Genomic DNA, 137884 nt, shown 5'->3' with positions numbered 1-137884 from the left:
CAGATAAGGCCTTTCCATGACATCGAGAGTGACACTGCGCCCCAAAACAACTCCGCCAAAGCTGTATTATTTGTAGTATTCGAAATCAGGATCTTAAAAACATCTTTGGAATTGTGACATCTTTCTAAAACCAAACCTTTCGACAGCTGAAACATGAAACACGAATGCGACAAATGCATCAATTTAATTTGTTCCCTTTGACCTTTATGGATCGCTCTTTCACTGGAACAGACGCTACATCTCTGGCTGACCTGGGTTACGACCCAGTGACCGTCACATGCATCTGACTGTGTGAATGCATCTTAAGTAAGAACAGGTTTAGCATGTTCAAACCTGTCAGTCACTCTCTACACAACCTTGGCATTAAGCAATTGAACACAGCACTGTGCCAGATCTTAAATGGACCAGATGCTATAAGGTACCACAACCACACAGTGAATATTCTTTATCAGAGCTGCACACATATCAATAATGAATAGAAGTCATGCTTTTCTAAATGAGGTGAGTGGCACCTGATTTAACCCATCACTTCATCTCATTAGGCCAGGTAGACAGACACAAAGAACAGACATTAAACCAATCTTAAAATATTTTTATCTCATCTTTATGTGTGGTGTGCCTCATTTTAGCATCACAGCTACAAGTTTTAGATGTATTTAGGGATATTTGATCTAATTCTGTTCTATATTTTCCTGCTTCAGAGTCCAGAGCTTCATTGAAAAATAAGTCAAAATTAGATAGAATAAGCCAAAAAATGCAACCAAGCTAGTGTTAGAGGAACCATACATTACTGCTCATCTGAGAGGAGGAATGGGTTCATGGGGTGTGTATGTCAGGTCTCTGTGACACAGCACTGAAGCTGATATATATCATTTCAGCTCACTGATTATTTTGAAGAGCCTTTTTGCCTCAGACCAGAATGTTTAACTGGCTAGACCTGAAAGCTCTTCTCGATCCCTTATCTTGTCTCTCTTCAGAGTTTATCTCCAGCTTATCTAATGGGATATTTATGGTGGTGTTGTAAAAAAAAAAAAAAAAAAAAACTCAGCATCACTTGCATGACTTTGGGCCATAAAGATGCTCAGCATACTTTCCAGCATATCTCATTTAATGTGGCATGTGATGTTTTCCCTTCTGATTTTAATAACATAGAACTTGATTCTGATTGCTGTGTATCAAATGTAATCCTAGTGAATTGCTGAGCATCAGGGCATCAGTTGGTCAACAAACCAATATTATTTTTTCCATTTGCAGCTGTTTTGTATTTGTTATGCTGTGTGACAGAGCAGTGGTGAATGTGTTGGTTAAGTCATCAATCCCTTTAACAAGATGAGGCGCTTAAGACACTGCAACAGGAGCTCACCAGCAAATCTGCTTTAATTAGAGAAGATGCCATTTTCTACTTTATAAATCCTGTCCACTGTTTGCACACAGACCCATGTAAGGGGGCAATAACTCTTTTGTCTCTCTTTGCACTCCTCTGCCTGTATCTTGAAGAACATTTGTCCTTCAGTGGAAGCTCTCTTCTATTAATTATTGAAAGAAAATTCCCAGTGTGAACTATGTGTTTTCAGCTGCGCAAAACCAATAACATTTCTCAAAGTGAGGCCACTGACCTGGAGACTTTTGGAGTTTTATAAGCTTGTGGGAATTCTGCACTCAGCTTCAGCACATCCCGTCTGCATCAATATTTTATACTTGCGAAGTGTGAGAGTTTTACCGCCAGTGTTATTTGGCATGAAATTATAGTAATTAGGCTGTCTAGAAGATACACGTCTCTATTTAACACCTCAAGCCACAAACAGTAATGTAGTTATAACTTTGGTTGCCAGGTTGGGTGAGGATATTTGCTGGAGTGTTAGCATGGTCTTAATCAAGTGGCTTGCTCTGCGTTTCATGTTTGCTCTGCTTTTAAATGAGTGGCTCCATGTTTGCTTGGACACAGGCTGAGTGAACATGAAGCTGCAGCGGTTGTGTAAACTAATTTTGCTGAGATGGTGAGATTTTTTTTATTATGCGAGTTACAACTTCCTGTAACCTACTGGGGTATTTGCATATTGAAATATATGAGATACAGTGATACAAATGGAAACAGTGTCTGCCCCAGAAACATATTCCATGCGCAAAGTTTCCTCTAATTCCATTTGAGATACAGTATCTGGTAATTGCTTGTTGTTGGTACATTACTCTCACAAAGAGAGAAAATAAATCCACATTGAGGTGCATTCAAACAATTTGGGAGGGGATTCTTTTTCTAAAAGGTATCTTGTTTCTCTGAGTTTACACAGGAAATCTCTAGTCCAAACAAAGGCAGGAAAACAAACAAACAAGTGACTGGGGCAGAGGCTGATGGCTGAGGGCAAAGGCGGGACCAGTCAACATAGCAGCTGGACCCCTTGACCAGTCACCTGGTGGCTGTCCAAACTCAAACACTGCTGACCAATTAGGAACCACTGGTCACCCTAGAGCCCCAAAAGGCCCAACTTTACTTAGTCTGTTGACTCGATTTGTTGTTGGACAGCCTGTCACAGATTGACAAATGGGATCACATTACTTAAACAAGCAAGTTAATGCATGAGCTGGTGATACAGTGAGTGAGTCAGATCCTGATTAGTTTCTGTAGAATCCATGCAGTAAAAGACTTCAGGGTCTACGTGAACTGCCGCAGTAACAACAGGCTATTGGCACTCTGTTTGGCTTGACAATCAAGCATTTTGCAAATACCAGACAATTATAATTGATATGCTACACTTTATCCTTTGTAGTCTCTAATTGGCTCTTGCTTAAGCTCTCCTGAAATAACTACAAACAACCACTGAAACAAGAGAAGGCTTGTTTGCTTACAGCATGCTAATTATAGAATTGTTACACAGTGGAAGTAGTAACCAAATACTCAAAGTAGTGTCATGATATCTGCTGGCCTCCGTCCCTGTATCTCTATTGGGGTTTGCTATCATTGTTTGCCAATGGGCCACAGGCTAAGCAGGAGGGAGTACAAGGAAATCCTTCAACAATTTGGTGAATGCTTTCCTTTTTACCACATTTGCATGGCCAGAGCACATGCATTCTTTGTTAAGAGTGTCCCTCAGATAGAAACCAAAACCCTTAATGGTAGAAATGTTGGGGAAACAGTGAGCTTGGCCAAGAAATAGTTTGGCACATAACCTTCCCTAAAACCAGTTTGCAGTTTTTACACTTGTGTTTTTGTACAGATTGAACAAACAAGATAAAAGACACTAATTGGTGAGCTTTAGAGGTGCTGGTAGTTGGGTTTTGTTACCTTCATACAGAGCTAGCCTTGCAGTTTCCCTTGTCTCCAGCCATCATGCTAAGCTTAGCTAACCATCTCCTGGCTTCATCTTCCTTTCAGCCATGCTCTGCCTATCCAGGTTACACAGGAACACACATGAAATTTTAGTTCACATTGGGTTGGAGAGGCTCCTCTTAGCAGTTATTCAAAATTAATGTCTTTCCCTGCTATAGTATCTGCCATCTGCAATCATACTTCTACTTTACTTCTACTTCTCCCCAACAGTCATTTATGAAAGAGCTGCATTCTTGAAAATTTTTCAAGTGGAGGTTCCACTCTTTGATTTTGGTGTATCCCAAAGGAAGTTTACGTAGGCAATAATCCTGCTCCCTGAAGCATATACTCTTTAACGAGTAACATTTCAACCTTAAAATGAGACATGTAATGACCAAATAATGATGAAATAACTGTTACAAGTATGTGGCCAAAAGGGTTAAGTTCTAACACTAGTTTTGCAAATGAAAGTACAGTAGTCAGCTTTACAGATGATTACCTGTCACACAACCATCCAAATTCCATTAAAGCTGGTGAGAGGTGGTGCCTCTGCATCTGCATAATGTGACTTTGATCTCTGGCCAATTTGTGGGGTTTTAAGTTGGGAAATTTTAGCAGGGAATGTGCACGTGCGGGGAGAATGTCTGAGAGACTACTCTAGCTGATGGTACACAATACTCTCCCAGTCCTAGGTTTGCTAACTGAATAAGGTTTGTAGGCTTCCAGGCAGGAAAACCAGGGAACTGGGGGGAAAGACAAATAACACTGAGAGGGTTCAGTTCAGACATGCCATCAAACAAATTTGAATTCAACCCATTATCTTCCCGTCCCTAACACAGTTTGGCTGATGAGCTCTGCATCTTTGTTCATGTGGGCGAGTTTCCCTGCTGAATTTTTCACGCCCCTCTAAATGTTATGCCTCAAACATAAATTGTCAGAGGATCAGACCCTGATGTTAGCTGGTTTCCATTGCTTTTTTCCATCTCTGTGTCTTCCTCCAGCCTTTCATTTTTATCCCAGACATTGCAGTGCTTCTGCTATTAATTCCCCAGCAGTGGACTGAAGCTCCTTTAGGCATGCCACATTCCCCAGCCCGGTCCTCTGTCGCCTGTGAGATAGCACAGAGCACACAACCTGCATTACTATTAAGATTCCTTATGTTACCCAGATAAGCTTTCTCTCTGCCTCGACTTTCTTTTTGTCTTTAATGTCTCCCTTCCTTCCTCTTCCCCTCTGTCTTCACTAAAGATGCCTTATGCCCCTGTGCTGGATTTGCTGCACCTCTCTCCCTCTCTGAGTTTTCAGACTTTGTCCAATCAGAACTAACACACTGGCTCTGGTGTTTGGTTTCTGTATCACTGTTGGTGGCTCTTTGACACTTTGCTTTTTTGGCACCCCAGACTGCAACCAATACCTCCTGGGGGAGCTCTCCCCCATCACTTATCCTCTTGTTAAAAGACCTCGCAAAGACTGACATTGTACTGTAGGCCATTATACTGTAGGCAATGTATACATATATGCAGTGTGTGATTGCATAATTGCAACTCTAGGGGAGAAACTGATTAAGAATTCCACCTTTATACACTCAATATAAACTTGTGAATTGCTGTGGTTGAGAGATGTCGCCTGGAAGCTATTTGTATAAATTCTTGCCTGTATATAATCCCTTTTCAGCATTATCCTCTCTTAACTTGGCAATGGGAGTCATTTGCAAAAGGGCCGACCCAGTGGATAGTGTCTGTTTCCCTCATAACAGGGGCTGTACATCTTCAACTGCAATCCTGTGCTGCTTTCAGCGGGACTAGGCTGTAATTTAATGTGTGCCTGTGGAATTCAGTGCCGGGTCATATTGCTTCACTAAAATACCATCAACAGCTTTGTTCCGCAACAAAAAAATACATTAACAAAATGAGGTCAGCCGCACTTCTGGGCAACACTTCACGTTTAACACATTACTTTTTACAGACTTGTTAGGAGCTGAGAAAGGCCAGATAACCAGATTTACAGCCTTGCTTGTACTATCGGCACTTGCAGGCACAGGTTTCTGCATTTTCCTCCAACTTGTGGCACCACAGTTGTGGTATTTGCTCTGATGAAAGGTGCCTTTCCATGCAAGGCTTTTTCATGCTGTTATAGATCAGTATCCTGAGGATCATCAACCTGGGGCTGCGCCAGTACAACTCTGTCTGCACCTCTGCAAGACAGGCTGATGGGGGAATGTTTTTTTGGGGGGTGGGGGGATGGTTTTAGAAAGGTAGTCTGAAGGTAGCAGTCCCACAGAGGAATCTGCCCCATTCCCTAAATTCCTGCTTCATAGGAACGTGTTTCAATCGGAGATGCTAGTTTGTCACTGCCCGGCAGGAGTTTTTCTGCAACTGTGGGGAAACTCTGGGCCCCTGCTCTGCACCACAATTGCTTTAACTCTGCTTTCTCCCTCCCTCCTTCCAACCCTCTGTCCCGTGGAAATGCGCCACTGACAGATCTTTATCAGCAGACCCATCCCTGCACGGGCTCGCTGTTTGCCTTTGTTTTATTTCACCGACCAAGCGCTGAGCCAGGATGAGGGATTTGTGTGTGCTTCCCTCTGCAGCTCTGCAGCCCTAATGTGAAACTGGTGTAGTTGTGGTCCTGACAATCCTTTTCCACTCTACAAATGTTGCCCTGGATGATAATAACATGGGTTCCCGCCTGGGGGACATCACTGTGTGGTCAGGGTCAGCCACAGATGGTTGTGTCTGTGGAGGATATAAACAGCGGAAATGTCAAAACAACCCTCGGACAAGTAAAGAGAGAGGGGCCGAAATAGTGAGAAAGTGAGACCTGGGGGGGGGGGTACAAAAATATGTCAATGAGCGAGAGTTAAAGACAGATGGAAACAGGCATTACAAAGAAGATGACTCTGCTAAATATAGACAACATGTAGAAGACATGAAGAACTGCCACTTGTCCTTGATGGTGTGATTGTATGGTGATGGTGAATGGAAAGTATGTTGAGCATTATATAAAACACAAGGCTATGGGCAGGAAGTGTCACCTTTCATCCCCCTGGGCTGGGGACAAACAGGCTGCATGAGTCTCTAGAGAGGACCAATCCCACCCATCCAACTCAGGCCTCATTATCAGACTCCAAAACTACACCACACTACCCAGAAAGCACAGCCACTCAGGCTTCTAAAGTTTGGACAGAACAAAAAGAGCTAATCCATCTCAGCGCTCTCCACTGGCAGCAAATACATGATGCCATATGTGAAGCCAACTGCTGGTGATTTAATTTTTTCTGTCCTGTTTCCATCATTTCCTGTTAATATCGTTTCACTCATTCACACACAGTTTTCCCCATGAATAACATTATCTGAAGAAGAAGAACAGGCCAAAATAAGCCACTTAAAAGACAGTTATGTTTTTTTATAACTTACAACACTGTATGATCGAAATCACTTAATTAGGGAGGTCAAACTCGAAGTGAGCACAACCAAAACTGGACAAATGCGGTATAAAACTGAACCAGGAGGTCAGTCTATAAACTGTGACAAACATGACTGCTTGTGTTTCTGGCTCTGACTTGTGTTACCATGTTCCCAGATCTCTGCAATTAACTTGGTGAATGCAATGTTATTATTACTGATGGAAATAATGTCCAAAACTACAAACACAAAACCAATTTGTTTTTTTTTTCTTTAAGAGGCTCATCACAGTACATGAATTGTTTTATCTTGGTGGTGATTTTTAAGGAAATCTTATTATTTGCTTGACTGCAGCAGGTTGCTTGTAAGGAAAATATCATTTTAGGCGTTTGAACAAATAATGCTGTTGTTTTTCTGGTGAGGACAGTGTCCTCTGTTTGACCTCATGTCACAACCATGAAAAATAAAAAAAACGTGCTTCTGTGCTGTCTGGTTCTTTCATAATGCTTGAATGCCTTTCTCATAGTTGATGGGGGTGAATGCAATGTCCTAGATGTGCTTTTGCCAACCAAACACTGACGACCACATGCGCTATTTGAAAGAAAGATCCCAGAATAGAGACGGGTGACACATCCCATTGCGCCATCCCTTGTCTGTTTGGCTCACTTGCTGTTACATATGCATTCACACACACACACACACACACACACACACACACACACGGTGGCATCAACTGCATGACTGGGAATGTCTCCTCATGAAAACCGTTTCCTTGTCAATCAACGCCTTCCTAATTAGACACACTGTATCTGTGAATGTTGTCTGGTTTCATTTGGGCATCTTTGCTTTGAAAGCAACCTGCGTCTCTCAGTTAGAATTTAATTAACTAGGGACAATGAATGAAAGCTGGACCATGTGCATGGCTTCTGCGCTACTCTTAATGATCAAGCTATTACTATTGTCACAGCACATCATTACCATTTCCACTGTGTGATTTCTTTTGTACACTGCTCTCATTAAAAAGTGTCACCAGAGAGAATTCACTTCTTAAGCCTGAAATAAGCAAACTTGTGGCCTTTGAGGTTTGGATCTATCTAATTAGCCAAAAAGAGGACTTTCCCTTGAGATTAACTTCACTTGACCTTTTGAAATTCAAAAAATAATCCAACACCTGTGCCAGACAGAGAATTACTTGAATTTGATTTCCAATCTTTACCTTTAATCTTGTGCGTATTCTTCTGTGTCAAGGTCCCTGTAAGTATGGTCCATTTTACAGTGTAAATGGGAGGTCTTGTTGTATTCCAGGTGGGTAGGCGTGTGAGCACACACGCACACTCAAGGGTCACACTGGCCCATTAACAGCCAGTCTTCTTTGACATTCAGAGACAAACACTATTATAATATTTATGAGTCATTTTCAATAGCTGCCATGTATAGGAAAATTGGATAAATGTTTTCTGGGGAAATGACATGTGACTCAGGAGACACTGATTGATCGTGACCATCTGATGAAATGCATCAATCAAACGCTGGGTGTAGTTTTTCCACACCGAATATCACCCGTGAACTGTACCCTTGAACAGAATGAAAACTGTGCTCGAGAAGTTGCTGCTAATTCACTTTAAATTCTTTTTGTGCAAGAATAGAATTGTATTATTTCTGAATTGAGTAAATTCATGGACAGTATGTTTCACACTTAAGATGATCCAGCCGTGTCATCATTTACATGTTAATCTGAACTGCAGTCTATTTGCATTGTTCAAACCTGCTAAATTAGATCAGTATCCTAATGTCAATATAAAATTAATATTGCAACTTTTTAAGTACACAAGTGAACACATTAGTTGGGATACGAAAACACAATGGTCTAATTCACAGAACAAGAGCATGCAACATGCTAAGAAAACTGGAGAGAGGTTTGTTAGTAATTTGAGAATAAAGTCGTTTTTAAGAAACTTTACATATTGCAGGACAAATGACTATTTCTCAACATATAATTTCATAATTTATCTTATCAAATTAAATGCTTAAAGATCTTGTTGTCAGTTGAGTTTCCAACCACATGGCCAACACTATAGAGAAGAACAAAAGACAGCACCTCCAAAATCCTCACTGTAAGCCAGCTCAGTAGCTCAAATAAGCGTATCACAGCCAGTTTAAGAACCTCATTGTATGCAGTCTATACTGGCCCTCATCTGCACAGCAGGGTGTATAGAGGTCAGACTACTGCATGTTTTTATGGATGTGAGATATAACCATGTATTTCTTCTCACATATTCATACACTGATTTTATAAAACTGACTGATTTGACTGCTTTCTTGCTACACACCAAAATCATAGATGCTTGCCACGTTTGCTATGCATTACCACATAACTGTAGGATCAGCCATCAGCAAACACCAATCTTGAGGTTTTTTTAAGCTCATCATACAATAGAGGCAGCAGCCACTTGGAGATCAGTTATAGCAAACTCTGAGGAGCTGTCAGGGGAACAAAAGGCGTTGCCACTCAGGTGGTGTAGCATAACGTCTATGTATACATCCCTGTCAGCCTCTCTTTCTCTTGTTCAAGTGCTTATCCATCAATTTAACCCAACACTCCTTCACTGTCTCCTGCACAATCATTGTGGTGTGGAGTGATCCGAGCACTGGGGCCACCAACAGCCGGGAGCAACAGAGAGTGTCATCGCCCTCCTTTTTCCTACTTCAGGCATGAGGCATTTTAGACACTTGGCTATGGATCATGTGCACAGTCACACAGACACAGAGCATGGTACACACGAAACTACACTTTCAGGTCAGCAAGGTGATGGTTGGAGTGTTGGAGCTGTGTCCATCATTGCGGATATAGTCTGTCACCATCATAATGGGGTGGGATTTAAAAATATGCCTGCAAGAGAGAGAGACTAAGAGCTCTCTACAGCTCAGATGGAGGGAGCTTGTTTAAGTGTTCACATTTTCTGCAGGCACTTTTTGATGAAGACAAATCATCCTCTTTCAGCCGGCACTGAAACACCAACTGAGTTGGACAATGGGACCGATCAAGCAGTATGAAGATATAAATACAGAGTAAAATAGGAGCATAATTCATTGTCAGGGCATACATATTGTTCTGGGTTATAATAGGCAATGGCTTGTTCCAGAGAGTAAGCACAGGCCAGGAGAGGATCATGCAGCAAAAATATCTCAGAAAGGCTCTTATTCTCTTAAGAAAAAGCATGTCTTAAAGATTAGCACTCAATTTTTCAATTGCTTTAGAGGAAACGCTATTCTTAGACTCAGTCCTGAGCATATAAAACAAAGCAGCATTTCAACTAATCTCCTTCAAACTGTATCTACCAAGTTGGAAGCTTATATGGCAATGATCACCCCAGTAGCTAGCTATGAAGTCGTCGAGGTCTGGACCTTAGTGATTTTTTTCCCCTCTCAGGCTGACGTTTCACATTGTATGTATGTATAAATCCCCTACCGACGCATCTATTAGGCATAATAGATCATACCCTCGGTTAACAAATCTGAGCTTGCTTGATAAGTGATAACACACATCTGACAGTCGGATGGATAAGAACGAGAGCCTACCAAGAGTAACATTTTAGTATCTACTAATACGTGTCACCTTTTTTAAAAAACAAAACAAAATAAAATATGGTCATGCATGGTACACATTAACATGTCATATTTACCGCGTTGACGTATTTATTGAACCGGTCCGTTCACAACCCGTGGAACAGCAGCGCTTACGAATGACATTTTGTATCAGTTAAACGTTATCAAGCTAGCTAGTTAATTAGTGTTAGCTAATGTAATGTAATGTTAGCTACCTGGTTAACTTGGTTTGCTAGCAGTGGTCCCGGAACACAGACAGTGTGTTGTTCCGGTGGGTCAGGGGTAGCTAGCTAGCTAACAGTACTAAAGGTGTCAACAGGTTGCTCACAGCGTCTGTGGTAAATGAATTCTTTTTGTTTCTGATGTTGCCCCGTGGACTCACTAACAAGGAACTTGTTACGTTTACAGAAGCAACCAATACTTTGTTTTCCTTTAGATTAATGTGTGATGAAAAAAAATATTGATATAGACATAATTGTAGGCAGTCTGATGATGTTGCAGTTACTTATTTTACTTACTAAATAAGTAAGTAACCTTTTTACTTATTTACTTTCTAAATAAGTAAGTAAAATAATACTCAACAACTTAGAAAATTGTTAAGATAAACTTTTTTCTCTGGAACATTTTTAACTATTTGTTCCAAAAAGTCGATTTGCTGTTTGTAGGTTACACTGTGATTCACATGCATTTAAAAGTAGCTAGAAAATAAATCTGCTCTACTTATGCTTCTGGACCTCAGTTAAAATCTTGCCCTAGTTTCAGCCCCGGCAGTAATCAATATTTTCATTTGAACAATGGGTCATATGATTATGTGTAATGTGAGAGGAGTCGTTTGTAGTGATGAACCCATAGAGATGTGTCACTCATCCCCTCAGTTTTAGTCTTTTGGCATCATTCAGCTCATTGTTTTGGTACAGTCTCCTTACTCTCATCAGCCTTCTGTTCTAGCTGAAGCAGACAACTGTTTTCTGTAAAGTCCTGATAAAGCCACTGTGCACTACCTGCCCAGAAACAAACAAATTTAGCAACTACCTGGTGAACACCAGTGAAGTATCTATTGGCTAAAGAGACCGTTTCCTCAGGGGTTGGTGAAGACCAAAACAGAGCTAAAGGGTGAGAAAATATTGGACTTGCATTCAGTGAGACATCAGAAACACAAATGAATGCTAATGTTACTCCATGACTGTTAGATATGTAAAATGGTAACTGGATTGCTCTCCTCAAAAACAGATTAATGCTATTTTAAGGTGTTGCAGGCTTTCTAACTTTTAGCAGATGAACAGAGAGTTTCACACTATACAGGCGTGAGCAGAGATAGTTATGAGGAGACACAAGACACTTTGCATATAAAGGTGATTGTTAACTTTGAGCTGATGTGAATGGTTATACATGACTTCCCCTCAGGGCAGTTAAACTCTGGTGAACACTACAATAAAGCATCAGAGGAAAATGAGGCTTGTTCCAATCTGTCATTATGGTGATACCACAACACAATGCCAGACAGATGTCACTGTGTGTGAGACATGCAGTAATGAGTGGATTGAAGTCATGCTATTAGTGACATAGTTAAAGAGACATTAGTCACTCTGCAGACTGATTCCTCTCTCATCCCCTCCCTCTCTCATCTGACCATCTGACTGGCTTCATAGCCCAAGTAGGAGATATCAGCAAAATAGTTATGGGCTGGCAGAGAAGAGGAGTCTGTGTATGTATGCGTATATCTGTCTGTGTGTAGAGAACAAAAGAAAGGCAAGCAACATTGTAAAAATACAATAGAGGTGATTGTGTGTGAAATTAATGCATCACTCTCATTCGTCATTTGTAAGATTGTTCTAATGACTAGACTACAGACTGTTAAATGAACAGCTGCAAATGAGTCAACCAGTGCCATACTGTGAAGGAAAAAAATAAAAAATTAACACTATATAGTCTAAGCAATCATCCAAATCACTAAAAATGCAGCAGATGTATATTAACTTTTGGAAATGAGTCATAGAGTATTACAATAAATTAATAAGGTGTCGTTTTATTAGTCTATGATTAATCTAAAATTACCCCTGCTGTGTCAGTCCCTCTAAGATATCTCTGGTTGTCCATAAAACACAAAACACATATCAAGTGTACAGTGTCATAAAGCCAAATTGGAAACACAACAAGGTCTGACAGTCTGTACAGATTTATGTTGGGTTCATGCTCTAAGGATTTACACCCTTTTGCCTGAGCACAAACCACAGCTGCAATAACCCAAAATGTTCCAAACCCTCAAGCAGTCAGTACCATTTCAACTGGTACAAGAAAGTAGCAGGAATTATATGGAACATTCTCCTCTTATGTGCTCTAACGGAATGGAGAAGAAGAAAAGAGTGCCAAGATGGTGTCATCCTTTGCAGGAAATCATAATAATCAAGCAGGATAACACATTACTTTGCTATCAAGACACAATCATAGGAGGGTTTCTTTGTTTTGTTTTGTGGAGGGAGGGATCCAGCGGCTGGACCAGTGATGTCTGATTCAATCTGATCTTTGTCAGAGCCTGTGGCCTGTCCACCAGCTGTGTCCAAACAACCCACACCTTCTGCCTCTTTCTGGGAGCTTTGGCTGGAGTGGGTGATGGTGGGAGGGGGGTGGTTGAGGGTGTGGGTCAGCTGAGGGTGCACTGAGAGGTCCCTGCTCTCCACGCTACAGTAACTTCTGCTTCTGACATGTGGAGGCCCTGGCCCATCCATCCTTCATCCCCCCTGACAGCTGAGCTGCTTGCGCGGGCAGGGGAAGGTAGATAGATCTGGTGTAGGTTTGCTGCTTTAAAATCATAATCTGTGACACTGCATTTATAGAAATGCCTGTTTTCTCTCTCTGCCAGTTCATATAACAGTAATCCAGTAGTGATTCCCATACCTGCTTACATACTGTGTTTGCTGTTGTAAACACCTCATAGCCCCCTGGTGCACTGGTGCATTGGAACTGTACTGTTTTACCCTTTCAAATCCAGCAAAAGGTATGTGTTTGGAATAAATAAGGAAGAAAATTACAGCTAGCTCAAGTTGTGAAGATTCAGAAATTCCTCACCACAGTAACTGTCACTCAAAACTATTAGAGTAATTACAACTAATCAACAGGAAACACTATTTATGGGTAGAACTAAACTCAGAGCTCATGGTTTGGTCACTCTTTTGCTGTCTTTACAGAGTTAAATAAGCCATGTTCACTGAGCAAAAAGAGCAGTAATATAAAATATCCTCAGTGGGCAGGCTGGTTCGTCAAACTTTTATTCCCTGTCACAGAAATCCTCCCTCAAAAAGAGCCAGGGGAAAGACCGTAAGAAAAACCGGGATGAAATGAGAGATGTTGCAGTGCAGATGGTCTATCTTAATAGATGTGAGATCAGCGAGCTGTGATAAGGGACCATGTCTACATTGAGTGAGGAGGACAGGCAATCCCTGCTCAGGGGGCTGTGCAGCATCTGCAGCCAGACATGAATAGATTACTACGAGTGTTTGGTTGACAAATTGAATGCCACCGATGAATAATGGCAAAAGACTTGTAAAAGAGAGATTGTCACAGGAAACTACGGACTCAATTGTTCCTAAAAGCACTGGTCCATGTGCACAATAATAGAGAAGTTATGTACCTAAAATACTGAATATTAAATTCCTTCTACTTTGCAGTTCACTTTCTTGAAAAGAGGGTGATATTTTTGAACTGCAGGCTTACATCCGTCAGTAAGCAACAAATATGAGCAGACACTAAACTGCTCTACATCCACTACCTCAACCAGACAGATGAAAGACTGTATTAGTACCCTCTCCTAACTTCAAATTTATCGAACAGGCATGAGAATTCTATCACTGTTCCATCAAATACTGCAAGAAACTGAATAAACAAAATTCCCAAAATGTTGAAATATTATTTTGATAATCCCACCACTAGCCTTCTGGTTACTGGTTACGCACATGCCTTCAGACAATGGGCAGATATTTTAAAGCTGCACAGGACCATGTAGTGCAGACTCCCTCTGGCCACGCAATAACTGAACTTACATGGTGGCTTTTCCCCTCTATAGCGTTTGACAGTAATCTTTCAACGTCTTTGTAAACTATGTAAACACCACAACCCGTGGCTGTGAATGGGCAAAATGTAGTCTGAATCCAATCTCTCCTCACACTGGAGTCTGGGGATACTGTATTAATAACTGCTAGGAAGCAAAAGGGACTGTGCTCAGTTTGCCTAAAATGTGTGAAGACCATAATAAACTTTCAGTCAGCTGCATTCTGAGAATAGCTCTCTCTTCCCCAACACCTTTCCCCCTGACTGGCGATGGTACAGCTAAAAACATAGAGGGGGATTGAGTCATATGGTTTCACTTTGAGGAATATACTTTCCTGCATGTACTCTGTAAAGCTCATGTTTCCATTTTTGTAGGTGTGGTCTTCTATTTAGGTCACAACAGAACTCAGAGGAGAGGAATTCCCTGTGTATCCATGTGAGGGAGGGTTTTTAATGAACTGCTCAGTGATTGAAATGGGGCAAGTCAGTTACTTTTACATGAAGGCACAACCGTTACTGCTTCATTTTGGATACAAGAGCGAGTGCAGTATGCTAAAGAGAAACAGAGGGAGCTGCTCTAACATGTCTGATCAAGAAACTGATGGTATTTAAAAAGTATGAACCATACATCCTCAGCTCTTCATCAGGTTATCATAAGCTACATACCAAATAGCTTTTCAGCTGTGCAAAAAACACACTAGTGGAAGTTGAGGGAGGAGGATCCATGAGTTAAGACCAGCTAGTGTGCTTCAGTCCAGCCAGAGCTCCCACTCATACCCCGGGACAGCTTTCTCTGATGAATAAAGAGAATGCTTTATGGCCTCTGGTCCTGCTGGGTCTTGGCTAGTCATGCACTGCAGCACTGTAGCTTATCCCAGACAGCCAGATTGCCATTATCAGAGAGAAACAATTTGAAAGGCCTGCAGAGAGCAAGCAGTCTCATTAAGTGAAAAGTTGATTTGTGAGTGAGTGAGTTGCATACCACATGACAATTTACTTTGAGTCTGGGGCATTTAACAGTAGCCTGTAGCAGATACACACTTGTCTGGTTCTCTGAGGGTGTAAAATGTGGGAGAAAAAAGGAAAGGGAGTAATGTCATGACTTCATCCTGCAGAAACGAAGGATATTCCTGTTCCTCATGTGTCATCATCCAAGCATCACCTTGCTGGGATGCTTTCCAAACCACTAAACTCTCAGCAGATGTTAAACAGGTTGGAAAAATATTTAAACTCATCTTATAGTTTTTCACTAAACATCTAAAATACTTGAACTCTAAATGTTGGTGGAAATGCTTAGTTGTGGAAGAAGAACTGATATCTGTTTTTTAAGTATCATTACTACAAGGAAAATCTACTTCATAAGTAAAGGTCCTACATACAAAATCATTTGTACAACAGCAAAATGTACTTTAAGTATCAAAAGATACTCATCACATTCACACTGCTATATTTACTATATAATATTATGAGAATTACTTTTTAGCTTATTACATCCTGTGCCTGCATCTGTCAGGCTCCTACGGGCTGTCTTCAAGGGTAGGCACTTGTATGGTTGTTTAGATTGGAGGAGTTGTTGTACAACTTTATACTGATGGGTACCTCCATATATTACAATGTATACTGAACTGAGGATGTTTTACATAAAGATATATATACATAATATAGTGGAATAAAATGTACAGTACTTCCCTCTCAAATAATATGGACTATAAGTATCAAGTAGCTCAAAGTTGTACTTGCTTGAGTAAATTGTTACATCCCACTACAGGATACAGTTAACTGCCTACTTGGATAATTTGCAAATGAGCTTTAAAACCTGGTGTCACAGGTCACCATGTCACATTTCACTCGTTTTGAGTAACATCAGTAGTTTTCTCTGGTGTTTGTGCATGAGCAGGCACTTTTTTTGCATGTATGCATGTGCTTGTGTTCGTTTGAGGTAGGAGTGTGGATTAGGTCTGGTCTCTGGCTCTCGTCAGCACATGCCGGACACGGCGCTCTGAGGCCCTGCATTCATTCCATGTTGTTTTCATTCCCCCACCTTCGCTAGGTGCACAAAAAAAATGTTTTCTCAAGTCTCTGCATTCCAGCAAAAAAAGTGCTAGCATTTACTTTTACACACACCTGGATTGTGGCTGTTCATTTGATACCCAGCATTTTTCAATTATGTAGCACAGCCCCAAAAATATGCACCATTTCTTCTTTCGCACTAAATCGTTCTGGCAGACAGGACAAGCAAACAAACTGTAGGTGAAACTTTATTAAACACATATTTCCTACTCCTGTATTTATCAGAGAAATCTACATTTATCTTGGCCATTAGTACTGAAAATAACTGTATGAACATTATTTTGTCACAGAGGGGCCCTATCACTCTGTTAGCACTGTGAACTGGAACAGGAAATATCAAGACCTGTAATTACAGTCAGATACAGAAGGTAAGGAAGTGAACTAACATTCCTGATCAGAGTGCAGCCTGGATAGAAGACACTTGAGACTTCCTCCATTCATTTATTAACTTTTCATTAGGCAACTTGCCCTAAGTTTGATCCTTCTCCAAATAAAGCTACACAGATTTTCCAAGAAGCAGTTTTAGGTATTTGCTTCCTTAGTAGACAACCTGGGGTCAGGATTAAAACTTCTTCTTCCAGTGTATAGCTAACAAGAACTCTGACCACCATTCCATAACCAACCGCTCTCTAAACATACACATCATGGTTTCATCAAGTCTGGCATAACATTGTTATTCCATGCTGATGCTTATGTCTCTTTGATGGCATTTTCTTTTGATCCAAATGACATTCTCTGACATTCTGGGACTGGGCAGCAGACAGGAAGCAGTTGGCATGCTTCCGCACATCCTGAGTCTGGCCAGCAGTTGTGCAGATGATTTGAGCTGAACGTGTTGTGTCATCTCACAGCCCTCTTACCGGAATCAGACTTGGCTGAACACCTCCTGCCCTCAGCAAACTGCACCACCATTTATTAATGGTCTACAATTACACTTGTCATTCTGCTGTGATTTTTGAAATCTGGTTCTAAATTTGGATTTAATCAGGACACATTGCTCATGTTCTCTTGTCAGTGTTACGTCTAATCACACATGTTCCTGGATTGCATCCAGACAGAATTCAGATCATGAGCCATATTTATTCTATTTGGCTTTTAACAATTTGAGTAACATCATGGGTTTAGTTTGGGGTGAGTCAGTTGATGTGTCCAAAACTGACTGGATGCTAACAACTGCAAGGTTAATCATCCATACCCTTTGTCATGGTGAGTTCATTGTGGCCCTCGGCTTTACTCCCTTTGTCAGATTTGGTACCACAAATCTGCCCATCCAACCTGACCTTGTTGTAAACTATGCCAGTGGTGTGGCTCCAGGTACTGTAAAGTCCACCACTGAAATAGTTCAACAGCTATTGGATTAATTGCAGTGATGTTTGGTACGGACATTCATGGTAGCTGCAGATTTAAGCTTACTGATTATGGTGATCGACTGACTTCTCGTAGCGCTACCATGAGGTTGACCTCTGTGATTTTTAGTGAAATTTCTCAACAGTTATTAGATAGACTACCATGAAATTTGGTACAGACATTCATCCCTTTAGGATAACTTGCAATAATACTGGTGATCCCCTGACTTACCACGTTGGCCCACCATCAGGTCAAACATTATAAATTTAAAACATCAGCATACTAGCATTAACATTACACAGACATTAGTGTTTAGCTCAAAGTATTGCTATAACCCAGTACAGCCTCACAGAGCAACTAGCATGGCTGCAGACTGTTATATTGTACATCCCTGGATACATATACTCCTGATGTGTTCTTGACAGAATTTCTAAACACTTGTTGATATGCTGATATTTTTTCTTAATGCTGGTTGCATCAGCTGTAATTCACAATTGAATTTTAACGCATCACTACTGGAAATCTTTGGGTTACTTAAAGACCTTAAATTACTTAAGAATCTGTCAACAGTTAATTATGCTCAGGTATAATTGGTTTTATTTATTTCACTTGGATTGAGAGAATTTTTTTTTTTTTAATCAAATCCTTTAGAGATAGAGTAGTTTACTCTTTTTTCCCTCACCACATATGAAAGTGGTGAGTAGTGAAAGTCCTGAACTTGTCAGGACTGTGTTGTCCTGTGTTTGTGCATATTTAGTAAATGATTTAAGCGATTGATGGTTGGATAAAAAGGTAAATGCCTGTGCATATCTCATTGCCAGGAGCATGCACGACTGTCTGTCTCGCAGTAGGGTAGTTGCCCCTATGGCACCCCAGATCACACAGACGACCTCATACCAGAGAGATGCGCTGTACTGACGAGGAGCTGAGATTCTAGCACCACACAGACAGCCCTGAACAGGGCAGGCTTTCAAAACAACTCTGCCTGTTCCGTTTCCTCTTGCTGATGGTGTGATTTGTGGATGAGCTGAACAAGTCTTCACTGTCCCTGTAGCAGGTTACCAGAGGCCATGACTCTGACAGACCTTAAAATTAAACTGCATATATCTTCCTCCACTGGTCTTGTCTGTACTTTTCATTTTTTTCCCTAAGCCTGAGTGTGGTCAGTCTTCTACAGAACATTGAGAAGCTCAGTTTGGAGAACTAAAATTAATTCCCTTCATAGGATCTTGATATGATTCACAGCTCATTTTCCATCGGATATGTGCCGGCATAGTTCATTGGCCTTTAAGCAGGAGGCCCCGGTGTGCTTTGTTGTGGTGGGAAGCAGCCCTGCTATCCCAACAGAGATCTGTGTCACATGGATTTTGGACAGCAGGAAAGCCAACAAGAGGGGCTTTCACATAAAATCCTGAATCCCTGAACTGCTTGCTACTGTACCATCACACTTCCCCTATACCTTACCCAGTGGAAACAGATCCTATCTTTCCTTATTGTGGGGGTAACCTAACCCCTATTTATTTAATTCAGTCATTTGACTGTTTGCAGTGGCAACAGTGACTCATGTCATTACATCACATGAGCAGATAGAAAGATACATAGTAGATCATATAAATGTATAAGAGAGGATGAAACTTTCCCACGCAGCAGGATATGCCTCGTGCATAGTTACGCATCCAAAAACTATGTTATATTTTGGGCCCAAAGAAAAGAAACATCACCAGTGAGCAGTGGAAGACAAGCTACTTCTCCATCTAACAAGAATAGATTTCAAACACTCACTTGGCTCCATAATTTGGACAAACTGTTGAAAACAAGCTGAAGGCAAAAGCGCCAGCTCAGAATGAAGGGGAAAATGATTACAACCACACAGACTTTGGCTTGGACATGATGGGTTGTTTACTGCCAAGAACAGCAAGTCAGCCGAGGAAACAAAATCATTCTGACACTCTCCAAATGTGTCCCCGGTTCTTGTGGAACAAGCTATTTACTGACCAAGTTTAATTAAGAATAAATTGATTTCAAGTTTTATATGGTTGTAACTTGGATGAACACAGCACATAAGTCACTGGAAGTCACTTTCTTGGAGCTGTGTTCAGCTCCCACAGGACATTCTCACATAAAATATGAGCCTTCTACAGCTTTGTCAATAAGTATCTGCTCTTGACAGGATAATATCTAAAGCGCAGGCATGAGGGCTTGTATTAAGGCTCTGATAAAAAGAAAATCATAAATCCAGAGCTGGCTTGATTTAAGTCTCGATTAATGTCAGTGTTGAACATGTGAGGGGCTTGAGGTCAATATTGCCTTGAGGTCTGTATGGTCCTGAGTCATATGGGCACAATAGCTAATGTCTCCCCTTGGCCCTTAAGGCGTCTGCCTAGTTCCCAACCAGTCATGGAGGGTCTACCCCCAAAGCCACAAGTTTCACCACTCAGTGAACTCAGTGCCTTTGGGTCAAGGGTCAGGAGCCCAGGGCCAGGCCACAGCCTCAGCAGCTGACAGTTATGCTTAAAGATCATACTCAGCAAGCTGATTTGTGAGGTTTACATAGAGCATGGGCGGGATTGTCAAACAAAGCTGTTTATGGCCTGAGTGTTTACCTGTGTCCTGCCTCTGGAACATAATTTACAGCCTATTATGCTAAAACCACAACACACAGGATATTTAACAGCAAAGACAGGAAGCTTCGAGTAACTAAGTTACAGCAAAGTGAGAAAATATTCCTCACTGCATAACAACGAACAGCTTCTTGAACACACAGCTGTATTAATCTCCACCCATAAAAGGTGTGCATACAGTATAGGACAGCTTTTAAACAGAGCTATGGTGAAAAGCCAAGTATCTTTTAAAGAGGGACAGCAACAACAAAGTGGCCCATTGCAAATCTTGTCAAGGCTTTTTGAAGAGCGCTCTCATAACGCCTGCTGACCCCGGGGTAGAGTAAACATTTCATTTGGCCTTCATGACTCGCCAGTAATTACCCAGACTGCCCCAGGGCCTTGCTCACTGCCTGGCTGGCTAACTGGCTGGCTGGCTCAATTTACTGGCTAACAGATATACAAAGAAACATGCATGCATTTCCTAACAGGTTTACCCCACATTAACGAATTGAAGTGCATTCACAAGGGGCTTGTAAACTCGCCTTCATGAAAGTCAGACTCAAAGCAGAGGGATTCGTTGTAATGGAAAGCAGCTTGTAGGTGTTTTAATGGATGTGTTCAGCTTTTTCCATCCTTTTCAACTATCCACAAATATTTTTGCTTAAGAAATGCAGCCTACCCAGGTGTATGAACTCAGCATTGCAGCATTGGTTCATGAAGTTTCTGTGCTTCTTTGCAAGCATTCATTAAGGTGTGTTAACCGCTGAAGGCTGCTGTCGGTTGCTAGTCGTTACCATCTGCCAGCCTTGACGCTGGTTTGACGCACTGACGATGGTTTCTGCCTCTGTGCTCATGCGCTGTCATGCACCCACACAAACACACAGGTCTGATTGTCCCCTGTCCGGCTCCACTCCCTCATTATCTGTGTAACTGCATGTCTGAGACCTTTGGCTCAGCAGCCAAGCCAAGTCTCCACAGTGCAGACAAACATCCTAGCCACAATAATTCACCTTTGGGACATACGTTTATCTGGCTTCACTGATTTGGTTAAGATGTTGATCCTGTTCCGATGTTCATTAAATTTGGTGGAAAGCTTACAATAAGCACTCTCATATGGGATACTGAGTCTCTGTCATTTCAATTTAGCTTCATTGGAAAGACCAAAATGACATTAAGTATTGCCATAGCATGTTGAGTACGGCTTATACTATAACTATGATCTTTTTTTTTTTTTTTTTGGAATCCTACTCTTTCTCCCCACTTCTCTCTCTCTCTCTCTCTCTCACACACACACACCTTTTCCTTGCCTCTAGCTACATGTATGGCAATGCCTCTACATGTCTGTGTGAGTAAGATTGTGACTCCCCAGGAGCAGGTGATTCATGATGGGGATTGAAACAAAGGCTGAATGAACCTGGAGAGACAATGCTGGGAGAGTCTGGGTGACCAAATTAAAATGCACTGAGGAACTGCAAAAATAAATAAATGAATAAAATAAAACTAACCAGCTTAATTCACAAATCTACTGTCAGTGAAACAATACGCACAAAATATTGGGTGGATGAAAGGGTAAATGAAAACCTGAAAAGAAAACATGAAGGAAATAAGGTGGCAAGTTAAGAGCCTTTCAATTAAATGCAACAACAACATGCCTCTCACAGATTTATGTTGTCTCAGCACAGCGGCTGAATCAGCCAATCAGAGGGACCCAATCTTCAGCCTAAATGGTAAATGGACATATTGTTAGCTTGATGGATGTGCGTTTCCTGAGAGCCAGCACTCGTCTCAACATAAAACCATACATCATTTTTAATTGGCTGGGTCTAGACTGGAACTTGTGATAATTAAAATGTAAAGTCCTGGCAAATGAGCTGCTACTGCAGCAAAGCCCCACAATCCTGATACCTTAAGTTCCATTAGTGGTTTGCTAATAAACTAAGCATGTGTGAGCCCTTAAGCATGTTAAACTATCTGGAGAGGATTTTGAAAAATGTCTGGCAAAAAAGAAAAAAAAAAAAAAAAAAAAGACAAAGACAAAGAGAAATCAATAGCAGCTGAGAGAGAAAACAAAGGAGTTCAAATTGAATTCCCTGTATGTTTTGCATTAAAAAAATAAGTTTGTTATAAACTAAAAAATAAGCTTAAACAGTATTTGGAATAAATTAGACACTACAAAGCCACATTATCACGTGTTGTAGCAAGTGGTTTAAAGGGGCTGGGGGAGACTGTAGGGCTGAATGCAGGTACTGTTCACACGAGGCCCTCCCTGAATACATGTTTACTCAACCAGTCACAGTGTCCAAATCTATGCAGAGAAAAAAAAAAAGCCATATTACCGTTTTCCAGACAGATTAACCCTAAGATTCAGGTTAACAGCCCTCCAGTGCAGGAAATTCCTGTTTCACATGCTATGAGGACAGTGTCGTTTCTGCATTAGCCATAATATGAATTTTGATCTATCCTGTAACAACCTCTGTGAATGTAATCTATAAGTTTAAGGGATATGAAATGAAATCAGTCATTTAAGTCTTATAGATGGAAGACTTTCTGTGGTGTTTGGCACATATCAGGCATTTACCATTTTATATGTGCTTGAAATACTGAACCACACACATACATTTACAGCCTTTTTAGTGGAATGGCAATGAAAACATTTCAACTTCATACAGCCTGTTTAATGGTGAAACATAACTTTGTGTAAATCAAATCCACCCTCTGGTACAAAACTGCAAGGACATACAAAGAATAAAATAAGACCGCCGTGATTGGTTGTGCCACATTAGGAGTATTTGACAATAAAATTTATTCCTGGAGCTCATGAAGAAAGTCTGATAGGGTGGATTTTCCATGCTTGTGTGCACCCTGTCTGTGTAAATAAAGGGAAAGGGCTGGTAGGGCTCTCTCAAGGCTTTGCTCTCTCTGCTCAGACCTTATAAGGAGGCTCGCTGATCAACAGAGCAGTCTCCAGGACATTTGATCCACAGAGACAAATGGAGAGCACTTGCACTGGAAACAGTGGGCAGGCAGGCTTGTCTGGGGGAGGGGGAGCTATCATGGTTAACCATCCTGAAGATATTACTGACATCTCTTGAGGCGTTTCCTAGTAAGTTTAAATGAAATGTGTGGAGGGGGTGTCTGCATCTGGAAGAAAGCATTTTCTTTATCATGTGAAGTCATCATTGAAGTTTTTTGAAGAATTTTAACGGTTAATGTGAAAAGAAAGTTTAATGAAAATCTCTACTCTTACTCAGATGACTTTGTAACACGCAGGATCAGCTTACTTTGCCCCATGGGCAGCAGTTGCTGATTCACTGAAGCCTGCTGGGATGAAAAGGTGCTGCCAGTCTCACAGAGACTTCAAGATGAAAGGGATGAACATCTTCATTCCCAAGAGCTGTTGACAGCAGAACTGACTTCCAGGTCAGGGTGGGTAAGGATCATCCACAGGGTCCAGCCCTTTGCGGTAACCATCAGGGAAACAGCTGGTCCTGGGCTCTCCCTCCACCCATCCTCCCCTCCTGTCACTCATCCCGCTTAGCAAGAGCTGAGTCAGCTACTTGAAATGGACACTCCCCTTTACTGTCAACCACAATCCCAGACAATTTACTGTTATCCCAAGCTTACACCATCAATGGGAGCTTTGGCAGCCTTGGATGATTGTAGGGTGACTGTGAGAGCCTACGTGAGGGATTTCTTAGGACATCTGTGAGAAATCCTCAGGTCTCTGTGTTGGTGGTATTTTCTTGTCCGTACGTTGAACCTGAGACAGTGACAATGAGAAGTCTGATCATGCAGGCTCATGCGGGGGTCTCAGGTGGCACAATGGATGTGGAACAGCAAGAAAAGACCAAGCAAGACATGTAGGAGGTATGGGAAGGGAAGACCACCAATTGCAAAGCAGTCAAGTGAAACATTACACATTAGCTCCACTGGTTCACTGATTGGCCTTAAGTTGAAGCAGCCTAGTGGAGTGATTCAGCTTGGTGACCCAGCACCCTTATCAGCAAGTGTGTTTTGATCAGTGATCACTCAGTGAAGCCCCGGCAGGTTCCACATCGTATGAGCCCAAGGGGGTGAATACCTGTGATGCAGAAATGCTGTAAAGACATGGTGTTAAGTGAGTGACAGTGCTGTGGTGCAGCTGTGTGGCTGGTAGGCCTGGGATGTAGAGGCAGGTGTGAGGACTAGACCACCAACAGTTTGAGCTGCGAAGACACACTGTTGAAAACTCCCCTCCCAGTCCCACATAAACAGTGCAGGTGTACCCACACATAGTAGTCAGCCTCAGAGTCACGTGAATTTGTCCAATCTGCCTCTGTCTCTCATGTCATTTTTTTATATTTACATATCTAACCCAACTGTCAGTACTTGACTCGATGCCAGAGTGTAAATTATTAAAGTGGCCCAAAGATTATTTACAGTTATAGTCTATGGATATAGAGCAGTGTTTCCCAACCTTTTTTGGCCTGTGATCCCTTACACTGTGTTCATGTCATATTATTCAGACTGTAATTACTAGCAGCCAACTGGCTATCTCTGACCTGCAATTTCTTGTCAGAGATGGAGAATTTCAGAGTGATAGTTGTAATATTTTTTACTTGGCAGCAAGAATTCAAAAGTGTCAGAAAATGGCTGCAAATCTTCCATTACTGTCAGATACACCTAAATAAAAATTAATTAATAGTATTAATACATCTGTTTAAGCCAATAAAAAAAAGACCACTAATAGCACCAATTTGTTACGTAGATATAAACTATGTTACTCATGCTTTAGTTCATACAAGGGGATACTGTACTGCAAGAACAGAAACTCTAGGGAAACAACTATACATTGTCCTCTGACATTATGTAAATATGTTAAGTATGAACATCTTGTGACTTAGAGGATTTGTTCATTAAAAATGTTTCCTTGTTATGGTGATAAAAATGAAATTCAGGTGGGATTACGTTTCTCTCAAAACACATTTACAGTTACAGTCATGCATGGTATAGCACAGTTTCTAGGAGGCAAAGTTGGCTGGTGAGAGCTAATGGGGATTCAAATTAACATCAGTTAATTGCTCTTGTAAGTTTTAGACTCATTTATTGATTAGAAAGTAATTTTATAGTTTTCCAGCATAAAGCCCTGTTCTGCCCTTAAGTCGTGATTTACACAAGATGCTCCCTCTGCTCCCTCAGTAAACAGAGGGAGCAGACGCACAGCTCAAGGGCTCCTCATTCATCTCATCATCCCAAGGACACTGACAGCTGGCCTTCGTGACGGGACAATGAGTCAGTGAGGAGCTCCAGCAGAGAGACGCTGGCCAAGGGCCCTTTCTGCTGCAGAATGGGACTCTCTCTCTGAAGGGGTTAAAGTCTTAATCCTCTTTTATTCTCTATGGCATAAGGATTAGTCAGACAAAGTTAATACGCACACCTTCAGGTTAGGGACCAGAAGAAGATCCCTGCTCTGTGGCTGCTCGGCCTGTCCACTGTTTGCAAACACCATGCGGCCCTCACTGCTCTCATTGGCCATAGTCAATACAAGAGGCCATTTTGGCCAGAGAGCAGCCACCCCTGTTTCAAAGCCCTTTATGCAGAAAGAACGGATTGTTTGACTTGTCCCTCTGCACTTTATGAGTATGCATTTTGTCACCACTTAACCCCTGAGCTAGGTCATGATTGAGATAGAATTTGCATTCATTCACCGTGAAAATATTGTAAAAGTTATGTAAACAAGTGCATAAAGAGAGCCATTTCACAGCTCACACTGCTGACCCTCAAAAGGGGGTTTGTTTGCTGCTGCTCAGCAGTATATAAATATTCAATTGCCTGTTAGCCACGGCTGCTGCTAATCCTCAGCAGAAGTTGCTGCCAAGTTGGAACATATTTGAGGGCAGCTGGATAATAAATCATAAGAACTGAAACACAGAAATATACCAAAGAGCTTGCTGTTTACGCCTTTTGTTCTGGAGCGATGATGGTTGTGACAGCAGGCTCGTGAGACCGGGACAAAACCCACCATGAACTTCAGGCCCTGTAGAGACTGTCCGTGCTTCAAGGCAAACAAGATGAAAGAGGAGCACCATTCATGGCATGACAAATGGCAGCACTGTCTTAAAATGATCTAAATTAGCTGATGTAAATGATGCCACATGATGTTCTGCATGACTGCTTTTGCTTTTTTAATTATCATGGTTTTTTGGGAATTATTTGTCCTTGCTGCAAAACATTTTCTGAGAGATGGTGACTATTTTTCAGATTAACCCACTTTAGCTAAATTTGTATTTCAATATATGCACTATGATCCCCATCATTGTGATGTTTAAAAGAACTTGCTTATTTTCACTGTATTATATATATAGAGAGAGAGCTTTACATATGAGGGTTTTGACTCAAAAGCTCTAATCAGAGAAGCTGAAAGGAAAGTTTTTACAGTACAATAATTCACACAAACTGTTTATTGGCTGAAGCAAGTGGATACCGGTATGTTGTATAAGTGAAAACAGGTGTCCAGTGCTGCGGCTGGTATGGAGACATACACTGGCTACAGTATGTCTGTATCTATGCATATGGTGTATTTCACATATCATCTATCTATCTGTCACTCTATCTCTCAGTATATTACTGCTTTGACTGCTGTTCACATGCTTAAAAATAAAAGTCTTTGAAATTGTTTGATGGTCTCTAATCTTTACCAGGGGTACTGTAGAGCAGTCATCATGGGAGATTTACAATGGGTTTATAATAGCCAAATTTGGTTTATGGGACAAAAACAGACCACATTTTCCACAGAGGAACACTGTGGCGACACTCAGAATATTGTGGCATATTTCTGTGACACTTGGAGTCGTGTATTGGCGCCTGTGCTCACACCACCACTGTCAATCATGTTGGATCGCCACTGAGTGAGCATGTGTTTGCTGAAGCGTTGTCTGCCACAATAACATGTTTACACTGGTGAAAGGAAAATCCATTGGGCTCCTACAGAAAACAAGCTCATGTCCTGAAAGACACTGAAAGATTTGTGATTGTTGAGTATTTTTACAGAGTCCGATAAATCAAATTCAGGAAGGAAATTGTTTCAAACTGTATTTATAAATAAAAAGGCTGGAGTGAATGTGAATGTTTCTTATCAGCACTGCTGTATCCCTCATTCACACAGTTACAAACATTTACACACATCCTTCACAGTTCCACAGTTGTCAAATAAGCAGCTCTGCTGAAGCAGTTGAAGGTTATGTCACTCTGCTGAGGGCACCAAACAGTATGAAGAGAGAGAGTTATACTGTTTCAACATACTGGCACTCACTCTGCACACGTGTTACTTTGCACTTCTGTTACACACTACTATCAAACTGGTAGCCACAGCCAGGTAGAGAGAAAGAAGTCTTGAAGCAATGACTAAAGCATTCTTCGAGTAGTTTTGGATTAAATTTTAGGACTCTCGATTGGGTCTACACTTTATTGGATAACTGTTCAGTGTAATTGATCAGCTCACTGGAAAGAGATGGAAAAAATTTGTAAATGCTGAAAATGGTCAAAGCTTTTAGCTCTGTAACAAGAAAAACTCATCACCTGATCATATCCCAACAATTCCGACCCAAACTAATAACAAAAATATAGAGTTTGAAATATTTGGGGCTGTTCTGGTGGCTGGCAGTTTAAGGCGCTGCCCATGATCTGCAAAGTTTCCATTTTGAACACAGCTCATGACCTTTGTTTCATATCGGTCTTCAAGTCTCTCCCTTGAGTTTCAGCCACCTCTCAAATAAAGGCATAAACTACCCAGTAAATACTTTTTTTTTTTTGACAGAAGTCATTGTGGTTATCATTGAAGGAACTTGGTATTGTTACCATCTTACAGACTCCCCTGTCATGACTTGCCTCTTTCATGGCCTACTTTAACTAATATTAACCAAAAACCATAACCAGTGCTGTGGTTAAGCCAACATGCTGGAATACAGATCTGTGATAGTGCTGTTGCAAGCATTAAACAATGCAGTATAATGTTGGTTATGTGTGTTCAGCAGCCCAACTTTGAAAGTGGCTGCCAAGGTAGTGCGAGACAGGTTGAACCTCATTATCGAGTACAGATCATATCCTGTAGAAGCACTTCTCTGAAAGATTCCTCCTAAATTAGCAGTCACAAGGCAACATTTCTGACTCAAAACTCTTAACCCCAAACAATCAAAAAGCATTAGTGTTTGCCTGAGAAAAGAGAGATTGTTGTGGGTCAAAGCTTAGCAGTCTGTTTTTCATTGTGGACACCTCTGTATATACTGTACCTTTGTTTTATATTATCATATCATACCCCTCCAGGTATCAGTGGAATGGTTAAATGGCTTGTTGAAGTTCTTATGAGATCCCCTTGATCTATCTATAATCCTACTCAGATAAGTTGTGTTCTACTAAATCTCAGGTGAAGAATAGCTCCATTCATCTTGTCAATGAGAGGGATTCTGTGTAACGCTGAGAAGTCCCTCCACTGACCAGAGTATCCATCACTGGTCATTAGTACATGAGTGGCAAACAGACACTGCCAACATGGCTCAGATCCAGGTGGAACTTGATTGCTGATCGGGCCAAGCAAGTTAATCCTCAATTCCAGTGTTCTGTCTAGCTAAAGGCACAATGCGGGATATCAATAAAAGAAGTTGGGGCTTTGGAAGGGCTGCTTTAATCCACAGTGAAACCAAAGCGACCTCTGTCAACGAGCCTTGTTTATTACTGAAGGGATTAAGGTATTGCTAGGTTAAGAACAACTTTGATCATGACTGCTGGCTCCTGGAACGCACAAAGGCTTGAGCATAAGCCAAGGCAACAATTACCAGCCGACAGAGGGTCATTAGACAAGAGGGCTGCTGCCTACGTTCCAGACACCCCCCACCCCCAACCAACCAGGATCTTTGATAACATCAAATCAACCTCCATTCCAGGGAGCTGTACCACAATCACGCCAAGTAAGGCTGCCTAATGCTAAGTAAAACTCTGCCAGACTCTGCCGTGGTCCAGCATTCCCCACAACTGAAGAAGAGGAGTGGCCCAACAGGAAGTGTCCAGGGTGGGCCAAAGTGGGAGGCTGCAAGCTTCTGGGTGGTTAGGTCCATAGAGAGCTGCTCAGATCTATCTGCTTCAAATGTGATGCTATCTCTCTGCTGCACTTTGCTTGATTTTTCCACTCTTATTGATTTCCCCAGGGGACAGTCAGTTAACCCAAAATAGGTGCAGATTGAGCCATGCTCATTTTAGTTTTTCACAGTTCTACTGTAAATGTGACATTTATAGCCATCACTTTACCAACCCAGAATGAGTCTTTATTTGAACTCTATTTGCACTGTTTTACAGAATTTACAGCCTTATTTCGATAAATAGAAAATAACTTGTACAATGTACAACCTAATAATAGGCAAAACCTTGTATGGCATCAAAACGTAAACCTTGAAGTGATATATCGAAAGAATAACAGAAACTACAATGAAAGCATAGTTTTTGTTTTTCTTGCCCCGAGGATGATTTAAAATAACTGGTCTCTGTGGCTGAATACAAAGGTTACCAAGTGCTTGGCCTTGCCATCTATTGCAGCTTGATCTTAAGGAATGTTCCTAAATCTCTCAGAAATGTACTGTATATCTGTATGTCAGACACATCAACTACACCTAATATTTACCCTTCCTTCATTCTACATTTAACCACATTTATCTAATCTTAAACACTACTAAATGGGTGTGAAATCTGTTTTCAAAGTCTGCAAAAAATAAATAAATAAATATCATTATACTTTGTTTTACCAAACTGTCACAGTCTCATAAATGACTAGATGGAGGTACACAGACCAAAATACTTTCAAACACATGTGCAGAGGAAAGCCAACAATGCAGATAAATGAGAGCTAGCAGTGTTTTATATTAGACTCTCTTCAGTAGTATCTTGCCCCGGCACCTTTGATGACCTAATTGTTTTGTTTAGTTGTAAGCTACAGTTCCATGCGTAATGACTTTGCCAAGGGTCACAGATAATTCTTTGATATTGTATAAGCCTGAAGGAAAAATAATATTGACAATATTGCTTTAAGTTTACTTTGTCTCCAGTCCTAATGTTTGTGTGACAGTCTAAATTAGAGCATGAAGTCAACAGACTGACCTTTGACCCATCTGTTCCTTTTTGCCCTCTTGACCCCACTCCTGAGGTGAACTAGAGTTACTGACCAAATGTCTGCAAGGTCAGAGCAGGGTCAGTGTACCTGTAAACAGGGAAGTGGAAAAGATTGCGGGGGCCAAGCTTCCGTTGAGAGCCTGATAACATTTGACTTTTACTAGAGTGGTGAGGATCAGGTCACTGTTAAACTGGCTCTTAATTCACTGGGCCAGGACAGTAAAAACAGAGGAAAAACTCTGCTATCTGTTTTAATGTCTTCAGTTTCAAGATTAGTTCGTACAAAGTAGAGTGGACTGGATCTTAAACTGCCACCAGCTGTGTAGAGTTCTAGACATCCTGCCAATTTTGCTTACTAATCACCCAGCTCATAGAGCATGCTTCTTCTGGTAAATATGCTTGTGTAAGATCTGTAGTCCCTCATAAATCTTTAAGTCCCCTAACAAAGTTCCAACTCAGCAATGTTTGTCAGTGAATAAGCAGCGTTGACATAATCAACAACACTCCCTTTGGGTATGATTATGCCACAAAATTATTCAGTCTCTACAATGTTTTCCACCCACTCCGGAGTTATTGCTTTCAGCTGGCCAAGCACCATTGATCCCCATCCTGAGCGCTTATATTGTGCATATCAACAGGAAACAAATCGGCAGCGAACAGACCCACAGTGTTTTGGTTAAACTCATGACGACTGTGGGATGACTGGCAGGAAAAATGTAAATAAAAGCTCTATTTTTTACCCGGGTCTTCCACAGAAGCCACAAAAGCTGACAGTTTGACAAAATTGGAGGTAAATAAAGACAGTGTCTTATGACAGTGGTTTATCAGCAACTGCATGAGTAAATATCTTGCAATATGTGTCATGTCTGGGAAAAGATAGGGGATTTTAGGTGCAACAGACTGACTTTCATACAAAAGACTGTAGGAATCTGTTATGCTTTAAGCAAAATGTCTGTTGGATCATCAAATAGTGTGTGAAACACCCTCTGAGAGGATTTGAACTTCTTTGAAACTTTACTTTGTCACTTTTCGGGTGATAAACTGAGTACAATACCTTGAATGCCTGTCATTGAGAGACAGAAACCTCAAGTCCAACAGCATAAACTTTGATGCTGTATCTTAATAAAAGGACAAGTCTTCATTCTATTTACCAGTAGCATGTGGTTTGTAACTTTCTGTAAAGGAAAAAAATTAAATAAAGATGCTGCAATTCCACCAGGTGATCAATTACAGCATGCTATCACATTCACATCAAAAAGACCAAAAAAGATCCTTAAGGAGAATACAATCAGCATAAATATCAAGGGTATACTGCAAAGGGAAGTGAAACAGTTCTTGAAAAGACATTAAAGCAAGTTTGCCCCCCTCCCCAGGCATAAACTTTATTCATGCAGAAAATAAGAGAGATAAAGAAATAATTTAAAGAACTCCTTGGCTCTGAGTACGCAGCAGCATCTACTGGCCTCCAGTCTCCAACACAATCTCTGTACATTTGGTCAACAATGCCATCTGATTGCTGTCTGTCATTTCCTAGTACTGCGTCTCTCAAGCTCCTCCATCTGCCATAGACAGCATCACATGGAAAGACCTTGAGTCATACTGAGTGCAGAGGCATTTGCTTACAGAGCCAACAACAGTTTGCAGGCCTTTAGAAACACGCCAAATATGATTACATTTTGAGTATCCTGAGAGCTGTACTCTTTATCACTGTCCAAAGAAAAACACCAAATTACTTTCAATTGCTTCAGGCTGATGTTGGAACCAGTGGGCGATATTGTGTCAAGGCTTTTGGGAATGTTATCACAAACACAGCAAGCTGAGAGTTTGTAAAACCTCTAGTACCCCCAGATTATTCTTGAACTCTAAATTACCTGTGGTTGGTAAGCTATACTTGGCAACCATGGCTAACACTGAGATAGGTCACATGACACACATTGCTGGCCCTTCTTTCATTATTATTCCAGATTAGAGAGGGATTTCATTCATTTTCTGTAATTTATTAGTTTTGACTATAAATGGCAGGCAAAGTTCCCATCCAGATTTTCATTTGAGATTCATGGCAGTGCTTGTGTGACCTGAATCCAAAATTTACTCCAAAATAAACCAAGGATCTTTTGGGAAGTGTCTGAAGCTACAGTAAGATGATTCTGCTGCCTACAGACATTTTATTCTTAGTGTTGCTGCAGCGATGCTTCTAAATAATGCCCTCTAAATTGGAGATTTCTCTCTCTCTTTCCCTCCCTCTCAATTTCTCTCTTGGCAGATGTGCAAAGTAAAAGTGTAGCATATCATTAGATCAGCAATGGTTCCAAGGCCTCTGCCCTCATGGCATGTTCAGGCTTTACAGCGCGAGACCTCGCTCTTATCGGAGACAACGCTGCATTCCACTGCAGGGCAGATGGAGTCACATTTTTCAACTCTCCATTGACAAGATTTACTATTGCGCCCACTATCTCTGTGATTTGTAGGTACAACCCACTTTGAAATTCTCCCAGTCTCCCTCTGGCACAACACAAAGCTGAAATATGCTGAGGAATATGCTTAGAGTTCACTTTTGCTCTTCCCTGTCAGTGAAAACATATTAGTCTGTATTAATCTGTCTCTTATAGACTGCCTGGCCAAAGTTGTTGGCGTCTCTTCAGCTTTTTTTCTTTTTGCCTCAGATTCATTAACACTAGTTCTTCCACAAGATGCTAACACTGATATAGAAAATCCATAGTAGTATATAGTATATATGTGACTGTATTGGATGAATGATTTTGACTAGAGCACAAGCAAATCTGTATAATTCTGTGTATTCAAGTCCATCTACCAATGCTCCAATAATACCCTATGCTTGTGTATTAGGCCAAATGGAAGATTCTACTGTTTTTCCTCTGTTTGGCTTAGGACCAGTCAACTATCCTCTTTCAAGCCACTTAGGCAGCCAACTGGCTCTTCCTGTGTCTTTTAACTTTACCTACCACCAAAACACAGAAGTTTCAGTATGCAAGGAATGCTTGGCGAGGTTGTCAATGCAGCCTGATTACATCCCGTGAGTTTAAGGAGCACGAGGATTACAAGGAATGACAGAATGGCCTTCTTCCTGCATTAAATTAAATCCCCGTCTCTCTCTCTTTGTATCCACAGACAGCCAAGACTGTGCTGCCAGGGGCAGGGCACCATACCAGGGTGCTCTAATCTGTTTAACCTACATGAAAGTGTTGTAGCTGAATAGGAAAAAAATGACCCCTTCTTACTGGTCACCACAACCCTGACAAAAAAAAAAAGAAAAAATCGTTTGAATTTAAGTTCTGTGTTAAAAGAATCTCTGGTTCACAAAGATAAGACTTACTCCACAGGAGGCCCTTTGAAAACCCTCTCTCGTTGTGGGTTTGGTGATAAAATTCTAATGGAATATAACCATATTGAAAGCCAGATTAGCTTTTCTGAGAATATACACCATTGGAGACAAGATGCATTTTTGTGAAATGTGTGTACATTTTGGAAGGAGCACATTAAGGAAAGAAGTCTTTTGCTCCCAAGGTTAGACAAGTTCAGTCTCAGCATTTAATTATCCTGAAATCTGTGTGGGCTCCGAATTCTGGGAATACTTCACAACTTTCATGCAGTCAATTATGAGAAGTAATTTGGATTTTCTCAGGCGCATTAAATGACTGTCATTGTGGAAGCCAATGATGATGTGTTATCAAGTCAAAGGGAGTTTTCTCATTTGCTATACCCTGGAGATGAATGTCTGAGGTTGAAAGTAAAAACTTAATAATCACATCCTTTAAAAACTGCTTTCCCCGCCTTTACAGGAGATTACATGGAAAATTCTAAATATTAAATCTTGTGCTGGTCAGTTTGCCAAAAAAAAAAAAAAGAAAGGCTCGGTGTCTTTCAGCAGTAAAACTGAGAAGGTTGGACAATGTTGAATCTGATACAGGCTAATCTCTGGATCCCTGTCATCCTCACATAGAGGACATGAGCAGACACTGGCCAGACACTTCAAAGCACTGGGAGGAGAACAATCACTTTCAGAATTACTGGTTTCCGTTTGGCTTATCCTCTTTGCTGAGGAATTTCTTGTATGTAAATAACTATTTGTGTGGATTTGATCAGTTCGGACCACACCCAAGCATCGCTTGAGCCAAAACTGTCTAGTCTCACTTGCCGAAATCCCTACCACCTTATCACCAAACCAAATACATATCCTTTCTGTTGCTCTGTCAGATTCAACTGACAGACATGACCGACAGCTTTATCTCTTGGATAGGAGTAGGTTTTTGATCTCTTAAATCTCTTCTCACATCTGAACCCACATCAAAGGCTTTAAGCTATTCAAAGAAGGTGGAGAATATGGCATCCTGTCTTCATATGAGCTAATCCAAACCAGGCGGAAGCAGGAGAGAGGAATGAAGGCTGATGGATGGACCAACCTACAAACATAGCTTGTGGTATTGCCAGACATGGAGTACTGAAGCCTGTATATTCCAGCTCTGCTCTCAGAGCCTTTGTTTGTCACTGTACTATATTAGAGCCTCTTATGTTTGTCTTGTGCCCCGAGTGTGCTTTTGTTGATTTGTGCACATCTGAAGTTTCAATAAATATTTTCAATTCTGCAAATTACTTCAGTTGTCTTTACTTCACTGTATATTTGCACTTATTCATAACTTAGATTTCCAAGTTCCAAGTTCTGTCAAAGACAGGGAAATAATGGTGCCAGCATTAACTAAATCAACAGAATGGCATCAATTACAATGACCACAGAGATATCAAACTTTTCATCACTATGTGGTTGTCAGGCAACACGCTGTTCACAGTGTCTTGCCACCATTTGCCAAGAAATGCTGCATGTATAGATTAAACGATAGGGGTAGAAAGCATTCATTAGTAAGCTTTACTCCAGTAGGTGCATTTTCAAACTCTAGACAGAACCAGGCTAAGCTGAGCTAACTGCCTCCTGCTCCATCTCCATACGTTACAGGATATGAGAGTAGTGTTGATTTAAAAAAAAAAAAAAAAAAAAAAAAAAAAAAACTCTCAGGACTTAAGCATATGAGCCTATGCTGAACTTCAGCATATGCTGAACTTCCTTAAAGCAGTTTTGTTTGAATGTTAAATCAATTGAGTCAGTGTAATATAATGGGATGACTTAATGCCAGGGCCACTGAGCTTTAACACCAAACTTTACACATCGACACAGCTTGTGCCACATGTAGCTCATTGTGTGGGTTTTCTGGCATGCACCCAGTAGTACAACACAGCTTTTCCACCTTATTCCCTAACAAAATATATAGGCTAAACTCTGGCTTTTTTTTCCAAGATAGTGCGGTTAAAACCGCACTACATGACATGGATGGACCCAGTACATTGCTGGGAATCATTAAGCTGAGTTTGGGCTCTGATTTTGACTGCTGTAGTGTACAGCTTTGAGTCTAGCTAGGTTTCATACCAGGCAATACTATGTGTAACCCTGACCAAACATGTATCTCAAACAAGTTCTCCTAAACTTCTAACTCTTATGGCCTAAATCTTTCTTCAAACTTCTTTCAGGAGTGAGGCTTGTGCTATCTCTGGGCTTCCACAGAGAAGAAAAGGCACCAGCAAACTACCCTCTTTTATAAACTCCACTCCTAATTAGTGAGCAGCTGTTGAGCCACCAGCAGGTGTGACTCATATCACTAATGAAGCAGCACGTTTTGCTGAGGACTACCTGTTAAGTTCGTGAAAACTCGGTGAAAACATAAAGAGAAAGTTGGAAAGCTGTAACATAAAGAGAATCTCAAGATTCATGCTCCCAGTGACTACCTGGATTAAATAAAAAGTTTAACTGTGTGTACACTTGAGCCTGCCTGAATCACTTGGGCTTTTAATTACCCTTTCATTTTAAAGTGCACTGAGACCTGGAGCTCCACTCTTTGTAGAAATATTAACCCTCCCGTTGCCTTTCATATTCCGTATACTTTTTTCTTCTTACTGTTATTCAAAAACAAAAGATAACCGCTTCAGAATCACGAATGTCATGCACAACAACAAATCCTACTACCGTAATTTCCGGACTCTTGAGCGCACCTGAATATAAGCCCCACCCACTAAATTTAAAAAGAAAAAAAAATACATACATATATAAATATATATATATAGGCTGCACTTGTCTATAAGCTGCAGGTAAAATGAGATATTTACACATTCACGCCGTCTCCAACGTCTCACCATCTATTCACTGATGCCAAGCTTACGTGCAGCAGCTCGCTTTCCTTTTTCAACAGCCAGATCGATTGCCTTTAACATAAAAGCTGCATCATATGCATTTCTTCATGTGTTTTCCATGATGAGGGTGTGTGCAATAAACACAAAATGACTGATCTGAAGAATTTAGTGTGCGTGCGTTTGATCTAATTTGAACAGTTTCATTGGTCCACTGTGACCTGTTCGGTAATTTCATTGTTCTGATGTGACAAGGCTAAATGTTTTTGCGGCATAAAGTTTGTTGGCCTGTAAAAATCTATAAATTAGCCGCATCATTGTTTAAGCTGCAAGGTTCAAGGCGTGTGAAAAAAGTAGCGGCTTATAGTCTGGAAATTACGGTACACACACACACACACACAAAAGCACATTGTCGGCCACCGGGTCACTTTGACCCAGAGGACAACGCGAGGGTTAACAAATGATATCATGTTTCCAAACTTAAACATGGTGGTATGAACAGTATAAAGAACCACAGCTAAATTTTGGTAGGATTTCTCAGCTGGCCTGCCTGACAAATCACTAGTCACAGACTCCTGAGTTAATAGACCCTGAAAATAAATGAAACTGACAGTGTGTTCTTGTGGGCTGTCGACACGAAATGGTAAATTTTTCATTGCACTAAGTCAGGCTGCGATTTCTCACCTCCAGCTGTGCAGTGATTAACGTCTCAGTATGGTGTCTGTTTTGACCAGTCTGTCACAAACTGTATTTTAGCTTAAAGATCACTGAAGCAGACATACAAGGATTTAATCACAGGCTTCTAAACTCATGCCCCTATACCTTACCTTTCATGATATCAGTGATAGCTCTGTAACTCCAACCCTAACCCTAACTCTAACCCTAACCCTACACTAACCCATTAAAAAAGTTCCACAGCTCGGCAGCATTAAACAGTTAGGTTAATTAAAACTCCGGATGTTAATTGTGCAGTGAACATGAGACATTTAACATGTAATATAATGTGATACCTAAACAAAGCCATAAATTCAGCAGTGCTGATAGAAGATGTTGAAGGGGAGATGAAAAGAATCAAAATCACTGAGCAAAAGAATGGCCTTCGTTACAACATTCAGGTTTTGTTAGCACACAAAAAACAACAAGGAAATGCCCTGGAACAAGTTGGATGCATCATCTGTGGAGGATTAACTGTTCATTAGTCATAAAAGCAACGTGCAGACCACAGGATAACCTTCAGGCAAGTACAAATGACATAATCTGTGGTGAAATCTTCGAAAACAAGTGTTTGTTCATTCTCTCCAGCTGTCCAACAAACTTTGCCTTAACAGAATTTCTAGAGTTGGCTTTGATGAAACCTAAAAATCTTGTTTTGATAAAAAAAAAAAAACAAACAAAAAAACAGGCAAGTAATTGTTTAGGGATTACTTTAGCGATTGTTTTGGTGTAAACTTACACTTGTTGCGAATGTAGCTTTTCTGATTGAACCTAATTATACACAACAACAGTAACTTAATGGAGAGTTGTCCCTGTCAGGAGCTTATGGTCAGCCACAAAACATCTCACTTAAAAATCCTCCTCAGTTTTCATTGGCTAGCAGGGGAAGACAACAGAGAACAGATGCCCTGCAGCCATAAAAAAAGGAAAAGGGGAACAAAAACAATCCTTTTCAGTTGTTTAAACTTGAACTCCAGCAGGCTGATGGGAGGTAGGTTTTGGGGTCATCAGTGCCAGAGTGATTCCCTTCTATGCATTCCCTCCCAGCACACATCAAAGATCCTCAGCATCAGCAGATAGCTGGTCAACCTGGTGAGCAAAAACAGCTGGGCCTGAGCAAAACAAAGATGATATAAGCAGCTTCCTCCTCAGTGGCGGCACCATAGCAGTCAACAATGATAAGCCCCAGCCCATATTGTGTTTGAAGCGCAGTATCCCCCGCCTCCCCTACCACCAGCACTACCAAAACCAGACAATTTAGAGACCAATGTAATGCAAGAGGAAATATAAACTGTGATCTCTTGAACCCTGTCAGAAGGAAAGGTCTGGCTTTTGTCTCTACAACCATTTTGGGGAAGTAGTGGGAGTGACTTTAACTTGCAGGGACTGTGATCTGTGAAACCATTCAAACATGCCTTAATGTCAGCAAGGGAGAATGAGGGAAGTATAAAGGAGCTACGCAGGATATGGTGGGACATAAAAATGATGTACATGTGAAAAGATTCCTCTCTTGAGTTAAAAGTCTGACAAATTGTTTCCTCGTTCTTCTGTTGCTCATATGGAAGATATGGAGAGCTCGTTTAAAATCAACCATAATGACAAACTCCTGCAGTGCCAATGAAAAACAACAGCACTCTGCAATACGTTTATACACTTCCTGAAACAAATAAGACTGAACAAAGTTCTTCACTGCACCTATTGATGAAACATATTTAAATAGAAAAACTACATTCCTACATTTTCAAAGATTCCATCTTAAACTAGGACACATTTGACAGCAATGAGCATGTTGACAGACAACAGCCAAATAAAGATGCTTCTCAAATGACTCACACTGAGAAAAGCAGGACAGAGTGGATAGTCTGTGGCAACTGCAGACCTTACATATGGACAGACAATCTTTATTTAAAAGACAGGAAATTTTCCTGGACGGTACCCAAGTTGGAGGTAAACATTTTCGTGGGATGCACAATTTCCCATTGGATTTATCTGACAGTGCTCCAGGCCTGAACGACCCAGGGCAAGCAGGGATCCAACTTCGGAAGTTTCCAGGAACAAAAGTTCTTATATCTTCTAAGTCTTGGTAGCACACAAGAGACATTTACTTTTTCTAAACAGGAAGAAGCTAAGTTACCTTGTTCTCCTAAGTCTATACCTTCAATCATAGCAACTAGAATTTTAAGGAAATGAACTTTTTGTCTAAAGCATTTGGCTTTCATATAATCCAAAGAAAATTACAAGGTTAATAGGATAGAGCTGTGTGAGGGATTATGCAGCATTATGTAAATGAAGGGGCTAATATGATTATTATGTGCACACGCTGTGGACTGATGAGATTACTTTTGGTGTTGAATGATGATAAAAGTTAATTCTCTCGCATTATGTAAATGTACATATGTGTACCAGTTAACATGTGACCTGTGTCTGGATGTGTAGCCTCTCAAATAATAAAACCCATGTAGAGGTGTACAATCAGAGTTATTTCATATGGTTTTTAGTTTGTAAATATACTGAGAGATAGGCTTGTTTTTGTCATTCAGGCAGCTAGAGAGCACATGGTTGGCTAGCAATGTTACACCCAAAAGTGGCACAACAAAATTAATTTAATAAATGAACCACACAGTTGCACAAGGTGGATATGAGGAGCTGGAGATCAAACCATCAGCTTAGCAAATTATGGGCAAACTGCTCTACTTCCTATACCACAACTTGTGGGTGGTTTCTTGAAGTGGGTGCTGGAAACTTGGTGGCATAGCAAACATTTGTGGGGCGTATTGCTTAAGTTTTTGACTGGTAAACAGACTGGGAACGTGTAATATGTTGACAAGTTACCCAGCTGGTAACATGCTAGCACTAGCTAGCCACACTAGTCTGCCAAGCTAGTTAGTTAGCTCGGTTGCTAACTAGACAATATGATACGATAACATGTTTAAAGAGATGGACGGTGTGACACACATGATGTATGGCATCCATTTTTCGACCTTCTGGCTCTCAGATCCCCCAGATGGCAGCACTGCCAAGAAGGTTTACAAGTCGGCTGCACAAATTAGCATGTCAAAGTTCACCAATGTTGCAAAAAGACTTTATCTGGTTATCTACTAAGTTCTATAGCAATGAATTGATTTTGGTCCATTATAAATGTTGGTGTGACTGGGCCCATAGAAACCTTATGTACCTTATGTCCCTCTAGCACTTGGCTCAAAGTGACATCACTGTCCCCCAGATTACATTGACTTTAGAGAGCAGGAGGGGCCACCCAGACCCCCTTATCCCCCGAGGCCATCCAGAGCCACAGCCACGTCTGGTGAAAGTGTGAGTCAAGGATCTCACAGCCAGGCTGTTATGCCTCCATCTGGGCCCCTGAATTAAACATCAGCTAGGCAGACGGGCTCCCTGCCTCAAAGCTTGAGGGACTAGGAACTGAGGCCAATTAACCCATAGCCGGTCTATTCAGACCTTACTTTGTAGCCAATTAAGAGGGCATATTACAGAAGGAGATCAAAAGGGATGGTAAAATGGTTGGGTTTAATTTGACAACAGGCGCACAGGGTACTGTTTGCATAAAATCATACTGACTGAAAGGAACACTTTGTCCTTGGCAATGATTGTAATCATCATAAACTCAATAAACATATTAAAATGCTGCAGGTAATCATTCCCTAAGCTTTACACAATATTTGCGCCCAGTAATTTGAGAGTAACTGAGCCTTTTTTTAAAAAAATTATTTAGGAACAGCTGAACTTACAACTCTTGCCTTGAGATAAGACTAGTTTGTCTTTGCTACAGCTCAGTTCCTCTTCTCAACTCTGACATCTGTCTAGAGTGAGGAAATGGTGCAGATGAGACAAGGACAGGAAACACAGCAAATGACAAGAGCAGAAGTGAACAGAATCAGGACAGTTGTTTTCTTCTACCATTGCACCAGATGGAAATAATCACCAATGTGACCTGTTGTGGCACAGTTATATTGCACAGTAAAAAGGTACTATTGAGCAAATCATGTCAGCAGAGGAGTCTGATATATATTTTCCTGTCAAGAGAAACAGTCATGGTCATTATATCATTTGTTATTGATAATTTAAAATTGACTTTTATAGAGGATCTATGAGGTGTTAACACCAGTTTAAATATATTGTGACTCCAAACATTTGAAGGTTAACAGGATGCAGACACTGGTTGATTTAGTTTTCATGGAGCAGTGCCATGAGTGTCCCTAAATAACATGTCTAGGATTTATCTTCATAATGTGCAGGCTCTAAGTATTAGGACAGTGATATGTTTTTCATTGTTTTGGCTCTAGTCCAGTATGTTGAATTTGAAATAAAACACTTGCTACAAGGTTGAAGTGCTGACTTTTAACTTTATGGGTGTTTGTGGATGTTCATATTGATACTAGACGATCAGTGTAGGACTTTTTACCTTTGGGAGGAGGGGCATGAGGTATACTATGAAAATGTATACAGCTCCTATATGGTTCAACAGATGTGAATGTAGAGACCCTGAGGTTGAAGATGAAAGTCAGAGCTTTGACTTCATAGTCTTATGATTACATTTCAAATATAATACACTGAATCACAGGGGTGAAACAAAACTGTCCCAATACTCACAGACAGCACTATGTGTAAAACATTTAGGGGTGTATTCACTTTCTACTGCACAGTTAAAAATCTCAAGTGTCCATGTACATGTCTGTGGACATGTTTGTCTCCTGCAGAGCAATTTTCCTCATAATTGGCAGTGATTTATTAGTGAAAGATGTTGTTTTGTGAGAGTTTCACAGATGGATCATTCTACAACCTTATACACTGAAAAAAACAAAATAAAAATCTGATAAATATTTTCATTTTCCCAACACATTAATCTTTTGCTGCTGGTGACACAACTGCAGTCGGTGCTGAAACTGGGAATGTAAAAAGCTGGGTCATGAAACTCATCCGGCTGACAACATTGGTTGCATTTCTGTCTAAGGTTTTGTTGCCAGGTAGTGCAAGATGGCACTGGTATTGCAGACAGTGATCAAAAAAGTGTATAGTTGGGAATAGGCACCTTCTTTGGCTCATGTCAGCTATGATATAAAACACAAGCATACCATATGTCTGCTCCCCCCTTTTCAAACTCATATCTGTGAACCTGCTGCTTTCAACTCGGCACGCACGCACACACACACAAACGCAAGCACAGTACACACATGTTCCTATTTGTGAGCTGGCAGGGAAAATTCTTGAAGATATAATCTTTACAACATTTGTAACTAGGAATTCATTGCATTCAGCTCTCAGTACGCCCCCTCAGAAAAGCTAACATTTTACATCAATCTGTTCCCTCAGGGTAGGAAAAAGTGTAATGATGGTGAAACTAAAAGAAACAGGTGTTCTTCTTGCTATGGGTATCTTTGAAGGTGTTGAGAGTTACAGAAAGATTGTGAATCACTGCTAATTGCATGAAATTATAGTTGCAGGGTGCAAAATGAACTCATTCTAGAGTAGCTTCAGCCAACAATGTTGCAGTACTACTTTGAAGGGTTGTAGATGTCATGAATTATGGAATAACGGGGGTATTTCTAGATGTTAACTGAACAATGACTGGTTTACTGGAAATGCTGTAGGAGATTTACAGAAAGCTTACTTGATTATGATGTTTGGGGTACATTCAAAAGCAAATTGTTTATTTAACATGAAAAAAAAAAGCCAACTCAGTTTCAAATCTACCAAATTAAAAACTTAAGGAAACTGACATTAGCTAAAGCTATATGCCGCTTGGAGACTTTTCGGATTAAACCCACTGAGCCAAATGAGGTCAGAATATGAGTGTAGAGCCTGTCTTATTGTTTCTTAGAAGGTTGTTGTGCAGCTTTCTTTACAACAGCTCTTCTCTGAACACAAGATTTACTGAAGTGATTTAATTTTCATTTTAATTGATAGCATAGCCACCATCTCTAATTACAAAATGCACATACCCTACAGTTGAGCTGCTCAACTGAAGCCACCAAAACAAAAGCATTTGCAACAGATATTCACATGAGGCAGTGGCAGTTGTTTTATCAGAAAAAGCAGCCGTGACTAAACCAATTTAGAGTAGACAAATAAAAGTCATTTATATTCTTTGACAGACAAAAACCAATAACCAGGATAAATAATGGAAAAGCCAAGGGAAATATCTGACTGATAATAAATCCTGGAACTTCTTTCATATTATTTCAGTAACTTAATATACAGTGCTGTGTATATTAAGTTGCTGAAATACTGTACTGTGTATTCCTGGCTGCGTTCTGTTTGTGGAACACATATCAAGCCAGTTATAACCTGACTGGATTATTCATGTTGTGTCTTTCATACTTATATTTATTCAAAGTATGTGAAAGGTCTGAGACGCTCACCTCTGCTGTTTGATGTAAGCCAAGATTTTAAGGATGAGTCTAAGCATATGTTGTATAACACTGAAATAACATAGGCTCCATTAGATACTCATTTCACCAGACTCTTGGTTAGTTTGGATCCTTTTCAACCTGGACAGGTAGTACACATTCAGCTTGTATGAGCCTGCTTGCTTGAGGTAATTTTTGGTGGAAATACTGGTGACATTTCCATAGTACTCTGTCTTTTGATTCAGTATCAACTGTGGCACTGTGAGTATCAGTATCCAAGTATTAGTTACCATTGGAGGGCATGGGTTTCATTTGCTAGCCCTCAGTAACTGGGCTAGAAAATACAGTCAACAGATGGACATCTGCCACTGTGGCGAATAGGTCTGCCAGGAGTTAAAGGGTTTGACTGGCAGGCAGAGTTTTGAGTGACATGTGCCAGACGGCACCTTGCCTCAAACTCAGTGTGACTGCCGAGCCTATGGACAAAGCAAAGAGAGCCATCAAGACTGTCTAACATGATTTCAGAGGGAAATACTGTACTTTTAAAGCCACTAGGTTTACTCCACTTAATGCTACTGTTGTCCTATTGCTTATAGTCATTTTTTTGCTCAGGTCTGTTTTTACTTATATTTATTTGCTTTTATTTTAATTGACATGCTTTACATTGTCATTATCCTTTTAAACAATTTTCTTGATTTTAAGGTGCCCACTTCACACCTGGCCAGGGACTCTAATAATATATTATTAATTTACAAACCAGAAACTGAATATCTATAAGCTACATTGCACAATATGCTATAATATATGCTAGCATTATTTATGATACATTGCATTCAATATTTCTTAGAAATGGGAGTTAAACATGTTTCCTGTGGTTGTCAGTGGGTTGTGACCACAGTTGTTTTGCCATCAGGTCATGCTTACAGTGAATTACGTACACAAGCCACATATCTCTAAATATATTGCTGTGACTTATTCACAGGACTGGAAAAGGTTAGTTTCCACATGACTTTGACAAAGTTTTTTGTCTTCTTCTGAGAACTGAAAGTAGACTCTTGGCTAATAGTTTCCTGCCCACTGAAGATTCACTTCTGTTAAAAGGCTTGAGATTTGTAATTTATATGCCAGTTATATTCTGGGTTGCAAACATAAGGACACATCTTGGCAGGACTGGCTCTTGATTGCAACTTGAATATACTAGACTAAGGATAATTAAACCCTCAAGTGATTATTAATTTTTTGACAAAATTCAGAAAGGACATCCTGTATACCATGGCTTGTTTTTCTGCTACACTTGGTGTCATCATTCTGTCGGGATTTATCAACCTCACAGCAGCAAGCAAGGACATCTGTGACTTCTATGCTAAAGCTGGACAGAGTCTGACATTGCCCTTCTTCTATGAGGGACTGACAAACACACATGTGCTGAAATGGACTCACAATAACACAATCATTTTTTTCAGACAGCAAGGCAGAGTGTCTGTTGGAAAAACAGAGGACATTTCTGCAACTGGATCTCTTTTGTTGAAGAACCTTCAGTTCTCAAGTGCCGGGGCCTATAAAGCAAATGTGCTGCATCCAAATGGTACCTCTGCTAAAAAATGGAGTGCTCATCTCTGTATGATAGACAAAGTGTCAAAACCTCAGCTCACTTATGTCTGTGACTTCAAGTCTAGTGCTGTTAATCTAAACTGCATTGTAGCCAAACCTCAGGGTTTGGTGTTCTCATGGACACTCGATGAAAAGACATTAACAAGCGAAACAAAACAAACTTTGAGCGTATCACTGGCACAGTTGAAAGGACAGAGGAGCTTCACATGTAGCGTGGCAAACAAAGTCAGCCAGGAGAGGAGTGATGCTGTTCGTCCAACCTGTATAAGTCCATCACCATCACCACCACCTTCTCTTTGTTTTACAAGGAAAACTGTTGTGGCAGTGGTAACAGGAGGAGTAAGTCTGATTCTGCTCTTGCTCATCATAATCATCATATTATGTTGTTGCCACAGACGCAGCAAAACCCAGATGAGGCTCAGGGAGAAAGGGGAACTCAGAATGCTCTCTCTAAACAAGCAGGAGCCAGACTCCATCAGCCCAGAGTATGAGACTATGCATCCAACTGAGGACTCTCCGCCTCCGAGCCCCAAGCCCTCACCAAGAGCCTGTTACAAGAATGTTTCTGAGCCTGAAGCTCAGACTGGAAACGGGCCTCTACAGCTATCCACAGCTGCTGAGGGACGACAACCTTCACCTGTGCCAAAGCCGAGGACAAAGAATCCCCAGACATCAAACATCTGAATGTGCTTCCCCTTCTCGCCATCCCAGAAAGACATTTGTGGCTTGATAACAAACAACTGAGGCAAAATGAAGAAAACTACTTAAGTCCACAATCTTAACTGACACATTCTTTATCACTGTGATGCTTCAGTGAATACAATATATTGACAATGAATTATCTGTGTCCAGTATCAATGGGCTAAATCACAATTTGCTGTGGGCCTGGGAGGGAGAATGTGAGGCTGCAAAATCTTCTTTCTTGGCCACTTTAAATGTAATATCATGGCTTATCTATGCTGAAGTTTGTGTTTTTCATGTTTTAAAGTTAGCATTATTCTGTCTTATTGTCAGACTTACTTAACCCTGTGGTGCTCAGTCTCAGACCCATTGGTTTCAACTGAAGACATAAATCTCTAAAAACAGGTCACAAAAACAACAGGGCAGTGTAGTTTATAGCAATCATTTCTCAAACAAAAGTGAATTGTGTATTTATTGGGGACTATTTTCAGCTGCAACACTTTTGTTACTTTAGTGACTATTTTCGGCTGCAGAACTGTGAATGTGGGACTGACTTAAAATAAACTGCAGTGGCTGTGCTCATGGTAATGAAGGAACGTGTCACAGACTGCAGCAGTGTGGCTCACTTATGGCAGTTTGGTCTTTTAATGGAATTTGACAGTAAGAAACACACAGAATATCACCAGACTTATCATTTAACTTTGTTTTTGTAAATATGAATTGATATGGTATGAAAGCTTTAGTAAGCATGACATGGACACAAATAGAAGAAATGTACATTTATCTTTATCTGCTGTCTGAGCTACTTTGCCCTGTAATCTTTCAAGATTAACAGTTAGGTTTTTTGGAATATAATCATGCTGTATGTTTACGTACATGGTTTGCAATAAATATAGTTGTCAAAAATGATCATTTATATCTCCTATTTATATGGAAAACTACATAAATCAGCTTATCTGTGTCAAACACTGCCCTTTGTTCCAGCTTCTTACATGTCAGCATTCTTGCACTTATGAAAATTTGCTTGCTCGCAAGAAGTTATTAAAGGGGAAAAAATCAATAGAGGAATGGATTAGCTAAGGCAAATATCTGTTATCTCCAATGGGTAAATGGTAATCCACACATGAAAGTGTTTGCTGTCTCGCCTAATGCTGTGTGACAGCCACATAATGGTATCCCCCTGAGCGTCATCGCCTAAAACTTACAAGCCAATGTCATCTTTTGTCAGGCCCTGCTCCACTCCTGCTCTCTTTACATGGCTGAAATTTCAGTCCAGCCGGCAGGGATTTGGCAGTAAAGCTGGTATCTGCTCCTGGAACAATGCCATTTGTCTTTCTTGAGAAATGCTGAGACTTGGCTGGCAACACGCCACATCACTTCCCCTCACCAGCTAAAAATGTACATGATATACATAGACAGACAGAGCAACCCACATGCATATACGTAGGCGTACTGTTATTCCCGCACACAGTTCACACACACACACACACACACACACACACACACACACACACACAGGAGTGTATTTCATGATACAACTTAATGAAACACATCTCATATGTCTTTGCCAGATCTGCCCTGGAAATGGAAGGGAAATACTTTTGAAATGTGTTTAATCAGTGGCTCTTGGAGTCTAGAGGATATACCCTTTTGATCTTGGAGTGTGTGTGTCCAGGAAAAGGGTCAATTACCCATGGAAAGTATTTATACTCATGTCAGATCATTCTTATTACAGTTCTCTAGTTGTCACGGGCTGCCAAGTCTGGGGAAAGTACAAACCAAATCAGAAAATCAGAGGTCAGCCAGCGCAGTGGCCTTTTTCATCAGATTTGTCTGAAAATACAGAGATGTTTATGACCTATTAGCATTCTTGAGCCAACCTAGCACTCTTTGACTGGAGTCCTTTTACTGAAACTTAAAGCATACAAAGTAGTGAGCTGGTTGAAGCCACAATCTTCCAATCGCTTCCAAATTTATTGAAAAAGCAATATGGCCAATCACTTACGATATTATGACTTTAAATTCCATGTTGTTTAAAGTAATGGCCTTTTAAAAGTTATTCCATGTGGAAAATCAGTAGAAAGCTTAGGTTGTGGTCTTGCTAAGCACATCATAGGATTGTATTAAGATGGTGTTAAATCCCTTTTCAAATGTCTCATTAAGCAACAAATTCACAGAATCTGTCAATATACCAGTCCTGTTTATTTTTTATCCTCCATCTGTATACCTCACACAGTTTTTCACACACTTTTTTCTTTTCTTTTTTTTTACAGCACATGCAATTTGTGGACTGGCTTTGCACAGTCTGTGGCTGTCTGCAACACACCAAATCAATTTCGCAAATTTGCTGAGGAATCAGGCTGCGCTGATTTTTAATGGAGGCAGAATACTTTCCAGACCTCAGCAAGATTTAGCACCTCGCAGACACTGGATGTCTGGGGCCAATGCTCAGTGCACACAAGTCTTCTAACATTTGACTGACTCTAATCTGACTTGTTAAAAGATTGTCTTTGTAGGGAAACTTGAATTTTCACCTGACCACAAATTCAGCCACGCTAGAAAAGCAGAACCCCTTGACTGGGTTCCACCAGTTTGTGTGTAAAGTCCTTGCCAAGTTCTTATGAGCAACTAGCTAGTTACAAACTAGTGATTTATTGTTTAGGGCTGAAACATTAAAGCTAAGGAACATCTTAACTAGAAAAGACTTTACCAAAGTTATGTGTAAATTGGTTTACAAAGAAATATCAACTATATAGACACAACGTCACAGGAGCATCACAAGCTGAAACCAAAACATGATGTAGGTCTGACTGTGTTTTTTCAGAGAGGCTAGTATTCATTTGTGATTTTGGTAATTTGAAGTATGTTGAATAGGATGTATGGTGAATCACCCAAAAGCTTCCTAGTTTTTATTATTGTGACACAGCATTTGAATCAAGTGCCATTTCAGGTGTGTGATTGTATGTGACCACATCCCATTATATGTTTTGGTCTCCACTCCAAATGGCTAACACATTAGCTATTTAACGTTAAAAAAAGAAAAACATTGAAGACAGCTGTACCTTAGAGGGGATTTTCCACACAGTGTCTTCATCAGAGAATTGTGACAGTTTAAAGCTGGGACCTTCAGAATGGAACAACTTTGGTATGAGTCCTTAAAGGATCTGAAAAGTATAACATGTTGCTCACATAAATTTTGCACAGGCTGACATTTCAGATGAAATAAAGTGTAAACTAAAAAGCTTGTATGACAACACATCCTGTCCTAGGAAACTTTGTTATGTGTGTTTCTTTGTCATGGTTACACAAGGATAGCTTGTTCAATCTCTGTTTATAAAATGATTTTATTTATTTATTTATTTTTTTTACCGGATTTCCTTAACAGAGCAGTTCCTCAGTCTGCTCCTTGCCAAATATTCAATTGCTGTCTACTTTAACATGGTAGAAGAGATTCCTGCACAGCCTGATTCTATCAAAACCTGTGACTAACAGGTTCCCAGCACATCTATGATCTGCATCCTAACAATTTTATAATTTTCTTCATGAATAACTCAAACTTGCAGAAGCACATTTTTCAGCAGGGCGTTGGAGGAAAAATAACAGAGGATGATTGCCTTGAAAAGTTTGACAGGTTTTTGGATTTACTTTTATGTTCTGCTAACGCCTGCACTTCTGAAAAACAGTTCATTAGAACTGAGTTTATGGGCCTACTGAGGTCATGGAGCAGTAATACAAACATATAATGTATCTTGCTATAGCTCTGTATAGTGGCCTCTCCTTTTTTAGGGAAATTCACAATTATCACCTTAATACTAACTTTGGCCTAATGTGAAATTGCTGGTTGAGTCTCAAATTTGGCATTTGCAGTGGTTAGGAATGCATGCATAAATCACTTTGATACCATATCATGTGTCCAGGAAATGAGACACCGAGGTCATGCAGGAAGATGAGATGGACAGAATCAATGTTCAGACCATATCATCAGTAAGTAGAACAAATATTCGCATAATTTCATACTAATGCCTCAGCAGCTGCTCTGAGCCAAAGGGCCTGGCTTGTGAAAAGAGAAAAAGCTGGGAAAACAACAGCCCTTTGTCAGACTGATCTTTAGACAGGAGCGCTGCTGCCATTTGTAGCCAGTGAAGGAATGTGACAGCACCAAGGTCTATGGACATGATACAGAACATCACTGCTCTCAGCAAATATTTTAAAAATAGTTCAGTACATAAAGATCTGCTATAATGTGGTGTGTTCTGTATGGATCAACTGGGAATAATGAGTAATGCATTGCCATGCTTTCCTCATTGTTAACTCCACTTTTAGCATGAGGGGGTGTAGACAGCTATATGCCTCCTCTGACACTAGTGATGCCATCTTTTCACCTGCCAATAAGGAGCTTCATCAGATGCAATGCGGGGTATTTTATTCTATTTCCCCTAGACTGCACCCACCATTTTCCATGCAGGAGTGTCAACCAAACATTGTTGCTAGTGTGGCAACACAGACTTGATCCCTCACTGTCTTCCCACCTGCCTAAAAATTGCTGGAGGGCTCTCCACCACCCATGTAAAGATACTCAGGCAACTTATTCTGGCAGAAAATAATGACTTTCCTCTTTTTAAGGCAATATTTTCTTGAAAGTAAACAGGTCATTGCAGCATTTCATATTTAATTTTCCATATTTCCATATTTTTTAATATTTCCATATTTAAAAAAATCAGTTCCATTTTTTTAAATGAAAAAACATCTGTAAAAAGCATCTGCCTCAATTTATCCATTATACATATCAAGATGTCAGTATCCACAAATAGAGGTGTAGTACATAATGTTACATATTTGGTTGCAAGATAGACAAAAACACTGCCAGGGGAAAACATGAAGAAATCCCCATAGTTATTTGTGCAAACCACCAAGCTGTTCAATTAGAATGGTCTTAAGCCCATCTAAATCCTGTTTGTGTTCATTTCCCATTCATTCCTAAGTGCATAATGTTGTAATTGACATCACCTCAAACTCTACATAAAATCCTGTCTACTAGTTCTCTAATTATACTTATTTTGGTGCTTTTGAGCATGCATCAACTCCAAATTGTCTGCTGCCATTAAATAGCTGTTGTTGTATCCTTTTGTACATGTTTCAAATGGGTTTATGCAACCAGTTGGGCAGAAATAAGGCCGTTAGCAGGTTCCAACAAAGGCCTGCTTTGCAGTTTTTAAAGACCAAGTCTGTACTTTTACCACTCCAATGTCTCTGTATTGCTTCAAGTAGTGTGATTGTGTTTAGATCAAGTGAGAGATGTCTACAGTGGTTACAGGATGCCTTACAGGATAGTGTCTTGTCTGTTTGTTATCCCTCACCAGGTGTATCTCACAGCTTGTCTCCATCTTGGGCGCTGCTACGAATTCCAGGTGAAGCTGCCATGCAGGGGATGAGTCTAAACAAACATTCCAGGAGAATCAGCTGTAGACAAAAGAAAGGGGGTAAACTCCAGTCCACAGATTCTGCAAAGGAGGCCTATCATTTCCACCACCACCACAGCTCTGTAATAAAAATGCTTCCATCAGCCAAATTACCCATCTACAGTCTTGCACCTGATATAAATCAGATGGAAGAAAAATTCCACCTCCAGCTCTAATAAGCATCTTGTGTGCACAGACTCAATGTTCATACAGAGATCAAACATTTCTGTAACATTCTTGGATATATATAGTATGTGTGTGCCAACACAAAATTACAACCTGGCAAAAAACAAAAGAAGAGAAAAATCAACACCCTGCTGCTTATGATGTACATTTTGCACAATAAGGACTTTTTGCTTTGACATGTAGGGCAAAAGCATTTAAGATGATTCACCCAGATAGCTATAATTCCTTTTTAGAGCACCAAGGAGAGATAATTTGGATAGTTTGAAGCCTTTGTCTTGGTCTACGGGCCTATCTCATCTCAGAGAAAACGACCCTTTAAGCCATATTGTGTGTGTGGACTCATGCAGGGATAACAGCATGTCAGTGAAGGGCCATGTAACAATAGGTCAAGATGAGAGAGGTGTAAAGGTGCGACAGAGGACTAACAACACAAGGTTTTGCTTTGGCTATGCCGTGTCTATCTAACAAAGCATCAACACTTCATTGGCCTCTCTGTGTGGCCTCAGTTTGTTCAAACATCTTTGAAAGGTACTCTGCCTTTGCAGTGGCCTCATAGTGGAAAATTGCCTTGAAAAGTACTTTATCACCAAAATAGATAAGAGCTTTGGACAAAATGCGTGTTTGCAGGTTATTTATTGCTGCCATGGAGACAAACTGGTTGAGTGAATTGCTCAGAAAAAAAGTAAGCACTCAAATTAAAGTTGGCCAACAATAGACATTTACTACAGTACCTCTAAATAGGAAGTAAAACATTTTATTGCTGTTGCATGAGACATATGCCATTGTTAGTCTTTTTTATTCAGTCTTAAAAGCAGCATTAATATAAATAACAGTAATAAATCAGTACTAATAGGTACAAAGCCATTTACAACAAGCAAGGGCATTTTTAGCTGTCTATGAAGTCAGGAGTGGTAACAGAGACTAAAGAAATAGAGAATAGAAAATAATATAATTGAGTATTGATAGACTGCAAAACTTTATGTACTACTATTTAGTACTATTATGTACTATATCACAATTTATGATTATCAGAAAGAAACAGTAAAAATCTGAGCTACAAATCAGTATGCAAAGCTGATACTGATGCATGTCTGTCTAATTAGAATACATCTAATAATGTGTCTAACAAGTTGTCTAGGCCAATTAATCTGAGTCAAATCTTGTCCTTATGGCAAATGACAGACAGTCTGGTTAAAGTGGCCACTGATGCTGCACTCTCTGCCAGTAAATGTGTCGTAAGCAGCTGGGTAGTGTACGTTATTGGGCTGTGGTACCATATGGAGTGCTAAAGCCGAATCAGAAATCCTACTGCCAGCGTGGCATGTGAAAAAGCTCATGAATTTTTCTTACAGGACACATTATATTTCATTCAACACTGGGCACTCCATGTGAAAAATAGGAACAATGGGTTGAAGACATAAGGCTTGAATTTGAGGTTCTTTTGAAAACAATTGCAGGGATGCTTCAGTACAGAAAGGAGCTACATGCCAGCGGAAAGATTGATCAGCAGTCTTTTCACATAAAAGTCAAGAATCCATGCTGGTTACTTTGGACATATCAGAGCAGCCACCAGTTTGATTTATTCCTTACTCACAGAGCATGCAGTTTCTCAGGGAAAACTAATTCTTCTTTTCCTTAAAAGAAATATTCCATATCTCTCACAGTTAGCAGAGAACATAAGCTTTTTAAGGAATCAATGGTACATCATCTCAAAATGCAATCCTTAGATTCAAGAGGAGCCAGATGCTACGTACAACAATTGATTCTGGGCCTGGATCCATGTTCTACATTTCACTTTATTTAATCTATCACAAACCTCTACACATGTGCAGTTCAAACACACATCCAGACATGAATTTAATCAGTTGTAAAACACATCCCTAGTAGAAATTATGGGTTTGGAGGCCTTTTTTTTTTTTTCATGAGCGCTCAGACTTGTCATAGTCTAAACAGGAAAAACTTGGGTCAGTTGAAGTGCTGCTTTTCTCCACTTCTCAAACTGATTCAAATACAGAAATCAGTTATATCTATTTATCCCTTGCAGTGTCATGGAGGGGAGGGAACCTATCCTGCACATTGGTTGATTACATGGAAAACACATATTGCACACAGGCAGGTAACCATTTGCACTCACCCCTATGGCGGTCTCAGAATCAACTAACCAGCATGTCTCTGGGCTGTGTGAGGAAATCCACACAGTCAGTGAGCACATGCAAACTATATGTAAAATAAAGGTGTAAAATCCCTCCAATTATACACTTGACTTCAAAAGTCAATTTAATCCCTCGGCTTTTGGTCCTGGGCAATCTGAATCTCTACTCCCCCACTATCCCTCAAATGCATAGATCTCATCATGTTCCCCCAAATCCTCTTCTCAAAACTCAGTATTAGAGGCACTGAGTAGTTGGATATACTCAGAAATTAATATAAGTACATGTAAGTAAATGTAAGTGTATTCTAAAATATGAAGATGGTTCTTAGAGGCTGGAGAGCTCTGTTAGAGACTATGGAGTGAAAAAAGCATGTCATTGGCTATTGTAGTGCCCTGTTGAAGTGGCTTTGTCTGTGTTTGAGTAGCACTACCGCTAGACAGACTGGAATGAGTGGCCCTCTCGCCATGCTAGTGGTGTGTGTGTGTGTGTGTGTGTGTGTGTGTGTGTAGAAACGGAGAGAGTTGTGAGCAGAGTTGACTGTGTGAAGCACACACACAATCAAACTAATAGACTCATACAAAGACATGCCCAGACACACACACACACATTGTCCAGACAGGAAGACATGCTCAACACAACACAGTGGCACTTAGACTGGCTCTTAATTAGAGCAGGTAGACAGAGGGGTGGAGATGTTTTTTTTTTTTTTTTTTGGTTGGGGGGGCTTTTGAAGGATGAATAGCTGGATGATATGGGGCTTTCTTGTGGGTTAAACATGATCACACCATCATACAACGAAACAATGATTGATAATAATGACAGAAGTTATTTTCATTGAGTTCTGGTCCTGTGCAACCAAACAGGAATTTCCCATTTTTCTCTTGTCCAGAGATCATATCTTCCCTTGACAGAGGAGGGTTAGTCTAGATGTCTCTCGGGTACAAGAAACCAGAACCTATTATTTAGTCAAGCACAGAAAAAAAGTGGCTTATGAGAGCAGAGGACCTTCAGAGAAGTGATTGATGTGAGTTAACCCTGTCAAATGTGGGGTTATGGATCAGTGCAAAATGGGACATAAATCACTTCCAAATGGTTTTACCTACTACTGTTCAGATCAGACTGATACACTCTTTGCTCTCTCTGCCATCTCTGTGAATTATCGCTTTATTGAACCATTTCAGATATTTTTATACGTGCAGTAAAATTGCAGGAGTTAGTTTGGTGCACAAGTATTGAGGGCAACAGTGCCCTCATTAGCTCAATATAAGCAAAGGCACTGTGTCCAATTTTTCTCCTTCAATCACATAATGTTAATCCAAATTGGACTTGCATGTTTTATGAAGGTGACAAGATATAGAAATTACCATAAACCATTACACTAAATAAGGAAACATTTCAGATTTTAGTTTGCTAAAAAGTCACAGACAAATAAATCTACAGTATGTTGTCCTAGAAAATGATGTTAGTTCTGTTTGGTATCAACTAGACCCCAGAGAGGTTTAACTGCCTGTTAAATATCTTATAAATAAACTGTTAATACACAGCAATAAGAAATAAACCATATGAAAATCCAATGCACTTAATAGTGTTTTCTCAGCTGGAGCCTTTGATACCAGAAGTGGTGTGACACTTTCTGTAGACTACTGAAACACGTTCGAGTTTAAAGGTGATAAAACAATGTTTAATTTTATTTTTGAGCTGTTAACCACAGTCTTGCCCCCCCCCCCCAAAAAAAGACACATTATCATAAAGGTTCTTCAAGAGGTGACTTCTCTGTCTCTGAGGAAGAGCTCTTTGGCTGTGTATGCATGCCCTCTTGTTTGAAAAAAAAAAAAAAAAAATCTGGTCCTCTTCAGCAGGAAAACAATTGAGTATGGAAAAACGGACATAATCTATTCTGAGCTACCTTGACAAAAATTCCCTCATGACCGCTAACGTCTTTTTCATAAGCGAATTTTTCCACTGATTGTCGCTTCTTTTTCGCGCACAGTATGAAACCCCCAAAATGCTGAAGCCACATGAACGAAAATGTGGGACTGTTATTTTGGAGGATTTGTATGGTCTGTTGTCTATGTCATTACATGACAGGGTGTGTGTGACTCTACTGTATATACCTCACAGGCCTCTTGTTAGTGTGAAATGCAGGAGAACAAAGGCAACATTCTGTTAAGAGGTTTAATATACCCAGGTGACGTGAGCCACAACAGTGTGTAAAAATCTCCAGAAAGCTCATTTGATTGGAGTGTTAAGCTGTTAAATATAATAAGCTCACCCCCCTTCTCCTGTTATCAAGAGTCCTGCCTGCTAGTTTCACACACAAAATACCGGCCGCAGCTTGCAGCTATAGCCACGTCTGGCCTTTGCCTCATTCATTCTAACTATGCTGACATGGGGCAACATTTTCCAGGCTGCTTAACAGCCTTTAGTTTTACAATGGGAAAGTATTTTCTGCAATGAAAACACTGCCACTGGTCATAATGTGTGCATTTCCTAAGTGACTGTCAGCAGGCTTTTATGACTATTTTGCTTTGTTCACTGTGAGAACCAAAGCTGTAGCTTTGGTTGTGTAACAAATAGAGCACTTTGAGCTCAACAATGGCAACAAAATGTGACTCATCAAACAATACCTTGCTGTATTGCATGAAGTCTTAACAAAGATCCCTGAGCAGATATGAAAATCCTCTAGTGAATGTGTTCTGTTCTCTGCTCCCCTGAATGTGTGATTCACACCAGAGTCTCACGTTCACAGATCAAACAATGCAAGTCCATTTTTCACCACACAACATGTGTGTATGGGCTATTGGCACATACTTGTGGACCCCAGGGGTCCGACACCAACCCCCCCCCCCCCCACCCCCTTCATACCTCCTCCAGTTGGACCATGCCCATCTCTGACAACATACCACCCAGCCATGTGCAAGTGAATAGGTGGTCAGCTCTGGACCGAGGCTGCAGTCCCCCACACATCGCATGCAGCTGTTACAAAATGGACACTCTAGATGTGTAACACAATACCTAAAAATGACCTCATTCAGTCTCAGCCAGTTAAAGTCAAAGCTGACACTATTTCCTTCAAAAGGGTTGGCAGTCAGACTGACAGTACAGTCTATAATGCCTATGAGGCAAAGTGCCAGCAACTTCTACCCCCCAAAGTACTGATAGCCCAGTTGGCAGTGGAGATAACTGTGTAATTGTGTGTGGTTTTCATGGATTTTGAAGCAGACATGGTGCATCAAAAGATGAAACTGATACTGTTCAAGCCCAACTGTTCCACTATAGGATATGTGTGTATGAGTGAGAGGTGGGAGGGAGTTATGTGAGTATGTGTGAGGTATACAAGGATTTGAGCTTACTTAAACAACCTCCTCCTACTGCAACAACTTTCACTGTGAAAATCATTTCAAGGTCCGCTGAACTAGGAAACTGCTGAACACTGTTTGTGTTCACTGCTGTTTATACAGTAGTGCATTCCCTACACTGTAGTGAGAATACAGAAACGGCTGGAGTTCATAAAATACCTAAAAGTGGAGAGAGTGGATTAAATCCACAATATGTATTAACCAGCAAATTATCAGTCAGTCAGTCAGGTACCTGTCACACACGCACGCACACACACACACGCGCGCAACAAGGCAAAGGCAGCACATATATGACACATGATGCACAGTGTAGAATATATTTGTAGGAATTAAAAAGTGTATGTATTTGCTCCTTATCTCACAGTTAACCTTATATGAGTCTCCAGAAACAATCTTTGAAGTAAGTTGTGGTTTTTTAATGTTTTACCACCATCTGCTGGTCAGAAATGACGATGCCTCATAAGTCTTGCACCGGACTTAATCATATTTCCACATTAATTCATTTCCACTGAAAGTTAGTGTAAATGCTACAGTGTTAAATTCTAAAGAATGATTTTACAAAAATCAACAAAATTGTAAGGGTATTCATCTCTAGGCATTTCAATGAGAAATATTTGAGATTTTTATTCAAAAATTGTTGGTCTTCTTCATTCAAACCCATTTTATTATTGTTAAAACTCACCCTGTAGGCCTTTTTCTCTGAAGACTTTTGATGCGTCTCAACAGGAATAGCACAGGTGTAAATAATAACATGAGTGATGGATGAATTCCATTAGCTGTGTTGGTTTCAGGGTCCCGGTATAGTGCCTGCTGGTTCACTGTCAAACTGTCATGACTTTACTGCACATGACTAAAATAGAGCCATCGTTAGTGTTATGAGTAACACCTGTGTTTTTTCCTACACTGACAATTCTTGTCTGTCTGCTGTGAAAAAAACCCTACTCTAAGGCAGTGTAAAAACATAAACACATAGCACACTATATAAATACCCTGCAGCAAATCACAATGCAGTAAACACACAAAAAGCAAAAAGATACTATTCTCAATACAACCAATAAGGACTGCAGCAAATACAGTGGTTTAGAGAGGAAATAAATGGTAATATTTTTACTGTCTCTTTCAGGTGTTGCTGCTCAGTGTGTTCATCAGTCAGAAGTATTCTTTGCAGTAATTTACACAGAGAAAAAGATTTTAGAGGCACGTAGGAAGAATGATATGGTGAATAAGCCTGCCCCTGTTATTGTGCTGATTCTAGACATTTTCAGTGGTAAGCTGAGGTCACTATGTCTTATCACCTCCTTTAGAAGCAATTTTGTTCTGGCAGTCTTTGTGATAACACCCTAACCCTAAACCTACATAACATAACATAACATAACATAACATAACATCAATATCCAAGGCCACATTTCACTAACGTCACATATTCCTGGTGATTATGGACATATTTATTCATCAAGACTCATGTGTACTTGCTCCAGAGCCTCAGTATCTGTCAACAGCACATTAGATGTAAGGTCTTATTTGATACACTAGGGGTCACTGTTTTCTCAGTTTAAGGAAATAATGTTTCTTTGGGCCACTAGGTTGATGTTGTTTGTCATTTAGTGTAGAAATACAATTGTAATATAAGTTTGTGAGTATGTCATGAAATATTCTGTTAGTTAGTTAGTTAGCTTTTAGAAATGTATTTTAGAGACAGTTATAGCTATAGTCTTATTGCAATAGTAAATTAAATACATAGGGATAATATTGTATTGAAACCTGGCTGTCAAAAACAGTGTAAACCTCATGTGATGTGATTTAGCTCAATTCAGTTAAAAAAAAAAACTATTTCATAACATGTAAACTTGAACTTGCATCAAAGATTTCAAATGTACCATTATTTAAGTGTGTTGTTTCAATCAGTGAGAACCACAGTGGTCTCTGGATACGTGCTCTTTAGAGCAGGTTGCAGCTGCAGATTGCACAGGAATGTCTGTGCTGTTACCTCAAAGCAGACTCTGCTTCATGGTAAACATCAATCATTAGTGTCTTTTATGAGGATTCTCAGTGCATGTTTGTGTTTTTCAGCTCAGTCATTAAAGATGTCTGGTTTATGCTCACAGCAAGAAGCCAGGGAAGTTTTTTCTCCTAACTTGTCCAAAGCCTGGAGAGGCTGGAAGCACCTCAGCACAGCTTGATTTCACTGGAAAACTGCTTTTGAGGGGAGTTGTTGTCGTGCTTCAGGATCCTTCCAAATCCCGAGATTAGATTTTAGGAACCAAGGCAGGCTTCTGGCAAGGAATCAAAGCAGTTCTTGAGGGTCCACAGTATCTGTTTTCATTTAATGTACAAAGCTATCTCTGTGCAATGAGCCCTGGAAAAGTGGCTTGTATATAAACAGTTTGCCTTTTGCTGAAGTACCTGCACCTTTATTACAGTCATTTTGGTGACATAATTCCTCAAAAATGGTACTTTCCACCTAGTTTCTAAAGCTCACTTAGTGCTTACCTCATTCTTTGATTCAACATAACAACTTGATGAGTCACCGGGCACTTGACAGCTTCAGCTGTTTCCAGATCTCAAGAATACGCGTACTTCAGTGAGAAATCGACTTAAAGGTATTTGCTCTGTTTATGTGTCTCTTAAGTGGAAAGTGAACTCAAGAAAGTCATGTTATGGAAATGCAACCTGCACCACTAAGTGAATCCACATGGAGCCACAATCTGGCAAGCACAAGCACCCAGCCAGCGCTGACCTTCTGCCTTCCTTTATTAACCAATTGGCCTCTCTGTGGCAGAGAGAAACTTTGCAGTGGTGATGAGAAAGACTTAAGCTTTTTTTCTGTGTAATATTTTAAGTCCCCATCCATTCAAAAATGTGTTTGGAAGTGTGATGTGGAAACTTTAAAACTCCAGTGCACATTCACAGAGAACGGACTGTACAGTGAGGTAGTTAAACTAGTCTAGTAGTTAAACTTTTAAAATGAACAATATTTACATTTTCATATATTGTTGCTCTTTCAGTGAGAGAGAAAGATACAATCTTACAGTTTTTGGACTAGGTAATTGAACTTTTTTGTGGAGAAATCATAGCAGACAATGAGAAATTTCTGTGCAAACAAAAGAAACATCAATCAAACTGTGAGTCAGCTGAAAAGCATGTTTAATTAATACTTATTTTTTGACAGCGTTAGTATAGTAGCACGACATACAGTATTGGTACGATTAGTAACCATAGCACCAGAATCAATCATTCATTTCTTTTATACAGGCTACATACATACTGAAGGTACATATGATTCTTAAAAACATCTTTGGATAAAGCATGGCAAACAAGCACACTGTTTCTCTATTCAGTACCAATGCCCATTCAATATTTAGCACACTGTTTACAATTCAAGTATGAATATTAAAAATACACATATATCATAAGTTACACATCTTAATGGTTATTACAAAAAACAAACAGGATTACATTTCTACAAAATTTATGGCACATAGTGCATCAAGTATTCTTTAAATTTCTGATACAGACCTCATAGCACAATTGACCATCATAAAAATGAATGATAGCCAAAGGTTTTCTAGCTGCTCATTGACTGCTCATTTTCATTTATTTTCAGCCATTCTTTAAATCAAAAGAAGCTGCATTGTCTGAGAAGAAAAGAAAAATCTGCATCTATCTTCTAACTTTGGTTAAAGCTTAACATCAGAGTACCAGCATGTTAGGTTGCTTATAGTAGTGGTACTGGTCAAAGTCATTTATGATGTGTTAAGTACAACTCAAGGTCAGATTTTCTTGTGCAGCGGTTTATCTGATATATCTGGCAACCTTGCAGCTATTTTTTCAGCCACATTAATAAGAGGACCATGGTATGCATTTATGGGCAGATGTTACATCTGCTGAAGAGACTTCTAGGCCAAACCCTGTCAGTTAGTGGAGTGGAGTGAACTGAAGCTCTGCCACAGCAAGTATTATTCCCAAAGCCAGTGTTTTCGTTCTCAAGATCAGAGGTAATTCCAGTAGTTCAAAAGCACCATTCAAAAGATCCTCATTTAAGGTTAGTGGTTACACACTACAAACAGCAGGCTAATACCTTTTTTTAAGCAAAGCAGACATAGAGCAAAAACATCAGACAATGGCTTCTCTGTTGGTAGTAGTCATTGTACCTTAAAACACAGAATGTATCTACAAGTCAATACAGAATAAATATGATCAGACATAAATATATTACAACACATATCTCAGTAGAGTATGGATGCTTGTGAGAGGTAGGGGTTGCAGGTACCTACAGTAGGCCCAGTGGAGGGTATGACGTGAGACATCACACCTGATACTGTGTCACGGCGTAACAGATGAGAACTTGTCTGTGTGACGTAATAGAGGAATAACACTAATGAAATTCTAAAAATAAAACTATTCTCATGGTTTAAAAAAAGCCACGGAAAAAATCTATATTGTACATAAACACTAAGAAATATTGAAGTATTTCAGTTATTTCCTTACAGCACTGGTGTTTAGTTTGCCTCTATGACAGTGGCATGTCAGTTAGTGGACTGTCCATCAAGGTTTCAGTAGTTTTGTGAAATGACTGACAACAGATGACAGCAGACAGGCTAAAAATATACAAAAATGAATACTAAAATGATCTGTAGTTGGTCTCAGGGCTCCCAATGTTCTTCCTATATTTTGACCTCTGACCTCTGGCAGGTCTAGAGGATATCAGTAGTTAGTTGCTACATTACTCTTTCTATAAGTCTTAAGCCCTAATAGTTAGACCGTTTAGGAAATAAACTTACGACTGTTGCCAGTCTTTGTGCTAAGCTAAGCTAACTGGCTGCTGGTGGCAGCTTCATATTAGTGTACAGATATGAGAGTGGTATTGAACTTCTTATTTAATTTTTGACCAGAAAGTAAATAAATGTGTATGCCAAAATGTTGAACTACTCCTTTAAACTTGTGTAAGGCCAAGACTTTCTGTGGCATAGCATTTAGTAGTCACACACACACAAAAAAAAACAAACCTATGAGTTTATATTACATATTTTTATATGAACCTAATAGCTGTCATAATGTAAATCAATAACATAGCCATCCCTTACATACTATTCTGGTGTCTGTCTGCAGTGCTTCTTCATCACTAGAGGATTGCAATGATTAAAGTAGACATACAGTATGTTGATTTTTAGACTGTCTCACCAGTTGTAAATCAGTCAGATAAGTGGTGCTTAAACACAGTAGCTGTAAATATAAATATCTATGTCCCATGGAAGGTAACATAAAACAAGATTAGTTCCAGGTACTTCATGATGGAATTCTGGCCATTTTACCAGAAAATGTGTTTTTCACAAAATACACTTCACTTCACAAAATACTGTAAGAGAAAGTTGTTGTTTTTTTAAGATGAAAATGTGCTTCTTGCAGAGAGAGGATAAGTCTGTTAGATTAATCTACTGTTTGTGTGGTTGCTTTCCCAATTTTTGAAGTTCTATATCTGTTTGAAAAAAAATGTATAACAGAATCAGAAAAAAACATTTTAAATTTAAAAGCAGAGATGTGTTTGATAGCCACAATACTAGCTGGCTCCTCTTCAGAGTTAGCAGTTTGGATGAAGGACCTGATGATGGCCCTGTGGTACTGCACAGTACCTAATGTCTTGTATGTTTTAGCTGCCATTTGGGAACTCGGGATGTTACTATAGGATGATTACTGTTAAATGCTCCTACAGGCTCAAACAAATCACTATTATTTCATGTTCCTGGGCTACTGTCTTCAGGATAGATTTAGGGGTTTGGTCTCTGCATGGCCCTCAGTGGACTTCAAGGAGTAGGCCGTTGTGAGCCTGGGGAATGCACTTCCCACAGAAACCACCACAGCGGCCATAGATTCTTGTTCCGTCCTACAGACAGAGACAAATGAGAGAGGAAAGAGTGGGCAAAGGGCAGCTTTTTACGCAGAGAATAAGAGCTTCATAAATGTCAGTGGGGATTCCTCTTCAGTGAATCAGACAGAAACACAACATGGCAATTCAAATGTCATTTCAGAGCTATCCCAAGGCCTAACATGAAGCACAATTATCCCAGTAAATTGACAACTTTACAGTCATAGGAAAATCCATTAAGTAAGAGCCACATGGTGTCAGCCATACAAAAGACAACCAATTTATAAATCTGCTGTTAGCTTCTTACCTCAGATCTGTGGACTTTGACAGAAACATAGTTGCCCTGCGATGTCCACTTGGTGGCCTCAGCCACTTTGAGGCCAGTGCCAATCAGATTGATGCTGAACTGGCCCTGTGAACGTACATCATACTGAGTTATTTCAGAGCAGTTATTTCACCAGGAAGATCAAGTGTTCTCATATTTGCAGAAATGTTCTATGGATATAACTGCAGAGTGATGGGCTTACACACATACTACAGATACAGTGTGCTGATGAGTATATTCAACTACTCCAACAGAGTAATAAAGCAGTTGAAAGTTATTATCCACACTCCTCAAATGGACATTCCAAGGAGGTCCAAAGAATTAAAGTAGCAAATATTAGTAAAAAATCTCTCTTCTTCGACTTTCACTCTACTAACAAACACATGGCACAACAAAGTCACGTGATACATTGCTATGAGGCCATAATGTACAGTATTTCACTAACCTGTGGACACTTGGCTGCACTATAACAATCTCCTGCTGAAGCAAAGGGCACAGGTCGACCAAATAGAGTCTGGGAAAACTGGAGGTCTGTGACTGATAAACAGAAAAGATACAGATCTAGAGTCACATTGTGTAACAGCAGAGGTAAACACAGTGAAGAGTGAAGACAGCTGCTTAGAAGTAAATAACCACATAGATAGCCACAGAAGATCAGCAACTATGGTTTATGCAGTTAAACTTCATTGCAGGGGTTGATGTCACTTAACTGTCACTTTGCCAGACGTTTTTACTCTTTCAAAAAAAAAAAATGTTTCCACTAAAAGATTCTCACAGTCAAGCTGGAGTTTGAATCTGAGAACGAATACACTTATCAAATCTTCTGTCAAGTCTATTCAAGTTTAGTGTTCAACATTCTTTAAGTTCCCTTCAGAGAACTCAAATTAGAAGTTGGTATTCTATGCAATCTTACCCTGCGATTGTCACACATGATAGCCACAAGAAGTACATTATCCTGCCCTCCCTTCACACTGCCTGCATTAAATGATGAGTTCATGAGATGCACAAGGCACATTGAGGCAGTGCTTCTTCATGATCTTCCCTTCATCTTGAACTCATTATCCCCCCCAGGTCTCTTCAAGCCGCCTGAAAGCCAAATGAGTACCATGCAGTGGGAGGGTAGGAACATGTGCTGTCAGGACCCAGACTAGACGAAGAGGATGGGAGGATGACTGTGTAAGTTCCAATCCAACTTCCTCTCTAAGCACACACACACAGAGACACACACTGTACACTAATCCGCATACTCTAATCAAAGGCATACTTGGACCCAACAGGGAAGGTGGAGCTGACTGTTATAATGAGCAGAGGAGAATGGCCCGAAGATGTGTGTGCTTAAGTCTGAGAAAGTGTGATTGCTTGCATGCAAGTATAAGTAAGGGTTTCATACTGATGGTGCGGCATGCATGGGTGTGCATGCCTCTTGTGTCTTGTCTTGCGTACACTCGCCCAAGAAAAGGTGTCTGTGACTATGTGTCTGTGCTTGAGAGCAGACACGTACGTCTGTATGTACACGCACGCATTCCTTTATTCTCATGCTCACGTGTTTGTGCTGAGAGGCCCGGGTTTCAAGTCCTCGCCTAGTGATGGGAACACGGAACACTGAAAGGTCATTATTTTGATTTCAGAGGAGAGAGTGTGGGGAAAAGCAGCACACACTGCATTTGGACAGCCCAGACTTTTGAAGGAGAGCTTATTAGCACTATGGGACGAGGCGTATGGGGGTTAAAACAACACTGATGTGTGGTCTCTCATTACAGTAGACGGTGTAAGGCAATCACACTGTAATTACGCACTCATTATCCTCAGGGAGCTGAGGTCCAGGCGAACTTTGTGGAAGAGTGTGTATCCCGCTGCTGAGTAGTCATTCCTGCAGTTGCAATCTTGTCTTCGGCTGCCATTGTACGGGCATTCGAAAGGATTCAGCAGCCTTTGGATTCAGGAAAATGAGTGTTAGGATTTCTTTAAGACAAACACAGCAATCTGAACACTCCTACAAATGCTATATTTTATACACCTGGTGTTACAAGCAGCATAATAATTCTGATTCATACATTACATAATCCCATTCAAAGCCACACTGAGTCGCTTCAATCATCACTGCATTATACACACCTGTGTCCATACACCTCTGAGTAGTTGTCTGTTTGACCGCTGCGCAAGGTCACATACTCCTTGGGGAAATCAGTCTGCATCTCAGCACAGTAAATCTAAGGCCAAACACATTGAGATGATATATGAGCACCTGTGGGGAGGTTGCCGGTTGAGTCATGATGTGCACAGGAGCAATTCTGACAGAGCAGACGCACCTGTAGGATCCGGGACTTGACTTTGAGATAGTATTCCCCATCTATCCTCACACCCTGTCTCATCTGGACCTCTCGGCAGGAAGCGAACAACTGGCCTGAGAGAAGAAATATGAGGGAGAGAGGGATAGTGAGGAAACAGGAAACTTTGACATTGAAGACTGCCACAGCTATTGAAAACCCTGATACTTAGCCATTTCACTACTGCAAGCTAGTTCATAAATCTTTTGTCACGAAATGCCATAACAAATGCAAAAGCTAATAAACTAAACACTACTATGAGAAAGGATTGTAACATTATCTTCTTAGATGAGAGCTTGTGTAAATGTCTCATTATCTGTGTGGCCTCCTCTGTTGTCCCAGAGTGCTCTAGAGCTCATATCACGCTGATTAGCTGATTAGCATTAATACTTGACCGCAGAACTGGCTGTCACCCGAGCATATCATTTTAATTTCGCTAGTGCCTGACTTGGCAGAAGCCAAGTAGTGAATGAACAGTCCAGTGCGCCAGTACTGAAACATCTGAAATGTGGGGGAGCGAACCTGCAAACTTTGGCCCGCTGCCGGGGTTTAGAGTGCTTTCAAGTCCAATGAAGGCTGCCTTGGCCCCAGTACACAGCCCTGAGGCATTCTGACAGACTGTCCATATCACAAATTGTAGAAAACTGCTGACTGTCTATTTATTGTTCCACTAAGTAATCACTCCAAGAGGCTTTAAGTTGGGGGTCGCTGTTCTGCCTAATGTGTTAAAACAAAGCAAAAAGTTGAGTTTCTATAAACACAATCAGATACGGGGTTGGTTGCCATATACAGCACAGTCAATTTAATACCATTACTCTACACATTCCATGCTGGCACCAAGCACTACATAGAGTTATGTACTTAACAGCTATAGAAGACCTCTGGGTATTTGAAATCAGAGAAGAGAAGAGAAGAGAAGAGAAGAGAAGAGAAGAGAAGAGAAGAGAAGAGAAAACTCACATTCTCTGTCTTGACATGCAGCTTGAGACTCAGGTCTTTCTGATGGACGGCAGTGTTTGGATGGTTGTCCTTTGGAGGTCACACACTCCACTCTGCGCTCTATCACTCCTGCGCCACAGGTCTGTGAGCACTGATATACACACACACAAAAATAATTTCCACAAACAAAACAATTAACAAATAAGCTGCAACCAAATCCAAATCCACAAATGAGATTTGTCAGCAGAACTGCAAAATGCACAGGTCATCAAAATGTTTTGTGTGAACGGCGATTAGCTGGAGAGGATTTCTCACTGCCTAACAAGCGTTTTCTGTTTCACCTTGCTCCACGGGCCAACTTTCCAGTAGGTTGTGTGCGGGCAGTCCCTGAGGAGGCACGGCCGGGTGCCAGGAGGGTGAGGCTCGGGGCAATGGGTGCTGGCAGAGGAGGACTGGGCAGCAGCAGCAGCAGCAGCAGCAGCAGCGTACGGGTGCGCAGCCTGGGAGGAGGGAATCACGGAGCAGGAGACAATACGCTGCTGGTAGCCAACACCACAGCTGGCAGAGCACTGAGCCACACACAGATACACACACACACACACAAAGACAGTTACTAATACTGGCATGGGTAAATGTTTGCACAGAGCAGTAACATCAAACAGACATGGATTTCTTCATCTGGGCCTGTGTGGCACTAATGTACTATTAATGAGAATCTACCATCTGACTCACTGTGCATGCCTTCCTCCCTTTATTAAGCCCACTTATAATGAAAAACAGACTGAAACAATTAGTAGTGTAAAGTAATGTATTAGGTAAAAATGACACTGTAGTTGCAGTGAGGACAAATCTCAGTCTTTTAATCTCTATTTTGTCTTTAATTCCTACCTGTGACCACTCCCCTGTGATCCACATGTAGTGGCAGGGAGCTCTCTTGCAGGGTTGGTGTGACTGAGGCTGGGACGATGGCTTGCAGTAATCGTCCTGGACGGGTGTCATCCCTGGGCCCATACACCCCACCTTCCTGCTTCTCATGCCTTCTCCACAGGTTGCATTACACTGCAAGAAAAAAATCAAATGAGGGAGGAAGTCAGTAAGAGTGGGGAAGAGCTGGCAGAGGGGGGGCAGTGTTGTACTTCCAGCAACAGCATCACTGACTTCTCAGTCTCCGGCTTGCCTGTTTAGTTCTCCAGATGGCCACAAATGGACACTCCTTTATTATGCAAAGGGTTGCACAAATAGATAAAAGTGACTGTTGTGTGACAGTGGTAACACTAGCTCTAAAGGAGCACAATTCCAAACATGTGCTCTGGTTGACAATGTTACTATAAAAGATAAAAGTTAAGCTGATTTCCCTCAGGCCCAGTGATAGTTTATAGGAGCATTTAAAAGTAATGGACCAGGAACTTAAAATTTATCCATGTAAAAAGTCTGCTGTGTGTGGATTTATTTGTATCTCATGAGAACAGGAAAGATTTCATGGCCAAACTGTGAAAGAAAGGAGTCTGTGAGTTCTCGAGGCAACACAGACAGGAATCTGAACACTGCAAACATTCCTGCAGCAGGAGGATACAGTGCTATGTCCCTACATGGTGCCCCTCTTTTATGCCTCACTTTTGAGGACAAAGCAGGGGACATTAAAGAAAGATGAGCCAAGAGAAAAAAAAAAAAAAACAGCGTGACTAGCGTGACACAGAACAGTGATACTCAGCACCAAAGGACCAAAGGGATGATGGCCATCGCTACTTTGAGGTTTGATACTGTATGATATACGGACTGATTGTTATCACCAAAGCCCTCACGACTGAGAGAGCAGGGGTATGTGCAGGTCGTCCATTTAATGGTGCAGAGAGAGAGAGAGAGAGAGAGAAAGCGGAGATCTCAGCCAATAAAAACCTTAATAAGACGGTTAAACATCTGTACATCTGTCTCACACTGGGACAGAGGAGGAAGGGGAGTTATGCACAGGAAGAGGAAGAAAGAATGAGAGTCTCTACTTACTTCTTCCCATTCACCAGCAACCCAAGAGTAATGTGTGCACTCTGCAATTTGGCATGGTCGGGCTACATCAGGGCGCTGGTGAGCATCACAGAGATCCTCTCTGACCCACCCAGTGCCTTTTAGCCTGCAGTAAACATCTCGGCTCTGAACTCCGACTCCACAGGTGACAGAACACTAAAAAACACAGACACGGGACACACATGATTCATCAGTTTCTGACGTGTTCTTATGTTTCTCATTCAAAAACAGCTGCAGGATTTGATACAGTATGAGTAAAATGATTATTTTTGGGCATTCCAACCTCATGTCTTTCTCAGAGTTGACCTGAGGGCACTCCATGGATTTTACACATGAAGTTCTTTAGTTGTTGGGAGGAGTACCTCTCACCTTGTAAAAAAAGTGTGCATAATGTCCTCTGTGACTCTGCAGGATGCTTTCCAAAGTTAAGATAAGATAAAACAACCCTAATGATGTCACTGGGGTAATACTGGCTTACGCTTGGAGACTTGCAGAATTTTTATTATTTTTCATTTTTAATAGGCAGTCTGCAGTACAAACTGAAGGGTGGGGTTCAAAAGAAGTGAGCATTTAGGGGACTCCACTGAGAATGAGCGGAATTCATGGATATTACTTTGAACCTGTCCTCGTGGTGAACCATGGTACTGTAACTAAAAAATCTTGTGCACCCTAATACACATTTTTCTTAGAGGCCACCATTTTAGAAGACATTTCATATCTGTAAACGGTTGACAGGACACTTCAAAACTACAAGCAACTTTAATTATATCAAATATTTGAAAATGTTTGTTTGGTTTGCAGTGTGAGAGTTGCTGCTTTGATGCTCCTGTACAATGTACTTAATTAATCCTGTTTGCTGCATCTTTGTGAGCCATATATCTTGGGTTACACAAAGGTCTATCTCAAACATCTCTTTGATGTGCTTTGAGAAGCATACCTGCATACTGAGGAAGCACTCTGTAAGGCTTGAGCTGATCAGGCTGATTTCTCTGTAACCCCCCACCCTTAGGACCTCAAAAGAACTGTGCCAGGCTTCAGCAATTTCACACACTCAGAAAATCTGCGCATTATACAGCAAGCATCAAATTTCCCAAAAACTTCCAGATGCATTTGTGTCTTTCGTTTCCCAGTGCAACTGTGTGTTATCACAGCACAACATGTGTTTAAATGTGAGAGGTCAAGTCCTTGAGTTTGGAAAGAGAACAAACAGCACCATGGGAAATTTGACCTTTGAATCAAAAAATGGATTTTTAAAAAACTAACAAAGCATTAAAATAGAACCTGCTGTTAAAGTGATTCTAGCCATGTTACGATACGGTTAAAGAAACCTGATTCTGTTTTCCTGAAAAAGACCTGCAGTTCTTTATCAGAGATGGTGAGGATGTCATGAAACTATAGATGAAAAATGAGGAGACTGTTTCATGATTTCATGATAGTGTTGAGTGAGCAGCTCCAGGTTTAAAAGGGCAATTTCACCCAAATTTCAAAACATATTTTCTCACTTATCTCGGGTGGTATCTAGCCATGCAGATAAGTTTGGTTTTTGACCATGCTGTGAGATATCCACCTTTGAGGTTTCTCTGCCACCCTAATACAATGGAAGTTAATGGAATTTCTTTTATCTGCATGGCTAAATAGCTACAGACAAAGATGAGAAAATATTTTTTATTGTAATTCAGGGTAACCAACCCTCTAACTTCAATTTAGTATTTTAGACTTGAAATATGTGTGCACAGCATTACAAATAGCAAGTAAAAAGAGGAGGAAAAATTCTTATGTCCTTGGAAATCAGTAAAAGGCTCAAAGGGCAGCCCACACCCCCTCAGCTTCACTAACATGGTGCCCATTCCACCCCCAGTCAGAGGTGACTGAGAGGGCTGGGTAGCTGTGGAATAACTCAAACAGAGGGTGCTGAGGTTTCAAAGTTGTCACATGCACGGATATTAAGATATAAAACATGTCTTTATGCTCTGGTTGAGGATTTCATGGTTGCTGGTGGTATGTGGAGGAAGATGATTGCTTCCAGACACCAGCGAGACAGAGAGTGAGAGGGGAGGAGGACACCCTCAAAGAGTGGGGAGTGGCAGGAGTCTTGTGGAGAGAGGTGGACGTAGGTCTTCGCGGACCTTTAGGGATTTTACACTTACTCGGAAAGAGAGAGGAAGAGGTTAGATTGCCATAAAGGAGATGGAAAGATTTGTAAAAATATTTTAGGATATTAGACAAATGTCCTTTAGCAATAGATTCATCCAAGGGGAAGATGTAGTACAAGCATATAAACAGTTGACAAATGCCTGAAGAAACAAATGTGATATTTCTGTACTTACTGTGTGCTTCTGAACATACAGTATGCTCATTCCTCAGGGTAATCTGACAAAATATGACAAAGGGGCATGACAGAGCTTTCCTTCTCTCTGTCTGGCTCATGACTTGTGATAAATTTGGTTTTTGAACATTTTCCTCCCTCCAAGAGCTCAGCATGACTGAGCCAAAACTGTTGTGGCTACATGTACAGCCCCTCACTAGCAGATACCATGGCTGTGTGATCGGCTCCATGATGACTGTGACCTTAACCCCCCCGGAGACTCCTCTATGCCCAGTTTTTACCCCATCAGAGTCTGGTTGCACTAGTGTACAATGGTACAGAAACCTGCAGTGCTTCAGGATCATTCCCAACTCTGTGCTTTCATCTGTATGGGAGGCCTAGCTTGGCTGCATCAGCGGTACCTCTAGGTATCCCTGTTTGCCATGTTTCATTAAGATAGATTATTATGTATTTGGGCTACAAACAAATCCTTAATAAGATTTAGTGTATGAAATGTGATTTGAATTGTGTGTCATACAACATTGCTGCTGAAATTGTTTCTGATCAGTAGGTGGTCTGATGAAAAGCTTCCAAAGAAGAACTCACTCTGCATAAACCTATACTACACAACTAATTCAATGTTTTGCTTGAATATTTTAAGATGACATATAAATGTCAACTGCACTACATGAACAGTTTTGCAAATCCAGCCTGTGGTGTTTAGTTCACACTTAGGGGAAATGACACATTATGTTTGAAGAATAAACTGAGTAGTGATTGGACAGGTGCTGTGTGTATACATGTCCTACATTTGCAACCTCTGGGAAGCCTTTGGCTGTGTTTGTGCTTGTGTCTCAGCTGCTTAGCGGCAGTGACTGTTATCGTGGTCCCTGAGAGGCTATTTTGTGAGCCAGAGGAGACGGCGAGAAGAGCAAACATACCTCACTCCACCTGTTGGCTTTCCACGTGGGGCATCCCCGCGCCCGACAGGCCTTCTGTGTTCGCGGCCGTGGCAGATGACTGCAGTGCTCCTCCTCTATTTTGGTTTGGTTCTGAAGAACACAGGCTATCTCCCGCTTCTTGGTCCCCCGACCACAAGTCACTGAACACTGGAAAGGGAGACGAGGGGGATGGGTGGTGGGTGGAGAACAAGGGAAACAAAGAGCATATTAGCAAAGTCTTGTTGAAAATCATAGGTTTATATCTCATGGTTATGTAACTATAACCACTGTAAAATCAGACACTCATTTTTCATGATCTAATATGTTATTTAATTTTCATTGTGATTTATTGGATGTAGAATTCCTTAATAACATGAAGTGAACTGAAGAAAAATGTATTCATTACAGTATAAAGTAGTTCAACTAATAAGTGTTGATAGCTAATTCTGTTAAGCCAAGACACTGTTTCTGAAAAGACACTCAAACCTTTAACCATTAACTTCCATTCCACTGGTATGGAAGGAGAAATCTCAGAAATCTACATCTAAGAAACACAACACTGACACAGACCAATGGACATAAACATCGGTATGCAACAAAATCTTTCCCTCAGTACTACATATACAGGATTTAGACCTCAACACAAGTGCCCAACAGCTTCTTGTAGTATTTCATGGCCAAGTGAACACACTGCAAACAAGTTTCAGCTCAACAACCCAAATGGATTTCACCGAAACCTTTTGTCAAACACTCACACGCTGATGGAATGCAGCCAACTATTTAACCTGTAAACAGAGGAATTACTTTTAGAGCCGCTGTGAACGGCAGAGGCCTGGGTGCAAGAGGAAGAAAAAGATGCAGAGCGAAACATGGATGCATGCGCACGGCGAGACAATCATCTGGTACCAATAAGGAACATTGAAAATTCTTCAGGAAAGCTAGAGAAACGACAACGAAGAAGAAGGAGAAAAAAAACACATAATGAATAAAAGCCAGACACCCTGATGAAAGCCCTGAAAAAAGAGATGGTGGATGAAACTATTCTAGGTTCTTCAGTCCCCATGAGGCCAGACAGCAATTAGGGTGCCCGCTATTTCTGCTTGACGAGTGAGCGCCCCTATACAAAGCCACTCTAAAAATGGGGTGCTGGAATCAAATACACAAGACGCGGAGAGTTACATTTTGTCTTAGCATATTTTCCAGTCCAGATAATAAACATAATATTGCATTGTCCTCTAATTATGATCTCAGAATGTTGCATAACACCAAACACATGATTTTTTTTCTTGTGTACCCATGGTACTCACACATCATACTACAGATGATGGACCATGAAGAATCTAAATTCACTGACATGTCCTGAGGATTTTGTCTTTTCTGTCTCCAGTTTCTAGAAGCTAAAATACTTTTTTTCCCTTGTGAAAAAAATTCAAACAAAGCCACCTCCTGCCTTTTCTTCTTAAGTGTGGTGCGGGCAGTGGTTGACACCACACACACATGCATCATACACATTGTAATTACCAAGGCATTTTAAACACAGGGCTGGCTCAGCTGACAGAGAACATCAAAGCAGAGGCCAGGGCTGAGTGACTAGTCCTGAGCATGGCAGATTCACATACCCGCTGCACACTCTCTCAAAAATGATAACAGAACTCCCTCTACCTCAGACAAGAGCAGAGACAGGCAAACATGTTGGAGGGGGGAGGGGGTGGGGGGGGCTAGCCCCTCCTTACTGCTGTAAAAGCAGGAGGAAAAAAAAGGAGAAAGAAAAAAAAGAGAGGAAGAAAGGAAATCGCAGCCATACGGGCTGTGCTCCCCCAGCTGAACTGTAACTACATTTTAACGGTGAGAGAAAAGGGGCTATATGGTGATGTGCTCCTCCCTCTACCCTGCCAACCTCATCTGTCAGCCATTAGTTAATCAGGGCTGGTAACACAGAGCACAGAGAGCTGGCACAACGCGTGGGACCAGGGGACAGCTTCACCTCTGAGAGCAAGAAGAGGGCAAGGACTCAGGGACCTCTGCTTCACCGATCTACAGCTGGGCTGCTTCACTCACTAGCACCCACTCAGGTAAGACTATTCCACTTATCCCTTATGTTCAGCTGCTACAAGTGTGACAACTTACTATCTAGCTGCTATGCTCTTTTACTTAAAAAAAAAAAAAAAAAAAAAAAAAAGTGGTGATTTGGAGTATATCAAATGGGAAGTCTGGTTTTCTTTTGGAAATTGGTGCATTTGGTACTTTAAATTTAAATTATATGTACTTTTTGCTTTTATGTACATTGTATTATGCTGGATTTAAACAGGTTGGTGCACTGGTGTTATCCTAAGGTCCATTCTGAGGCGTAAGAGTGATCTGAATGTTAAGTTAAAATCCCTTTAACATATAGAAGAAAAAAAAATACCTTTAGAAAAACAGCACATAAATCAAGGGGTCACATGGTAAGTGAAACTCTCCTGTGACAGATTTGCCCTCCCACATTGTCCCAGCAATTAATTTCACATGATTAGGTGGGTTAAATCCAGTATAATCCGCTGAGGTTCATCTGGGTGTAATGTGGATTACTATAAAATAGAATGACTCAATCGCTTTAAATTTGGCACAAAATTGAAAATGGGCCAAGTAAAACAGCTTTTGAGGAAAAGTTTTTTTTTTTCTGAGTAGAAGCACTTCTGCAAAGAAAGCCATAATTGATACTTAAAACAATATGAAACAAACAAGCAGTTCTTAATTATTCTACTTAGTGACTACAAAGCAGTATTGATTTGATTAGAGTTTCACACTTCTGGAACAAATCAAATAATTGAGTGCTAATCCAGACACAAATTCATGCCTTTTTGCCGTGCTATAAACCTATAAAACAGTCAGGGGGGAGTTTTGAAAGTTTTGAACATAGATGTCTGATTTTGATTAGAATTACAAAACATGATGTCTTACAGATATATTTCTTACAGATTACTTCCAACAGGATAATCAGACTGATATTCGATACTCTTTGTGAGCACCTATGTCTTTGTCTAGGACTGGCAGGCAGCAACCTCAAGATGACCCCACCCACTGCTTTACTGTGAACAGGTAAGCCAATAGGACACATGGAAACTGTTAGGCATCCAAGAGAATCTTGACTAGAGTTTAAGTATCTGTCACTCAGCCAATATGGCAATCAAAGTAGCTAATACTGTATAGTACCTCACAGAGAGAGAGGGTAAATTCCACGAAGCCAACTTCGGCTCAGATTAATATAGCTTTATGTGTAAATGTGTTCAGTGATCAAATACACTGATCACTAAGGCCTCAAACAACACATGAAAATATGTATTACCGTAAGAGCTAGAATTACACTATAAAAGTCTTTTTGTTGGATAATAAAGGCTGAATTTAGGGTTTTGAAAACAATCATTTAAGAAATAACGCATTTATAAGAATGCTGAAAGGGTTTTTTGTTATATGTTTCCTATACTTAATGGTTCTAAATAAGACCATATCTTAAAATGTGAGAGCCAAGGTTGAATTCCAATCACATTGCAGCACACTCACAATGCAAGAGGATTGGTAATACCAAGCATATGGTAACTGTAGTTATATAGACTCTTCAAAGGAGCTCAGTGCTGACCTGGAGCAAGAACAAACTTGCAAGTATAGGCTGCGTGAAGGGAGTGTAGAATTATACCCTAGGCTACATATTGTCAAGGTTGTGAGATACAGTATCTCCAAACAAGGGAGTCTGCTCTGTAGGCTCAACCATGCCTACGCAAAATTATTAGGCAAAATACTATCTATACAGCAAATCAAGCAAAGAGCAAGTGATAATCGGGAACTGAATGCACTTAAAGATAATGTCATGTCTTTTGTTACAGCTTTATCAGTATCACTATGTTCTCTGGTGCACAGATCAAACTGCAGATCAGAGAGTGGGGGAGACAAGAGAGTCATGGAACATTCAGGCTGCTTTTCTGTTCATGGTCTTGTTTTGCAGGGTGGTTTCAAAGACAGAAGTCAAAACAACACATGTTGTCAACATGGGAACAGCTGGTAAGAGCGGCGTCATGGGGCAGAGGAATGTCAAAAGTCATAGATCTTTTATCCATCAAGCCAAAATAGCCACCCAGACTTATTTGAAACCAGGCACAGGCATAGTGTGAAATCCTAACATTTATGTATGCAACTCATCTCACACAACTTTTGCCCATTATCAAACTTAGAGGATTTTTTGAACTACAGAAATCATAGGATGAATTCAACAATAACAAGGATATGCAAATAAACCAAAATGCAAAATACAGGCGTATGTTGTTTTAGAGCAAAGTTACAACATCTAGTGATAAATTTCAGATGGGACAAGTTGATTTTGCCATATTATTCATCCCAAGATGCAGTTGATTATATGATGTGGAAATAATTTCCTTCTTGTCTCTGTCAATGCAGATCTTGACAGACTGTCAGCTGCAGGGACTGAACTGAACGTACTTCTGATTGGCTAAAACTAAACAGCATATCCCGCACTCCATGCCAAAGTATGACTTTGCCATCTCCGAAGAGTTAAATAAACACTGGGTTGAATAAGCATATACAATTTCTTTGACACAGTTTCCTTTTTAAGTCAACACCACTAAGAAAGGATACACCAAGCAACCATAAGTCAAAGTGAAATGACAAAACAACTGAGTTTTTCCGTTTGTCTAAACATTCCTTTGAGAGCTTTTTCCATTACCATGTTGAAACATTCGATTGTACTCAGATGAATACTACACTGCAGATGGACAAAAAAATGAGGAGTGACCATATAAAAGATGAGAATCAAATCAAAATCATGAAAGTTCAAAGTCTTGATGACAAATGATGAAAAATACAAACAGCAGACCGGGTGTAAAGTTATAAAATAGTGACCTTTGACACAGTACATCCAAGTCTAACTCCCTCTTCCTGCTAAATGTTATGCAGCTGCTTTTCTAATCTGTCCTAGCAACCAGTTTGCCACAGCTTGCAAACAGGGTATGGAAAAACTCAGAGAAATGGAAGAAAAAAAGGGGGGTTTAAAGAGTTTTGGTATATAAATTGTAGTGTTTGCTAAAATTGCAATTACTTTTTATACCTTACAAGCTCAACGCCTTCTTCTACTGGATTTCTTTTTGAAGCTCTGCTGACCCTGTGCCTGCTCTCTGCCAATTCCATGGGTGGTAGCAAGTTTTAGCTAAGGAAATATGCCTCTATCAGAGGAAAAATCTATCCATAAGAAATCAATAATTGTAATATTACCTGCTATGAGACTGCATCAGTAGACCCAATGCAGAAGGCACTTATGGGAAACACAGTGCCTCCTTGTGTGCATAACTACTCAAGGGGGGATTTTTCCTTTGAATGTTGTTGTCTTTTAGTAGCAAGTGGAGAAAGGACTGAAGTAACAATTTTGATGAATAGTGCATCAGGCTCTGACTTACACACTGGAATTTCCTCACATCTGTGGACCAGTGGCTCTGCTAGCACAGACAATGAACAAGTAGAAACAGACCTGACAGGTAGCCATGTGAAGAGTGATGCACACTCAGTTGAATAATACAAGTACAGTAAAATCTCTTATCATCTACAGTGTAGCTGTAGCCAATCTATCACTGTCTCTCTCATAAGAAGAAAAAGCTCTTTGAAAGAGATGTCGCGTCCCACAAACACCATTTCACTCCATCAACTTGAAAAGCCCGAATAGGACCAGGCCCTTTCAAGTCTGAAATGGCAGCCTCATGTGAGAAGAATATATGTTTCAGCAGAGTCTTAACAAGTGTCTCCTAGAGGCTTAAAACTACTTCATAATGCTTGACCAACAAGTTGAGGAAAAGCAGACGCTCTCTACCTGTGTCAAAGTGAGGCCATGTTCCCTATCATTCGATGGGCTTGGGGTAGACCAGCCTAAATGCTTCCAGACTTTCACGCCCTGTCTCCTCTCATTTCATCTCACTGCATCTGCTCCCAGCTCAGATCACCCACAAAAATCAATCCTCTCTTAATGTCTTCCAATGCCCTGAACAACCTCATTGTGGTTCAGAGTCAAGTCTTATTTCTTCAGATGGGGCTTTGCTCCTACAGGGACAGCATTAATGTCATCATTTAACTGCTCTATAAGCTATAGAGAACTGTGAGGAAATTTATGCAAGTGCTGGCAAATAAAATCTATATTACAGTGTGCAGCACGTTCAACTTTTCTTCTTGTCATCAAACTGCTTGACCTTTAAGAGACTTCCATCCCTGATGTGAAAGCCATGCTGTGATCCAAAATCCAAATATTTTGAATATTCAGATAACATCTCACAGCATCTGGTTTTCTGCCTCCAAAGTCTTAATGGTTTGCCAAAATCTGTAGGCCATAGTGCTTGACTTTTAACTAGCAAATCATCAACTGAACTATTTTGCTCTCTCTCAAAGGCTGAAATGAAACATTATCTCCCTGACTCAGATTTAAATTACAGCCATGACAAGAACCATACTAGGGAGGACCAGAGAGGCAACAGGGGGGGAAACAGCCCTTCCAGCCACCGCTTCAATTGCTCACACTCGACTGGCATATGGGCAGCATCAGGAAACACAAGCTCAATGATGTCATGACCAAGTGACCCCAGGGGTGACAGGTTTGGAGAATGTTCTTGCACAGTGCCCTCAGGCTAAAGTCAAGTATGTCAATGTAGTGCATGTGGATTTCATCTGAAGCAGCATGATTAGTTCACAGACGCACAACTACGATCCCCCTCCATGGGAAACCCGCTCTTGACAGGAAACAGTATGTTTTTGTTAGCAACAAACAGGCATAAATTACTAAAATGGTGCCTTGGTTGCCAATTCATCACACACAGCCTTATTGTTGTTCTTTGCACACATTTGACATCAACATTGCTTTTACGGTAATTACCATTAGTTAATGATATTTACATTCTTGATAGTTTATGTTAAACTGTGTCTGTTATTCTAATTTTGTGCAATAAATGTGATAATTGTTTTGTGTCTTTTCTTTTTTATAAGGTGAATGTTTTTTGATGACCTGTATATTGCAGCTCTAACAATCAGACAATCAATTATTTAGAGTTTCTAAAGCTAGATTCAAAATGATCAAGAGTCCAGGAAGAAAAACAGGCAGGTTATTTTTACCTCTTTTTTATATTTTACCTCTTAGGATAATGTCAACAAACTCAGACAATGATTGAATGGGTAAATTTGTAAAACTGTCAAAATGTAAGTGAATGCCAAAATAAAAGATTACGCTCCTTGATCACATTTATCAGACATAATATTTGTGAATATTGTCACGATGGTTGTATACCATCATTAGTAAAACCATTTCCCTATTAACATGTATTTAGGTTTGAGAAATGTATTGTTTTTAATGAAAAATGAAATATTAAAGAATTGGCTTGACTAAAGCGCCTTCACAGTAATAGTAACTATGGGATGGTATGTCTAACATATATTCGATATATATTTGATTGGTTTTTTTTGTTTTTTTTAATTTTTCAAATACATGTATGAACTACTTCTGGAAACTAATGTGACTGATGTTACTGCTGCAAAAATGACACAGAAATATTTTAGGGATACTACCAACAGAAGAGGCCATTACATAAGGTAAGACACCCTCTGAAGCTATGCAAAATATTTTGAAAATGTTACGTAATTCAAGAACGTCCCACATATTATCCCCCTCTGGTCTCTAAAAGAGCATCAGCTCCTACAGATGTCTGCCATTTTTGGCTTTCTGAAATTATTGAAAATTCAAAAACGGCATTTACATGGCTTTGCATGCAACAGACGCCACATGCATAGAGGTATAGTTTTATAATAAATGTTAGCCTTCCATTTAAGTTCAACACTTGCTGCTGCATGTAGGCTACAGTTTTGCATAGACCTATTTTAAGTGAATGCTTCACTGCAGTTGGTAAATGGGAGGTTTCCTTTTGTCAGATTTAGTAATATGGCCTATTTTGAGTCGCTTGAACTCATTAAGTATTCATTTCTAATGACTACTTTATTTGAATTTACTTGCTGATATTACCTTTCATAAGGCTGCTTTTAAAAAGCAATTTCAAAGTGTGTGTTTTCCATCAAAGAATAACCTCCTCTGAAGAAAGCAGGAACATATTATAATACATAATTCAATCAGCAGTATTCTGTAAATACTGGCTTTTTTTGGGGGGGGGGGGGCTTGCTTTTGGATCTCCTCAACTAAACAACCCTTGCCAGCATGAATTAATACCAATTATTGTTGTAGTAAAAGTAATACTCTGTCGGTCTCCTGCCAAATGCATTACAGAGAGCTCCATTAATACAATAGTAAACAGATGTGCCACCCAGTTCCAAAGTTTGATTTGGCCTGTGTATGTTTTCTCCAGGGAGATTACAAAATAAAATGTTAAGAACACATAAAAGGAAAAGGCCTGCAGTGTTTTACACTACATTATGCCAAGGTATGTGAAGCACTACAGACAGAATAGAAAAAGGTTTTAACTATGCCCCAAAAGGCTGCATTATTATAAGGATTACTGAAAAAGACTGCTTAACGGAATGAAGTCAACTGAGGGTCAAATACCAAAATACCACAAAATGACCCACAAGTCAAGTCTTTTCGATGAGCTGTTTACACTAACTTGTCTACACACTATATACTGCAGTACTGCATACAAATGGTTTACCAGGACATATTACCGGTACTAGAAAGCTAAGAGAGACTGCTGTATCTCAACAAAAGCTGTTTCCCTATTAAAGCAATAAAGTATATTTTTAAATGGTACTATGTCTGTGTATTTTGTCCTCCCATCCCCATGCTGTTCCCAGGATTTACTGTATGTGCTCATGACCTTGAGCATAAATTGTGCTCTTCCTTAGTATATAGCAATTATTATCAAAGTTGCTTAGTCCTGTGTTTTTTTGTTTTTTTTTTAGTAAAATATTGCATTGAGAAACAACACAAATTTCACAGTTACGTTTCTTTAATATTCTTTACAGTGGAAAAAAGCTAATTCAACATATTAATGTATTTTTGCATGAGAATGAAATAAATAGCAAGAAGAACAATAACAAACCAAAATACGCTAAATAAAGCAGAGTTTCCCCTTGAGTTTGGCAACATTGCACCATAGGGTAATGGAGAGGGAGTGAAATTGCCATGGCTGAGGAGTCTTGGTTGTGGAAGTCTTGGTTGTGAATGACAGAGCGAGAGAAGCAAAGAAACAAAGAAAGAGAGTGCAGACATCCTCACTGAAGAGGATACCAACATAAATACAGACCCATGTGCAATACTTCACCTGAAATACGTGTCATGATCATTTTATGCTGCCTTAACCAAAATGTAACTCAGAGTGCTTCCATGTCACATATTAAGACTGGTCATACATTTTTTGCAGGAGCCTGAATCTGCAAAGCTGCACAACCATAAGACAGTGTCTAAATGCCTGACACAAAATACAACACATACTCAGACTGTAAATGGCACAAGTACTGTGGATGCTGCATTGAGTGAGGACTGCTAGTTTGCTAAGCCAAGTTACTAAATTGTCACACAGCTCTAAAACTCTGAGAGTAACTTCATTACCAGGCTGAATGGCAGTATTTCACTCTAGTCTTTGCCTAACAGTAATCTTCCAGTCTACTGACACACCCTGGAATACAACATCACTACTACAAGGTGAACGGTTTAAACCACAGAAGGTCAGTAAATCAGCTAGTTGCTTTCTGAGGCTACAACAAGGCAAAAAGAGCAACTTATTTTAAACTTATTAAGCTAAAATCTAGTCTTCATGCCTGTAAACTATAATACAAAATGCGTTTTTACATGATGCAGTGATGCTGTACTCTAGCAAGAAATAACAGTTTTTACCTGACAGCGTCCCCCAGTAGCATAATGTTTTAAGTATGTTTTAAGGATGATAAAACAGTGCCAAAGCTGCTCATTCAATTTTGTAGTACCTAAGTTGCCCTTAGATCAGCAGTGGGAATCCCACATCACTGGTCAAAGGTCACATGACTGCCAAGACCAAAGGCTCAGACCAGAGTTGTTCAGGTGACATGTGTGTATCATGACAAATAATTCAAGTAAAGTGTTACATCACTCTAAACTGGAACAAGACATTAAAGCTACAATAGCTAATAATCTATTGTAAACAAATAAATAAGTTTCATTAGAGAAAAAAATCCTTCAGAAATACAAAAACTGGCCAAAGGAATAAAGAGACACAGCAACAAATGACTATAACTTTATAAAGAGGAGGTATCTGTGTGCTTAAGGTTTGTTTTATGGACACTGATGAAAGCTGAAAAACAGCGGTTCGACGATAACCTTGATTCACTGCACTGAAATCTTTATGTTCAGTAAGCAGCACTGATGCTGCCTACTGTGCCATTCATAAATTCATTCTCAGCCTGAAGATAATGATAAAACTCTATCCTCATGATACCAACAGAGCACCACTATATAATGTAAAATTGAATTGTGCCTCATCGTAATGACTGACCTGTCACAGAGAAGACGAAGATAAAGTCCCAAGTGCCCACCATTTCAATCAACACATAAGATGATTTATTTGCCTAAATGCTTCATTGTATATAAAGTAAAAAACAGGTGAAGAAAGATGTTTGGATGGGAATTACAGTGTAGTTTATCAGCTTTTACACTATATTGTATACCAGACAATATACTATATATATTCAAACTTAAAATAAAAATTAATATTAAATGTTTTTTATTTTTTTTATTTTTATTTATGTATGTATTTTTCAGTCACTCTGCATTTCAAGGCACTTACTTTTGATTTAGAGTCTGGATATTGTTTTTAAGATTAATTTATATTTTTTGTTTCATAGTTTTTTTGCCTACTGTGACAGTGTAGATGATTTCAAATATTTTAACCTAACAGAGATGAAGCCATTCTAATTTCCATTCCAACAGTTCAACAAAAAACAAAAACAAAAAACAAAAAACAAAAACAACACAATATCAAAAATATGAATGAAACATGATTTGAAAATATTTTCCTCTGTACAACCTGTATTTACTCATAGAGAGATACGAGAGGTCTGACCAAGAGCACCAGCAAAAAATATTAAATATAATATTCAGTAACGAAAACTAGCTACTTGAAAAACAAAATCATACTGTACAAAGATACATATACAAAATACACTGACAGTCATCTGTTGCTGTTCAATAAAGGTCATAATATTAACTCTTATACACAAATATACACTTGTGTACTTCAGATACAGGGTGAAGACAGCAATAACAAGAACATCTACTTCACGCCTCATATATGAAATAAATATTTTCTAGAGTTAAGCCTCTACAAATATATGGCAATGTTGGACGACACTGTCCTGATTTATAGGTTTTAATTTGGAGCCTTGGCTCAAAATGGGGTCCATGTGTTTTTCATGATCCCCTAAGTGGAGCAGCATTGTGTTTTTGTGTATTTTTCTTTTTTTTTTCTTGATTCTAATCAGCACCATGCCACTGCAGGGCCCATCTGGGTGGGCTGGAGCAGGCTAACCGACAGTAGCACTAGATACCCAGCACTCACGTCAGAATCTCCTACAGTTTTAGGCAAAAAAATGCACTTAGTACAGGTCTGAAGTCATTTTAGCACACACAATGTCTACTCACAGTGATGTACCCACAGTGAGGAAGATGAGTGTTTGAGGAAAACGAGTTAGTGCTATCATACCGGCTTCCATGGTCGGCGGTGCCAGGAGGCAGAGCCTGGGCAGGGCTGCTGGTTGCATTGCTCCATCTCTGGCGGCTTGTCCAGGACATCACAGTTGTAGTCGTTGAGCCTCTGACCACTGGGCCTCTGACACACCACCAGACGAGTCCTCCTTCCTCCACCGCAGGTCTGGGTACACTGAGGTTAGCAAACAAAATATGATTTGTTATGTCTCATACTAATAACTTGCTTCAGCTGGATATTTCTGGACTTTTTCATCACAGGCTTTTTATGCCAATATCCTTTGACCTAACTAACCTAACAGTTCTTTCAGATTGAGATTAGACAAAGGCTGCTTGTTTGTGTATAATAAGTGATAAGAGAGACACAGCAGAGACAGAGAAGACACAACAGATGATAAGGATGTAACAAAAAAGGTGTATGGGAAATGTAATAATGTGCACAATCAGTAAGCGGAAGCTTATGCCAAAAACTGCTGTTAAATATATAATATAATATAACCTCACCTCTCCCCAGACACCATAGTTCCACAGAGGACAGGGTCCAGAGTCACAGCTCTTGGACTCGGCGGGTTTGACTCTCTCGTCGCAGTAGCTGTTGCTGCGTCCATCAGCGTCTTGACAGACCACCACTCGCCTCTGGAAGCCTCCTGCACAGGTACTGGAACACTGCAGAGCACACACAGTGTGTCACTGTGGGCAATGACACATACACACACAAATATGGAAACACTCTACTTCTAATACGTGACCACTTGCTATCACAGGACCAGAGTGCCTTACAGGACTACGGGATACAAATGAAAGATTCAGAAAGGACTAGCAGATAAGTTCTTAAGAAGTTACATAGTCTAACCAAGACAAACCCCAGCTGCACTATTCAAAATTGTCTTCCTAAGGTGGAAAACATCAGTGCATGAAGGACAGTCTCAAACACTGAATAACAGCCTTGAACGGAGCAGTGGGTACACTCTGCATCCAATTAAAATGACACATCTCCACTGTCAATAGGAGTGAGTACATTCAGAACTCTCTATGTGTGTGAGGGAGGACAGCACAGAGTGAGCCTGAACAGCAGTGCTTCCAGTCAAGTTCATTACATGAGAATGAACAGTGTACTGGGATGAAGGCCTCTGCTGGGGGGCTTTCAAAAAACAGAAAAAAATAGACTCTTGTGGCTTTCAGAAAAAGAAGAAGAAAAAAAAAACACATAAAACATCCATCTCTCCCTGAAAGGCACGAGTGATTTCTAAAATAGTCTCACGGTAAAATAACCAAATATTTTGATCTTATCTTGTTAATTAAAAATGACAACATTTGATGCCAAATGTTGGTATTTTATCCAACACTGACAACTTTAGTCAATTACTCTTGCACAGGGAGCAGAGTCTCTCTTTAAAACAACATGTTGGGCTCTGTTTTCATGCAATTGGGCATGCACTTAAGTGAAAGCACAGATGCAAACATAAGCACAAACTCTAGGTGAAAGACCACATACCATATAAAGGCTAGAGAGATTTAATCAACTAAAAATGAAGGTCCTTCATGCAGCTGACAAGCAGTTGTGTATGAAATTACACATAGGAATCATCTACCATTACTCAAAGTCATGTGCTATCTATGCATTGCTGTTGTTGTTGTGCACATCCACCATGTATGGCCAAAAATAGCCCTTGCTTTTGTGATAAGGTTGGCCTGGGTATACGAGGGCAATTTCACAGCAAAACAGATTCCAAAATAGAACTGTGCAAACAAAACTACTACATACAGGAGACACAACCCCAGTTGCACCACTCTTGGCATAAACAGATTCTTTGCAGATGTGAAACTACTACACATAATATATATATAAAATGAACTTGTGTCTGAACTATCTTGATTACATGGCTACAGTATACTGAGGTCTGTATGTACTCTGATACAGCATTTATATACGGTACATTTTGCAGTCCATAGTCCATCTGTCCGTTAGCACTGTTTGGTAAAGTTCTTTACCATGTATGGCCCTCTGCCCTGAGAAATGAAAACATCTGCTGCTTCACCCTCCAAGTTACTGTGTTTACAGACAGACACAACACAGGACCTCATGGCAATATGTTATACATACTATGCATGATACTGGCCATACATAAAATCATTTGCTCCTTCATTGACTTTCCTGAAGTTTTGTGTGACAGTAAGGAGTATTAATCAGGCTCCAAGAGACAATCTTGATTGGCTCGTACCACAAGACAAAATACTTCTACACACTGCAATTTCTCCAAAGATCACATGCTGAACAAACATACTGCGCCCCAGGGTCCAGTCCTCCACTGGTTGTCTGCTGATGGCACATTCCAGCTGCTGTGCCCAGGATGGTGTCCTGGGTCCTGGGGATATCCATAGGGCTGATCGTTGATACGCTGGCGATGGTAGATAGAGGGACAGGGTGCAGCGGTACACTCCTGTTCTGTTGCAGGCTTTTCTTCCAGGTCACAGAAAGACTGGTCCACTGGCTGGTGGTAGTTAGAGCAGACCACCTGTCTGGTGGTTCTTCCCATGCCACATGTTACTGAACACTGCAGCAGGGGAGAGAGAACCAAAGTGTTAAACACGAACATGAAGGAGTAGAACTGCAAATTTCACAAGCAACTGGTAATTTAAATAATTAAATAGTTTAATCTTTTAAAATAATTTATATATTCCTCTAATTCTGACAGTTCACTTTGAGTGCTGAAACACTCCCAAAGGTTGAAATCTCTTTACAAAAATGTAGCAGACTGGATCCCTTGAGGCACAAAATGTGTTGATTCTATACTTTCTAATTGTCATAATATCTTGATATTTTATGCTTGTTTATCAGCTTTCAGGTTGTATCCCTGACTGAACTTGCCTGACCTATTCCACTGAGACTAATGTCCAAAGATTTCCTCCATTTGTTTCTCTTATGAGATTTTTGTAGGAGATTTTCCAGGTTCTAAATCAGCCGTTGGTTTGGGGAGTGTTGTTTTCATTGATTGATTGTTCCCATGTATTGCTTCACGATGTGAAGCCTTGTGATGTGAAGCCCCACAAGTCTGTAACTGTGTATACAACGGGAGTAGAACTCAACTTAATATGACATGAATTTAATGAACTTAAGACTTTGTCCTCAGAGACTTTGCATTTGGGCTTTTTAATTCGAAAGGATTTTAATTTCACATGAACATGTGATTAAAAGATCAGAACAGAATCACTATAAATCATCCCTGGCTCCTTAACTGCCAGTTAAACTATCCCACCACTGATCTTTTAGTGACATCATCAAGACGTTTGGCTCTCCTGCCATGCTGACATTTACAAATCAAGACTTAACTGTCCAAGATCACAGCAGTACCAAATGCCCATTATTGCCCAGGGTGATTTTAACTTTGTTGGGAAAATGAACTGAGTGATTACTGCAACTCACTGTAGTGGGAAACAGCTGTATAGATTGGACACAGTGTTGGATTTTTATTTATTTATTTATTTTCACTCACAGGCGACCACTCCCCGGCACGCCATTGGCCACATGGGCTGAAGCAGGCAGAGGACTCCGGGGGCCGTGGCAGGTGGGCGCAGTATGACTCGTCAGCCACTCCTCCCTGGGCATCTCTGCAGCTGACATAACGCGCCCGCTTCCCCTTGCCACAAGACACGGAGCACTAGAGGACATGCAGACACAGGCAGAGATGAGATAAATATTTGTCTCGTGTGGAATTTCAAAAATGCTCAAAAAATGTATTGTGTCGTTTAAAGTGATGCCATTAAGTGCAAAATTATCATGAGGTACGATGCTGTATAGATAACACGCAATGAAATTGACTGGTTTTAAGTGATATGCAAGCTGTGCTATACAATTTTTACAAACTGGCAGCCACAAATGGTAATAAAGGAATATACTATATATACTTAATTTCACTAATCTATAGGTCTACAGTAACTGAAGCAGATGTATAATTACCTAGATATCATATAGTATAAAGTGACATTGGGAGGCTGCAATAATGTTCAATTTGAATATGAAGTTTCTAAATAACCTCCTTATTTCGAAAGAAAGAATACAAAATAGGTGTAAAAAAGCGTAAAAAAAAAAAAAAAAGCATTCCCAGTGCTTTGATTAATCAGTCCCTGTGCAGTCCAAAGATTTTCAATCACTTCCTGTGGGAAGATTTCTCACTACAATGCAATCTTGTTTTAGAATGACTACTTTTCATTTCTTGTCTATTTTCATTACATTGTAAAGGTGAATTGTCTTGTACGTTCTTGTAGTTGTTTTTTTTTTTTTTTCAGCCAGAGCTGAGAAGAAACAAGTCTGAAAAGTGGATATACATAAGACCTGGGTTCAAGTTTGTTTCTTTGATGGTACCAAATTACACTATGTTTTGCATGATTGTGTTTTTTTACGGTGCTGTATCATGTGTTCATGTGCTTGCACAAAACTCATCTTAAGACATTTTTGTCACTTACATTTCTTACACTGTAATAGATATTGCAATATTTTTTTCCTGAAAATTATATATATTGAATTCTTCACCTGCTGTCAGAAATCAAATAGTATTGTCTCTACTATCATTGTTGTCCTGAAATGACTCCCTGATCAGCTTTCAACTGCTTCTAGTCTATAGCTACACCCAGGGCAACTCAACAGGGCATCATAGTAAACATTTCTGAGGGGATGAATACCTAATGCAATCAAATGGCTCCAGCTCAAATAGGCATGTTAATATCCCCCTCATATCAATGACTCTAAAGAGGATGGCAGTTCCGCCACTCGGGGGAATTTATGCATGCATGTGTATATGTGCACGTGGTGTGTGTATCATGGGTGTGTGTCTGTGAGACCACACTGGTGCTGGCCTCTTTGACATGTGAGCTCACAACGACTCTGAGATTGACAGACGGGGTTCAATCTTCGAAACCGTAGACTTGTGTTTAGATGAAATCTGGTTTTCATTTGCAACGAGTAACAATGCAAAGTATCAGAGAGACAGAGGGGCCTCTCAGCCCAGACAGTGGAGCCTGTGTATGTGTCTGTATATGTATATGTGTATATACAGAGTGTACATGAGTGTGTGTGTGTGTGTGTGTGTGGGTATGTGTGTGTGTGTTGATGCAGCAGGGGGTAAAAGACAATACCAAGGAGGATCATGGTCCTGTACAGTATGTACTATCTGAAGGAATGTTGGGAAATACAATAAAATTTAATATGTCAACCTAACATCTGTAAACACACATGCAAGAGACCCATCATTACTGGAGTGTGGTTTCCTGCTATTAAGCACACACAAACACACACACACAAACACACACATATACAAACTGCTCCATCAATATTCTCATATTTCAGAGGTAAGTCTGATTCTAGGAGCCTAGCAGATCATTTCCCCTCAAGCTAAAAAGAGAAGAGCGAAACAGCACAAGAATTTGTTTACCATCTAACAAAAACCGCACTGCTTTTGTATATTCTTTGGACTGTAGAAGGTAAACCTCCAGAATGCAATATGCTCTGATAGACCCAGTAAATCCTATTTGTTTCCCTTACCGCAGTCCAGGAGCCATATCTCCACTGAGTCAGGAGCTGAGCTGAGTTGTCAGGACGAGGTGTGCTTTGTGCCGGAGAGGCCCATGGACATCCTGGCATCTCACAGTCCTACAAATACAAACATGCATACAATGAGGTATTATTCATACATGAGTCATGCGGCAATCGATTGAAGCGGTGGGAGTAATTATGTCACAAAAATATCAGGAAAAAGCAAAATACAAGGGTGCTTGAAACGCTATATAAAAAAACTTAGAAATCCAGTTTTATTGTTTATTTCTATTTCCAAAGCTTAGATCAAGGTGACCTCAATTCCAACAGACAAAACAGATCACTTATCTGGAGACTAAAAGGTCATCAGTTCAACAACTTTGCCTTCAGTGCCTGTCAGTGTCTTAAGAACCCTTAAGCAATACACTTAAACCACTCAGGCAAAGTGCCTTGCACCCTCATGGTCTGTGTCCAGCTTGACATCGACTTGGACTTTGGGTCAAAGCAAAGCAGAGCAGGTAAACATTTAAAAGAGGCTGCTGATGTTAACTAGGTCACAACTTCTGCTTCACTGAAGTTTGTCATCTAAACTTACTTTCTAAAGTTCTAAACTACCTGCCCAGTACCTAATGGCAGACACACAATTAGTGAGTGGCTGGTGACATAGTGCACATAAGTGTTAATATGTTTCCCTTAGTTGGTGGAGAGCAAAAATAGAGCTAAAAGGAGAGTAAATATTGGACTTACAGCCAATATATTAATGTTTATTTATAGTTATAGCCAGAGACACAACCATAAATGACTGCTAACGTCGCCCTGTGTCTGCTGAATTTGTTAACAGGCAATTGTAGGGACTGATTCAAAGATTAAAGTAATCCAGGTAGCCTGATCTGTAGAGCTGGGATGCCTGGTTGCAGGAGTCACAATAATAATCAGCAGTTCTTTAATGTTTGCATGTTTTGAACTTTCCAAGGGCACCCTTGTTATTATGAACTTCAATTTTCAACCTTATTAGAAACATAAAGTCAGGATAAATCTCACTTTAAACCACTGTTCTCCTTATAAAATATCTGGGCATTTTTCAGTGAAATTCCCCTAAAACCACTTATAATGAGCCTTAGATAAGGCACTTTATCAATTTACTTATTTCCTGACCTTGGTTGACATATAAAACATCTGCATTCAATACTGTATCCAGCATTTAATTCTGTTTTTATGAGTTGCATTTTATTTCTTTACCCGAAGAGTAAAACCACCAGCTCTGGGACAAATAAGGGTCAAGCTTGCAACCATTAAACTTCTGGTTATCTGAGCAGCTTGGACTGTGTGTGAGCAGTCATTTTACCTGACTGTCTCTGGGTCTCGCTGCAGCATTGCACTCTCTGTCATCCACTGTGTCACCGTAGTCCCCTGACACACACCTCACAGCTCTCATCTGGTAGCCGTGGCCACAGGTCACCGCACACTGAAAGACAAAATCACATACATACATTCACACACACAAACACAAAGAGAGAAGCCAAGTCAACCGGAAACTATCTCAAACTCTATCTAAGTATGTCAAGGTTGATATCTTAGACGGGGCCTCAGTCAAGGTCCAGCTCAGCAGAGCCTGGGTAAGACATGCGTACACACACATATGGACACATGCTTTCACGTTCACACCCAGTCTCAACTCGACCCCTTACCCAATTCTTAACTCACATACGAGGTGATCCAAGCACGTTTAGGTACAGCAGGAGAGCAGAGGAAGTGCCACAGGATAGGTTTATTTGACCAGCAAATTATAATTACACAGGCATTAAAGAGCCGATTTATTCCAGCTCTGCAAATATCACTATCTGACTTCATACAAACACATGTGGGAGGGCATTAGGTTTACGTGTATAAACCAAACTATGAATGGCCAATGACGGCTATTCATGTGTTTCATTCAGTTTGTGCTTCATGCTAACACTGTCAGAGCTATGCAGAAACAGTTGGATATTTTAAATTTAAATGTATAGGAACACGTGTTGTGTGTGTGCATGTGTGTGTATGTGTGTGCACACTGTGGGTCAGGTTTAGTCTGACAGGATATGAGGGCAAAGTGAAAGCACCATGGAGGAAATGGCAGCTGGAGTCAGGGCACACTCCTCCGTAACTCGCTGCTGTATCAGGTTACACGTGCACACACAAACTTGAAATATACACTGCTGCACTCCTACACACCACATTCCCTCTCTGTGACCACACACACAGACATATGCGTGCACACACACAGTGTAAAAGACATGAGTCAAACTCCTAGACAGCAAGCCACACATGAAACCCATTTCCTCAGTCAAACACTGCACCAAGTCACCTCACCCCAGTCCGTCTGTGTCTTATCTGTGTGTTTGTGTTTGTGTGTGTGTGTGTCTGCAGGACTCACCGCTCCCCAGACGCCAACCTGCCAGGACGCACACTCAGGCAGCTCGCAGCTCCCCACGGCTTGGGGTTTGCTGGACGGGTCACAGAAGTGCTCACTCAGCTTTTCTTCCCCAGCTCCCATGGTGCAGGACACTTGCCTGTGTCTCATCCCTTTCCCACAAGTCACTAAGCACTAGGAGAGGGAAGAGGGTGGGGAAGTAGTTGGTAGGGTGTGGGATGATGGTGAAGGAGGGAGAGAAAAAGTCATTGTTGCATGCTCATATCCAAGTCTGACATTCCACTCTTAAAAAACAGTTGATGGGACACCCCCATTTCTACCCTTACTGTTACCAATACCTGTGTCATGGGGTGGACAAAATATTAGATATACCTTTCAATGTTACACACACAAAAACATCAACACCTCCCTGTTGCTGCATTTGTAATTGTGTCTGTGTGTGGTCGGTGCATGACAAGACCCACCTCGCTCCACTCGCTGACGGTCCACTTCGGACACGGCTGGTCGTTGCAGGTTTCGGTAACCACCCTCTGGTATTCATTGCACTCTCTGTCTACCAGCCGTCTGCCCAGGTTGTTCATGCAGTAAGACTCTCTGCTACGGCTCCCACGTCCGCATGTTTTAGAGCACTGTTAACAAGAATATATCAAACATTTTTAGCTCACTAAGTCATGTGTTTTCATCTATTTCTTATCCCTTTAAACATTAAATAATAATGGGAATTAAATTATTGTGCCAATCAGAAGCAGTGGTGGTGTAATATGGCGGAGAGGACCATTTCTCTTCCCGCATTAAGTGTGAAAGTAGCATAGATTTAAGACAAAAGATATGAATAGACCAGGGTTTTACTCTTGTTTCCTTTCAAACCACTTTTTTCATGTAAATCTTCCAATGATTGTACCTGTGACCAGGCACTGTACTGCCAGTTCTTCAGCAGACAGTCCCCATGGCAGGGCTCTCTGGTCTGAGGTTTTGCAACGTCCCCACACATGCTGGCCTCCATCCTCTCACTCTGTCTCTTCATCAGGCTGTACTTCATACACTGAACATCCAGGCTGCGGTAGCCTGGGCCACATTTAGCAGAACATTCGCTTTTTCCAGCAACATGCCACCTGTGTGACAGGAGATGTAGAAAAATGTTTTGGCTGTTAGTGCTCTGCAGGAATTGATACTGTGTCTGATACTGGTGTCTTTGTGCAGTTATGCGCACCTGACTTCACAGTCAGTGTTGCAGGGCTCAGTAACAGCAACAGGACGAGGTAAATGTTCACAGCGTTGGTCCGATACCTCGAGGTGATCACTCTTGCGCACACACACCGCCTTTCGCCTCCGCTCGCCTACAGAAACACATGCATGAAGAAAAGTGAGGTTCCGATCAGACAACATCTGGCAGACAGTCCGCTTGCCAAAATATCACGTTTCTTCGCCTTTAACTAGACTGACCAGCTTTCTGACATCAAGTCCTTCATCATACAGCCTTAAGGGTCCATGTTAGTCTCAGACCCCACAAACACATCTCTTTACTGAATCGCATAGTGCACTCTGACCCAGCGGGAGCCTAACTAGCTTGCCTCAAAAAGGGAAACTTGAGGGGGTTAAGGGCCAGGCCAAGGGGAAGGTGTGGGGCAACATGATTGGCCAGGGTCACGCTGGGGTTGCCAGGAGGGGTATTTATGAAAGGGGGGTGGGGTGGGGAGTGGTGGGGGATGAGTGAGTAAGGTTTCAAATCCAGAGGTGTGTGTAAGTGATGCAAGAGGAATGCTGATCCTAATGCACACTGACACTTAAATCTGCACCCATGTAATAAGATTCCACATAACAAGAGCTGTAAGATGCATCACGGTTCTTAGAAATTTCACACTTTTTACGGAACGGAAATTTTTATTCTTAATATCAAGAGTAGCTGTGAAATTTGACTCTCAGGTAGGCCACATGACTCTACAGCAGTAAATTTTTTTTTACAATGTCAAATATTGCAATTTGTGAGGTAACAATGAACCTAAAAGCACATAAAATAAGTACTTGTGCATGTATCACAACCACACGAAATCTCTATGATATTGTGTGTAATTGCAAAGCATTTTAAGATTCACTGAAGCCAAAGAGAAATTATGATATTCTTCATGTGTGGAGATTTGGAAGCCAAACTGAGGTCTGAGTACCCTGACAGATGCGGTTGCACTCGAGCCAGGAGCCTGAGGGATCCCACACAAACTGCTCCCTGTGTTCCTCGATGGGTATGTTGAAGGAGTAACGGACATCTGGGTTATAGAGGTTTCCCACACACAAGACCTGTGGAAAAAAATGGTGGCGGTGGGAAAGACAAAAGCTAAGGACTTAATAGTGTTTTGTCCACTGAGAGATATTGATATCTAGCTTAGTATGTTGGTAGGTAAGAAGGAAAGTAAACCTTTACAGAAAGAGATGCAGAAATCAACACTAAAGCAATGTGACAAAAAGCAAAGCAGAATAATATGCAGTATAATTGAAGCAGGAATTACGCTAATAAAGTAAACTTAATATAAAAGCAATTAAAGATAAAGAGAAACTTCCTCTTAATACCTGTAGAATAAGTTCCTCCTCGATGCGTTCAGTGCAGTTGATGCGCTCTACTTTTGTGTCCGAGCCGCTGTAGTCAATGACAGTTCCTTTGAAGGTGATTTCCCTTTTGAACATGGCCACCACAAAGTTCCCATTCAAGAGGAAGTTGGACTGGCTATCAGATAATGCTGGAGTAAGAAATGGACAGATAAGAATGACACATTTTACCACAAAACTCTAAACAACACACAACTCCAAATGTGAAAGAATTCAGTGCAAGTGAAGGAATGGTTGGTTTTGGCAAGTTTGTCTCTTGTGGAATTGAGGTTTTGAGAATGTTTATGAGATATGGTATTTATCATTGAGGTTACATGTTAAGTAAACAGTCTTTGACTGGCCATCCTATTGTTCTGCATAGCTATTGTTGAGAGGCAAGTATGCTGAAATACTGGTGGCACTAAATTGCAGTTATTTGGAGTTAGACTACATGACTCTTCTTAATGACTGACATTGCAATGCAAACAAAGGATCTGCACTGACTGCTAATACAAACAAGTACATAAATACACACATATACACAAAAAACATACCCAGGAACTTATGGATAGACACTCACAAAATGAACACCCACCACCTTTTTTTCTACCTAAAACACTGTGGTTCCAAGAAACATGCAGTTAATTACAATCTGGGAGTGCATACCGAAACAATGTATGTGATTAAGACTCTAGAAGCAACTTTGTTTACACTTAAGTCTGTGCATTGTTGGTTGCCAGATGTCGTCTTTAGCCTAAAGATCTGTCAGCTAAAGATCTGTCATGAACTACAGACTCTGGTTGTCATCATTGATGCTTTGCACCAGTGGAAAAAAACACCATGCCTTAGCAAAATGTGCAAACACACAGCCACACATATAGAGTGAACTTGAACATATAGCATGACTCCTATATCCTTGTATGCCTAGAGCTGATTCTGCTGAAGTCTTTTTTTCCCAGAAAAATGTACACTTTCATGTTTTAACAATGAACAAGTTAAAAGTTTGTTTTCCAGTACACACACACACTTCTAAATACCTGTATGTTTTGAAACAGATGTATGTTTAGAACAGAAAATAAAAATGAGAAACCAACATCAAGCTCCTCAAAAAAAGCTCCTTCAGTTCTCCCTAGACTTAGCATAGATTCTCAAAGACACTCTAACTCAACTGGAAGAATGTACACCTTGTTGCACTGTATTGAATGTGGTATTTGTAGAGTTCCCTTGGGAACTATAATTGTGGATTGCATTTCTTGTGTGACAAAGCACAGGTGTGCTCTATTTAAGGTCAGTGTAAGCTCAAGGATTCCCCTTTGTGAAATATTTTCCCTTGAGGGTAGAGACCAAAAACTTGGCTTTGTCATCAAATACTTGAATAAGTGTAAAGAGTGTTTTTTTCCTCCATATTTTACTTTTTGGCCTTTTTGCACCAAAGTATTATAAGTAGCTAAGTCAAATTTATCTATGTAGTGGTTTTAAACATCACCCTTCACAAAATTCTTCACAATAAAAGACTGAAAAAGGACTTATAGTAGAAATTTACTGTGAAAGTGATGAAAAAAGAGATAAAATAAATCAATAATACTAAGCAAAGGCAAGTTTAAACAGGTGAGCACTGAGCTGCTTTCTGAAGGTGTGTACAGTGGCCAGAGATCCAGTGGGGAAGAACTCCAAAATTTAGGACACATGACTTCAAAAGACCAGTCTCCTTTTCATGTTGCAAGTGGGGTGATCGTCTCTAAAGAATTTTGACATATTGTACTGGTTTGAGTGACAATATTGGCAGAGCGTTGCAAATATCAACCATGTTTAATACAGACGGCACTCACTCATAGCAGGGTTGTGGCACTCAGCAACAGCAGGGGTTGACCTTCTAGCAGCAGTGTTGTGATGAGGCTCTGCCAGATGTGTTTTCAGACTATTTGGCTTAAAACATCTTGAACCTGACTTGAACCATGCGAAAATGGGCACCCACCCTTACAACATAGGCAAAGCTCCTTTTCCCTGTTTTTTTTCCTCTCTCTCTGTCTGTCTGTCTCTCACATGCAAGCACACACACAGACAAAAACACACACACACTCTGAGCCTGGTGGGTCCATCTAACCCTATACCCCTATATCTACTTTCATGCGGCCTGGGCTCCACATGCCTCTAATTAGCACCTATTGCTGCCTCATTTATCTTTCTCGGCGGTGACACTCCATTTGCTTTCCCAACCAACCGTCTTTGCCATGACCAGATGGACCAACGCCCCAACACATTTCCTCCATAATACACTCAATACAAATGACAGTTTCCTTTCCTTTATGAAAACGGTTTGACAACAGTTTGGCCCAAGTCTCCTTACCCGCTTTCACTAAAAGCCTGCCTCTACAGCTGTGGGTCACAAAGTCTAGGTGGTTTATGGTCGTGTTAGGGGATAATGGCATTGACCTACCAGATGAGAACTGAAGGGGTGTAATATATACATCTTATTAGGTTGGACTGCTTTCATTTTGGATTGATTGTCCCAAGTAAAACTGCAATTTGATACAGTGTCGCTTGAAACCACATCCTTATGCTGACACGCACATACAGCACACTCACCGAGGTAGTTGTCGTCTTCTGGCTTTCCAGAGTAGCTGACCTGTTTGATATCAATGTTGGTGGCTCCAGCTGGGATCCGCACCACTGTGTTGTAACCTGAAGAAGAGGTAAGAAAAGATGGAGGGACAGAAAAAAACAAGAGAATGAGACAGAACGCATAGAAAGTTACACAAGTCGCAAAAGGGAACAAAGTAGCCATGATAACAGCAGTGAGAAGGCCCACCTATTTTCATAAGAGCTTCACTATGCTACACACCAAACACCAGTCAGGGAAGTCCAGTTCCAACTACTGGGAATTTAAATGTCACACTTGGAAAAATACAAAAAAAGGACTAGTCCTCTCAAATAACCTGCAGTAGGCCTTGTTTTAGTCTCAGAGGCCCAACTGTGAAATAATATATAATTATTCCCTGGACCTTCCTTTGGCCTGTAATTACTACACCGAGCCTGCCGTCCCATGATAAACTAACATAGAAAACGAGTGAGCCTATGAGACAGAGAGAGAGAGACAGAGACAGAGAGAGCACGTGAGAGTCAAGAGACGACAACAAAAATGTAGGAATGGACACTGAAATAGGCAAGATATAAATAAAAATGGACCAATTAGATGAGAAAAGACAAAAAAAATATCTGTATGTTTTGTGAGAATTACTAGATTTGATTGACTGAAATATATCCATATTGGATTTGAACCACCAACCATATGGTCAGGAGTCATTTGGCCTTCCAACTACTTGCTACTGCCTTCAAAATAAAACAAAAAACTGAATGGAATGAGAGGAAAGGTGTGGGCTGGTTAGGCTGACACCTTGAGCCACTCGGGGGCAGCACTTGGTTTATATATATTCCTCTCATCAGCCTCACACACACACACACACACACACACACACACACACACACAAACACAAACACAAACACACCTGTGCGTATCCAGTGGGATGTCATCATGTCAACCATGACTGAGAAATGTTTCCATTTTCAGGCCACACTGCACAGGAGGCTACTTTTCATTCATAAAACACCACTATGAAACAAATTTACTTTGCATATTCCCAAACTTTTATACAGTTCCCCTTGGAGTTCACCGTCACTGTTTTTGAGTGTCATGTCCAATTCCTTCCCTAACCACTGGGGATGGGATAAGCTCATAAAAATACAGGGGCGTTAGAACTTTAAAACCGCCAACACAGTCCCCCTCTGAGGGAACATGGTATCCACAAGCCACCAGAGGCCTCTGAGATCCCCCAGCTTAGCTACTGACCACACACACAATCCTCCACCACCACAGAGTGACCCAGAAATGAACAGTAAACACACCACCGTGGGGGGAAAAAAAAACACAACCATGCTACACTTAGGGAATGCTGGGGTTAACCTCAAACTGCCACTAGATGATGATGCAGTATTAATAGCCTGCAGAAGAAAATTAGAAGGCGTCACAAGCTCACCCTGCTGCAAGTTGTCAGAGGATACGGACTGAGATGACAGCAAACATTTGCTTGTTTTCTAGTTACAGTGATGCTTATTTTTCCATTCTGAGACAGGATGCATTGAGCCTGCAAGTTAGTTTTAATTGTTACTATTTTATTCATTCATTGCTTTAGTTTCAAGTGAATAAACAACAAAATATAGGTAACGTAAGCCTGTATCAAGTCCAGGTGCAGTGTTAAGGCATTCATTTGGTCTTGTGCAGCAGTTTATGAGACGTTAACTGGCTGGCTTCACCCAGAGTTGCAGATGTGAGTCTGCAGACTTAGACTAGAGTGTCATGTCAGACTTAAGCTAAAAAAAATGAGACTTGATTTATGCGTTTAACTTTCTTTAGACTTGATCATCTAAAGACTTGGATAGATACACAGCAATAACATCCAATTCTACAGTTTTTAGCTGTTATAATCCTGAAAAAAAAAAAACTGCTGCTGCACAACTTGAATATTTATTCATATGGTTATGCACTGAAAGGACGTGGCCTTGGTTATGTAAAAAAAAAAAAACATTAACATGTATAAAACACCCTTGAAGGAACATGTTCAAATTTCAATAGTCAACATTTGTAAACTTGACTTGACTTGCAATTTGCTTTGCTTCCCCACAAGATGAAAAGAAAGGTCAAGATAAAGACAAAGATTGACACAAAGAATAAAAAAGGAATGAAACAAGGGTAGAGACTAAGAAACAGAGAAACAACAAACAGAAAAGGACAAAAGGGTGAATGACAGAAAAGACAGGCCCAGACCCAGGAGCAGAGGGATATCCTGCTTGGGCTGCACTCCCACTTGTGTTCTCTTTCTTATGGTTGAGCCAGATTTCCAGGGCTGAGGTCAGAGTCTGGTTTGGTTCAATACAATCCTCAAACCCTGTACCCCCAACAGCCAACAGAGCGGAGAAAGAAAGCAGATGGATAGAGACGCTAAAGCTCAGCGCCAAACTAATGCGGAGTAAACATGACGGAGGCCACACCCAGGGCTTTTATGCTAATGTTTCTGCTGTTTTTGCTGCCCAGACTTAAAAAGGGTTGGATGCAATCAGCAGTTGGCCCACACTGAAACACTGCATTAAGCAGGACAGTTCAAAGGGGTGATGTCAGGTTTGTATCGAAAGACCTGACAGAGTGAGATTGCTGTGTTAATCAGTTTCTAAAGCTTTGGAGAAGATTGGTGTTCTGCATTTTTCCAAAATTTGGCTGAGGCACGTATTGTTGCTGAAAATCAGGCTTAATATGTTTAAACATAACCAGACATGACATCAGTGCCTAATATGTACATACAGCATGTCAACGCCGGAGCCATGTGGAACTGAAGTCTTTCTTAGCTCTTCTATGTTTACTGCACATCAGATACATCATACCTCATCTGCAGAAGCTGCTGACATGCAGCATGTTTAATAGCAACACCTTTTTTATGAACAGTCAGCTATTAGTGTACTGTACATGTAATCTGAGCGGCAGGACTTACCATACTGTGCATCGTTAAAGGTCCCTGCCAGAGTTTTACACGATGAGTTGTCCCCTCCACACACTCCGCACTTGTCATTCCTGGCCTTCGAGTTGAGGACGTGGTCGCAGCCTGCTTGCTGAAGAGGCATGGAGAAGGAGAAGACGGAAATTTATGATTTAGAATGATTTGGTTGAATGTTTTAAAGTGGAGTTTCACCTGGACACCAAGGACTTGGCAAATGCAGGTGTTTCTGAATGTGACCTACAAACATTTCACAGAAAACTCAAGCTTCAGCCTTTCCAATAATTATTAAATGTGAATCATGTAAAAATATGAGTAGGCTAAAACTGAAGGCTGATATTAATGTTGACGCTTGTGTGTGCACGTGCTGACGTGTGTGTGAGTTCATTCACTACAAATAAAGAAACAGACAGATATACCCTGCAGAGGCCTTGAACACAGATGTCATAAGTGTCTGTCCCACACGGCGTGCCATCGATTACGCGGTCCTTCAGCTGATAATACGCCGTAGTCCCAGCAACCCGGCAGAAGAGCTTACAGCGATCCTTCATTAGTACTGGATGTAGAAGGAAAGATTATGGAAAAAGTTGAACTCCAGCTCATTAATTTAATGAGATCAATAAAACAAAAACAATAACAAGATGGAAAGCCTTGAGATGACTTGCCTGTGCTGATGAAATAAAACAAAACACAACCTCATATTTTTGATCTGTTTTGTATCTGACACTGTACTGGCTCCAGGGTTTGGCCTGTTTGCTTGTATAGCATCGATTAAATGAATGAATCACTTGTAGTAACTTAGACATGGTGGTCTTTGCCAGATGGTAATCTCATGTAGCTGGGCAAGCCATCTCTGCAAGGAATGAGATACGGCTGCACGAGGGAAAGCTGCCAGGAAGTTCATATGGAAGGTCTGCATGCTGCTTTAATGTTGTTGTTGTTTAGTGTCAACTAAAGGTTTACCTCAGGGCAGCTCCTATCATGGATATGTAAATTATGACAAAGACACACACACAGATGTGTGCTCTACCTTACACATCCACCCATTCATCAACAAGCATTTTCTGTCTTTTCATCTCATGTATCAAAACTGCAATTCATTGCAATGTAAATGCAGTAGAAACACACACAGCACAATGCCATACGTCTTGGCCTCCATATACCTCCTACACACAATGTAGACTAATTGCTTGAGAAGTTTACACAAGCCCAAGGACCAGTAATTATACATAAAGTGAATAACTGGGTGCAGACAAAGTTTGATTTGAACATGGAGACATGCAGCATTTAAATTTAATGCACCAAACATACCGTATCATTCGCTTCCAACTACACTGTATAGTTGGATTTAAATAGTATCCATCTTTGATGTTGCAGCTCAAGTTACCACAGGACATTCAAATTACACGCTTTAGGATAACATTGGTGTACTCACTGCCACTGTACTTGGGGACCCAGCGGACGCTGGGAGGTAGACCGTTGATGTTGAAATGCTTGCCATCAAACTGAGAGCACTGCTCTTCGCGGAAATCTTTCCGCCCTCGCGGACATGGCTCAGTGTTGCAAGAGCGGAACTTCATCCTGCGACCCACACAGAACTTGCCGCCATTTCTGGGCCTAGTGTAAGAGAAGACAGATCACAGAGGCACTACACTTGATTTCAATGTAAAGATCATGTTTACTCTTGTTTGACTGCCTTGGTGACTTCAGACCAACAGTGTTTACATTGAAATTCACACTAAGGAAACAAGCTTTCTTTGACTGTTGCTTAAAATCAAGTCGAGACTCAATGAATCTGACACACAGGCTCGTTACTAACTTAAGCTTGTTTACAACTCTTAATCATGCCTGACTGCTCTCTGATTTTGCTACAGGTCTTACTACACATATTTACAATGTGTGATGGCTTTGAATGTCTTAACTGTCCAATTCTTCCTTACTCGGGCTTGTTGCAGTCTCTGGTGGTGCTCCGGGTTCCTCCACCACAGGACCTGGAGCAAACACTGTAGGGCCCCCAGGGACCCCACTCGCCATGAACTGGCTGCAGGTCCAACTCCTTGTTTACGCACATCCCGTGTCTGCAATACTGCAAGTGAAAACACACACAGATCCTGTTAAAACGTGACTGCAACTCCTGCAGTCTTGAAGACAAACATGGACGTTGTGGAGCTCTACTGCAGATTTACTGCATGCACAGCTGGGAGTGGTGTTGCTTGGCTTCTTAATCCCCCATTTAGATCTCAAGCTATATTTTAAAAGAAATCCTAATTCAGCTATTGTTTACCCTCAGGGAATGTGTCCAAATCCTCCAGCTGGCAAAAGAGGAATGGGAGCATGAGCGAGAGACATGGATACAGACAGAAACAGAGAATGAGGAAGACAAGAATAGATACGTGTCAATGAGAGAAACCTGAAACTGATATATACAGTATGTGCTACCATAGATTTTGTTCAAATTAGCCACATTTTCAAATGCATTTCGGTGCATGGGTGTTAGAAGGGAGCTATGTCAACAGTTCCGTTTCTGCTCGGTTCATCTCAAACTGATTCCAAAACTATCTTGTGATGAAGAGAAAAATGCATTTCATCAATACAAGATGGAAATCTACAGTGAGTTGCAGAAACAATTTAATGAAAACAATGATAGTTTGAGACTCACAGAAGTAGTCAAGTGTATCACTACTTGGCAAAACATTACCGTTTCATAAACACTCTTTGTTTCCACAGAGGCTTACCAATTTTCATATGGGCTCTGTTTTCACATAAATCACATCAGTCACATCTACAGAAAAGCTGTCAGACATTCAACACAAAATTAGTTCAGCAACAAATAGAAAGCAAATGAAAATTAAATCCATTTCCTATGCCAAAGACAATGGAGGAAATCCAGACAATTTCTTTCTCATATCATCTTTGGCTTAAGTTGTAGATACAAAATTACATAATGCACATCTTTCATACAGTAGACCCAATATGACTTAGAAAATAAGGCGCCTGATATCAAACAGTGTGTAGCCACTAACCAACCTTTGCCAAGAAGTGCTAACACTGCTTTCATAAGCAAAGCACGGCAGGCCCATTTCCCTTTGTGTGTAACCAAATCCCCTTCCCAGTGACTAAGATATCGGAGGGTCCTGTTCACTGAAAGAATGCAGGACAAGACGGCGTCTGTCTGGGTACAGTAACCCATCGTCCGGGCACACAGGCACGGGGAGCAGTGGCACCATGATAAGGAAACTCTAGAGTTGTGATAACAAGAGGAACAAAGTTCATTACTGGCTTGACATCATGAACTCCCTTCTCCTGTTCAACTGTGTATCTACTGGGGTACACGTCTTTGAAGCTGTAACCAGAAAACGGAGGATGCTCTTTGTGGACAACTCAGTTTCACTGTGTCTCAGAGTTTGGTTTGTGCAGTTGATGTGCAAGTTGTCACTTCCACTACCAGCTCTATTCAGATGGGAAATATAACTGCTATCATTTCAACTGGCTACAAGCCCATTGCACTGCAAGACATTTAATCCTCTGCTTCAAATGGGAAAAAAAGGACTGCCTGCTCTGAAGACTCTTGAGAACTGAGAACAGAAGTGTGTGAGATTCGCTTCAGTGGATTTTCATAATTACGCTAATAAACCAGAGAGGATATCAATCAAAGTTATTTCCTGGACAACAGCTAATCTGGCCAGTTTCAGCTTTAACATACTGTAACTTTACGACTTGCAGCCATTACCTCAGGTGAACACCTGCAGGAGTGCAAAGTCATTCACACAAACACATGTAAACATACACAGAATTTGGCACCGCTGCCTCTACTATCCTGGCCCAGTTTGTATGTGTATTTTACGCAGTTGTGGGTCTAATGACGGAGTGTAAAGTCTGTGCACAATGACAGACAGGTGTTAACAGCTGCAGGGTATGGTCTAAACAAGCCACAAACATTTCCATAATCCAGACCTGGTTTGAGTAATGGCCTGGGCCTTTCTTCCTGTCTCACTCCACTGTAAATGCAAACTGAAGGCACTGATAATTTTGTTGGAGCACTAACAATGGACTCAGAGAACAATTCAAATAAAAGGCACTAAAAAGAATGTGATAAAACATCCATGAGTGGAAATGGCTTCCACACTACTAAAAGGCAAACAGGTGTTGGTCCTTGTTGATTAAGCAACTTCCTCAAGAAAAAAAGAGATAAACAATTGGAGTTCATAGAATTGTCAAAGAAACACAATCTAAGAAGTAAATCCAGAGTTTTCCTTTGCCACAACAAAGAGCTTCCCTCCTCTTATAGCTCTCACATCCCCTTCCCCCACCTCAGCTTAGGAACTGACAACCCGGACCTGTGCATCCCCTCTATACATCCTCTCCATTGCCACCCATCCCCCTTATCCCCTTATGGGAAACTGCAAGGGCCACGCAGGGACCACCACAGTGCAACCAGGAGGCGGGACCCGAGGAGCTGTCAAACACAAGGCAACTGTCTGTCAGAGAGGACCAAAGCCTGTGTAAGCCTCTGAGGCATTCCACTCCCCCCGCTGGCACCCTGTGTTTACAACCGTTTTGTTTGGTTTGAAAAGGTGATGTGGGTGAAAAGAAGAAAGGAGGAACAGAGGGGTTGGGGGTGGGTGTAAAAAAACATCTGTGTGAGATGATGTATATGTGTGTGTGTGGTGTGTGTGTGTGTGTGTGTGTGTGTGTGTGTATGTGTGTGTGTATGACTGTGAGCATGCTCATGACTGTGTGTGTGTTTTTGTGTGTGCACATGCACGCCCGCACATGTGCGAATGTGTGTTAAGTGAGAGAGTGATTGCTTGGAGTCCAGAGACATCTGGGGGCCACGCTCATTTCCAATTAGCCTCTCTTTCCGAAGTACACAAACACACTCTCAGAAAACGCTGAGGTGAAAGGTAGTCTTCGCGAGCTCAAACAAGCATTAAGGACATCAGCGGACCCATTCCTAAAAAGATGGTCAAAATTTGCCCTCAATTGGGAATGTGGTGAGACATTTGAAGCTCTAGTGAGAGAAACCTGTCCAGCTGTGACTAGCATGTGTTTCAAATTAGGAATTTCACAAAGACACACGCTGACTCACCAACACCAAGACATGTGCATGCACACATTTATCACATGCCTGCATTTTCACATACTGTACATAGATACACATATAATGCATACATACACACACAAACCATATTTGGCCGCTTTGCTCTCAAATCACACACCAACAAATTAAATAAAGTTCAGCCATATAGCCACAGACAGCAGTCACCAGCAAGTTAACCCTGATAGTGGTTAGCCAAGGACAGCAGCATCTGCTTTGAGCTCTTCAGCTGGCTGGTTTGGAAGTTAGCACCCTGTAATTGCCAGGAAACTGTTGCAGAGAGCACCTCATTTCTGAACCCAAGCCATACATCACTGCAGGAATGAGAAGGCAGAGGACTGATTTAAAAAGCCCTCCACTCTTTCATTTTAACACGGCCATTTCCAAAAGGCATCACCTTTCATGTTGCGGTGTCTTTCTCATGGCTCCGGGTTCGGAGTTCACTTTGGCCTTGGCCTGTCGGGGGTTATGTGTGTGTGTGGGTCTTTCATGCTTTGCAGCAAGCCCTGTCTTCTCTACAATACACAAATGAGTCCCAAAAACGTCACCTGTTAAAATGGCATCATAAAGACCACCACTGTTGATTTTCAATAAGCTGTAATTTCTTATTAAGTGTCTAATAAGATGACCTGGAGGTAAGAGGCGACAGAGAGCACATGAAGCTATACAGTATTAGTTAGGGATTGTGTGAATGTTTCTTTGGGCTGGCAGGGGAAATGAGTCAAATGACAAATGTCAAATGTTATTATAGACTGCATATACACTGACTCATTTCCGCCTAGGCATGCCTTTTTCCCTTTTTCCCTCATTTCCTCTTTCCCTCGTGCTGAAAGGGTGTGAAGACAGGAGGCAGAGAAATAATGAGAGGGAGTAAAAGGTGAGAAGGGGAGACAACATGATGCAACCATGACCCCAGCCAACCTCTCTTTTTACTATCTCCTTACTTTGTTTCCTAACCTCTTTGTCCACTCTGCGATCCCTCCTTTCCTTGCATGTTTCCGAGAAGTGCAAAGGTTGTCATTAAAGCAAATGAGTAGTTTGGCCCCATCAGCTGTTCCATTCACCTGCACCCTGACACTTTTACTATTGGTCTTTCTCACTTACATCTCTGCACAGCTACTGAGACACGCTCTTGTAATTTTAAGATAAAATCATTATGTCAAATGTCTTTTAGCTCATTGTTTTTTCTTTTCATTTTTATTTTTTGGCCACCTGGTGGCAGCCCAACAAGCTGTAAAAACATATTCACATATGGTCACCACATAAGATTGATATTCAGATATTAAGTAAACAGAGTGTGACATTCACACTCACATTTAAAGTCTTATTTATGTCCACCTGATAAAAGTTCAATGTACACTCTCCTTTAAGCTCTGTTAAATGCTCCACTGTGTTCACCAGCTAATCATTAACCTTTGCAGTCTGCCATTTGGTGCTGGGGCAGGTGATGTACAGTAGGTTTTGGGAACGATAAGCTTACATTTGTCTCGATACAGAAACACTACTCCAAATGAATGCAAATGGTGCTAAACGTGTTAAACTTAAAAAAGTACTGCATATGTCTGTTGTGGTGTGTTCTGCTTCCTGTGGAATTCCTGTCATTTTCTAATTGGTAAATATATTACCTTTCACACAATAATTTAATTTTAATAACTGAGTATTAAGATATTAATGTTTACCACATTCTGAAACCACATTATAATCATGCAAATACATCTCCCTCCTTCTACACAGCCAGCAATGAAAGCTTCACTCACTGACTACCGGACACAGTAATTCCATCAGCAAACTACATGAATGCTGAAACAACAATCCTCTTGTTAGCCCAAATCCACAGATATGTCTGTGACGATGGCAAATCAAAGTGGCAACATCCTGCAAATATCTAGAGATTAGCTGAGAGTGACACTGATACCAGTCTCACGATCCCAAGCTCCAGTACTGACAGACTAACACACATATACACGCAAACACACACTCCATCCCAGCATCGTACGACAAGTCTGTCAGGCTGCCAGGGAGCTCCAGCCAACACTCACCGCCTCAGCCAGCAGACTCCATTCTGCCCTGGCTTCACTTTTCAAGACCTCACTATCTTGCTCTAATTGGCTGAAACCAGAGCAGGTCGTCATTCTTTTCTGAGGAATGTTCTGGAAATCGAAAACTACTTCCCATTTATTCACTTACACTAACCACTCAATTAAGTCCCTATTAGGAGTATCTGGGAAAGCTTTTGGGGTTTTACACGTATTAAAAGAAGCGAAGCAAGCAGTCATTGTACTGAAATCATGTCATTTTGCAACAAATTTCCAAGAAAAATGGCTTTCTAGGGAGCTTTCAGTCAAGACCACACTCAAGCTGACAATAAAATGAACAAAGCTGAGAACAATAAAAACTTTGATAACAAGACATCACAGTTTATTCAAGCTAAGACACCACTTTTTTTCGCTGTGCCACCCACCGAGCGATGACATGGTAAGAAGCAGCACAGGGACCTTCAAAGGGTGGGGATGTGGGTACAGGGCCAAGTCTCTGGTTTTGGCTTGACAGGCACTTATTGATCATGCTAGCTAGAGATACATGTCTACATGTGTGTGTGTGCGTGTGTGCTTACACTTAAAGTTAAGAAATTCTGCAAGCACATAAATACAACACACACAAGGTGATCCGCAGGCATGTACTTGCGCACACAATCAAAACACACAGATGCACACAAGCAGGTTCCTTTTGAAGAGTGTGAGGGATGACAAGGGGGAGTGGGGGGGGGGGGGGGGTGTAAGGAAGAAAGAGCAGGAGAACAGAGGATGTAGGGGAGGGAGGGTGGTGGCAGTATTTATAGACAACAAGTGATGGGATGCCCTCATTAGCACACGGCCCACTGAGCTAGATGACATACGCCGCCAAGAGGTCATGTGACCGCATTACTCACTCTGGCGCCCTGTGAGAGGAGCCTGTTGAGCAACAGAGAGGGAGGGAGGGACAGAGGGAGAGAAAGAGGCAGACGTGGAGAAACAGAGAGAGTTGGAGGAGAAGGGAACACGGGGAGAAAACTAACCATGAACCCTGCAGTGCTCACTGCCCTGTTTCAACTGAGCTGTATACAAACAAACTTTTTTTCCCACTCTTCATTTAGGGGACGTGACTCTCTCCCACTTTTTGAGCACTGACCTCAATTACCCGATGCGGTCACAACTCTGTTTCATAACGTAACAGAACAAAAAAAACTTCCCAGACAATGCAGACACAAGAGGTAACAACCGTTTAGAAAATGTACTTTTTACAAGAGATGATGTTTCCAGTGTAATCGCTTAGAATGACATGGCGGGTTTTGGGGTTTTGGGCTAATGACAGGCCAAGAAAGGAACCTTTAAAGGGGAGCTTTGCTAAGGTTGCTAAGATAATACCTGCTGCTAGTTTTTCCCCATAGCTGTAATCCCCCCCCGGACACACAGACACTCCCCACACACTCTCTGCAGACACCTCAGAGCCAGGAGCTCGACCCAAGACCCTGTACAGCCTCAGACCTGAACCTCATGACTTCTTTGTGGAAAGAATGAGAGAGGGGTCAGAAGAAGTGGTGAGAAGGCGTGATAGATGCAGTAAGAATGTCCAGGAAAGACAGATAGAGCGGAGGAATGCAAGAAAGGCACAAAGAGGTGCACAGAACAATACAACACTGACAAGAGAATCAAGAGGAATCATCTGGGTTTACAGATGCCACACTTTTGAAGCTGGCATGATGATGAACACAAACTTACTCACATACACACACACATACACACAAACACACCACACAAGAGGACCACATAAAAGTTCCCTTGTATAGGCAGGTGAGTGTTAGCACAGGGTCCCCCTCTCTTTCAACTCACGCTACTTCAAACGGCCCCCTGCATGAAGATGAAACTGGGTCCTCGTCACTACAAACAAAGGTGGTGCCACTACTCACACACACAAAGAAATGAAAGAAAACTGTTTGTGTATTTGTTCAGACAGAAAACAACCACCGCTAAAAGATCAGATATGATTTCTAGCCATGCTAGCAGGGACACTTTAGGGATGTCAGTCTGTCGGTTGGTTCACCACTTTGGTCCAGACTGAGATGAATAATGACTTTGGAGATCCCCTGACTTTTCGTCTAGCATTTATGTTACCACTGGCCATTGAGAGACATGTACCAGCTGACAAAGCGGACTAATCACAGTTGTTGCGGTCTGCGCCGCCACAAAGCGTAGTTACATTTCTGGGAAGGTGAACATCAGGTTATGGCCTAGGCTATGACATGGAATATGCAGACACTCTGATTCAATGCAGAAGTATAAATTGTCACACAGAGCGATTAGCAGACTTAGCTTTGTTTTTTCTGACCAAACAGAGTGACATAATAAATGTCATTTGGGGATCAAGAGACAGTGTGGGCTAAATATGGTTGAAAAGCAACAATTGTTATAGTATTCACATAATTTCAATGTGAAACAAATTAACCCTGGTTTTAATCTGGATGTCTGGGCCTCTCCGGACCTCCAAATTACCAAATCAGTGTTTGCATGTTTCCAATGAAGACCAGACATCCATGGTGACCTCGCTCAGTCAGCTCAGGTTGAGTTAAAGGTTTGTAGCTTATTAAAACAAACCACTTGCTGTGATTAACCAACACCATGTCTCCTCAACCGTTTCTCCCACGTACAGGCTGAGAGCACAATGGGAGCTACAATCCCAGGACCATCCTGTTTAGTCCAGTTGTTGTAGTTGGATTAAGATGTTAGCTATCCCCTGTTAACCTTTCCTTGCTAGACAGGCTGATCCAGGACCTAACATGGTGAGGAGGGAGATGGAGCCAGATGAAAGGATATAAGGGATATAAGACTTACACGGGCCCACACTGCAAAAGACTCCTGGAGGGCAGGAGGTTAAGGAGAGAAGAGAACCCTCCTTCCCTCTCTCCCTCTCTTTCGCTCTCTCATGCATGTTCCGAATGTTAAACACCAGCCCACCACATCCTGGTCCCCCCTGTACCTCCTCCTCGCTCTCCTCCTCCCTCCTCTCCTCCCACCTCCTCCTCTTCAGAATCACTGATGTGAGGTCTTTTGTGAGAGCGCTGGCTGGCCTCAGCCTGGGCTCTGTTACGGCCTGACCACTGACCCACTCACCCGCCTTTTAAAGAGGTTTTAGGGTCATGGGTTCACAACAAGGTGACTCAACTGTGAACGGCGGGCGGCATCCTCTTTCAAAGGGCCCACGTCTTCACCTTTCCCTCTCAAGACTCTCTCTCCCTCTTTTTTTGCCCCCTCTGTCTCTCTTTTCTTTCCTTTTTCTCTCTTTCTCTCTCAGCCCCCCTCTCCTGCAGCCCTTCTTTCCATGTATCCTCAGAGACTGACCCGCCGTCTCAGCCCTAATTAGCATAGCATCCCAGAGCGAGGAGAACATGAAGGCTAATGGGGGTTGGGGCCCCGTAACAACGCTGAGGGTAAAGCTTCAAGTTTCTAACTAGGGCCATCACCTGACCACATTTACATGGGTTTCTGCGACCAGAATGCAGGCAGGAGAGTAATACATGATAAATTATTCTGTTTTCTTGGTAGAGGAAGTGAACTTGAAGGGAAAGGCATCAGGATTCAAAGCTACATGGGAGGTATTTTGCCTAAAATGCAAAGAGGCCAGCTTTAACAACATCAACATCAACTGGAGTGCAATAAATGTCATTCTACTTACTAAAACATCTGAGAGTCAATAAAACTGTGTTTACTGTTTTAGTATAGGGAATCAAATTCCAATCCAATCTGTTCATTAAGCAGCACACATGTTCCACATGTGGACCAACTTACCATTCCGTGTCCACAGTCAGTCCCATCAGCCAGTGGCATGTGCTGTGTGCGACATCCTTTATGGTCCCCCTCTGCACTTGTACACCACAGCCTCTTGCACTGTTTCTGCGTGTGGGGGGGAAAGTATGTACTAGCAATTAATCATTTTTGGTTGAATAGGAAAAAGGGGTTGTCTATAATGTGAGAACATTCTACAGACACACAGTGATTAGGCCACAGCAGAATGTAACTGCTATTTCCTCATATATTGCCTTCTTTCTTGTGGGAGGAAGAGCGCGTGATTGCAGCCCTGAAATATGTTTGTTGGTTTCTTCAAATAATATTTCAGTCTAAGTAGCAGGGAACTGACATTTCCTTTTGTGCTTCATTGCCTCTCAGACATGTGCAAGATGAATTTTAAATGGTTCAGCATCAGGTTTTAATTAGTGGCTGTGCCTTCAACAATAAGCCGAATTAATTTGCCCCTTTGTACCTTGTTAAAATGCATGTTTTACTTTAGGCATGGGAATTTGCAGATTAAATTACTCCATTTTGTATTACAATAAGGAGTCTTAAAAACTACACACAATTAACTGACTTCAGTTTCATATTTGCTGACCTCCATGAATAAATGCTCTGCTTACTGCTGGTTCATAAAGACAACTCCTGTACATCTGAGTAGAAGACATCTATCGCACATATACTTCCACCTTAAGTCTTAATTCTTCACTTAGTCAGTGTGGTTTTGCTTGCTTTGATAGCAAGCCAACTTACCATATAGGGGCAAATTTGGGAACCGGGTCCAAACATTAGTTCACACTGTCTGTTGGCATTGTAGATTTGACCAGGGAGGAGGGTGGGCAGCTCGTACGTCCTGCCTACAGGCTCATCAAGGAGGCACTCTCCATAGCCAGTGCTAAAAAAAAGAAAACAGTAAGAAATTGTGTACTGTAAATGCCTAATGCACACACCTTTCTTCATGGACTGAAAATTTTAAGGATAATCCAGTATTTTCTGACCCCAGAACATATCAACATGCATCATCTCCTTCATAAAAGCAAAGTCAACATCTCTATGTTATTGTCTGTGATCATCCTCAGATGTGGGTGGTCTGTAAAGTTACCTAACAGAGAGACTGATACCACTTCCCCTCAGTGGCCCTGTTAGTAAATGCTGTACTGTTTCACGCTATGAAACTGGAGTCAGGCGCCACAGACTGAATAAAACAGCATTTTGATACTGACTGAGAAGGATCTGCAAGCTGACCACATTTTGATCCGAGATGTATTTCTCTGCGCTGAAGGCAAACAAGAGAATTTGGAATCATAAAGCACCTTGATTAAGTTACACAACAGCAGCGCCAGCACTGCGGCATAATGACAGATTGTGCTGTGTTTCAGCCACACCCTTACTCACGACACAGTAACAGAGAACACAAAAGCACAGCTGGATTGAATATATGTGCCAACACTCTGCATATAAAATCATCAGCCATTACAGTCCTGAAAAGGCACTAGACAAACATGTTAGCAGAGTCTGCTGAGTCTCAAAGGATCGCTTCTCTCTTTTGTTTACTTTTGAAAACGGAAACTGGTAGATGAGACGTGTACAGATGTGTCATTACACAACATGTCTGCACCGCACTGACAAATTTCATCCTGGATTGAGCCGCTAAAGCACCTGCTCCATACAGCACCAGCTGATGTGACAGGCCAATAATTACACAGGATTATCTTGAGTTACCGTCACTTTGTTTCTTTCCCCTTTCATTTCCAACCATAATGAAAGAAACTGCAGCAAACAGTGCTGGGTGGCAGGGGAATGACTGCATAACAAGAATAAATCAGTGGTGGGAAAATACTGTGAATGAAAACTATGGAGCAGCCTGTCAACGAATCATACAGACTGTCCTATATTACAGTGTCTTTCAGCAGTTGGTCATCTGTCTAATCAGTGTCCTGGAAACCTAATGGAATGATTATTAAGACCAAGACAGACAGAAGAGGGAGAAGGGGTCACTGTGGTCACTTTTTAAATGAAATGTCTACTTAAAAAAGGGGTGGGGGGGTGGGGGGGTTAGTATTGGCTACATGGATTTGAGACAGCAAAGCAGTTCCTCTCTGGCACCACATGAGATTCCACACCTGGCAGCCATTGGAAGACTTGAAAGTGACTTTATCTATAAGACGACTAAGAGTTGGCTGTTGTGTGCTTGTCATAAGAGACTAAACAATAATAGCTTCCATGTACACCACACTGGGCTTCCCTCAGCAGATGCAGCACAAAAAGTCTACTCATGTGTCAAACTTATGGTTTGTGCAGAGGGTTGAATGACACAGAGCATCACTGTACAGTATTTGATCAAACAACACCAAATAAACTGCAGCACCGCCGTCATGTCAGAGTTTGTCTCTGACAGCATGTACCGATTACCGTACATGGAGATGTAGAACAAGATAATGACAGAGGTTTATCTGAATTTGGAGTAACATACAGTACATAAAGAGCCATCTTGATTTTATTAAGAAAAAGCAGATTTTAAAAAGTACTCAAAAATGACATCACATGGGGGGTTTTCAAGAATGGTTGCTGTTGAAGTGGTCAGGCTAATTTTTGAGGTGTGTAATGGAAAATGATAGGGCTTGCCCACTACTAATGATAATGTGGTTTCAACCCCCAGTGAACACAACAATTAGTGGGTGGCAACTGTCAAAAATTTGCATTTTACTTTTATATTTGGATTTTGAGGCTTACATCAAACGGCACAGAGCCAGGGAAGGAATGAATGGTTGCTTTATGTGGCGGTTGACACATAATAACACTGCACAACAGCAGGACGCTTTTCATCAGCCTTCAGGTGCGGGAGTTCAGTGCACATTATTACAGCAACAGTGAGATAAGGGGGAGAAGGAGGGGAATCCTTCGCCTTTTGAAAAGGGATGTTTGAGAGGTGGCACAGCCTTTCGTTTTTTAAACTGGTAGGAGAGCGGTGCAGATTGAATTTGCTCTTCAGGGAAAATGGGCAGTCAAAACACTGACGTACTTGACCAGGTCAGCCCACTGAGCAGGAGTGGTACTGTAGAAGTGCTAGTTTGAATCAATGCTCCTCATTGTTGGCTGGAGACGGACTTCAAAAGCACTTGGACTATGGTCTCAAGGGCCTTTCCCACCGATGCAGCTCCCACACTTGAACCAAGTGCTGCTTTACTCTCTCTCCATACCTGCATTGTTTGTTACACATCCTATATGTTTAACAATTGCTAAAGTTTATCACAAATGCAATTGACAATTGCATCATTGCATCATACTACCTCTGGTTTTCGTGCAGTAATCAGCCACATACATATTAACCCAGCACAGCTGACATGGACCAGTCCAAATAATAAAGAGATTCATGAACATTCTCCTCATCTTTAGCTGAATGTTCCATAGTTTCCAGCTTGTGATGCTGAGGTCATCACAAGCTGGAAACTATGTGAAGCACAACCTTAAAACTCCATCCATACGAGGCATCGCCTAACACTGGGCTCTCAAGATGCATCTGTTCAACAAGGCCTGTCCTTTGTTGAGGCCTCCACAATTAACAGAGGAAAGGAGGCAAAGATTAAAGGGTCATGTCCAGGGAAGATCTAATTATAAATGACATTTCCCATCTTAAAGGAAAGCCCTTCACCAGGATCTGTGACCATGGTGCGGGTTAGGAGTTGGTAAATGAACTGTTGCCCCGTGTTACAAGTTCTGGTGTGGAAAGCAGGCTAGTGACTAGATTACTATTTGCCCAGAATCTTGAGAGCAGGTCTCTGTCTGAGCGGAGAGACAGCTGAGGGGCTGCAGAAGATCCATTGCTCAGGTCAGCTGAGGAAGACCCCCAGGATTCAAACAGGAAATACTCTTTCAACACCAGGCAATAACAACTCCACATAGTTTATATTGCGCTGACCTGTCTACGGAGCACTGTGAGAGACGTAGAGGCAGTTTGTTTAGCTGACCATGTCACAACAAGTAAAAGTTAATGGTACACTTGAAATGTGGATGTGATAATATGAGATTGGAAAAGAAATGGGGAGGCATCACTCTCCCTTACATGAGAAGAGCCTGTATCATTTGTTTTGATTATAAATCAGTTTAGAACTGGAGAGGAGAGCTGGAGATACTCACTCTAAAAACTCTGTGATGTACTTGCGACTGCACTTAGACCACGTCCAGGGATTGGTGTCATAGTTGAGCGTGGGAGCCATGACATGATACTGGTGCTTCATGCCCACCTCACGACACTTAGGGTTGTCATCATGAGGCATGTTGAACCTGGTGCAGAGAAGGAGAAGAAAAGGGAGGTTAGAGATGCAGAGAGGGATATAAGGAACACACACAAAGTGATTATCAGCTGTTTAATGGCTCAGTCACAGCAAAAAGGATAAATGTCACAAGATTTACATTCAGCCATTTTTAACAGGGGATCACCGTACATTGTCCCTGTTGGCCGCCACACATGCAGCCACAGACACTTTATGTGGATTAAGACACACACTCTGCAACTCTCTATCCATTTGTCTGTTTCTGTTGTGTCTCTTTTTACATACACCTCCCTCTTTGCGCTATCTCCCTAAATATTTATACGATAAAATCATCAAAAGGCTTCAATAAACTTCCTACTGGCCAGTAGGTGGTGAGACATTTTATGCAAAGTGTCACTCTCTATCTATCAGCACCTATCCAGCAACCCCAATATCATGGTCAACAAGCAAGTGAGAATCACCTCCAGCTCACCCCTTAGATGCCAAAGGTCACCATCTCACATTCTCAAAGGGCTTATTGCAGAGGGGAAGGTAAGGGCAGTAACACCAAACACATCAGTACACACATGTGTATGCTGCCCCAGTGTTAACACATATGCACACAGATGTCTTTAGAGTTGCAACTAATGATTATTTTAATTATCATCGATCAAGGTGACATCTTCAAATTCTTTGTATTGTCTGAACAAAACCCAAACACAGAATTTGCACTGATGTAAAACAGAGAAAAGCAGGAAATCACATTTGAAAAACCTGGGAACAGCAAATGTTTTGGCATTTTTGCTTAATGAGCTAAAAACGATTATCAAAATAGTTAATTAATTTTCTGTTACTCCATCAACCAATGAATCAACTAATTGTTTTGGTATTAGTCAAAACAGCTGTATAAAGCATAAATGCATAAATTCATCCAGGCTGTCTGCAGTTGGCAGTCTCATAAAGAAGGTTTCTTGATTATGTCCAGAATAGTGTAGTCCAATGCAGATGTCCTGTTTTGTGCTGCGATTTGGCATATATTCATAAATACATGTAGCGCATGCATGCACACGAGCACGTGTATTTATACACACAGGAACCGATGCAGCTGTATGATGTCTGAGATGTTTACAACAGGATGTGGGCCGGTGCTGGGCTCTGGGCTGTGGCTGAGGGTCAGTCCATACCACCAGACAAACAAGACCTAGCATGGCTGGCATGAGGCCCACCCAACGGGGGCCGAGGGCCTGAAGGCAAACACCCAGGGAATAATTAAGCCTCTGGCACAGTAATGAGCTCCACACACACAGACGAAGCTGTTGGCTAATGCTGACAACATCTAATCTGGCTCAAAGGCTATTTGCAAACTGTTCTCTGTCACTTGTAATGGTGCATGTCTGCATCGGGGTGATCCAGACGGTTTAAAATAAAAATTTTAACCTCAATACTTTGCTGCGTAGACTTACTTCATGTCATGACGGGGATTTGTGACAGCCTCTAAAAAACCTGTACTCTTAACACATCATGTTGATTAGTTGAAGAGCACTAATGAGGGTACTGGCTTGAAATCCTGAGATGAGAGCCTTTTAGTATAATTAGGTCATAATTCAGGCAGTTTTGTGGCTCTCTTAGGGGACAGATCAATAGACGAGTCAATGCCAGTGGGAGTGTACCACCTCCAGTGCTTAATTATTAGCATCAAGAATGTCATGATTTTAAAGGTCACTCAGTTTTAGTCAAAGTTCTTCACAAAACAAACTGCTTTACTCTTTGCACATCACACCCTTAATGCCATGCTGTCATCCCAGTGAAATGATTTTCAGCAGACAGACACAAACAGATTTCTGTGCTAAAATGCCCATAAATAACTGTGAGAGAAAGACATACTGCCAGAGGGATGACAACCTGGATTCCCGCAGATTGGCTGCGCATAAATAAGAATCACAGCAAACAGGAACACCCTTTGTCAGCACTTCAACAGACACAGAGCTCCTTGAACTCAGTGAGCATCAAATACTGGGAGAAAAGGATTCCAGTATTGTCAGTGGATTACATGTCTTAGCTCCTTTACGTGTGTCTCCCCACAAATGAAATCATCTTTGACAATCCCAGCCATCCACTTAACCAGCTTGCTTAGGTTATGTGTGATCAAATTTCATATTCCTTTAGATGTTCAAAAGGAAAGTCTGTTTACAGCTAAAGACTCTGACGACATATCAAAATGTCAGGAAGACTTATTTGTGATCCAAGACATTTGAAGCCTTGACTAATGACAAACTTTATAAATCCTTGTATGTGTCACCTTTGGACAGCTATCAAGTGACAGTGCCTCTCTTGAAAATCCCCATGATGGCTGTTGGTAATCACACGTCCTCACAGTCATCTGAGAAAGGCCTCCCATCCATTAGTCTAAATCTTTCTTTAATCTGCAATGCTCTTGAGTGGCTCCCACTACCTGACACTGGCTTTCCCAGAGCGTTAAACACTCTCGAGAGCTCGTGCCTGTGAAGGCGGCTATTAACCACGCCAAGAGGCAGAGCCAACTGGGCCGCCAGCTGCTTGAACTTTAGCATAAACAGATCCACACGAGATGCGAGGGGAAGAGAGAGGGGGCCCATAGACTCGTCCATCTGGCTGCTGCTCTGGAAGAATGTGTGAGCGGGACAGAGGAGGTAGAAGAATATCTTTCATTCTTACCCAGTGGTTCACAAGCTCACACTGACACTGGTTCTTTTTACTATTCACACAAATGCACAGGCAGACCGGAAAGAAAATCCCTCACTCGCTTTCACAATTGTACAGATGCTTTGTCTTTCTCAAAAAAAAAAAAAAAAAAAAAAAATGCCCAAAAGTGAACTGGCAGGGATTCAGATCTAAGGCTACCAGTGCTTCTAAAATTACACCATATTGAAATTAACTGAGCTGGATTACAAGAAACAGGTGGAAAAGAGTGAGTTACAATAATTATATCTCAGATTCATGTTTAGAATAAACACAGCCTCATATGTGAGATAAAGTCATGTGTTTTGACTTGGTCATTTTGATGCAGATTATACTTACAAGTCTTTTTTTTCACTTGATGTGGCTATATTTGCTTGTTGTGAAAACACTCTCTGGCGGACGAGCATGTTGTGATACCACTGCTCTACTCACTAAGAGACAAGTCAAATGTGACGGCACTGTGACATCTTCTGGTTCTTTTATCAGTCTTTGAGGGCTGATATTTCAAAGCGGGATAGGAACAAGTCTCTCTGAATATTAAACAGAATATCTAGCCTTTTACTCTCCGATAAATCTCTGTGCACCACTTGCAAGGAATCTATAATTGTATTTACTGTGTCTAGAAAAACAGAGAACCACCAAAATTGTTTTACAATATCTACATTTTTCTATCATATCCATGCTTACTTACATCTGAACATGTCTAACATCTCTAGACAAAGCTCTGACATATACAGGGTTAACCTCTTTAGCTGTATAGAGTGGTATTACAAGCTGGCATGTTATTAAAAGTCAAGTTTTCACTTTATTATGTTTTGCACCTGTGTCTCCTGCGCCCTACGTCTCTTGATAAGAGGGCTTTTGTTGGTCAAGGTTGGCTGTGAGCGGTGAGATAGGATTTGTGTGTACAGTATGTGTGTGTATGTGTGTGTCTGCTAGGATAAGGGTGTGGGTGGGGTTGCTACAGGTTCTGTGCCACAACTTACACATGGCCCAGCTCATGAGCGATGGTGAAGGAGGCACTAATTCCATTTTCCTCACTGATGGAGCAGCTCCGGTACGGGTCGCACATGGTCCCCAGCTCCGCTAGCCCTACACGGTCACAGACACACACAGAGTCAGACACACAGATACACATACAGACATAGAGCTATTTGAAAAAAAAAAAATGTTACTTGAGTGTTAAAGACGATTAAACCATCAAAACTTCTGTTCCGTAACAGAGATTAGGACCGCCACCAGCTCCCTCCTCCCCTTTCTACCACTCTGTTCTGTCACTATAATGTTATTCGCTGACAGCTTGCCATAAACTCATTACTACACAGTTTACAAGCTGTGTTAATGTAGTGGAAAGTTAATTGAAAGGGACTTGAGGTGAAGATATTTCTGCAAAACAAAAGTTTACCTAACGTGTCACATTTATCTTTCGCACGGCAGATGTCTTCCCTGGAAAAAAAAACACACAAAATATAAGATGCTGGTATCCCTTTTTGAAGAGCAATTTGCTTTCAAAGTGAGGGTAGAGGTGTGTGTATACCTGGTGATGAGAAGTGCTGTGTCATGGTGAGAAGGATGGCTGTCATCTTGGACATTTTGGCTCTGCTGCCAAACGCAGAAGTTGTGGAGAGTCGTAGCAGCATTGAAGCTCACTGTGGGCCCTTCCTGTTGGGGGTGAAACACCAATGGGGATGAACTGGATGAACTGACTGGATGAAACTGGGCATATATATAGTAATGTTTCAAGTTGTTATTGTAGTTGTAGGTCTTTAAAAAAAGGGATATTGGGAGCCCACTACAGCTTCCCAAAAAAACTTCAGTTTAACAATGTCAATCTGTTGTCTTAAAAGGGCTATTTGCAAGTTTTTACTGCTGCAGAACATGGTTTCTTGTCGAGTGGGAGGTGGTGACGATTGCTTACCAGGAGCTTCCACCATCCTTGCATTTACAGTACAAAAGGTTAGAATACACTCTCTGAGCAGCACTACTTCTTGAGGGCAATCTGGACACTACAGTGAGCTATCAGAAAGTAAAAGGCCAACGCTAGCTTGTTAGCATGCTAACTTCAGTGGAAGAAGTGACAGAACTTGCAACGGTTCTTCTAGACTGTTAAGTAAATGTAATAAGTTAATGCTAACACTGGTTATGTAGTGATTACAAAAATAATACCCAGGTTGGTAAATACCAGAAATTAATCATAACTATTGAAGAATCAATCACACTGACCAAACAAACTACACTGAGTTTCTTCAGTCACATCTCATTTGCAGGTGGCTACCTGCCTCACTATAGTACCGTTTGTTTTCAGAGACCTCTCTTGAGACTTGAGACTGACAAGGAAGGCAGTGTCCTTTCAAACAGGCCCCACAGAGAAAAGGCCAGGCCAGGGACACCTGCACTGACGTCAGCCATATTGGCGACCTGGATACAGATAGCATTCAAGACCCTGCACTCACCTGTTCATTGTGAACGATGACTAGCTTGACAATCATGATGTTGATGAGGTTTCCTACGCTGGGATCCCTATACACTGCTGCTACCTGTAACAAAGACAAAACACACAGACAAAAAATGCAAACCTCCACTAACCTGCACCAGAGCAGAGATAGAGACAGTGAAAAATATAGCCTTCTTTTCTTAACTCAATACTTGGAAAGAGAAAAATTGTTTTTTTTTTTTTTTTTTTGGTTAATCTCCATGTGGTTTAATCAAAATAGCAACAGTTCATTGAAGTCAAAAGGTAAAAAAAAGTCTCCTTCAGGGTAAGTTTAATCAACAGGGTATTAAAACCAATTACAATTCCCCCACAGACCTTAGTAAAGAAAAAATAAACTAAAGCCTGGACCCAGCAACAAATGTGAAACTTCAGCAAAGCTGGAGCTCAGAGCCCCTGTGTGAGGACAGCAAAACATTCCCTCTGTAGTTTTCCCCTCCACTCCTCTTGCTTTTCTCGTGCACCCCTGTCACGGTCAGCCTCCTGAGGTCGTATGCAGCCTCCTGACAGGAACTCATTAGTCCACTATAAACATTTAGCTTGTCTTAGCCTGAGGGGGAGACAAACGTGGCCCAGGCCTGTCCAGCGTGGGCAATGGGAGCCTGTCTTTGCTTGCTGTTAGTCCAACGGTGACGCAGAACATTGTTCTGTATGCTCCTGCTTAATGTATGTTATTGTATGAACCAGACATGAGGGATACTTCAGCCTACACCAGGTCATCACTATAGTATCTCATATAGATAGCCAAACCCTGAAGGTAGAAAGAAATGTCAGCAGGGCTGTAGCTACCATCGAGGACAGTCAGGCTAAATTCTAAGTAACTAGTAGCATGCTGTATTTTAACACTGATATTTTGTGTGAGAGTATCAGAATCACAATATCAAAGAATAGACTGATTTAAGGCAAAAACTTACAGCTACTAGCTACTTTCCATCATCTGACCCTTGGTAAGTAGACACAACATCATGACCTAAGCCTGTCAAAAATCCTCGCAACAGCAGCAACAGTAACACACACTCAAATATCAGTGGTCAGTATACTATATATTATACAATATAATGTGACATAGACACTTCATCAGCATAGCAATACCTAAAAATTTAGATCAAACCCAACGAATCAAACTTGGTAGATTTCTCTGCTCTGCTTGGAATTGTCATATTTTGGCTGGTTTTTAAATTGTGGCTAAGGTTTTTTGATGTTTTTTTAACACTGACTGTACTATATCAACTGATTGTCATCTAAAGGACAACACTCCACTGACAATCATTACTCCTTTATAAGTTAATGAGTATTCTGAAACTTTTAGACTGTGATACTGGTGAGAGACAGCAGAAGGTTCAGACAGTTCAGTACCACTGATAACCTATTTTGCTCTGACATAGAGATCCCCTTTTACTCTAATACGTACAGAAACAGCCAATCACAGTGTTAAAGGCTCAACTGCCAGTCAGCTCTTCAAGTCAGATATGGGACTCATAAAGAGATCTAGGTGCTGAGTCAGGATTTTACCAATTAACTGTGCCACTTTGGTTGATGCAGCAGCATGCTCAGGTCATACCAGGGTTTACAACTAAAATGTCAAACAGTAAAATCTGAGGCTATTAACACAGAGACCTTGGCTGGGTGGAACTCCAGTTCACATTTTAAGGGCTGTGTTCTCCAAATTAAAAACAAAATAATATTAACAACAACTATTCTGGCCATGGAGATAGTTTTGGTTTTATTTGCCCCAGGTTTTGAGGTGTCAGTCTCTGAGATATCTTCCACCACCCCAATAAAATGACACTTAAAATGTGTATTTAAAAAAACAAACAAATAAATAATGGCAATGTCTTTTAGCATTAGCATGTTCCCAGTTCACCAACTAACCCTGCAAGTGGTCACTGTGTCACCAAACTTATACCATCACATATTTTATGAAGACACTCCAATGAACTTGGAATTTCAAATATCTCAAAACCTGGACACATAAGTCAAAACTATTGTGGCTAAGATACTAGTAGAGGTAGACAAAACATGGACATTTTTGTAAGAACATAAAAACAGTATGCATACCCATATATATCTACAATAATAACCCAAAACCTCACATGAGCTAATTGCAAAATACTAAACACAAATTTTAAATCTTCAACATCAACACAAAAAATAATTTTTAGAAACATTATTTTACTTACTACTGACATGATTGTTAGGATGTAGTGCTCTAGGTTGCGTCCATGGTGACGCACCATTTTGGCATCTGCCGTCACCATCAGCTCAACATAGCGAGGGTAGGAGAGGAAACGCTTGCGTCTGTGTGGGGATCTGGGGTTCGTTGTGGTGGAGTTGTTTTCATAAATGTGTTGATCGTCTATTGTGGCTCTGAGAGAGTCCAGCTCCTCTCCCATATTCTCTCTGCTCTCAAAAGACACTGGCCCCTTGGAGTCTTCTGTTTGAAAAAAAATATGTAAAAGATTTTAAGTGTGGAGGTAGACTGATAAAAATATTTCCAACTGATTCATCAGCATTTAAATCTTAGGACCATGCCTGAACTGAACTATAAAACACTCAAATTTTTCTGCACTGGATACCACCTTCTATTATAAAGGCATTTCATGAGAGAGCATGGTACATGTATGGTTAAGAGCCAAGGGTTTCAGCTTAGCTGAATTCCAGTGACATAACAGAAGCACGCTGGATTTCTATGGCAAAAAACACAGCATAAATTATTGTGTCATTCCAGCACTTGGGAAAACAGTTGTACCAAGAGACACAGGGTCACCGGTGAGCTTTAAGACTAAGCATTTTCAGGTCAGGCAATCTACACTCCCTCCTGCCTCAGTGCAAGTCACACAGAGAAAATCCCATAATAGCATTTTACCATCTTGCACAGGGACTAGCCTCAGTGTACACTCCGCAAGGGGATGTACAAATTCTCAAATATCACACTTTTGTGACCCTGGGCAGTATATTATCTGTTTAAAATGTTGAAAATCATGCTGAAAGGCCACAAATCAAATATATTTAACACCACTTTGACTCCATTTACAGACTCACTGTGAATGCCTTCAGCAGAAGCCTCAGATGGGAAAAAAGAAAACAACAGCCATATACTACACTGTGCATACTCATCTGGCATCCTCTCAGCTGAACTGCACGTGTTGAGCTGGCTATGAGTTATAGATTCCTTCACCATGACCGAGTGAAGTTAAAAGAGGGAGACAGGAGCAGAAACACAGACTAGGAAAGCGTGAAGAGTTTGTTTCTTTGGAGGAAAGGAAAAGAGGGATCTGCAAAGGTTAAGGCTGATGCAGACTAAATTACACATACATGCATAAAATTTGTCCATAGAGACAGCATAACATACAGGCCAATTTACTCTTCCATCATTACTAAAATGCCTTGCTCTAATTTTTGCAATCATGAAAAAAAAAAATTTTTTTCTTCACATACAGCCTTCTGCAGTGTTTTCTGTTGCCTTTATGGAAACTTGGATACCTCTAAGAATGAACAAAAAATCTGAACATCTAATGACATTCAGTAAATAAACCATTTTCTGTAATTATATAATTGACAGTATTCACAAGGCAAGCATAGTTTGGAGTCCGTCATCCTAAACAACCTCCTCAACTTTGGATAACCCGATTATGGTGAAGAGTTCCTTTGTCTTCAAAACACTCAATCTTTCCAAAGAGCCAGACAGAGAGAGATTGTGTGTAAGTGTTAGGTCAGAGAAAAGCAAAAAAAAAAAAAAAAAAAAGGAGGAAGGACAACTCGTACAGCGTTCCGAGATTATTTAAGCAATGCCCCCAGCAGGGACACGAGGCGGAGCGTGACTCCCTGGCACAATGGCACACAGCTCTTGACGCCATGAGGCCCAACCCCATGCCAGCGCCAGCATCCAAGTCAGCGCCAAGCCCGTCTGTGCCCGTGCACACAGCCCAGGCAGCTGGGCCAGAACAGAGCTTTGTATTTTCCAGGAAAAATCTCTGGCCAGGCCCACTACACTAAACCCCTTAAACAGACTCATCACTGCAGACAGTCTGACATCAAAGGGATTATCAAAGCACAGAAGAGTATGTACGTACATCCACAGAAATTGGTGTTAAGACTCAGAGCAAGCGAGTGTGAGATGAAAAAAGAGAAGAGGAGGAGGAGGAGGAGGAAATATGGTCTCTGTTATAATAGCCTTTGAATCAGTGCAGATTAGCCACACACAACCTTTCCCAAATCGCCTTAGGTTAAAATCCCCCTCTCACTGGGTAGTGAGCTGCTACTTACACCATGAGAAGACAGGGGTGACTGCCCTGACCTGCCAGACACACAGAGACATGACATCACTTTCTCCGCACTGGGCACCAGATCAGCATCACCTACACATCTACATCTCTGGAATTGATTACCAAACATCAAAACGTGAAAAATTAGATATATTCAATTTCTTTTAATGCTAGCATAAACTTCATGACCATGAGCCTATAAAACTGATCTCCAGTGGTTCCTCATAGCAGGGAAGAATAAAGCGAGTCCTGCATGGCATGAGTAAGCATTTATAAATGTTGTAATTTTGTTGGCTCCAGCATGCACAAAGCTAAAACAGACCCACACCACCTTCACTTTTCTGCTCTAACGCCTACTCGACTTGTAAATTTGCAAAAACCCTTTTAGCTTTGTGCCAAAGTTTAATCAAACACAAAGAATACTATATAACAAAGCTGATATTCATTAAATAACATGTTTACCTCACACAATTAAGACTGAAGAGTCCACACATATTTCAAAATTTCAGTTTGTTTGAATGCATACCCATGTTTATTCACATTCATTTAAAAACATTCAAGTATGGAATAATTTTATGTGCAAGCCCATTCATGTACATGAAGACTGTCTAACCCAGATCAAAGAGCTGCTCTTTAACTCTCCTTCAGTTCTCTGTCAAAAGTATCAATGCCAAGAGCCCAAAATGGGGAACACACATTTCATTGAACTAATTAACATTCTTTTACAATGACCTGCTGAGAGTTATAGCGCCCCATTTCTCTGGGTGCCTGTTAAATAGACAGTATACCTTACACTGAGCATAGGTGATGCCTTGGTTCTATATGAGGTCAGGCACTCTAGTTACTGCAGTTTAACTGACAGTACAACTCAAGTGAGAAAAATGTTGAAACTCCCACAGACAGAGGCACAATTAAATGCAATTCTGTGGCTAGACAGAGAGAAGCAGAGGCAGCTAATTGTTGCTGCTGAAGAAGGCTTTTAAAAGTGAAGTGGCATGGCTTTTGACCTCACTGGAAGACGGTGGGCTTTGTGCACTTACAGTGCTCTCAGAGTTCAGTTGTTATTTTCAGTTCAGAGACATGCTAAAGACAGCATGGTGGTCAGCTGAAGAATGTGTTTGGAGTAGCAGACCTCCTTTGAGGAGACAAAACACTACTAATGGATCTGGACTCCTAATGATGGTCAGGGGCCTGGAGTGTTTTCTTTTGTCAGGATCACACTGCAAGGCCTCTAACATTCAGTTTTAAAGAAATACACCCTCCACTAACCTCCTACAAGACTGCACAAACCCTTTAGTTGGCTGTACAGAACAGAAATTGTTTCAAAATGGGCACCTGGATCTGCATCAAAATACACATTGTTCTCCTTGGCTGACAGCAGCCATGTAGACCAGCTGTTAAAAGATAAAATATCATCAGATGTTACAGGAATATTATATCCAATTTGAAAAGTCACAGTGACCCAGAAATGTGGTTGCATCTGCACAATTCATTGAAAGGCTGTAGTTTATGTTAAAGGTGCCATGTCTACAAGAATGTGGCAACCAGTTTAAGGTATTTGTTGTGGAATATCAAACAGCAAATAGCTAGTTTTTGGTGCCTCAGCAAAGTATGTCATGCAATAAATTTGGTGAAGACTGGATGAAATTTGTAATGCACTAATGACAAAAAATGGCTGAAAATCTCTTTGTCCTGTACTGGTTCAAGACTTAGATCAGATCCCAGATCTCAGCAAGCTCTTTGGTGACTACAAAAAGTCATGAAACTATGAGAAGTCATGAAAATAAACACTGAATAAACCAGAATTATCCTTAATTTAAGAACACACAGCATTTATGATGATACCGTGTGACTATAGTTGAATATAACAAACACTTAAAACTGTGGACGTTGGTAAGTTAATAATAAGTAATGCTCCTTCAGTACAAACATACCAAAGACCTATTTTAAGACCCTGAAACAGTAGTTTCAACAATACTTTTGCCCTGACATTTCCAAAGCAGGTCTGCAGTTTTGACTGATGTCTGGCCTCTCATATGATAAACAGCCAGAGCCGCAGGCGATGACACTGATGTTTCACTGGACACTGCCTCTCCCCAGTATACCTCAGTGGGAAACTGTCACTCACCTGTTACCCCCTCTCACCTCTGACTGTCACCCATGCCACCATGCAGTCAGTCACTGTCACTCAAGTTGCTCTAACCATTCCAATCAGCTGCCATCTGTTAAGAATGCCCAGACAGTAGACAGCGGCAGAAAATAGCCCCAGCTGGAATCTGTCACGGGAACTCCCGAGACAACACAACACATTGGGTTCAATGGGGCTGAGGCCTCAGGGCACGCAGACACATTGCAGCTATTAAAGTTATAGACTGTCTATAGCTGCCCAGCCCTGTTCAGCCCTGTCCAGACTATCTATTATCTTAAAACCAGATGACAGTGAGTGCAATGGACAATATTATTAGCTGCTTGCACTATCTGTCATGCAGTGTTATGAAATATGAGGTAATGATGGAACAGAGCATCATGCCTGAAAGGGAAACTTGCACATTACACAAAGCTAGTACACGTGCTGGCTCAAGACTCATAGTCAGTGTATGGCAAAACACATTTTTCAAATCATTTTACAATTAAGACTTATATTATCATCTTAGTGTTTTAAAGAAAATTATCAGAGTCAGACAATCAAAAGACAGAAAGAATTCTGCTTTTTTTCTATCCAGGCCAAAAACAAAGCAGTGGGTAAGAAAGCTACTTCAGAGAAGCAGGTGTAAAAGCAGAGAGGCGGGCAGTGGGAGCTCGAGAAAAGGCTGGGGCCTCTGCCAAGCTCTGGAGAAAGACCGACAGGCACATGCAGCGCAGGCCAGGGCTGCTCAAACACATGAAGAAAGAAACTCCTTTCTCCATTCCTCTGCACTGCTCAGTCAGCAATTCCCAATACTCAGTGGGACACTTGGTCCATTGACAGGCCAGGGAGGTGACATGCTCTCCTGATGGACACAAACACACACTAAAAGCAAACCACCATGTACACAAAAGCCCAAAACAAACTTTTTTGCCAAGTAACAAAAGGTACTTTCTGGAATGGGGTAGGCTCAGTCTGTCCAGGGGGCACGAGGGCACAGAGAAAGCCTAAGCTTTTTGGAGCCATCTGACATTCATAAGGTCCACACCATCTAAAGCCAGACCCTAAAGGTGAGAGAGGTTGTCTGAGTGATCAGCATCCGTCCATCACACCCTGGCTGGCCACCTTTCTGAACCCTGTCAAGAGCTGGAGTTAAGAGGAAAACAAAGAGCTTAATGCATACATAGTTCCAACTAAGTCCCAGCAAACAAGCCAGCAAGCCCAGTAACCACACACCTCTAGGGAGGGAAAATCTCAAGGTCACATCCACCCATCCAGTGAGTGACTCCAAACAAAGAGGGAAGTGAGGTCACAATCAACAAGTGCTTCCATTCACATACATGAAAGCGCAAAGGGAGAGCGGGCAGCAATTCAAGTCGGCTAGTTCAAACCCCAGGCGGGGGAGGGCATTTTTCCATGTAAATGAACCCATTGACCAAAAACCTGATGCTGGCATTTGAACTACCATGTATACACAGTGGGCACCAAGGGGGGAATCCTATACAATGATTGTGTTGAGGGTCAGGGGGCACTGATGCCGTGTGTGCCAAGTATTGCCGCATCAAAGGAAGTCACTTGGCCGTCCCAGCTGCCCTCAGTCAGCCATCAAGAAATTGGGTGAAACGTTCGGGAGCCAACACTGCAACAATGATGTTTGGATTTTCAGCTGGTAATGTTTGCTGTCAAGCTGTCTGTATTCAATAAACTGTTTCTAATTCAGACAAAATATGACACCCCACAGCTTGAGACTCAGAGCCAACAACTGTGAGAAAGAGATACTGAGCAGCTCCCTTTCCCTCCGTCTCTTGCTTGTCTTCACATGGATTTCAGAGAGCAAAGGGAGGAGAACAGAAGAAGAATCTGCCCCTATCTGTAAGCCGCCCTCATCGTTGTGGCTATCTCTATCGAAGGACGACGCAGGGATTCACATGCAAGCTCGGAGACAGATACCCTGCAGAATGTGTCATTAAAGGTCGGAGCTGTGTTGTGATTTGAGCCCACTAAGCTTCTTCCCCAGAGGCTTTTAAAAGCCAAAACCAGGCACAACAAGCCACTCTGTGACTTTAAAACATTAATCACCCACTCAACAGCTATCTACTCCAGAGGTATTCTAAACAACAGGGGAACCACCCAGGTCGGCTGACAGAGAAAGAAGACTGATGCAGTTGCTAGCAATGTCAGTCATTGAGGCCTAATTTCAAAAGTTGTTCAGATTATTTGATTAACTCTTATATATCTGATTTGCGGTTTTAGTCTGACACTTTGCATTTAAAACATGTCCATCCATTCAACAACAGCACATAGAATGATGCCGAAATGCTTTATCAACAGCGCATGACACACACAGTGAATAAAAGCAGCTCAAGACAGGTATATAGCCACATCTCGAGTGCTGAAATAACAAAGCATCATTTTCCATCAAGGTAACACTTTAAGAGCCCTCATCATTGCACTTCTACCCCTGACACTTCACAGGTAGTGACGGCACATGTGCGAAAAAGTCAAGTATTTGTACATGTCAGGGAAGACAAGCGCAAAATTGAAAACAAACTTTATCTTTGTTAAATTCATCTATGTGAAAACATAGCCTTCCTCTCCTTTCAACACATTTTTGCAAAGGTGTGCAGAGGCTGTACAAACTTTGGAAACTCTTACTGCCTCTAGATACAGAAGTCCCAGTTGTTTCTTGGCACCGCCTGTGGTGCACTAGAGCTGTACTCTGAGACATCATATCTGAGGGAAAAGCTTATCTCACTAGAGGTATCTTTCTGCTACACATTTTGTTTCCTGGAGATCTTCTTGATAAAACACAGCTTGTTTCATCTTAGTCTTTTTCAAAAACGATAGTTTCTTTCAAGACGCTATGAAGAGAAAACCACATAAAAAAGAATAATCACCACAAAGAATGAACAAGTTTTGCAATACAGTCTTTACAGATGGGAGAGGCTGCCTGGCTAGCAGACTGGAGGTATTGTTGGCTATTCTGCATTTTCATGTGTTTCATGTCTCATATGGTTGGACCTATGAGGCCTCTCAACCTGCAAACCTCTTCAAAGTCCCAAAACTGCCAAACCCCTCAGCACTCAAACTCCAGCTCCCAATTTTGATTTAAGACAAGAGTCCTCTTCACAGGAATATAAAGTGGAGAAAGAAAGAGAGAAAGAGAAAAAGAGAGAGGACCATAAGATGACTGACCCTGACAAAGAGTGCTTTTATAGCTCCTCAAAAAGAGTAGATACAGGGAATGGAATCTGCCCCCTGCTAACAATGCAGGTTCTTGGGTCCATCATTTACAATCTAAGATACATCAGAAACTTTTGTTTCTGGAATTGCAATGAATCAGGTTCTGTGGGACTTATAATGAAAACTGAGGTGCACTAAACGGAAATAAAATTTATAAAAAAATATATATTTTTGTTAACCCCTGAGTACCAGTTTATTAGGTACACTAATCTAATCTAAATACAGTCCAATAGCCCCACAGTATATTGTACGCTAAAATATGTTTGGTTTTTATAAAGACTTTTGAGAGATGTTGATTCAACTCTATGGTCCTTTTATAGTTTGGTTTTGCCATGCAATTGCACTGAAGTATAATGATTTTGTTGTCAAAATGTTAGAAATGCCTATGTTGCTAATTTACTGGGAACTCATTATCTACTATCTGCAAAAACAATGCACTTAGTTTGGTTAGGGACACAGATTCACTGCAGTAAAAGAGAAACTTTTTACAGTATTTACACAAAATTCTCTATCACCTTTGCTATAATATACAGAGGGGTACAAGTCTCAGCTTTAAGAGCACAGTCCAAAATAACGGATCCTAAGAGATCCAGCACTTAATTCCTCAGCTAACAAGGATTCTACTTGGTGGTCCTGTATTTCTTGACACTTTTTTTCCTCTCTCAGCAATTAGGCTGTGGTTAGAAGCCCCATATTTAGAGACTGATTTAGTCTGATGAGGAACACAAAGAAGAGAAAGGGCCTGTAGAGACAGATGTACAGTACAGACAAATGGAGTAAAGAGAAAGGTAGACCTACAGGGATAAGGCCACAGTACACAGAGCTAGAGCTACACATTTTCTCAAGGAATTTAACCTATATGACCAAAGCCAAGAGGCAAATGTCCAAATCCAAGACCAGGAGCAGCGACTAAGGGTGTTTTGCAAGCAGAGCGACACGCGCCAAGCCAGTGTTTATATCTAACCTGCTAGTAGCAGCGTGTACTACACTCCTTCCCATAAAAAGACAGGACAGGTCTGTTAGTCTTGGCTCAGAGAGACCTTCAAAGAGCCCATTTATCACTGTATCTGGAGAGGGGCCTATCTGATAAAGCTGAGGAGCCATAGCCTGGGACACCTCATAGTCCTGACCCAACCTTACTGGTTCTTTTAATCCTACCTATTGTTTACCTGCTGCCCTTTGATGAAGCCCTACAGGTGTCACGTTTATATACACGTCATCCTCCCTGCTATCTCCTGCTGTACACTGAATGTTATTTCTAAAAGGAGTATATTGGTTTATGGTTTAGGTTAAGGTTCTGAGATGAAAAATCAGATTGTATCTCATTAAGCAATAATCAAATACTAAATGATAACTGGCAAAGACATGAATGATAACTGAGTGGCAATGGATACTCCTAGGACAGCACAAGTCAGGGGTCATTCACCAACATTTCGCTCACCCAGTTCTTAAGGAAGAGTATATTTAAAAGTGCCTCAGAGTGGGGGATGAGAGACCCTCAAGATTTCTCAGTCTCTGTTTACCACACACAGACTGAGTGAGTGAAAGGGCAAAGCATATTAAGGAGGTATTGGCCTAGCCCATCAGGTCAGTCCAAGTTCTTTAAACTGCCGCCACACACAATGGCCACCACCAAGCGACAATGGCCGGGTTCAGACAACAAGCAAATCAAGCGGTCTGCACATAAAAGATTTATTGCATCCCACAACAAAGGCCGCCCACGGAGCTCCCTGCGAGGACAACTCTAAGGCCTTCCATTGCGGTGCACTCCACTCGGTCAACCCTGCTTTCTCTTGAAGGCCTCTCCACCACCCAAAGGCCTCTACCATAAAAATTCAAATGAAACTGGGGGAACTTTCAAGCAGCCTCCCAAGCGGAAAACCTCTCCAGTTCTTTTCATTGTAACTGCAACCTAAAAAGTAATTATTCCTTCCCTCTGAGCCCATGCCACGGACTTGGGATTGAATGCTCCAGCAGAACACGAGTAAAAACACCAGGCAGTGCTGAAGCTTAATTAAGATGAGGAGTTTTCAGCAACACCCCTTAATCAAGGCTGAAATCTTTTGGGTAACATGCAAGCGAAAGATCGTGATTGAATATAATTTTCATTTTAGGCAGAGTTTATTGCCATGGCTCAGAAAGTGAATGCAGGTCATCAAGAGTTATGTCTTGTGGATGAAAGTCAGACAGACAGTGGTTACAGGCAGTATAGTTAAGCAGTCTGTAGTTTGTTACCTGAGGCAGCACAGGGCTCTGTGTTGTTCTCCACATTCGAGATGTTCCTCTTTCTGTCATGTCTATAGACAAGATGAGGTTTGTTTTGCTCTTCGTCATATTCCTCCCCCACAGCATTTATAAGAGGCTCCAAAAAATATTCACCATGTTGCGTTGTAAAAGTCCCAATCTAGAGCAAAAAGAAAAAAGAGAGAGAGAGATGTCATTGATGGCTTTGGTATGAAGCATGCACTTGCATGTGTGCATACTGTACTGTATGTGTGTAGGTTTGGTTTACAGATACGGGCATAATTTCATTTATAGAGGTTGTGATCTAATTGCAGTCATTGTGTTTTGCCCTTGAGCACTGCTGTGCACATTATTTCCATGCTTTTGAGCAAGTTCTGTTTTCTGGCAGGTGCACATGGAAAGAACATGCTGACTCAGAAAGGTCAGAGAATTTCTCTAACAGTTCACTGTCAGTCAGTTAATTCAATCAAAAACAATTGTGGGGCATTTTACGCATTTTATACATTTACTGATACATGAGTAAGTCATCATAATGCAGTAAAACATTTCATACCTTCATGCATTAGTTCTTAAGTTGGAGTGCTTGTTCTACCAGTGAAAATGCATTTTCCGTCACAACCTGACACTGGGAGGAGTGACATCATCATACATGGACAGAGCTTCTGACAGAGGAATGCTAATATTGATTTGGCAGCTCAGTCCCTCACAAAGCCTCTTAGCTCACTCGGCCATGAGACACAATGGTGTTTGTATGGTAATTTCATGCGCACACTTAAACAGGATATTGGACACTGGAATGTTATCTTTAAGGCAGCATTATTCCATAACCATCCCCACAAGTGATGGATGTTTGACAATGGAAAACACACAAATCGGATATGGAAAACGTGTATAAACTGAAACTGTATGTGTACCTTTCCTCTCCGCCTTTCAAAGAGTGAAGGATTAGTTGGCTCGCACGTATACACCATACTTCCTCTGAAGTGCTACAGGCCTTAAGCGCTGCATGTGTTCATCGCTGCAGTGTAATGAGCTTGTGGAAACACGACACAGAATAGAAACAACTGCACCACAAGAAACAGACCCCAGAGTCTCAAAGTGGCACACTGTTGGCTCTGTCCCTGACGTCCTGAAATTTTACAGTCTCCTCTTTTCTGACAAGCAGGAATGAATCAAAGTGTTGACAGAATCCAGTTACTTTGCTGGAGTGTGAGGCATGACAGCATGTACTGCAAGTGTTTGTACAAATCCATCAACAATGATCTTCTACCAAAGACAAATGGAATAAATCATCCTCACTAGGATATGAAACTGGTCATGGAACTTGTGAATTTCCCATGTGGATTAATAAAGTATCTATCTAATCTGGTCAGTTTAGAGATGAAATGCTGTGACAAATGCTTTCTCTGGAAAAGAGGTTGAGACAAGTAGTTACCAATCTGTCCTTTTAATTTTAGAGTAAGATATGCTGATGCATTGCAAGCCCAATGTAGGTAAATAGTGAATATACAATTAATGATTTCACCCACAACTATATTTCCCTAATATCATCCCAGCAAGTATTGAGCAAATTCGGAGAAACAGACCCCAGATATGACTTTCCCATCACTATCATAAACTGCAACAGAGACTCTCCCCTTAAATTAACGGCATTTCTTTGGAGTGTGTGAGGAAACTGGACATTAACATGAATTAGGTGGATCAAAATATACTGACATTTTGGATTTTTGGATCTCACATGAGATAATACCTGATATTAAAGAGCATTTACGTGTGTGAAATTACTGATCACTGACTATGACAAATCTAATCATATGAGCCATCCTATGTGTAAAAACAGCAATCTGTTTTGAACATCAAAGTTAATTCTTGACCTCAGAAACAACAGCTAAAAGTCTCATCTGACTGTGAGTCTAATTATTCCTGCATGAAGATTATAGGTACTTAGATACTTTTTTAATTAAACATGAGAATGCTGCAGCTTTGCTACAACTACTGTTGTAGTGATCTGAATGTAATGAATGATTTATACAGTGTAACAACTGGTAGATGTTTACCTGTATCTTGTAAATCACTGTCTATGGTGAGTTAACTTCAATTAGATGATTATGGTTGAGCCTTCCTAAAGTTCTCATGTGGTGTTAACAGAGGGCTGAACAGACAAATGCTCTGTTTAGTCAATGGAAGGGGGCAGAGTTTCAGGGTTTCCCAGCATTAGCTCAGCGGCAAATCTGGCAAAAGTTTGGACAGACACAATTGTTGCTGTTCAGTAGCGGGTGCTGAACTGGACCCTTGCAACTGAGGGACTCCTATTTGAAGCAAGGTCACATGCATGACATGGATGGAATGACTGTTGGCACACATCTACTTTATTAAGTCCCACAAAGACGCTCTCAAATCCTGTTGGTGCTGAGTCATCCAAAAGTAACGTACAGTTGCAGTCAATCTCTAAAGTTAAATAGGACATAAAGGTGTCATGAGCCTGATCTTTGCACAGAGGTACATCACTTGGCGCTGGAATGAAGATAGCCTCATTTCTCAGGACAGAGTGACTCACCACGCACTTCTATTATGTGAGTGCGCTGAGAGAGTGAGCTTGTTCAGGAACTAACATTTCCCACAGTGTGAGCAATCCTTAAGTCCCCCTCAGCCTTCATTGGCAGTTGTCTCCTCTTCACAGCATTTCTTCTCTTTTCTGCCCATCACAGCTCACTTTGAAAAGGCCAAAAGCTCCTCAACCCTGCTCTCCCCCCTGAATCCCCCCTGGGGACGGCTTTAAGCAACTCTGGACGAAAGGGGAACCTGCTTTTTCTAGAATGACCCCTTTGTTTTAGGGCTTAATTATTCCTTAATGACCTCATCCCAACAAAATGTGCCTGGCCATTAAGCCCCAGTGATCAGATACGGACACATTTATGACCCAATAGCCTCTGGTGCTGTCTCTATTGTCCTGTCATTCTCAATGAGTGATGATGCGGATAAGCAACAAAGATTGCTTGAAAAAGGATGCAAACATGTTTGGATAAGCGAGTCATACATCAAAGTTGGGCAGAGGGGCAATTAAAAGCTTATTACCCTGATGATTCCAGCATACCTCGTGTCTTAAATTGCTATACAAACACTGCAAAACACTAAATGTGGTAGTCTCTTTTCTCAAAAGCCACAGCAAATGGGACTTAATCCCCACTATGAGATAATACACAATCATTTTTAATCATTATGCAAGGGGAGTACAACAGGAGTACAATCACTTCATGCATTGTGAATGTACTAGTTCAAAAAGTGCATCTGATACCTATTCTGTGACAGGCTATCCTGGTACTGTACACAGTGCACCTATCTAAAATAAGGATTATGTCACTGATAGGGGTTATGACGGGCAGAGAGACTCCAAGGCTATGGTCCTCCTGTCTGTGTTGCAGTATCAGCCAAGCACCCCCCACCACCGCAGAGTCCACACCAAAATCCGGCTGGCGCGACTAAGGTCAACCCCCTGCCCCTGGACCAGTAACCTTATGTGACCCATGAAGTCATCCCCTTCAACACTTATCAGATTCTCTCACACAGGAGTCAGCAAAGGCTTGAGCATCAGGATCCGTAAACTCATTATTACGCAATAACTCCATTACAGCCCCATAAGATCTAACAGATATCATAAAGAGCAATCAAAAAGCAAACAGCCGCTTTAGACTAAAGGATAATGTCAATTTGGGGCTGCAACTAATCATTACTTTCATCAGCAACTGGTCTGATGATTTTTTTTCCATGAATCAAACTTTGGAAAAAACTTCCATCCCAAGTTCTCGTTTTGAAATTGCGAGTCCCAAATACAAAGATATCCAATGTACAATGATATAAAACTGAAAAATCAGCAAGTCGGGCTATTTGAGAAGCTGGAACCAGAAAATGTTTGGCATTTGTGATTGATAAATTACTTAAATGACTATCAAAATCTGACTCTTTGCTTGCCTTCTCCTGAGCAGGGTCAGCCACAGAACAACAACAACTCTAGGTGGAGCTGATCAGGGCTTTTAGTGTCTCTTGCTCAAGAGCACTTGAGCAGAGTGAATGCCCCATTCTCTAACATTTACACCACCCTGATCCCCAGACTACACTGTGGAATAGCAGCATCACCCCCACAGGCAGTAAGATGCATTAGTCCATTAGTCCAGTAACACTTGCACTTGTTACACTCCTGCACACTTCACTCAAGCTGCGGGTTATGTGGGGAACTGAATGGATGGAATTCGTTGAATTGCGAAGAAGCGTGGATGGCCTGTCAGCATCGCCTAAAAAAGGGGGGGTTTAACGGCGGTTAAAAGTCAATACTCACAAGGCCAGTGCACAGGCTGAAGACGGCTGGGTACTCGCTCTTGGCGTTGACGTGTCCGCGGAAAAAGCAGTGGCGCATATCGCTCGGGTCATGAAAGTAGGAGTCCGTGCCGTTGCTCTGTTCCGCTCCCAAGTGTGTCACTGTGTAAGAGGGGGCGATGAAGCCGGAGTCTGCGGTCAGATTGAGATGAAAGCGGTCCCCGAACGCATCAATCCTGTAGTGAACCCGTAAGCCTGACAGGTCATCATTCAAACTTCTCCGTCTCCTTCTGTAGTGCAATGTGTGGGGGAATGATTCTCCGAAGTCATTCACACGGAGCGGGGTGATGATTTCATACGATGACAGCTGCTTGATGAAGCTTTCTGCAACAAAAAGTCAGAGAAAGTTGCGCTTCAGAGACAAAGTAGCGGCTTTAACAGCAAAGTAATAAACGCAGCTGCAGACTGACAACTCCATTGTACACCGGGCATCACTCTCAAACACCACAAATAACTGTTAAAACACCTTCAACCGTATCACTCAACCATAAATCAAAATACTACCTTGTTTTGGATGCAATCGGTATTGCAACGTGTCCCGGACAAATGCTGACAGATGACACATTAGTCCAACCAGCCAGATTGCAAACTGCATGATTTCCTCCGCGAAGAAACCCAGGCTGTCGTCTCCAAGGCAGTACCCTCTGTCTCTCCCCCGAGCGGCTCCCCTACTCCCTCTCCCTTTCCCCCGGCTTGTCAGCAGCAACAGGTCGTGGGATCCGCGGAGGCTCTCTGCAGCAGCGCAAGTCTTGCAAAGTGCACTGGCCTCATTGCATTGCTAAACATGCATCCACTACCCTCTATAAACGCGAACTATTTATGACACATTCATCCCCCTGACACACACATACGCGCTAGGGAAGAAAAAAAATTGCTGCCTAATGTAAACTGCAGTCTATACTGAAAGGAGGGATCGGTGCCAAGTACGCTTTCCCTTAGCCATCCCTAGAACACCCCGTGCACCCTAAGCACTCTCAAACTGCGAAGCAACGCCCCTATAGGCTCCCGAGCCAATGGTGAGGGCGCCTCGACCACCACACACGGGGCAGGCTTGAGTGCTGCAGTGTTGGAAAACCTGGAAATCAACTGCAGTGTCAGTCATTATGTGAAAATGGCAACAATCTCACCTGGAATTCAGGGTTTTAGGTTTGTCCTCAGCAGTCATTACTGCCAATGTAAAATACAAACATATTTTTACTCTTAGTATTGATCTCAAAAATCTAGTATGGTCAGACTATAACTGGCTGTATATAACAACCCCCCCCCCAACACTTTATCACAATCTCCCTTCATTGAAACTGTCAGAGAAATACTGGGTCAAATCATGGTGTCATTGTTGTTTCTGTTTGTATATAGTACAATAAATCAAGAGGGAGCTGTACTATGAGTTGATGTATGAGACTACACTGCATGCAGATACTGTGCATATGTGTACTGAATATACTCAGTATGTCGAAGCCTCTTGCAATCTTGGTATCTATGATAGTCACAGATACCAATATAAGGACTATGATTTGTGTGTGTGTCTGAATTTACTACTGTTTA

The 137884-nt window shown here is 41.1% G+C and overlaps 2 protein-coding genes and 1 long non-coding RNA gene across 6 annotated transcripts; 2 read left to right on the top strand and 1 right to left on the bottom strand.

The window, feature by feature from the left end:
- The first annotated feature begins 44889 nt into the window (after positions 1-44889).
- LOC108888477 (T-cell surface antigen CD2-like) lies at positions 44890-46984 on the top strand. The gene has a single exon (XM_018684467.2). It carries the CDS (start codon positions 45056-45058, stop codon positions 46076-46078), a length of 1023 nt encoding a protein of 340 aa, XP_018539983.1. The 5' UTR covers positions 44890-45055; the 3' UTR covers positions 46079-46984.
- A 13376-nt stretch (positions 46985-60360) lies between these two features.
- Positions 60361-137366, bottom strand: LOC108888549 (A disintegrin and metalloproteinase with thrombospondin motifs 20). Its single transcript, XM_018684595.2, has 39 exons — positions 136844-137366; positions 136302-136663; positions 131960-132128; positions 122272-122525; positions 120054-120137; positions 119138-119262; positions 119006-119046; positions 118587-118692; positions 114767-114913; positions 111383-111524; positions 110630-110734; positions 101650-101795; positions 101145-101326; positions 100129-100265; positions 99707-99824; positions 96753-96848; positions 94152-94318; positions 93752-93881; positions 92800-92926; positions 92491-92701; positions 92054-92218; positions 91593-91763; positions 90525-90644; positions 89189-89296; positions 87144-87308; positions 85935-86204; positions 84154-84315; positions 83648-83824; positions 71952-72119; positions 68688-68861; positions 67575-67745; positions 67028-67255; positions 66708-66837; positions 65730-65824; positions 65536-65630; positions 65217-65350; positions 63866-63957; positions 63403-63507; positions 60361-63113 (listed from the first exon to the last, which is right to left on the bottom strand). Exons 1-39 carry the CDS (start codon positions 136932-136934, stop codon positions 63024-63026), a joined length of 5760 nt encoding a protein of 1919 aa, XP_018540111.1. The 5' UTR covers positions 136935-137366; the 3' UTR covers positions 60361-63023.
- Positions 73639-79079, top strand: LOC108888553 (uncharacterized). 4 transcript variants are annotated; one of them, XR_007813952.1, is made up of 4 exons: positions 73639-74023; positions 74909-75029; positions 75931-75986; positions 76380-79079. It is a non-coding gene; the product is annotated as an uncharacterized LOC108888553 (long non-coding RNA). The 4 variants fall into 4 exon arrangements; XR_007813954.1 differs by having other exon boundaries at positions 73640-74023; positions 74976-75029; XR_007813953.1 differs by lacking the exon at positions 75931-75986 and having other exon boundaries at positions 73641-74023; positions 78400-79079.
- Positions 137367-137884: the final 518 nt, after the last annotated feature.

The sequence above is a fragment of the Lates calcarifer genome, linkage group LG10, assembly GCF_001640805.2.
Source record: "Lates calcarifer isolate ASB-BC8 linkage group LG10, TLL_Latcal_v3, whole genome shotgun sequence".
Classification (NCBI taxonomy): Eukaryota; Metazoa; Chordata; class Actinopteri; family Centropomidae; genus Lates; species Lates calcarifer.
This window is presented reverse-complemented; position numbering and strand designations above follow the sequence as displayed.

Coding starts and splice junctions, on each gene's coding strand:
- LOC108888549 (XM_018684595.2), bottom strand. CDS start 136,934: ATGCAGTTTGCAATCTGGCTGGTTGGACTAATGTGTCATCTGTCAGCA. Junction 67,746..68,687: donor TTGCTGGTGAATGGGAAGAA/GTAAGTAGAGAC, acceptor TTTTTCTTGCAG/TGTAATGCAACCTGTGGAGA. Junction 63,508..63,865: donor GTGCAGCCAAGTGTCCACAG/GTTAGTGAAATA, acceptor GTACGTTCACAG/GGCCAGTTCAGCATCAATCT.
- LOC108888477 (XM_018684467.2), top strand. CDS start 45,056: ATGGCTTGTTTTTCTGCTACACTTGGTGTCATCATTCTGTCGGGATTT.